Genomic DNA, 142,823 nt, shown 5'->3' with positions numbered 1-142,823 from the left:
CCATAGTGTCAAGATCCCTCCCACCCTCCAGACTCCATTTTAGCCGAGCAAACAAACAGGAAACAGACTCTGGCACGAATGAACGCCCCAGGACCAAGACAATTTAAGGAGCTGTTAAACCTCAGAATAAATAGAACCAAAAAGACTGTTAAAATTCACACTTACTGACCTAAATCCTCCTCCCCTGTTTCCCCGAGCCCCTGTCCCTTTCTCCTTGAGACTATGTGACCCATCACATGAAACCCCAACTATCAACAAGCCCTGCCCCAACAGTGAGCCTGAGTGCTCTCTGCTCAGTGCTCCCGGCCACTCTGCTGATCCATAAACCTGCTTGTGATCTCACTGTTCCAGCCTCTGTTCCTCTCCACTCCACCATCCTAACAGTTTTGAAATTCACTTTTGCAGATGATATCCTCAAGTTCTTCCCCGGCGCTTACATGACAGCGAATGTCTTAGAAATGAGGACTGTAGGAGTTCCCGTCGTGGCGCAGTGGTTAACGAATCCGACTAGGAACCATGAGGTTGCGGGTTCGGTCCCTGCCCTTGCTCAGTGGGTTAACGATCCGGCGTTGCTGTGAGCTGTGGTGTAGGTTGCAGACGCGGCTCGGATCCTACGTTGCTGTGGCTCTGGTGTAGGCCGGTGGCTACAGCTCCAATTAGACCCCTAGCCTGGGAACCTCCATATGCCGCGGGAGTGGCCCAAGAAATAGCAACAACAACAACAACAATAACAACAACAACAATAACAACAAAAAAGACAAAAGACAAAAAAAAATGAGGACTGTAGACGTAGTTATGGCTGGATCTTGAAGCCCCTGGTCCAGAGGCAGACTTCTCAGACCATGGCCTGGAAGACTAAGGAGTACGCTGCGGATTATGCCACAGAAAAACATCAGTAATTGGATGCAGTTGGCTCTGTTATCTTTTGGTTGTAAGGTACTTGGACAAGGGAGCCCAACAGACAGAGTATCTGGCTCTTCTAAGGTACAGAGTTTGGGCTGGTCTAGGAGCCCACATTCTTCACCCAGAGCTTCCTCAGAATCCATGTCAAGAGAATTTTTGCTAGTTGCTGGAGGATCACCCCAAAATAAAGTCCCTCTGACCTCAGACAATGGAGCTTCCCTTTGACACCAAAAATCTAGCTGATTCAGCATCCTGAGTTTTCTCATCTCCCAGACCACACACAATCCATGACTTACAGAAAGGACAGAGCCACCTGGAGTCCAAGGAAGAATAACCAGGAGACACACTCAAGACCTGAGGAGACCCAGGTCTCTTGGCCCACTCCAAGAGCATCATCTAGAGCAAGAGCACCATCAAGACCAAGGCCACCATCCAGACCAAGTCCACCATCCAGACCAAGTCCACCGTCCAGACCAAGGCCACCGTCCAGACCAAGGCCACCGTCCAGACCAAGTCCACCGTCCAGACCAAGAGCACCGTCCAGACCAAGAGCACCGTCCAGACCAAGGCCACCCTCCAGACCAAGGCCACCGTCCAGACCAAGAGCACCGTCCAGACCAAGGCCACCGTCCAGACCAAACCCACCGTCCAGACCAAGGCCACCGTCCAGACCAAGGCCACCGTCCAGACCAAGAGCACCGTCCAGACCAAGAGCACCGTCCAGACCAAGGCCACCCTCCAGACCAAGGCCACCGTCCAGACCAAGAGCACCGTCCAGACCAAGGCCACCGTCCAGACCAAGGCCACCGTCCAGACCAAGAGCACCGTCCAGACCAAGGCCACCGTCCAGACCAAGGCCACCGTCCAGACCAAGACCACCCTCCAGACCAAGGCCACCCTCCAGACCAAGGCCACCGTCCAGACCAAGAGCACCGTCCAGACCAAGGCCACCGTCCAGACCAAGAGCACCGTCCAGACCAAGTTCACCGTCCAGACCAAGGCCACCCTCCAGACCAAGGCCACCGTCCAGACCAAGAGCACCGTCCAGACCAAGTTCACCGTCCAGACCAAGGCCACCCTCCAGACCAAGGCCACCGTCCAGACCAAGAGCACCGTCCAGACCAAGAGCACCGTCCAGACCAAGAGCACCGTCCAAACCAAGTTCACCATCCAGACCAAGGCCACCCTCCAGACCAAGGCCACCGTCCAGACCAAGGCCACCGTCCAGACCAAGGCCACCCTCCAGACCAAGGCCACCGTCCAGACCAAGAGCACCGTCCAGACCAAGGCCACCCTCCAGACCAAGGCCACCGTCCAGACCAAGAGCACCGTCCAGACCAAGGCCACCGTCCAGACCAAGAGCACCGTCCAGACCAAGGCCACCGTCCAGACCAAGGCCACCGTCCAGACCAAGACCAGAGCCTGTGTGGCAACTCTTTACACCTATAGCCATCACCATTCTGTTTTTCTCGCCTAGGAAGTTTAGACCAGTCCTGGAATAACAGAAATAGTCATAGCAATGGCAATATTATATTCTTCATCATTTTTAATGATGTATAATTATTAGGAACTTCACCCATTCTAAATACACAGCCCAGTGACTTTTTAGGAAAAAATTTAGAGTTTTGTCATCATGGCCACAGACCTATTTCAGAACACTCCCATCACCCCCAAAAGGTTCCTTTGTGCCCATTGGAAGGCAATTATTGCTCCCAAACCCCAGTTCTAAGCACCCTCTGGCCTCCTTTCTGTCTAAAAAGTTTTGCCTCTTCCACAGATTTCATACAAATGGAAATATAAAATACATAGTCTTTTATCTTCTTTTTTCTTTTACCAAAATATTTTTGAGAGTCGTTCATGTTGCTGCATGGACCAGTACTTTGTTCCTTGTTATTGCTGCAAAGTCTTAGTTTGCATACTTGGGACTAAAAAGAATAAATCTGATCTGACATTCCTCAAAGACTGATTTATAGATCACCTCCTTTAGAATCTCAAGGCTGCCTATTAAAAATGCAGATTAGGGGACTGCACCAGCATTGTTCAGTGAGGTATAGTGTACCACTAGCTAGCTATCTTATACATAATACATTAATGGGGGTGAGAATCCATGCATTTAATAAGCACCTTCAGGCAATTGGCATATGCCCCAAAGCTTGACAAAACTAGTCTAATCAGCCTTTTACAGGAAATCTACTAAGATATTTGAATACCTCTACTCTGAATAGTTTCTTCTGGCAAAACAACCACTGTTCCTTTAGACATTCTTTATAACAAATGTTTACCATTTTCATGATTCATGTTGACTTTTATAAATTCTGCTGCATTGCATTAGCTGCACATTTTTTCACAAAAAATCAAGTCAGGATACATCATAAAAATGAAGGCAGTTTTTTGTTGTTTTTTTTTTTTATCTCTCACATAGCACATAAAGTAATAGGACTAGTTTTGGTGGGTGGGGACTGCAAATCCACCCTCATACAAAATCACGTCTAAAAGTCTTATGAGAGGACATAACACAGAGCTCCACGCTGAAGTGAAGAGGCCTTAGAGTGGATTGAATGGCAGCCCCCAAAAGCCGTGTGCACCCTGCAAATGAGATGTATGGGAGAAGGGTCTTTGCAGATGTCGTTCAGGTAAGGATCTCGAGAAGAGATCATCCTGAATTATCCGGGTGGCCCCAAAGCAAGAATAAGGGTCCTTGTAAGAGGCAGAAGAGGAGAAAACAGAGGAGGCCTGTGAAGATGGAGGCAGGAGTTCCCGTGGTGGCTCTGCAGGGTCAGGACTCAAGATTGTCTCTGTGAGGACACGGGTTCGAGCCCTGGCCTCGCTCAGTGGGTTAAGGATCCCATCTTGCTGTGGCTGTGGTGCAGGCTGGCAGCTGCAGCTCCCATTCAACCCCTAGCCCTGGAACTCCCACATGCTGCAGGTGTGGCTGTAAAAAGAAAAAAATAGTTGGAGGCAGAGGGTGGAGTGACGCAGCCCAAACCCAGGAGCCCCTGAAACAGGCAGGAACTGGAGAGGCAGGAAGGACCCTGGAGCCTGCAGAGGGCCTGTGCCCTTCGTGCTGCACAAATAAAGATAGCAGGTACTTCCAAAACCTGCGGTTCCCCAGCAGCGGGAACGGCTCCAAGTTGCTCGATGAGACACCCATCTCCCCGTAGCTCCCTTGGGATCCCTGTGAGCAAGTTCTCGTCCAAGTTCTCGTCCATGGCCACAAAGAGCCTGCAAGGAAAAGAGTCTGAGTAAACTGAAAATGTCCATCCTGAAACAACGACAAAATATTGACAAGGAATCATTTTAGATATTTGAGGTTCTCTTATAAGGTCCCCTGACCCGTTATCCAGCCCCCCCTGAGGACAGGATCAGAAGGCCACAAGGAACGTGATCCTGGCTCAAAGGCTGCAAGAAGTTCAGCATCGTCACTTGTGTCACTCACGGGGGTCGGGGGGGGGGGGACTCCCATCACCTCCACTCTTCTGGGGAAGGGAGTCTCTGGTCCAGACAAATAATGACATCAGGCAACCCTAACGCTCTGGACTTTTTTTTTTTTTTTTTTTTTTGCTAAAGTATAGTCGATTTACAACGTTACGCTGATTTCTGTTGTATAGCAAAGTGGCTTAGTTATGCACATATATACATTCTTTTTAAAAATATCCCTTTCCACTATGGTTTATCCCAGGATTCTGGATATAGTTCTGTGCTGTACAGTGGGGCCTCACGGCTTACCCATTCTCGATGTAATAGTTTGCATCTACCCCCCCCCCGAAACTCCTAGTCCGTGCCCCTCCCTCCCCCGTCCCCCATGGCAACCACAGTCTGTCCCTGTCCGTGGGTCTGTTTCTGGTTTGTAGGTAGGTTCATTTGAGGCAACGCTAATGCTCTGAACAGATAAAGTGCATTCACTCCTCCGTGGTCTTCATCGCTAATATTTACCGAAACAAAGCAAAAGACTCTTCCAAGGTGGAGTCTAGCGCTGGGTTTCTCACACATGTCGGTCAATGCCGCCCTCTAGTGTGTGTCTGTGACATTGCGTGAGCCCAGGATGGCGACCATAAACATTCAACTATGAGGAAAGCCTAGCGACCAACCATTTCCAAACTCCCATCAGCCAGCTTAACGTCACAGGTAAGGAAACTGAAAAGACCTGGGCCAAAACCCACAGCCGAGGCTGGCGATGGGCTGTGTCACCGGATGCCTGGCTCCTGTCTTTGCTGCCTGGTCGGGCAACAGCGGGGCAGGGCGGACCCTGTAACAAAGGGCTCCAGACAGGCTGCCTGTCTCCCTGTTAGGCTTTAGGAAATTCCACAAACAGTAAAACACAGCACTCACCCCCTAGGAATTTGTCACTGAAAGCAGAGAAGAAAACGATGCCACTGCTCCAGTAAAAACCCATCCAAACCCATGCAAGCCAGGGTCCTTGGGAGAGAGGGTTTTGCCTGTTAAACCACAAAACCAGAGAGGTAGCAGAGACCAAGGAGCATTTCTAGCTTCATCCTGGCAACTGGGATGGCTAATGAAGGATCGTAGGCAGAGGAGAACGATTAGCTGGTACCAAATTTAGGAAGTCCATTCTGGCTAACATGTGAAAGATGCCAGGCCCGGAGCTGAAAAGACACGTGACGCTTGGCTTGGACAATGTGGGGTAGGCATTGCAAGGACGTCAGCCTCCTCGTTTTCTCGCTTAAAGAACCAAGGTGTGGACAGTACTATCGAGCTGCATGGAGGAGCCAGAAGGAGGCTCGAGAAGGTTTGTCAGGTCATAGAAATAATCCCTTCTGCTTGGGACATGCCGAGTGTAAAGGCCCTGTAGGACATGCAGGTGGAATATCTAGTGGGTGCATTAAACCCGCAGGTCTGGAACTCAGTGGCAAAGTGTAGACTGAGTTGCAGGTTTTGCACGGAGATCATAGCTGAGCCCTGGGGGCGGGGGAGGGGGGCGGCTGCCGAGGGGATGGGGCAGAATGAGAAGGCAAGAGGGTGGGCTCCCTCCGGCTACCCCGCCGGTCCCCAGGGCTCAGCTGCCATCTCAGTGCGAAAGCTATAACTCAGCCTGTGCTTTGCCGCTCGCAGCGACTTGGACGGACCTAGAGAGATGATCATCCCGAGGGAAGCGCATCAGAGAAAGACGAGTGTCCTGTGGGACCACCTATGTGGAGAATCTAGGTTTCTTTTTGTCTTTCTTAGGGCCGCACTGGAGGCACATGAAGGTCCCCAGGCTGAGGGTCTGATCACAGCTGCAGCTGCCAGCTTACACCACAGCCATGGCAACCCGGGATCTGAGCCGCCTCTGCAATCTACACCACAGCTCACGACAACGCGGGATCCTTAGCCCACTGCGCGAGGCCAGGAATCGAACCTGCATCCTCATGGATACGAGTCAGATTTGTTTCCTCTGAGCTACAACAGGAACTCCTGGAGAATCTAATTTTTAACGATGCAAAGGAACTTATTTACAAAACAGAAACAGACTCACCAATTTTGAAATCAAATTTATGGTCACCAAAGGCTTAATCTTGGGGGGGACGGATAAATTAGGAGTTGGGGATTAACAAAGGCACACAGCTATGAATAACACAGACACCTAACAAGGATCTACTTAAGAGCAATATGTGGGAAAAGAATCTGAAAAAGAATGTGTATGTGTGTGCATATGTGGAACCGAATAGTTTTGTCCTACACCTGAAAGTAACACAACACCGTAAGCAACTATACGCCAATGATTTTTTTTTTTTTAAGAGGGGGGTGGGAGAGTCCACGTGGGAAACAGGAGGGTCTTGGCTGTCGGGATAGCAGCGAGGCCTCACACCGCAGAAGAGAGGGGAGCAGTTTCAAGAAAAAAATGTGCTACAGACGTGGAGGACAGAGTTGTGGTTGTCAAGGGGGAGGGAGGCGGAGGGGGGTGGACGGGGACTCTGGGGTTAGGAGATGCGAACTCTCACATTTAGAATGCATAAGCAATGAGAGCCGGCTGTGCAGTGCGGGGAACTATAACCAGAGTCTCGGGATGGAAGGAGATGGAAGATGATGAGAAAAAGGATGTATGTATATACATGTAACTGGGTCACTTTGCTGTACAGGAGAAATGGACACAACACTGTAAATCAACTATAATTTCAAAACATTTAAAACAAAGAAAAAAAGTGCTAAATAGTGTCACATACTGCCCCCCCCAAAGAAACCCCACGATCCATCAAGGGGCTTCTGGTAAAAGACATCAACGGTCCTGTAACATGACAATTTCCCCAAAGGAGGGGGGGAGCCCAGGATAAGACGGCATCCGGGACCCTTGAGGAAGTGTCCCCGCATAACAGGCCCATCCTGGAGGAAAGGGGGTCTGTCCCCTGATCACTGTCACATTCTTCATGGAGGGAAATGCAGCTTTTCATCATGCAAAACATTTGCACTCCCAGAGCCCTAAGTGGAAACTCAAATTAACAATGGGGTCTGGAGTTCCCTGGCGCCTCCCTGGGTTCAGGGCCTCCAGCCCAGCCCTGAGTAGGAACCACTAGCAAATACCCCAACATTAAAAGACGCGTCCTCCCGTGATGTATTGTGACTGATGCGTGGATGGGCTGCCATGGGGGGATCCTGGCTGTGGCCTCCTTACTCCACAGCCAAGAACGGGCCACATTTCCTGGCTCGACCCGGCCAGTCATTCAATCAGTGAACAGCCAGTGGTGGAACAGAGATCCTTAGCTGGGTCTGCCTGACTCCAAAGGCTCCATGCATCATCCCAGGTCCTGAGTGCATCTGCAGCGCTGCATGAAGGGCACGCGAGAGACTAAGAGGGAAGAGGCTTGGACCCGAGGTTGGAAAATTTGAGAATCACTGCCTTCAGAACACACGGTGCTAGGACAGACGATGGCCCTGGGCCCTGGATGTCCTCCAGGGACCCTGGGAACACGTGGCCTCACTGATTGTCTCCAAGGCTGTGCCCCGGGTGGTGCTCCCAGCAAGCAGTTTGCAGGGCGGAGTAACACACAGTGGGCCGCCTCCACTTGCTGAGAAAGGGGTGACTCCCCCAGCTCAGCGCTGCCCAGCCCCCGCCCCCGCCCCCGCCTCGCCCCGTGTGCGGGACTCCAGCCAGGCCCCCAGAATGTCAGGGATGCTGACATCAGCCAGAGCAGGAATATAGAACGGACCTGAGATCTGGCCACAGGGGCGTCACTGGTGTTCTTGAGAAGGATTTCATGGGGTTGAGGAGGAGAAAGTCCCGGGAAAGTGGCTCTAAGGAAGGATGGAAAGGGGAGTTCCCGTCGTGGCTCAGCAGGTAACAAACCAGACTAGTATCCATGAGGACGTGTGTTCGATCTCTGGCCTTGCTCTGTGGGTTGAGGATTCCGAGGTGCTATGGCTGTGGGCATAGGTCACTGATGGAGCTCAGATCCAGCATGTCTGTGGCTGTGGTGTAGGCTGGCAGCTGCAGCTCTGATTGGCCTCCTAGCCTGGGAACTTCCGTATGCCATGGGTGCAACCCTGGGGGGGGGGGGGAAGCAAAAAATAAATAAAAATTAAAAATCGTATAAATATTAAAAATTTAAAACTTTCCAGTGGGGGACACAGCCGTGAACCATCCTGCCCTCCAAGAATTTCTGGAACTGAAGATAAAACCGCCAAGCCACAGTGGCCACGCCCTCGCCGTTTAAATGGTGTGAAGAGCTTCCACACTTTCCCAAGTGAATGGACCAGACTTTCCCCCCCACCCTCCCCCGCCCCCCCCCCAACCTTAGAAAATTCAGATTGAGCAGGGTGGCCTGGCAGCATTTTCCCCCAGATGAATGAGGGTGGGCACAGCGTGAGCTAATGCTTCACCTGCTGGGAGCTTAATGGCCCAGAAACCTATTGCCTCATTAACTCTCCAACTGGGACCATTGCAGTTAGAAAGCCAAACAGAGCAGCCGGTCAAGGCAAACACAACCCAGCCATTTGCAGGGTTGAAGATGGAGGCCTCACTGCTGACAGCTGGTGGTTACTTGGGCAGCCAGTTGTCAGCTGATCCTGCCCAGGTGAGCAGGACTGAGAGTCCCACTGTGTCTTCAAGCAGGACCCAGGGAAAGGGGAGCCGGATCTACCTGTTGGAAGGATTAAGCTTCCCCATGGCAGCACCCCGACGGTCCCTGAGCAGCAGGGTGAAAATACTGAGTGCAAGCCTCTTGGTCTGCAGCTCAGGTCGTCACACACCTGGATGTCGGTGGGGCAGGTGCAGGCGGGGTGGGAGGCTGCAGAGCAAGGGGGCTTTGCTGTGACCTACAACACAAGATCAGAGCTGAGTCATGTGGAAGGATGAGCTGTCCCGCGAAGGAAGGAGAGCAGAGCTGGTCTAGTCCATGTCTTTGTTTTGTAGAAAAAGACACTGAAACCCAGAGAGGAGGAATCATGTATCCAAGTCACACAGTCACACTGATCATTAGAGAAATGCAAATCAAAACTACCACGAGATACCCCCTCACACCAGTCAGAATGGCCATCATTAATAGGTCCTCAAATAACAAGTGTGGGAGGAGGTGTGGAGAAAAGGGAACCCTCCTGCACTGTTGGTGGGAATGGAAGCTGGTACAGCCACTATGGAGAACAGTATGGAGGTGCCTTAGAAATCTATACATAGAACTACCATATGACCCAGCAATCCCACTCCTGGGCATATATCTAGACAAAATTTTCCTTGAAAAAAACACATGTACCTGCACGTTCATTGCAGCACTATTCACAATAGCCAAGACATGGAAACAACCCAAATGCCCATCGACAGATGATTGGATTAGGAAGATATGGTGTGTATATATATGTACACAACGGAATACTATTCAGCCATAAAAAAGAACAAAATAATGCCATTTGCAGCAACATGGATGGAACTAGAGACTCTCATAATGAGTGAAGTAAGTCAGAAAGAGAAAGACAAATACATTATGATATCACTTATATCTGGAATCTAATACACAGCATGAATGAACCTTTCCACAGAAAAGAAAATCAGGGACTTGGAGAATAGATTTGTGGTTGCCAAGGGGGAGAGGGAGGGAATGGGATGGATTGGGAACTTGGGGTTCATAGATGCAGACTATTGCCTTTGGAATGGATAAGCAATGAGATCCTGCTGTACAGCACTGGAAACTATGTCTAGTCCCTTATGATGGAGCATGTGATAATGTGAGAAAAAAGAATGTATACATATATGTGTAACTGGGTCATTATGCTGTATAGTAGAAAACTGACAGAACACTGTAAACCAGCTATAATGAAAAAATAAAAATTGTTATATAAAAAAATGGCCATACTATCCAGAGCAATCTATAGATTCAATGCAACCCCTATCAAATGACCCATGACATTTTTCACAGAGCTAGAACAAATAATCCAAAAATGTATGTGGATCCACAAAAGACAGAATTTCCAAAACAATCCTGAGGAACAAAAACCAAGCAGGAGGCAGAACTCTCCCAGACTTCAGACAATATTACAAAGCCACAGTCATCAAGACAGTGTGGTACTGGTACCAAAACAGACAGACAGACCAATGGAACAGAATAGAGAACCCAGAAATAAAGCCAGACACCTACAGTCAATTAATCTTTGACAAAGGAGGCAAGAACATAAAATGAGGAAAAGAGAGTCTTTTCAGCATGTATTGCTGGGAAAACTGGACAGCTGCATGCAAATCAATGAAACTGGAACACACCCTCACGCCATGCACAAAAATACACTCAAAATGGCTTGAAGACTTAAACGTAAGACAAAAGACACCATCAAACTCCTAGAAGAGAACATGGGCTAAACCTTCTCTGACATCAACCATGCAAATGTTTTCTTAGGTCAGTCTCCCAAGGCAACAGAAATAAAAGCAAAAATAAACCAATTGGATCTAATCAAACTGACAGGCTTTTGGCTCCAATTCGACCACTAGCCTGGGAACTTCCATACACCGTGGGTGTGGCCCTAAAAAAACAAACAAACAAAACAAACTTACAGCATCCGAATTTTAAATGCCTAAAAATTTCTTTTAATTAAACAATGAATTTAGGACTTCCCGTTGTGGCTCAATGGTAATGAGCCTGACTAGTATCCATGAGGATGCGGGTTCCATCCCTGGCCTCGCTCAGTGGGTTAAGGATGCCGCGTTGCCGTGAGCTGTGGTGCAGGTCGCAGATATGGTTCGGATCTGGTGTTGCTGTGGCTGTGGCTGTGGTGTAGGCCAGCAGCAGCAGCTCCGATTCAACCCCTAGCCTGGGAACTTACATATGCTGAAAGTGTGGCCCTGAAAATTGAGCAAAAAAAGAGAGAGAGAGAGAATTTAAAACTCCTGTTCCATCATAGAGACCACATAGAAAGTTAAAATCAAGGGATAAGCCAGCAGAAATAGATATGACTTAGAGTCATAAAAGATAAAGACCTCCTAAGATCAACACCAAAACATGATCAAAATAGAAAACCCCAGCAAAGGAAACAAGCAAGTGACTCAGAGAAGAGGAAACAAAAACACCCAATCAACATACAAGGGGCGGTCCACTCCTGACCAGGGAGATGCCGACGAGGGCACCGAGAGAGATTTCTTCCCACTCATCAGCCTGGAGAAAATGTTCAATGACACAGAGCACGTGGGACTCGGACGTTCGTACCTGGTGGAAGGAAAAGCTAGTCTCGTCGAAGGGCAAGTTGGTAAAATCCGCTGAAGCTAACGTCCCCCATTTTCACTTTCACGTTGAAGCAAATGAACACTCTACGTCTCCCTCTTGCGATAAAGAGAGTCCCTGCGACCAAAAATTCGAGACCAGACATCAGACTGGGATCGGGGCCGGGAAGGACGTTGGCAGCTGTTTGCGCCTCAGCCTGCGGGTGGGGCCGGGTCAGGGCACCTGCAGAGCCGGAACCTGAGCAGGAGGAGAGGGAGGCCGGCCTCGGGGCACGGTCTCGTCCCTCGTGCCATGCCGCTGCCTCCCTGGCTGTTCCGGACAGCAAAGGCAGGGTTGCCATCGTGTTCTCTCCTTTTCCAAACTCAGTGGTGAATCTATTTCAGGGGGTCAAGGGAAGCAATTCTGAGGGGCAGTAGTCACTCGGGGCCAAAGGAAACCGCTGACTCTGCCAGGAAGAGACTCTGCGTGTCGTTCATCACCGCCTGTCCCCTCCCGCCCACGGCCGAGCTCCACGACGACCTCCCAACCTCGGGCTGTGACTCACTCTCCATGCCCTTCCTCGGTTCGCGGGGGCCAGAGAGGGTGCAGTGGGGGTCCGATGGGAAGGTAAAGTCATTTAAGCCTTGGTCACCCAGGAAATTGAGAATCTCCTGCGATGCAGACTGGGGCACAGAGAGTGAATGGATACGTCCGGATGCTCACGTGTCTGCGGAAATCACATCGGGAGCAGGCGGGGAACCAGTCAGGCTGAACAAGCAGAAGCTGAGCAGCAGAGCAGCGAGAGGCAGAGGCCAAGGCAGGTGTTCAAGGCCCTGGATCGCCTGTGTCCCTTGTTCACCTGTGTCTGCTTTTCTAGAGTGTTCCAGCCTTAAAACCTGAATCCCGGGCTCCCCTGTTCTGCCTGCCTGACTCCCGCTGTCTTCCGCTTGATAATCGGATCCTCAGGGTTTCTGAACCACTTCCTATTTGTGTCCTGGGAGCACCCACCTGCTCCCCCCAGAAACGGTAATAACTGCCCTTGGGTCAGGACAAGGCACAGTGCAAGCACCCTCCGTGAGTTACCTAATAAGCCCTGGATCATGGGAGTTCCTGGTGTGGCTGGGCGGGTTATGAACCCAATTATTATCCGTGAGGTTTCAAGTTCAATCCCTGGCCTCCATCAGTGGGTTAAGGATCCGGTGTTGCTGGGAGCTGTGGTGTAGGTCACAAATACCGCTCAGATCCTGCGTTGCTGTGGCTGTGGCTGTGGCACCTACAGCTCTGATTCCTCCCTAGTCTGGGAACCCTATGCTGCAGGTGTGGCCCTAAAAAGAAAGAAAAAATCGTAATAAACCCTAACCTGGATCTCCGGGACCTTTGTCAAAACCTATGTGCCAGGACCCCACACATCCCCAGACAGATGGTGACGCCTGGCTCAGAGCTGCTGACCTGGGCTCTGGACTCGTCCTGGTTTGACCAAAATCCCACAAGACGGGGTGAGAAACCAACACCTTCTCCCGCCTTTCAGCCCCTGCAGGAGCTGCCACCTGTGACGCCCTGCGTCTCTGGCTTCCTCCTCCCATCTTGTCCCACCAGGCTGCATCCCAGAGCTTTTCTACAAGGGACTGGGGTTAAGCTCGGGTTCGGATTATCCAACATCTCTTCTCTCTCTTAGGCTGTGCTCGGAAACTCCTTTGGCACAGACCACAGAATCCTGAAGAGAACTTTGAGTATGCCACACCCACCGCTCAAATGTCTTTATGCTAAAAATGCTGATGACCACCTGAGCTAGGAAGGTTCTGGCCCATCCCCACCCCCACCCCCACCCCCGGAGTTCATGGTAATAAGACAGCCTGTGAATCAGCTAATCTAAAGGGCAAGGGGCGGAGACGTTTAAAGCAAGAGCGAGCTCAGGATCCATCCCCTGAGCACACCCTCCCACCCCCCAAGTCTCCTTAACCAGGCATTAAATAGGAAAGTAATTTAAAATAACAATAGTAAGAGCTGGGCCATTGTGCTGGGAAGAATGTATAGGAGATGAGGAGGCGGTGCCCTTGACCTCCCGCGCTGAGAGATGGAGGATGTTTCTGAAAGTGGAACCACCACCCTGGGAGCAAGGGGGGGGGGTAGTAGCCGAGGAGGGAAGCCGCTCCCATTCTCGTCCAGGGCAGACAGCGGCGGCCAAAGCCTGGACTAGAGAACAGAGGGGTCAAGAGCAATCGAGAATTCAGAGGCAGGCCGGAAGCCAGGTCCCCATCTCTCCACTTCCTACTGTGGGGTCACAGGGAAGGCAATGTCTTCCTCCCTAACTGGGAGGAATTACGGTACCCATGTCACAGGGCAAAAGTCGTGCGCTGATATCCAGACAACTTAGCTTCATAGGAACTTTAATTAAAATAATGTGTGTAATAGGGCACTACATTCAGTATCTTGTAATAACCTACAATGGAAAACTATCTGAAAAAAATACGTGTATATATAACTGAATGACTTGCTGTACACCTGAAACTAATACAATATTGCCAATCAGCTATATGCCAATACAACGTAAAGAATATGTGAAGATCATTTACCTTGGTGCCCAGCAATGGTTAAGAATTCCATGGAAGGTTGATAATCACTCTGACGACAGTGATGTCCCCCTCTGGATCTCCGCTTCTGATCCCTGATAAAAGCTAGGCAAGGATTTCATGACTCAGAGCCTGTTTAAACACACACACACACACACACACAGAGATAGAGGGAAAAATTACCTCTGACCCTAATTCTCCTTAAGTTTAGTTTCCTGAAAGGTGAAGGTCCAGGAAAAAAGATACTGATCCTAATATAATCCTTAAAAAGAAGGAGCTCCTGCCATTCGAGTCAAGCTGGATGATGCCACGGACAGTTAGGATGCTGCAGAGGACATTACGCTACGTGAGACGAGCCAAAGACAAATTGTGTGTGGTCTCACTTAAATGTGGGATCGAAAAGAAGAGGCAGAAGGGTGGTTGCCAGGGGTCTGGGGTGTGGCGGGAGGGAGGGAAGGGGGTGGTTAAGGGATGCCAAGTTCATTGCACAAGATCAGTACATTCTGGAGATCGGATGGGCAGCACGGTGACTGTAAGGAAAAGCTCTCTTGTACCCTTAAATGCAGATCTCGTGATCTTCATACACACACACACACACACACACACACACACACACACAGAGAGAGAGAGGAAATGGTAACGAGGTGATATGTCAATCAGCCTGATGGTGGTAATTATTTCACAGAGTATGTATATATCACATCATCAAATCGTACGCCCTAAATATATCCAATTTTACGTCCATTAAAAAAAGATACTCATCTAGTACAAAATGATGTCAGCATCCCTGCCTTTCTGTGCCACTTCTAGCAACCAAGTATGATCCCAAGGAGCTGGCAGAAGGAAAATCACAGCACGTGCAAAGGACCCATCAGCCAGAGTGAAACCTGCTGGGGAAGAAAAATGAACACCTGCAGTGAAAGGTAATAGAAGCACCTGAGAAAATGAAAGAAGAACCCAGAAAAACTTACAAGGGCTTTCCCAAAAACGTGCTTTGAGTGTTGGAGTTTAGTGTATGAATTAAAGAGGAGGATATGGTCTGCGATTGAGACCAAGTATAAGATACGTGTCAACGTGCCAAAAAAATCAGAGGGAAAGAGAGGATACTGAAGATAGCTCCCAGGAGAGCTAAGTTGGATAACTAGCCTTTCCCAGAAGACGAGAAAGAGGCTCTCAGGGAATGACAGGGACCACTTTGCCCTCCTGCCTTAAGCAAGCAACTAGAAAACCAACATGCATGAAAGGTATTTCCTTTTTCTTAATGTATTAGTGTTTCTTTTTTAATTTTATAGAGGTACAGCTGATTTACAAGGTTGCATTAATTTCTACTATATAACAAAGTGATTCAGCTATAGGTTCTTTTTCATATGCTTCTCCACTATGGTCGATCACAGGATATTGATTATAGCTCCCTGTGCTGTACAGCAGGACCTCACTGGCCATCCATTCTAAATGGAACAGTTTGCATCTACTAACCCCCAACCCCCAGTCCATCCCTCTCCCTCCCCCTCCCCCTTGCCAACCACATCTGTTCTGTATGCCCTTGAGTCTGTTTCTGTTCTGTAGATAGGTTCATTTGTGCCATATTTTAGATTCCACACATAAGTGATATCATATTGTATTTGTCTACCAAAAGTATTTCTGACATTGGATGGTTCAGCATATGGAGGTTCCCGGGCTAGGGGTCTAATCGGAGCTGTAGCTGCTGGGCCTATGCCAGAGCCACAGCAACATGGGATCCAAGCCATGTCTGCAAACTACACTACAGCTCATGGCAACGCCAGATCCTCAACCCACTGAGCAAGGCCAAGGATCAAACCTGCAACCCCATGGTTCCTAGCTGGATTCCTTAACCACTGAGCCACAACGGGAACTCCATAGGCTGAGCATCTTTTTAATATTCTGTGTGACAAAATGGGAAGAACACCACCACATCCACAGCCTGATGGTCCTTTCAAGAAGAAGCACTAGTGCAATTGTTTGAATTTCAGGCTGAACGAGTCACTTTTCCCATGGAGCATTATTTCAGTTTGAAAGGACAACTGACAGACAAACTCGTTGGTAAATGGCAGACATTTTCTCTTTGCAAGGAAAAAAACTGATGGTTTTTGTCACCAAGGATAACAATGAGCTTTCAAGAGAAAATTATGGTTTGAAAAAACTTGGATCAGCCACTGAGCTCCCTCCAGAAGAAGTAGATAACAGGACTAGCCCTATATTTATTAATTAAATAAAACTCATAATCAAAAGCTTCATGTTATGAGCCAGATATTACCCTGATACCAAAGCCAGACAAAGATCTCACCAAAAAAAAAAAAAAGAGGAAACTACAGGCCCTCATAAACATAGATACAAAAATCCTCAACCAAATGTGAGCTAATCAAACCCAACAATCTATAAAGAGGATACTATATCATAACCAAATAGCATTCTATCCCAGAAATGGATACAAAAAAATTTTTTTTTAAATTCTTTTTACAGCTACACCTGAGGCATGCGGAAGTTCCCAGGCTAGGGGTCGAATCAGAGGTGCAGCTACTGGTCTATGCCACAGCCACAGCAACACAGGATCCAAGCCACATCTACAACCTACACTGCAAGATGTGGCAATGCCAGATCCTTAATCCACTGATCAAGGAGAGGGATCAAACCCGAATCCTCACAGACATTATGTCAGTTTCTTAACCCACTGAGCCATAATAGGAACTCTGAACAGACAAAAAAATTTTAAATACCATTGAGTCTCATTATTTGTGGCTGTTATGTTTGATAAAGCTGCTGTGAACACTGAATTAGTGAATACTGAACCATCCTTTGGGGAAACATGGGGTTCGGTTTCTGCCAGCCTCTGATCGCACGATATGCTCATCAATAATCAACACATCACCTTGCACTTCTATTTAAGGAAACCTCATTTCATATAAGTTTTTGAGTCATGACATTAGACGCACGACCCACCGCGCTGTGCGTCGTGCCCGAGTGAACCTTTAACAGGTGCATTCTCCCCATAAGACGTATCTCACCCTCGCGTTCTTGGGAACACTGGGCAGCTCATCAGCATTATGCCTAAGGCCACTTTAAAGAGCAAAATCACTCAGAACAAGGAGAAAACCTCAAAATGTGGCTCAAGGAAGTTCCCATCGTGGCTCGGCCGGTTAAAAACCCAACCAGTATCCATGAGGATGTTGGTTCGATCCCTGGCCTCACACAGCGGGTTAAGGATCCAGCGTTGCCGTGAGCTGTGGTGTAGGTCGCAGACAGCTCAGATCCCAAGTTGCTGTGGCCGTGGTGTAGGCCGGCTGCTGTAGCTCCGATTCAGCCCGCTAGCCTGGGAACTTCCACATGCCGCAGGTGTGACCCTAAAAAGACAAAAAAAATATATATATATATATTATATATATATGGCTCAAAATATGCTGTGGAAAGGACACAATAGGCAGTTCAAGAAGGCAGACCTCAGCCAGGAATGTGCACGTGGGACCAATCAGATTTTTTGCCAACCTGCACTCACCTGTGAAGGACCACAAAACTCCACCAATATTGACTCTGGGGTTAGGAGTAAATAGTAGCACCTAGAAAAATTCACAAATACACACAGCAAATAATGAGGGTCAACTACTGTCAGAGAAAAAAAAAATGTCCATGAGCTGAAGAAACACTGGGGTCAATGTTTTAGGGCTCATCAGATCCTAGCTTGGATTGAGGAGAAAGGCCACATAACTCAGAATATCCTTGTGAAATTCTTGATTACAACGATAAGGGGGATATTTACACACTTCCTCGAAAAAGAACCTGTTATCCATAAAGTGGGGTGGTGGGGAATCCAGCTTGTCTGGAACTTTTCTTTGGCTACAACAACCTCAAACTTTGAGTATGATTCACTGACAGCTGTTGCATCAACTGGGAGCTTCATAAAAATGCAGCATCTCAGGCCCCCCCAATCCTACTGGATTAGAATCCACATCTAACAAGATCCCCAGTGACTAGTAGGCACATTGAGGGAGAAGACAGTAAAGAAGCATCTAGAGACTTTCTAGAAAGAAGCTCCCACCCAAAGACCCTCTAAGCAGCCAAGATACCATTTCCTAACCAAGTAAGAGAAAGATTTTTAATGATAGATTCAAACTTCTCTTTTAAAAAAAATACATGAGGGAAAAAAAAAAAAAAACTAGCTAAATACTCCATGAGCCAAAGAGAAAGACTTGGAGATGGGGAAGGTAGGTGTTCCCACTGTGGCTCAGCAGGTTAAGAAGCAACATAGTGTCCATGAGGATACAGGTTCAATCCCTGGCCTTGCTCAGTGGATTAAGGATCCGGTGTAGCTGCAAGCTGAAGCATGGTTCACAGATGAAGTTTGGATCTGGTGTTACTGCGATTGTGGCGTAGGCTGGCAGCTGCAGCTCTGATTGGACCTCTAGCCTGGGAACTTCCCTCTGCCGCAGGTGCAGCTGTAAAAAGAGTAGGGGGGAGAAAAGATGGGGAAAGATGAAGAGGAGAGAAAACAGGAGGAGCAAACCCTGCCATATATAGTTAAACGTTAATGGTTAAGAATAGATTCTCTGAGAACGTATAAATAAGAACCTTTGCACCAGAAGAGATAAATAAATTATAAGGAAAATTCTAACACCACAAGATTGTTTCACAAAACCTAGACTTTGAGATGAGACATTGGGAGAGAAAGTCAAAATATTGCAAGGCGGTGGGGCGGGGGGGAGTGGTGGGGGGGAGGAACCGGGAGGAGAGTAAAGGTACTTTCGCCTAAAGGTCTGCAGGGAAGCTCAGAATGGGAAATATTCTGTACCACGGTGCATGGGCACTTTGCCAAGTTGCCCCTTTCCCTGTGGGTGGTGGGCCCTGGAATGGTAGCACCCACTTTCCCCACCAAGGTGGAGACTGAGCACTGATGGAAAGTGCTTCGTTATTCAGAGGAGGGGGAGGAAGGGCCACCAAGAACAGCTACCACTTCCTGGGTCCCTACCACGTGTGAATCACTCCGTGTATACACTCAGCCTCATTAATCTTCACAGAAATCCTGCCAAATGAGTGCTGTCCTCTCCATCATATAAACAAAGAAACAGAAGCTGGGATACATGGTCAATGAGAGAACTGGAACTTGAGCTCAAGTCTGCCTGCTTCCAAAAGTTGCCTGTTTACTGGGTTGGGTGCCGGAATGAGATTCAAAGGCACAAAAAGCAGTGACCGCCTGAGAGCTTTACTTTGGAAGACAGCCTAGCTGCTTCTTACAAAACTAAACACACTCTTACACAATCATATGCCTTGGTGTTTACCCAAAGGAATTGAAAACATGTGTCCACACAAAACTGTAAGCAGCCATGATGTTCTTCCGAGGGCAAATGGACAAAGAAATTGTGGTTCATCCAGACCATGGGATGTTATTCGTTACTAAAAAGAAATGAGCTATCCAGCCCTGATAAGACATAGAGGAAGCTTAAGTCCATATTCCTCAATGAAAGAAGCCTGTCGGAAAAGCCCGTGGGTCACCGGTTACATAACATCCTGGAAAAGATCAAAGTAAGGGGACAGGCCAATGATCCATGGGTGCCGGGGCGAGGGAAAGAGAAGGACACGTGGGTGGAGCAAGGATTTTCAGAGCAGTGAGATAGTCATGTTTGCTGTTAGTGGTGGTTAGACATCATCGAGCATCTGTCCAAATCCCCAGAATATACACCCACAGAATACGAGTGGCCCCTAACGTGAACGATGGAGTTTAGGTGATGGTGACGCGTCAGTCGAGGTTCCCTGATTGTAACAAACATCCCCCCTGGTGGGGATGCTGAGGGTGGGGCGGCTGTGTACGTGGGGGCAGAGGGTAAATGGGACATCTCAGCACCCTCCCTTCAATTTTGCTGTGAACCTAAAGCTACTCTTAAAAAGTGTAATTTTTTAGTTTTTAGGAGGACAAAAATAGGTTTTTTTTAAAAATGTTGTATTTCAACCCATTCCAGAGACAGTCCTATCAAGTCAGATATATGATTAGATAAAACAACCAAGAATCTTATATCTCGCCACTGTTTTTTGTTTGGAGCTTGACTCTAAGAGAAAAAAAAGAGAGAGGAAAAAAAAAAAGACTATGGCCAGATTTTGAAAAGACATAACTGAATGTCAAGTCACTTCAGAGTCATATACTCTCTCTTCTAAAGAGAGATGAAGTATTTTTTTTAATGGGCTTAGACTTAAAGAAAAAAAAAGAACATTTCCTAACACTGATGAGGATAAAATTTTAAAATGGCAGAAAGAAGGAGAATGTGAACTCTGCTTCTCTAGACACTTATGGGGAGTTGTTGAAATAGATCATCATACAGAGTGTGCTGAAGTTAGAAGGTCCAGGGGTTCCACATTCCCAGAGTGATGGGATTCTCGTTCCCTCTGAGCTGCCTTATGGAGTTGAGGAAGGGGAGGTTTGCCTCACCATGAACTAATCAGCAAAATATATATAACTACATATATAGTTATACATATAATATATACGTTATATATGTAGTTATATATAGGTGTATTTATATAGTTGTATAAAGTTACATAGTTATTTAGTTATATATAGTTAGTTATGTATCATTATATATAATTATATCTATTAAAGTTCCACATAAACTTGCATTTGGTAAGGCAGTTTCACTGCTTTAAACGACAACCAAAACAATTTAAAAACCAGGAAAGGGAGAAATTAAAAATCACTTACAAGCTGACCACCTATTCTGAACCTGAAATACTGATTTCTTTTTTAAGAACAGAGCAAAGGAAGTGTTAACTTTCCATAGCGGGCAGCCAGCCTTTGGAACCTGCTTCCCGTGGAGGTGTTACAGGTTGAAAAACACAATGGTTCACATACTCATTGAGTGCCTGTGACAGGGTTACGGTGCCCATAAGATGTGCATAATTCTCACTGCAGGGAGCTTGCTTTTTTTTTTTTTTAATAGAATTGAAAGAAAAGCATCAAGAAGGAGATCCAAACTCAGCAAAGCAAGGAGGGAATCCTTCACACACTAGATCTATGCCTTAAGACTGGGAGCTCCCATAGACCAGAGGCTCCAACAGCCTAGCTCATTCTCCTTATTGCCGGAATCACCGACTTTAGAAGAAAGTAATAATCACCCCAGCAGTGCCTGGCATTGGAGCCACCCCCGGACCAAGGTGTGAAGCTGGTCGGGAACTGACTCTCAGCTCTTCCTCCTCCTCCCCAAAAGGCTTTGCTCGTTACCTCCTTGCTCAGCTCTTCAAGGCCCCCCTCTCGCCAGTGATGGTCAGAAGAGTTACATGGCTTTTGCATCTAAGTTCCCAGAAGACTGAGAAGCCTCAAGCTTCAGAGCCAGAATCTCTAAGGGTTTGATTCCAGGCACTGAGATGATCCAGAGGGATGGATCATTTTGAGCTGTGGTCCTACAGGTAGAAGGGCAGTGCGCCTGCTCTCGAGGGACGGATCATTTTGAGCTGTGGTCCTACAGGTAGAAGGGCAGTGCGCCTGCTCTCGAGGGACGGATCATTTTGAGCTGTGGTCCTACAGGTAGAAGGGCAGTGCGCCTGCTCTCGAGGGACGGATCATTTTGAGCTGTGGTCCTACAGGTAGAAGGGCAGTGCGCCTGCTCTCGGGTCCCCTTGATGAGGACACAGAGCAGAGACACAGGTCCTCCCAGGGACCGAACACAGCATTGCTCCTGAGCCTCGAGCAGGTGGGAAGATTTCAAGCTCGTCTATTTCAAGCTTTCTTGTAAATCCTTCCCACAAAGCCTTATCCTGTCTCCCGTGCGTGGGGCCAGCCGCGCTTCCTTTGATACTGAAAGTGATGGAACTGCCCAGCACAGCCCACGACTTAAATGAGGTTTTCTGTTCCTCGGTGATCAGATTTGACTCTGATTTGATTTCCGAATGCAGAGAACACAGATCACTCACGGCGCTGGGGCTTAACACGACTGCCGTCTTTGTCTTTGCCTCGCGTCCGCATGCTGACAGGAGAGAAGAGAGAGAGAACTTGAAATACGAGTCTGTCTGGCGGTCCGGGATGGAGAAGGAAACCACAGCCCCGCCAGGAAATTGATGCCTGCCTTTCCCAGACACATCACGGCGCTGAGATGGATGGATTTCCGGCGGGCAGACCCTCTCGCAGCTCCCTGCCTGCAGCACCTGCCCCCGGCTCCCCCATCCCCACCTGCTCCCGCACATCTCCTGGCTCCTTTGGCCAAGATTTCAGCCACCTGCCTCCCGCCTCTCCCTGCTGCTGACCCCTTTCCAGTCTGACTACTGAACTCAGGTTTTGTTGCCTCTCAATTCCTCCGACTCCAACTGTCACTGCCCCATGAGCTTCTGAACTAGTGCCAGCTCGGAGGGCCATGGGACCCTCAGAAGGCTTTCTTTCACACCTCAGGTGCTGTGTCCACCTCCTTCTGGCCCACTTCCATCCACATTTTGGTCAAAATCCACAGCTCGAATAGGATCTCAGGTGCGGATGTACTGGAAAAGTACGAGAAGCGTGTAGAGAAGAACTAAGTAGCTCAGCTCACAGTCCACTGACCTCCAGACCTGTACCTGAGCCCAGTGGGAACCAGAAGAACCACCAGCCCTACAGCCACTAATGGAGAACAGTATGGAGGTGCCTTAGAAATCTATATATAGAAATACCACATGACCCAACAATCCCACTCTTGGGCACACATCCGGACAAAACTTTCCTTAAAAAAGACACATGCACCCACATGTTCACTAAAGCACTATTCACAATAGCTAAGACATGGAAACAACCCAAATGCCCATCGACAGATGATTGGATTAGGAAGATGTGGTATATATACACGGTGGAATACTACTCGGCCATAAAAAAGAATGAAATAATGCCATTTGCAGCAACATGGATGGAACTAGAGACTCTCATACTGAGTGAAGTAAGTCAAAAAGAGAAAGACAAATACCGTATAATATCACTTATATCTGGAATCTAATACACAGCATGAATGAACCTTTCCACAGAAAAGAAAATCATGGACTTGGAGAATAGACCTGTGGTTGCCAAGGGGGAGGGGGAGGGAGTAGGGTGGACTGGGAGCTTGGGGTTAATGGATGCAAACTATTGCCTTTGGAATGGATTAGCAATGAGATCCTGCTGCATAGCACTCGGAACTATGCCTAGTCACATGAAAATGTGAGAAAACAGAATGTGTACATGTATGCGTAACTGAGTCACCATGCTATACAGTAGGAAAAAAATTGTATTGGGGAAATAATTTAAAAAAATAAATTTGGAGTTCCCATTGTGGCGCAGTGGTTAACGAATCCAACTAGGAACCACGAGGTTGTGGGTTCGATCCCTGCCCTTGCTCAGTGGGTTAACGATCCGGCGTTGCCGTGAGCTGTGGTGTCGGTTGCAGACATGGCTCGGATCCTGCGTTGCTGTGGCTCTGGCGTAGGCCGGTGGCTACAGCTCCGATTCAACCCCTAGCCTGGGAACTTCCATATGCTGCAGGAGCGGCCCAAGAAATAGCTAAAAAGACAAAAAAAATAAAAAAATTAAAAAAAATTAAAAAATAAATTTAAAAAAAGGCAAAAAAAAAGAAAGAAAGAAAAAGAACCACCAGCCGAACTCGCTGGCCCCCAGCATTGTGAGCTGAATGGTTATGATTTGAAACCAGCTGAGTTTGGGGGTGTTACATAACTCTGTGTGTGCAAACCAGTAACCGCTTATATTCACCAACATTGTGTTCAGGGTTCGAATTCAATTTCCTCCTATTTCTATGTTCCTTGCCATTTTCCTGATTTTATGGCCAACTTCTGTGCATTTCATCTCCTTTAGAGCAGTTAAGCCACACACACCCCAAAGTCTTACTCCCTTCTCTACTATCCGCCAGTAATAATAAAACAGGAGTCTATTGCAAGTTTTGAAAGAATAACTCAAAGAGCTATTGGAAGAAATAGCATGTAAGTAAAAACTACTTCCTGGGGATCGACAAGTATTTGCCGAGTTTCAAAAGTGGGTCCCAGGGCGTTCCCGCGGGCCTGGCACAGGGGGTTAAGGATCCAGCGTTGCTGCAGCTGTAGCGAAGATCACAGCTGTGGCTCTTGGATTCAGTCCCTGGCCTGAGAACTCCCATGTGCCATGCGTGTGGCCAAAAAAAGAAAAGAAAAAAAAAAGTGGGCCCAGTACTTCTGCTAGAAACAATCAGAGTATAGACATCTATAACTCACAGCCTTTGCTGTGAAGGCAGCTGAAAATCCGAGGAGCTTAAAGTTGTAAAATTGAGAATGAAACTAGTTCACAGTAGCGTGTGATCCAACAAAGAAGGCTGTTCTTCCAGCAGGGATGAGCAGCGAGGCCATTGTTTGGGAAGGGTGGGTGGGAATAGGGGAGATCAAGCCTTAGAAACAGGAAGGAGTTTCAGGACAGTGAACGGGACAGGAGCTGGGATCACCCGGGAGATGTGGCCCCACTGAAGCCCGAAGTGCATCCTGATGCGTGTGAGGAGAGAAACGCAGTCACGAAGGTCAAACTGCCTCCAGGAGCTGGTGGCACGTGAAGTACAAAAATGACGACAAGAAGGGCAGAGCCACTCAAGCCATCAAAATGCTGTGCCCTGAACCTCTAAACCCAAACCTGTGGATTTATTCTCAAGTCAATGCTTCAAAAAGCAAGAAAAGAAATAAAGCTAAAGAGAGTTTGTGTGAGGCAATCACAGGAGAGAGAAAAAAAATCTTTAGATAGAAAATACCCACAAACTGATGAGGGACTATGTATAGCAACTTCAAGAATATTCTACAGCCGTTTTTAAAAAAAAGATACCTGAAGATATAGAGACACAGCAAGATGCTTAGCATGTAATATAAACTGGAACAAACTTAGCTGTACGTTGCTCTAAAGTTACAGCAAAGTATTCATTCAAGGGGGAAAAGATTAAAAGGATACTTAATTGAAAGGAGCTCTATGTGAGTTTGAGACAAATATATAATCTTTTAAAATGTCATCAAGGTTTAAAGGTGATGTAATAATAGCCAATTTTTTTTTTTTTTTTTTAATTTAAAGGAAAGAGTTAGGCAGAAGAGCTGACACAATGAAGATGGAAAATTTTAGCCAAACGGGTCTGGAGCTCTGTTTTCATATTTTCAAGTGCTACATGGTCATCCTAGATTGTGATTCAAGCTTCCCACCTCTGTGCCTTTCCTCTTAATTACCTCTGTCACTTCAGTTGCCCCCTTACACATTCTTAAAATATGCTGATCACACACCCCAGAATGGTACCCCTGAGCGGCTCTTCCAGGTAATGAATTCCTAGGCCCTGGACCCAAACTTCTACTGCTTCTTTTATCTTCTTGTTAGTTTATAGGATTTGATTTAGACCCTGTCTTCAACTAAGACCGTGAGGACTCCCCTGGCCATTAAATGGACTTGTGTAAATCTATAAATTTGTGCCTGCAATATAAGCCCATAAATGAAATGGCCAACAATAACAGATCCACACAACAAATAGATATTACATAGCAGGCACCGTGAACTAGACCCTAACCCTCCATTCCTCACTCAACAAGGATTTGATCCTTGTAACTTACAGCCCCTCTACCTAACCCGTCCTTTCCATGGGCTTAGAATCCAGCTGCAGGTACCGTGTTCTAGTTGTTCCCACTCAAGCCTTCCTGCCTGACCTTGTACTTGAGGAGAGGTGTTTGCTAATCAAACGCCACCTGATACCTGTCTGCTATTTCTAATTCATCTGTGATGCGTAAGATGATAATAACTGTTGTCACGTGTCCCCTGATGAGCTTTCGCATGTTATCTCAGGTAAGCCTGAGGGCACCTGGCAGTCCAGCGGAACAGCAGGGGAACCAGATGCCACAAAGTACTGCGAACACGAGTCCTCCTGACACAGCCCTCTGACAGCTGAAGTTTTTTTATTTTCTTTTTGGTCATGGTGACATTGTGATTTATAATAAGAAATCCACATTTGGTTCTCCTCCAGTTCTTTCCACAGAGCAACTAAAACCCTGTGATTTCCTAAGTGACCAGACCCAAAGAGGTGAAGCCCCTTTCAACCCCACACTTATGCTAATGAGGTGACTTTGGGAAAACCTCTAAGGGTGGGAGCTGGTTGCCAGGGGAACCAGCCACTGATTAGAGGGTCAGAACCCCCCAGCCTCTGGGAGAAGGAGAAGGGCTAAAGGTTGAGATGACCACCAATGGCCAAGGAGGCAGCCAATCATGCCTCTTATGCAGCCTCCATAAAAAACCTGCCTGTAGGCGGAGCTTCCAAGTTGGTGAACAGGTGGAGGTGCTGGGAGGGAGGTGCCCCCAGAGAGCACCTGCCTCTCCCCCAGGCTTTGCCCTGTGGGTCTCTACCATCTGGCCGTTCCTGAGTTGTATCCTTTTATAATGAGCTGGTAATCTAGGGAGAAGACTGTTTTTCTCAGCTCTTTGAGCTGTTCTAGCAAATCATCAGACCTGAGCAGGGGGCTGTGGGAACCCAGCTATGTAGCCAGCTGGTCGGAAGCTCAGGTGACAACCTGCACTTGGGACTGGCATCTGAGCTGGGGGAGGGGCATCTTGGGGGGCGGGTTCAGCGCACCTGCCTTACCTTTTTGGAACAGGATGGAATTTGTTTCTCACACTTGGGTGAGACACCCTCCACTGTTCAGTGAGGTCAAAGATTCTATGCAGCTACCTAAGTGACTTTGATACACCTGGACTGATCTTCTTCATGAATTCACCTGTTCCCATATTCACCAGTTATTCCCTGAAGCCTTACTGTCTGTGAGCATCTGTCTGGGCCAGGCTCAGGGGGATCTCATCAATCCCAGGGCCCCAGGGTACCCTACATCTCAGGCAGGAACAAGTCAGGAGGGAAAATGACAAAGGGTGTGCTGGTTCCCCCATCTGCCCCTGCGCTCCTCCCCTTCGCCCTCCTCCGTGGCCCCAGAGATTGACCTGAACAAGCTCCGTCAACGCGCTCTTCTGCTCCAGGGTCAAATCCAAGCTGCAGCTGCCAGCCTACACCACAGCCCCAGCAACACGGTATCCGAGCTGGGTCTGTGACCTACAGCTCAGCTGGCGACAATGCCGGATCCTTAACCCACGGAGCAAGGCCAGGGATCAAACCTGCGTCCTCACCGATACCAGTCAGGTTCTTTTTTTTTTTTTTGTCTTTTTGCCATTTCTTGGGCTGCTCCCGCAGCATATGGAGGTTCCCAGGCTAGGGGTCCAATCGGAGCTGTAGCCACTGGCCAACGCCAGAGCCACAGCAACTCAGGATCCGAGCCGTGTCTGCAACCTACACCCCAGCTCACGGCCGAATCCTTAACCCACTGAGCAAGGCCAGGGATCGAACCCACAACCTCATGGTTCGTAGGTGGATTCGTTAACCACTGAGCCACGGTGGGAACTCCCCAGTCAGGTTCTTAACACGCTGAGCCACAGTGGTAACTCCAGCTTCTTCATTCTTTTTTTTTTTTTTCTTCTTTCCTTACAGTCTGACCAGGACCTCCAGTGTAATGTTGAGTAGAAGTGTTGATAATAATCATTCTTGTTTTGTTCCTGATTTTAAAGATAACGTCACTTATATTTCTCCATTTAGGTTGATGATACTTACAGATTTTTATATACTTTACCCAGTTAAATTCCTTCCATTCTTTTTTTTTTTTTTTTGTCTTTTTTGCTATTTCTTGGGCCGCTCCCGCAACATATGGAGGTTCCCAGGCTAGGGGTCGAATCGGAGCTGTAGCCACCGGCCTACGCCAGAGCCACAGCAACGCGGGATCCGAGCCGCGTCTGCCACCTACACCACAGCTCATGGCAACGCCGGATCGTTAACCCACTGAGCAAGGGCAGGGACCGAACCCGCAACCTCATGGTTCCTAGTCGGATTCATTAACCACTGCGCCACAACGGGAACTCCTCCTTCCATTCTTAACGAAGTGTCTTTTTAATCAAAAATTATGGTAAGTACTATTAAATGCTTTTCCTATAGCTATTAAGATAATCGTGGCGTTTTGTCCTTTAATCTATGCATATGATGAATTACATTTACAGATTTTTTAAAATATATATATATTCCAAATATATTCTGAAGATCAAGTCTACAGGATTTGTTAAGAGTTGAGATGTGATACGGGAGAGAAATAGAGTCGTCAGGTATGACGCCTAATGTTTTTTCTAAAGCAGGTGAGTGAATAAAATTGCCATTAATCCAGACAGAGAAAGCGTTGGGGAGAAGGTTTGATTTGGGTGGGTGGGGAGAAGGGAAGGGGAGGGTTTACAAATCAGAGCTCCATTTTGTCTATGTGAAATGTGAGATGCGGGAAAGACATGGAAAAGGCAGTTGGAAATACAGAGTCAGAAGACAGGTACAGCCAAAGATATGAATTTATAAATACGGACATCATAGCCTCTGAGGAAACTGAGCTGGAGGAAACGTTCCTGAGAATGTGCATTTACAAGGGGAACTAGGTCTCAAAATGACCTGCGAAAGGCTTGTCGCTTCTCTCGCTTTGGAGAAAGTGCACAGATAATGTATCGCAATTATTACCCAGCAGAGGCTTTTGCTCCCAGCTGAGCTGAAGTCCCTCACCAGGCAGGTACGTTTCTCTCTGGTGGTAGTTATTGTGTCCGATAGGTTGCCTTCAGGTACCTGTTGCTCTGTAAAATATGATGGAAATTGTGCTACATGGAAAGCAGAGTTGAAACATCGTACACACACGTGTCAATTTACTGCATGTAAATTTAAACTGTATTTTTAAGGGCCTCAGCCTCACAGGTGCTACCTTTGAAGGCTTCCAGGGGTACCAATCAGCATTAAGAGAAGCAAAGACCTGTTCAGGTAAGACGGAAAGGGCAGGGATTTATAAAGTGGGACAGCTGTGACTTCTCCGTATCACTTTGATGAAACTATGTGTGTGGTGTCTAATTGAGCCAAAGCCAAAATCCCCTCATTCCATAGGTTCTCGGCTCTAATGTTATCACATCAAAACTAGAGGCTGAAGTGGCACAGTCACCTAGTCTGTGACACGTAAGCCACCCTAGACTGAGACACCTTAACTTCTCATGAAATTACCATAAGAGTCGCGTAAGAGGCGCAGTGGTTACGAACAGACTGGAGAGCCTTCCACGTGGAAAACTTTCTTCGTCTTACCTTTCGCCATGAATTCAAATTTACCAACCATGTCTGCTGTACCAGCAAGGAAGCCAAGATCCTAAAGTTACCAAGAAGTAACATATTTCTTTAATTATTTTTTTGTCTTTTTAGGGCCACACCTGCGGCATCTTGAGTTCCCAGGCGAGGGGTCGAATGGGAGCTAGGGCTGCCACCCTACGCCACAGCCACAGCAACACCCGTATTTCTTTAATATTTAACATCAGGATTCCTGCAATACATTTACTTTGCCCGGAAGTTTCTGCTTCAACATCGTTTTGTCTCCTTTCCAAAACCTGACAAATTTATTGGATTCCTGATGAAATTACTCCCTGACTCCTACATCCTCCCTCTGCTCATCCCACCTCTGACTAATGTGTGCCCTTTTTTGATGGCATCATCGGAATTCATTAGTGGTCGTATTGCCTCTAATTGCTGACATTTGCCAATTGGGCTGTGGCATTGATCAAGCTTTCGTTAGCCTGGGCAAGGATCACTTCCGGCCATCGACTGAAGTTCCGCAAACTAATTTTCCTTAACCGTCCTCGGCTCAGCTCCACCAGTCCTGCCTAATAAGATGCTAATGAGTGTGTCATGGAGTTTGTAACAAAAAGAAATAGAATTAGTGCGTATTTAGCAAAGTTACAAGATACTGAACTTTCAGAAAAGGATGTCATTTCTCTAGAGCACTGTTCTGTGTAATGCCTTCCTAGTAAAGGGTGAGAGAATAGCAGGAAGTTGCTTTACACCTGGGGGGTCCATGTCTCCTCCCCTTAACTGTAACTACCTGCTGTGTCTACATCTCAGACGACTTCTGATCATTCCAGAGCCCAGAAGTGAAAGGCATTTACGTCAATGTGAAATAGTTGGGAAGTTGACTCACTCCTAGAAGAAACCTCAAGTGATCTCTTTATTTTATTGCTCAAGCAGTTTCAGAGAGTTTGAGCAAAGAGTCTTGCCTTAGAAGTCCTAAGATCTGGGTTTCTTACTAGCTAATGAGCAAACCATTTAACTTCTTAACCTTGAGTCCAATTCCACCTGCAGTAAAATTAGGATCCTAAAACCTTACCAGCTCCCAAGAACAGAGCTGAGTCAGACGCGTTCTGCCCAACATCTCCTCCAAGATTGAAAGGTGGGTACCCCATAGATTTTACTGGTTGCTGCCCAATACTCACCTCCTTCCTCATTATCACACCAAGAAAGTCTAAAGCTTCCTTCCCTGTGGCTGGAGGAGTTTGGCTTTGCCATGCTGAAAAGCATGGTCTTCAGGTGCAACCAGACAAACTCCCCCAGTTCTGAAAGAGAAATGACCTCTGTGATCAAAAGCAAACTCAACACCCTCCAGGTGTGAACAGAAAAGTGGTGGGTAGCAGAGGCCACGTGGATGCAGCATCCAAGGGGTCCATGTTCTCCTCCCATGGTCTGCCCTCCCCCACCAGGCTTCTCTCACCCTGACCCTTGTCCTATGATCACAGTTGGTCCCCAAAGTGCTGTGCTCCTTCTGACATTCACCCATCCTCGTTCAGACAGCACATCCTGAGGGCTTTGGCTCCTCAGCACGGGGCTTTGGGGTAAAGAGGGCACAGTCCCTGCCCTTGGGAAGGAGTCAGCTGGGTAAAGAGATAAAAACAAACAAATGTGAGAAGAGGTCTCATCAGAATCCATAGCAGGTGATACGGGAGCATCGGTGAAGACGGAAAATTCCAGCCTGCAGAAGACTTTGGGAGGGGAAGTAATTTTCCACCACGTCTCCACACCACCCCTTTTCCTGATCCATTTGAGCTTTTTAAACAACCGTCTTTTTCTGCCTGAGCCATTCTGTATTGGCGATGGATAAGCTTCTCACAGAGCTGATCACCCAGGATCCCTGAGGATGGGGCCTCGGTGCAGACAGGGCAGATGGCCGTGGACCAGAGCCGGGGGCTAGGGAGGTCCAAGAGGGGCTCATCTGATTTTCCTTTTCCCGTCTGTGCTGAGTCCTGGAGGAGCGCAGGCTGGACATCTTGTCCTGGCATCTGGAGATGGTGGAGCCCTAAGAAGGAATTAGAAGTTTTAGGTCCATGTCCCAGGTCGGGAAACAGGTCAGCCCAGTGAGCTTACCTTTAGGCTGGGAAGGCCAACAGCAAGCAGGGATTTTATCTCCCCCAAAAGTCTGTGCATCTAACTGAAATCATTTGATGAAAACAGATGCTGGACATCCTAAAGCTGCAGCAGAGGAACCATGCAAAGGAGTCAGCGCTATCTGAGGATGGGAAGGACTGAAGGCCAGTCCTAGGAAGAAACAGTGGGAAAAGCGACGGCCCCCAGCATCCTGCTTTTCTGGTCCTCCCTTCACCCTGCCTCTTGCATGGCTCTCATCCCAGAAGCCAAGCTCCTCTCTGATGCCCGGTCTTGATCCCAGGAAAGCAGGCTTACAAGTCCATTCAAACTAAGCTGCAAATGGGTGATAGACGGAAAAGGAACGCTGTCTCCCAGGGCCTCTGCAGCAGCATGAGACATACGTCAGGAGGCTCCTTTGGGTACAAGGGCCCTTTCCTTGCCCTCAAACCCCACCAGTGTTTTAGTTGTGCTAACGACCAACCAGAGGGAGGGGTTTTTTGGTAAATTCTCTAGGTCGTGAAATCCCCTTCTAGGTTTCCTCATCGGTAAATTTCCTTCCTGGTCAGGGAATTGGAGGGTTTCTTCATCGGTAAATTTCCTTCCTGGTCAGGGAATTGGAGGGTTTCCTCATCGGTAAATTTCCTTCCTGGTCAGGGAATTGGAGGGTTTCTTCATCGGTAAATTTCCTTCCTGGGTCAGGGAACTGGAGGTCCTCGCTTCTTCCTTCTCTCCTCTAGTTTAAATGTGTGTCGACGGGAGTTCCAGTGTGGCTCAATGGTTAACGAACCCGACTAGTACCCACGAGGACGTGGGTTCAATCCCTGGCCTCAACTCAGTGGGTTAAGGATCCAGCGTTGCTGTGGCTGTGGTGTAGGCTGGCAGCTACAGCTCCAATTGGACCCCTAGCCTGGCAACCTCCATATGCTACGTGTGTGGCTCTAGAAAGACAAAAGACTAGATAAATAAATGTACGTCGAGCCCACGGTGGACCGGGCATCCTGCCGGTGAAGTTGCAGGCGCATCCTGCAGACCACGTCTCACCACCAGGCCACGGGGCGATCTCCCTTTACTCGAGGCGCGTATCCTGACCCCGTGACATGCATGTTCACACTACGGACCAGGAGGTGTTCGTCCTTCATCCTAATCGAAACCAGGGAGAGCATCCCACCCCTTCCTCTGGGCAGCTCCTCTTCGCCACCCCCTTCCCCCAGCTAGTGCTTTCCAGAGAGTCTGCAATCAACTGCATCTCTATACGTGGGGACATGTGATCGACTCTGTGATCGTGGCTTCTTTCACTGGTAGACCTTTGCTCCCAGGGAGTTGTTTACTTTGCACTGAGCTACCCAAACATCTTTTTAAATTTTTCATTGTCATCACCAAATATTTTTTAAAAATTTTTATTGGCGTCTAGTTGATCTCCAATGTTGGGTTAGTTTCAGGTGTACAGTGAAGTGACTCAGTTTTGTATATACATACATGCGTTCTTTTTCAGATTCTTTTTCCGTATGGGGTATTACTGAATATTGAGTAGAGTTCTCTGTGCTAGGTCCTTGTTGGTTACCTCATTTATCTACAGTAATGTGTATATGTGGACCCCAAACGCCTGCTTTCTCTCTCCCCCACCGTTTCCCCTTTAGTAACCCTAAGACCATACACTACTGTTTTTAAGACCAAATACTATTTTTAAAGCTTTTAATTTGTTTGTTTGTTTGTTTTTGCTTTTTAGGGCTGCACCCATGGCATATGGACGTTCCCAGGATAGGGGTTGAATCGGAGCTGCATCAGCCAGCCTACACCACAGCTCACAGCAACGCAGGATCCCCAACCCACTGAAGCCAAGGAGCGAACCTGCATCCCCGTGAACACTGGTCAGGTTCATTTTGCTGCCCCACAACAGGAACTCCAAGACCAAATACTATTTTTAAACCACAGTTAAATGAGTGCGAATTATGCCTAGACTTACATAAAGCTGGGTTACAGAAACGGTTCTTATCCTATTAGAGCTTTTGACAATGTCACTCAAAAATGTCAAAGCAATAATTATATAATAATAACAATGTCCAACAATTTTGGACATTTCTGTGTGTCTGCCGTCTTCCTCAACAACTCTGTGAGGGATTAAAGAGGTGGGCTTGTGGGAGAGATGGGAATTGAACAGGCAACTTACAGGAAATCAGTATTGAGGTAGTGGTACATTCTTAATCCCACTGGAAGAGAGGAACCTAAGACCAAGGGTCCATCTCTCCAAAGTCACACAGCCAGACAGGCCCAGCACTGGCATTGGAATCGGGTCCCCCTGACTCCCCAGTCTATGCACGTAACCTCTCTCCACACTAACTCCCAGCTCAGCCTTTGGGTGGCAGCTTGTCACTCCTCCCCTTCTCTCGCTCATCCTCTGTCCCCATCCAACCAAGGAAAAGGGCCTATAGGGTCGATGTCTCAAAAGAAGGACCTCTGGGGAGTTCCCGTCATGCCTTGGTGGTGCAAACCCTACGAGTATCCATGAGGATGCGGTTCAATCCCTGGCCTTGCTCAGTGGGTTAAGGATCCGGTGTTGCCATGGGCTGTGGCGTAGGTCACAGACGTAGCGCAGATCTGGCGTTGCTGTGGCTGTGGTGTAGGCTGGAAGCGGTAGCCCCAATTCGATCCCTAGCCTGGGAATTTCCATATTCTGTGGGTGCGGCCCTAAAAAGAAAAAAAGAATTTCAAAAAAAAAAAAAGATCCTCTGTATGACCTGGCATGGCCCCCTGAGAGTAACCCCTGGAGTGACACAGCTGCCACGGTCAGCCTGTGAGTAAGGGGCTGTGCTGCTGGCCGGCCACATGTGACCTGTGCTTGGCCTTAAACATCAGCAGATGGCTACTGGAGCTATTTGCAAACAACATTGCTTGGCAAGTACTGGCATAGATTTTTTTTTTTTTTTATGGCCACCCCTGGAGCATATGGAAGTTCCCAGGCTAGGGATCAAATCAGAGCTGCAGCTGCCAGCCTGCATCACAGCCACCACAACGCTGGATCCGAGCCTCATCTGCAACCTACACTGCAGCTCATGGCAACTCGAGATCCTTAACCCACTGAGCAAAGCCGGGGATCAAACCTGCGTCGTCTTGGAGACTAGATAGGTTGGGAACACACTGAGCCACAGCAGGAATCCTGGCATATATAATTTTAGATAAATCAGTAGAAGAGTATTATCAATCAAAGCATCTATATTAAGGGTTTACTTGGTGGAAACAGGCACCATTTCTTCCCTTGGAATCCTAAACCCAAATAACTCACATGATGCTCATCTTAAAAGTCACAACGCTGTCCACTCCCAAAGGCGCTGCCCTAGTTAGGGCTCTCATTACCTTTAATGAACCTTGTGGCCTAACGTGTCTCACTGCTTCCTGCATTGCTATACTCCAGGACTAACCCTGGCACCGTCACCTTCAAGGCAGAGCAATGGCCACAGCACCAGGTCTGCGCTTCATCCATTAATGCAGCTGCCATTTCCCAAAATGTTCTGTCTTCCCAGCCTGGTCCATCGCTAGCACCCCAACCCATCCCGACAGCCAGCCAGGCTGCCCCACGAACACCTTCAGCTTTTGCTCGTGCCCCCTCCACTGAGAAGACACCCCACACCCTGCACACACCACTTCTGCCTTTCAAAAGCCTTGCAGAAACACCCTCCACAAAGAAACACCTTCTTACTCACGTGCGAGATTTCCTCCTCTGAGCCCCCGTCGCACTTTGTCTGGAATTATGTGACCTTTCTCTTTAACTTAACCATAAATCGAGAGTAATACCTGCCTTACATGCTTACGGAAAGGATTAAAAATAACTTCAAGTAGCGCCTGGCATATAGGAAGAGCTCAATGTATGGTAGCTTTTCTGGGAGCAACTTTTTCTCCCTAGCAACACACACACACACACACACACACAGAGTAAGCTCTTGAGGACAGGAGCCAACCCTGTTAATCTTTGGATCCTTTTTGCAGAACCTCTCACATAGTATATCCTCAAAAAACATCGATTGAATTGGAAATGCCAGCGTCCCAACTGAAACACGAGCTCTTCTTTTTCCTTTTGTGGCTGCACACGCAGCATATGGAAGTTCCCGGGCCAGGGATTGAATCCGAGCCTCGGCAGTGACAACGCCGGATCCTTTAACCCACTGCACAGGGCCGGGGATGGAACCCCCACCTCCGCAGTGACCCGAGCCGCTGCAGTCGGATTTTGACCCACTGCACCACTGCAGGAACTCCTGAAACATCAGTGCTTCACAAGCAGAGGAGAAGCAGCTTTGAGAAGAGGAATAACTCACCCACTTTGTCAATACACCCAGTCTTCATGAATATATTTCTTTTCTCTTCTTGCGTAGTTTGTTGGTGACAGAGCAGGCATTGTCTTTCCTAATAAGGACACCAACATACACCCACCTGACATCATCATTGCTCAATTTTTATAGCACACAAAACGCTTCATGGAGTCCCAGTCGTGGCTCCGTGGTAACGAACCTGACCTGTAGCCACAAGGACTCGGGTTTGATCCCTGGCTTCGCTCAGTGGGTTAAGGGCCCGGCATTGCTGTGAGCTGCGGCAAAGATCACAGATGCGGGCATCACTGTGGCTGTGGTGTAGGTTGGCAACCGTAGCTCCTACTCGACCCCCGGCCTGGGAACGTCCCACATGCTGCTGCTGTGGCCCTAAAAACCAGAAATAATAATAATATTAATATAAACTGCAAAGCTTCATGGTATTTCTCATAGGCGGAATTACGTCCTCTCCCTTCCTCCTTTGCGTGTGGGTCACGGAGGACAGCCGAGTGGCTCCATCACGTCTTGGTGGCCATGGACCCATGAACAGAACCTGGTCCAACACTGTTCCAGAAAACGCTTTCTGCACATCATTGAGCCAGAACCTCACTCCCATTTCTTAGTGAAGCTTCCAAGGGAGGAGAAGCACTGGATGGGTCTCAGCCCAGCCAGGGGCCTGGCCGAGCCTGGACGGCTCCCCACTTCCATCTGGTCATTGCTTCTCTGCCCTGGGGACAGCTCGCTCAGCTTTCCTCCCACGCAGGCCGGATGCAAGCAAGGGTTCTCGGATGTTCTAAGGACGTCAGGGCCGTACAAGATGTGCAGTGAAGGCTTGACAGATCACACCGAGAAGCAGTCCAGCTACTCCGTGTTCGCAGGATTCTCCTGCTTTCCCAGACAGTGCGTCGGAAGCTGATGCCACAGGGGGTTATTAAACCATCCATCAAAGGTCTTTGCTGGAGGGAAACTCAGTTATGATGGCTGGAGTGCTTTCTTTTTAGGTGCGTGATCGAGAAAGAGGGGGACAGACACCATCCCTCCGTGGATGCAGGGAGACAGGAAGTCTTCCCTTCCGGCAGGACTTGGAGAAAGGAACATTAGGGACGGAACGTCCACAGCAGCATCTCTTGGAGTAGCTGGTGGGTGTATTGTCTCTGGGAGATGGGCAGCCTGTTCCTCCCTCAGCGCTCATCGTAAGTGTGAGCTTCCACATCTAAGAATCTTCTGTGCCCCCGAGACTGGACGAGGGGCCCCGAGATGTCCCTCAGCGCCTGGTCTCCCCCTCATGTGGTAGCGGGTCTTCCCGCTCTCCTGTCACTGTGGTGTAGGTTGCAGCTGCAGCTCCGACTTGATCCCTGGCCCTGGAACTTCCATATGCCTTGGGTACAGAAGAAAAATAAGTGCAAATTGCTATAATCACAGTGGGGGACAATTGGCAATATTTTTCAAATATTGAAAAATTTTTTTAAATTATGAAAGGATAGACTCTTTGATCCAGCAGTTCTTTTTTTTTTAAAGCAGAAAATTATATATATATTTTGCACTTTAGGGTTGCACCCATGGCCTATGGACGTTCCCAGGCTATGGGGTCAAATCAGAGCTGCAGCCACCACAACTCAGGATCTGAGCCGTGTCTGCGATCTACACCACAGCTCATGGTGACACAAGGTGAGCGAGCCACTGAGCAAGGCCAGGGATCGAACCTGCATCCTCATGGATACTAGTCAGAAACGGTGCCGCCGTGTCACAATGGGAACTCCCGAAAATTATATATTTTTAATTGATAAGTTGGCATGCCTGAAAGTCAATCTTCTTTATTTTAACATTTGCTCCTTAATAATGATTATAACTAAATGCAAGACTAATTTTAATCTCCATATACCTCTTACTTTTAGGATTCTATGTCATTACATAAGAAATTCATTGCTAATTGCCGCACAAGTTGAGAAGTGAGTAGCAAATTTTATTTACTGGTTTTGAAATAAATGCTGTGCATTTTTTCCTTTTGTAGTTTTATACTTTTGAGACCATGTATAATGTTGATATTTGTGGCTGATCCAGCAGTTCTTAGACGTCTCACCTAACACTTAATCTTTGGAGTGAAGAGTGAATAGGATTTATTCCTTCTCAACAAGAAGTGAGTCCTTCATTTGTTCTGAAAGACACTGCTTTGAAGGCCAGGATCGTGATTGTCCCATGTGGGCCTTAATCTCCAGAGGTCAAGGCTGTCCCTCACACCCACAGGGCTTCAATAAATATTTAAGTGAACAGACGACCTTACCGAAAACTCAGATTTCCTTTATCATGTAAAATCCATTTTTATAAATGCCACGTGTTTCTCCTCCAAGTGAGACAATTAACTCGTCCTGCAATTTTGAAATGGCAACGTAGGGCATCTCTGAAGCCCTTCCTTTGTTGCAAACTGAAACAGATTTATTACTGACATTTAAGTGTTTCTCCCACCTACTCCCCCTGCAAAAATATTTCTGAAGAAAATCCGTTTCCGGATGGATTTCACATCTCATTCCCTTCTGATTATGCTCAGTGGAGGAGTGCTAGCAAAGGTTAGGGCATCGGGGAAGTGTGACAACCAAACAATCAAGTGAATGCTGAGCTCTAATTGCAGTGAGTCAGCGTGGAGAAAGAGCTAAAGAACTAGAAGCCTGTTCTGCACGTAGCGAAGAACTGTGCACTGTGACGGAGAGTTGCAGAGAACACAGAACACAGATCCCTGTCTGGGACTCCAGATCCACGGATCCACACGAATCCAGAAAGAGCCTCAAGGTAGCACGTGAACAGGTGAGCACAGCAGTCTGACCCTCACCAGTGTGATCAGGAGCAGAGCAAATGGGGCCTCCACCACTCCCTAGGAAGATGCCTCTTTTTTCCACTTAGCATCATTCTGGAGTAAAGTGCGCCTGAAGCACCTGCTGGAGTAACTGGTGATGCCTATGAGACTAAAATAAATAGCAGTAATGGAACATGGGCACGGAAGGGCCGTCTTAGAGCTTGAGCCAACCTGGGCATTTAACAAAAATCACACTGATCTTAAAACAAATATTCCTCGATTTTCGCAGGAGCCTCTCCCGTTGAACCCTCGGCTAAAACAACTATAGAACATTCTGGTGCTAAACCGCTGTAGTATCCCCTGCCTGTAACAGTGAATCTCAAACGTCCTGGTCTCAGGACCCATTCATACTCTAAAGAGAACACCAGAGAGCTTTCATTTACATGGGTGATATCTATCAATAAGCATCCCAATCAACATCAAAACAGGAAATTTTTAATATGTATTAATGCACTTCAAAGTAACAATAATAAACCCATCACCTGCTAATATAAGTAAGAATATCTAATGAAAAAAATAACCATAGAATCCAAACCACAAACTAAATTTAGTGGGAAGAGCAGCATGGTTCTGTAGTGCTGAAAACCTTTTTAATATTTGAGAAGGCTTGTTTATAAGTCTTCGACATGTAAATATTTTTAGTCTGTGTCTTACCTTTTCATTCTCTCATTGGTGATCTTTGAAGAGCAAAACTCTTGATCTTAATAAATCTTTTTTTTTAATGGATCACGCCTTTGACATTGTATCTTAAAATATTTGCCTAATCCAATGCCACAAAATATTTTTCCTGTATTTTCTTCAGGAGTTTTATAGTTTTAGGTTTTACATTTAGGTCTTAATATTTAATTTTAAGCTAATTTTTATATGTCGAGTCATGTATAAGGCCTTTCTTCTTTTCTAATATAAGCATTTATGTATTTTTGCACTGCTTTAAATACATACCACAGAAATTCCCCTAGTGGTTCAGTGGTAATGAACTCAACTACTATCCATGAGGACACAGGTTCAATCCCTAGCCTTTCTCATTGGGTTAAGGATCCTGCGTTGCTGTGGCTGTGGTGTAGGCCGGCAACTGAAGCTCTGATTTGACCCCTGGCTTGGGAACTTCTGTATGCTGCAGGGACAGCCCCCCAGGAAGGAAGGAAGGAAGGAAGGACGGATGGAAGAAAGAAAGGAAGAAGGAAAGGAAGGAAGGAAAGGAAGGAAGGAAGGAAGGAAGGAAGGAAGGAAGGAAGGAAGGAAGGAAGGAAGGAAAGGAAGAAAGGAAGAAGGAAGAAAGGAAGAAAGAGAAGAAAGAAAGAAAGAGAAAGAAAGAAAGAAAGAAGAAAGAAGAAAAGAAGAAAGAAAGAAAGAAAGAAAAAGAAAGAAGAAAGAAGAAAAGAAAGAAAGAAAGAAAGAAAGAAAGAAAAAGAAAGAAAGAAAGAAAGAAAGGAAGGAAGGAAGGAAGGAAGAAAGATACATACTACAATTCTTATTACATTGGTTTTTTTAGTTTTCATTTAATTATAAATATTTCTTACTTTTCCTGTGGCTTCCTCTTTGTTTTATGGATTATTTAGAATTGCTTTTGTTTAACTTCCAAAAATCAGGGGATTTTTCCAGGCATCACTGTGTTATTTCCACAGTCTAATTATTTTACAGTCTAACAACATAGTTTGTATTATTTGTTTAATTTATTAAAGCTTATTTATGACTCAGAATATGGTGTATCTGGTGACTAGTTCATGTGCACTTAAATTAATAGGTATTCTGGGGTTCCCGTTGCAGCTCAGCAGAAACAAATCTGACTAGCATCCATGAGGACACAGATTTGATCCCTGGCCTTGCTCAGCGGGTTAAGGATCCAGCGTTGCGGTGAGATGGGTGTAGGTTGTAGACACAGCTCAGATCCCATGTTGCTGTGGCTGTGGTTCAGGCCTGCAGCTGTAGCTCCGACTTAAGAGAATGAGTGCCCAGAGACTTATTTGGGCTACTCTCTTATCTGACAAGGGGGTAGTGGAGCCACCATCGGGGCACAGCAGTGACAAGCCAGCCATCTCTTCCATAACACAGTGCAGACATTTGAAAATGACCCTGGGAGAGAAGGATGAACACGGAATTGTTGTCTAGGATGATCTCATTTTCACCTCTGAGCTTCTGCAGGAAGATTCCAAAGAGCAGGGATGCTCTCATTAGCAGCTCAGTTTCACCCAGGCTTCTCTGCCTGCTTCTACGCGGTACAATGTTAGCGGTTATTTTCTGCAAACCCTGGGATGGCTCGGGTGCCTGCTGCTAACTGAGATGGCTCTTCAGAGCCCCCTTTCCTACAGGGGGGCAGGAGCAGCCCAGGAGCCATGCATCTGATACGCAGGTGCAAAGTGAAGGCAAGAATGTTATTATTCACGGGACACGAGGTGGGAATGTCAGTCTTGGGTGAGCAGGAAGAGAAGCAGATTTTTAAGTGTTCAGAAATGCAGTGAGAGGGGGGAAAGGGCAGGATGTAAAATAAGCTCTCGCTATGGCTGTGAATACTGTACCCCCATGTCCTCTGGCTACGAGGACCTGCCATCCTCACCGCCCCTGAGAGTGGCTCAGCTATTTCTGGGGGTGTCTTACTGAACAATATCTCTAATTCACCCACTTCCAGCCCCCCACCATGGGAACACTATGTCCTTCCCAAAGTAACGGACCCTAACAGGACCAAAGGGACACGCTTCCCCTCAGCTTTCAGTGGAATAAAGTCAAGCTGGGTTTCACAAAGAGTTTAAAAGCTGATAGTTTCCCTTTTTAAAAAAAAATTGTGAAAGAATAGTTAATTTACAGTGTTCCTTCAAATTCTGCTGCACAGCGGAGCAGCCCAGTCATGCACATATGTACCTTCTTTTTTCTCATACTCTCCTCCATGTGTTCTAACCCAAGAGCTTGGACATAGTTCCCAGTGCTGTACAGTAGGACCTCATGGCTTCCCCAGCCCAAACCTAACAGTTTGCATCTACGAACCCCCATCTTGCCAGACTCGCTTCCCATTTGATCACCTGATTCCTCAAACTTGTCTATAGACACATTCCTGTGCTGAAGCCATTTGTTTGCCCTTCCCACTGCTTATGAAAAGGCAGATTTTGATTCATGCAGTCTGGGGCGGGGGGGAGGGATCTGGGATTCTGCATCTGTAACAAGCTCCCAGGGATGCTGAGGCTGTGGGTCCATGGACCACACTTTGAGCATCAGGCTCCTCTAGGACTTAATACTTACTGTAGGACTTAGTACCAAGTACTTAGCACCTATGTTCCTTGTGCTTCGCGGGTCTCCAATAGACGTGATTTGAGGGATGATTGGATTTACTGACTGTTTCTACTATAGTAGGATAAAGAGGGAACGTTCTATCACGATATCTGCCTTTCATTCTGCTTATGTTCCTCTTCTTTTTTCTCGGAGTAAGGAATCCAGGGCATTGTTGGGTGCAGGCAGAACGGCAAAGGGGTGTTCATTTTTCAGCTTAGGGTGCAAAACAAGGGAAGGCATCAAAGAGGGGGGGTCCGGGCCCATTCCCGCCAGTGACCTGGCATCACAGATGAATCTGGTTTTCCTGCTTGTAGCAGCTTCTCTCCCCACCCTCATTACAACCACTGGCCCAAATTGCAGATTTATCCATCATTTACTCTCCCCTCCTTTCCCCGTCCTGCAGATATGTATACACACACCAGCACACGCCTTGAAACTTGAGTTGCTCCTTCGCTTCTATAATGGAAATTGACTACATGATTTCACACTCTGAAAGCAAACTACACGGGTAGCACTGCCTTCTCACCCAGGCATCGAGCTGCGTAAACCCAAACACACATTCTTCATCCTTCCTTGATTATTCGAGACAAAATGGAATCTCAATGCAACCGGACTCCCTACACTTATCTTTTTGAATAAATATCTCATAATCTCTCCTTTTAATTTCATTTCAATACTATTATCTTCAATTATGGGCTCCATGTCTAAAACAATCTCTCCCACTCAAGGCAAGTTCTGTTCCCTCCTCATGGACAGAAAGGCAGCCTCAGCCAGCTTTTCAAGAGAGAGAACCCTCCAGAATGTTCGTGCAGGAGCCTGCGCCCTGAGGGTGACCTGTGTGTGACCCTAGCCAAGTGCTTGAACCAGACCATGGGGTCTCTTTTAGGACAAGTGTTTTAGAATTCTAGAAAAGTTCACGGAGACAAAGCCACTTAGAAGACCTAAAGAATATCTGTTCAACTATATGGGATCGACTGCAATTGTGTATATATATATTTTTTTCAAATGTTCAGCCTCATTTCATATATGTGTGTGTGTGAGAAATGGTTATACTATGAAATATATACTAGAAATACATATTATATATCACATAGCATATACTAGCAAAAATACAAAATATACTATATACTATAATACTAGTATATTATACATATATAATAGATATTAGCGTATATGTAGTGCAAATTTTTAGTAGCTCTACCTTGTTCTAGATTGTACAGATTAAACAGATTAACATGTGTTTGACACAGTTCTAGGAGTCAGATGGCTTTTGCCTTCTTTGCTCAGTCTGCCATGGATTCCTAGTGTGATTCAACAAGAGTTACACACACACACACACACACACACACACACACACACCAGCACCAGCACCTAACCCTAACCATGCAGCTGGCATCTCCCACCCCTAGGGCCGCACGGCCATCTCTCCACTTTCCTCACCTGTGGGACGGTAGAAACAACGTCCCACTTTCACTTAGACGTAACCTTTTGAACCGGATCAAGATTCCCCAGCATATGCCCCGGGTGTCAAACAGGTATCTTGATCCTTCCTGCTGACTAACTGGCCTAAAGATTTGGAGAGAGGAAATTATTGGATAAAAGAGTAAAAAACTTTTAGAAGATTCTTGATGAATCATTTTAGAAAGCTTACACGACCACCAGCAGTGTCTGGAAAAGCTTCAGCCTCAGCCATGTGAAGAGAAGCAAATGAACACAAATGGGAAACATATTTCTTGTGTTAACATTCGAAGCTGACAAGCGTGTGAAGAGACAGTTTCTCTCACGCACTGGCACATGATTGGCTCAAGTCGAGAGCGTTCCAGCTCAGCTGCCAAGAAGAGGGAGGACCCACACACCTTATGAGCCCCTTGCTTGGGCTCAGGGCTGGGCCAGTAACGACACTGTGGCACAAATCTCACAGCAGCCAAACGTGTTGGGTACCATCGCCCTCACTTTTGCTGATGAGAAATCTCTGGCCCCAAAAAATCTAAAACACTGCCCCCCCCCCAAAAAAAATCATCCACATTCATGTTGTAAAAACAAACTTATCGGATTTCAAAGTGCAAGATTTTCCCACGGCCCAGTTCGGCCTCCCCAAATACATGGTGATTTAGCTGGAAGAACAGTGTCCAATAGAGACTTAAGGCGATAACGTTGTGTGTGATGCTAACGTTCGCAGTAGCCACATTTTTTCAAGTAAAAAGAAACAAGTGAAACTAACTTGAATAACATTTTTCTTAACCCGCTCTATCCAAAATATTATCCTTTCAACCTATAAGAATACTTTTTTTAATTATCTAAAAAAAAAAAAGCAGAAACAGATCATGGCCAAGAAGAGCACACTTGGGGTTCCCAGGGGGAAAGGGGAGGGAGTGGGATGGATGGACATTTGGGGGGGCTTTGGAGACACAAACAGTTATGTCTGGAGTGGATAAGCAGTGGGACCCACTGTACAGCACAGGGAAATGCCTGTGATTGAGTCACTGTCCTGCACAACAGAACTTGAAGCAGCAGTGTCAACCAACTATACTTCAATAATCATTCAATGTTAACAATCAGTAAGGAGACATTTAACTTTTCTGCACGAAGTTCTTGAAACCCAGGGTGTGCTTTACGCTCGGAACCCGTCTGTGTAGGTTAATCACATTTCACGTGCTTGATGACCGCACGAGGCTAGTGGCTCCAGGCGGGACAGCTCAGAGCTGGAGCCAGAGCAAACTTTTCTCGGAAGATTGTGATAAGACTCTCCTGGCACAGCCCCAGCGGTGTTGACTCTTTTGCTCACACAGCCTTCCGAATCCTGGGGGATTCGACCACTCTGACCAAACATCCTCACGTTCCCAGTCCATTCAGTTCTGCATTTACATCTGCCGTTTAAGGCATCCTCGAGTTCCTTCATTTCCTCGTTGAGTTCCAGGTAGGGTGAACGCCTACGGAGAGCATTTGGTAGGGATTTCAGTTCTAACCACTAACTATGCACAAGTCCAAGCCTGTCTCCACTGGTCTCAGGCAAGAACCCACGTCCCTGGGTACCCTCACCCCAGGGCAGAGGTGGCAGAAGTGAGCATATGTGTTTGTCGCTTGGATTTTTAGGTCCCTCCTGTTCTGGTCAAAAGGTGAACTTGTTGCAAAAGAAAAACTTGCAGTCGTAGCTTCCGGTTTCCTGTCTTCATTCTTCCATTTACCACATAGACTTGTCCTCATTTTTCAGATTCTGCACTGCAGTTGCTTACTGTGTTGAATGTAGTTTTAACTTTCTGTGTATTATGATTTTTTTGTCACCTCGAAGAAGCTCTCTCGCTGGGGAGAAAGCTGGTGCCTCCTGGGACGAACCAGGTCTCAGAGATGGCAAAGGGCCCCCTGCAAAATGCAAACCAGCCACCCCACAGCCAGACCCCCTCTACATGCCCAGCACCCGGGGGGCCATCCCCTCTGCCCTCGTTCAGGGCCTGGCGCCAGGCCCCCAGGGACAGCCCGATAGCCCAAAGCCCCCCATTACTCAAGCTGGCCAGCCCACCCTGCTCTCCTGCCCCGCCTGGCCCCCACCATGAGCCCAGGAAGGGCCTCGCTCTGCACGCTGTCCTTGCTCCTGAGCAGCCTGGTGCTTCTCCACGTGGTCCTGCGTGGCGGCCGCACCTCCTGCCTCCAGGACCCACGCGTGAACTAAACTTTGTTTCCTCCCACATTCTTTTGTGGCTGCACCTGACTGACCAGTTCATAAAATAATACAAAACACTTATTACGTTTTTTCCGTATCTCCAAAATTAAAGCCGGTGGCACTTTCCCAATCATTCAGGAAAAGATACGTGGTGAAAAATTTGAGTCATCCGATACACATGTCCCCAGGGAAGGTAAAATGATCTGGCTTCAGTTCTCACAGCAAACAAGTGTCCTTTTGGCAAAATATTTCCTGCCATATTTTATCATTTTTGTGCTTTTTTGGTTGGTGATTTTGCTGTTTAAAATGGCCATGAGGAGTTCTCTTATGGCTCAGCAGGTTAAGGATCCGGCATTGTCACTGCAGCAGCTCAGGTCACTGCTGTGGCACGGTTCAATCCCTGGCCCAGGAACTTACATGTGCCACAGGCACAGCACCCCCCCCCCAGAAAAAAGTGGCTCTCGGCTGTCTAGTGTTCTGTAAGAAGGCTGATGTGCAAACACACAGATCAGCCTCATCCAGGCATGAGCTATAGCTCTGTCGCTGTGAGGTCGTGTTAATGGATCAGCAATATATGTTCGATAAGGTGTCTTTAAGCAGAGACATGCATAAAACAAGGTTCTGTATGAACTCTTTAATGACAATGTTGCCAGAGGCGGGCAGGAGCCCAATTCCTCAGAGTAAGGAGAGTGTTTTTGCGACTTTCTCATTCATGATAACTTTAAAGACCACAGCTCCCTGAATAAGGAGAACTGACTTTATCTGTTGAGTCTCTACGAAAGTTCAGATGCTGTGTTAGCGGTGCCTTCCCCCGGGTCAATCTCAGTCTCATGCTGCTTACAGACAAACAGACACAGGCAGGCGTGGACCACAACCGGCTCCAAAGCCTCGACTTGCCAAGGGAGACAGAATTAGACTTCACGAAAGGTAGGAACATGCTGATTTTCTTTCTGATTGATTGGTGAATTGATTGAGCACTGTACCCGGCTACCCTGCAGGCATGTAGACAGAGCTTCCAGCACATGCTTCATGCTGGGGGTGGCAGAGAAGGGTTTACTGCACCTGGAAGACTGTGAGCTACTCGGCCACTGTGACTGCTGACTGCCTGGGAGCAGAACCGTGGGTGAGCCAGTCGCCCTGGACCCCCGTCCAGGAACACATGCCCCGTCTGCTGCTTCGTGAAGTTTGGAAGTGTTTCCAATTCTTTTGTCACTAGAGAAAATGTAACCCCCAAGTGGATCTGGGGGTGTTGATCCCTTTGTCTACACATCAGGTAAACAGACCACCGTGGCTGGATCCAAGTCTGGAAGCCACGCAAAGCTATCCAGGAAGCCGATGTCCCCTCTCCCTGGAGAGAGGCAGAAAGCTTTGATTCTCCATTTGATGTGGCCCTGAGGGAGGCAGCTTTCCTGCCCCCTGGCCCCCGGGGAGCTTTGCTCTAGGAATCAATCAGCCACCAAGGGTCCATTAGAGGGATCATAAAATGTCTATACCTCGCCCGTGCACCTGGACTTGGAGACAGGCTTTGGAGGCAAAGTCCACCGAGACCAGTTTATGACGGGTCCGTGGGAGGCAGCGTTGAAGAACCCACATCAAAAAGGACTGGAAGTGAATGCAGTATAATGGCTGTGCTGTTATTGCAGATATTAGTAATTAAGTCAGCCCTGCCCGTTGGGAGAAAAAGGAGTCAAAGCAAGGGTCTCCCGACCCAGCAGATGAGAATAATTTCACCGGGTTAAAGGGGGCGCCGCTCCGTCTGCTGTAGGATGGAGTGAAACGGTGCATAGAGGACAAATTGCAGCTTTAAATGCTTATTTTATAAATTAATAGAAGGAAAAATGAAAAATTAATCAAACTAGGATACCAAAAAGGAAAAACAGGAATATGGAAACACAGGGGAAAAAAACAGAGCCAATAGAAAGCACAATGTGGAGTTCCCACTGTGGCTCAGTGGGTTAAGAACCCAGTATAGCCTCCGTGAGGATGAGGGTTCGATCCCTGGCCTCGCTCAGTGGGTTAAGGATCCAGCACTGCCACAAGCTGTGGCACAGGTCGCAGAAATGGCTGGGATCCTGCGTGGCTGTGCCATAAGCCTCAGTCACAGCTCCAATTCAACCCCTAGCCTGGGAACTGCCATATGGAACAGGTGCAGCCATTAAAAAAAAAAAAAAAAAAAAACGCAATGTAAAGTGGCAGAAAATAATCCAAACACACCAGTAATCATTATTAGCACGCACGTGTCAAAGGCCTTGTTTATACAGAGATCATTAGAGTAGATTTATTTAACCTTCAGTATACGCCATTTACAAAAGAATTTTGACACATAAAAGACCAGAAAAAAATCCACCAAGCAAATGCTAATCAACAGAAAACTGGAATAGCTATTTTGATATCAGATAAAGCAGATTATAAGACAACAAAAGTGTTCTTTGGCATAAAAGGATTGATAGTAAGATGATAAAGGGGGCCATTGGTATGTATCCAACACTCCAAATACACAAAGCAAAAAATGGACCGACTTACAAGAAGAAATTGACAAACTGGCAAACCCAGTGGGAGAGTACCAGACACCCTCCCAAACCTGAGTCACGTAAACTAAAAATCAGTAAGGGACATAAGGGACAACTTAAAAAATAAGGATGACAGTAAACCTCTGCCTCCGTGTAAAACTTGACCTAATTCTTAACAAATACTGTCTTGTGTCGTCGATCTTAGAAGAAGTGGAAGGCACATGATCCTACATTTTATAAAACAGGAAACAAGAGCCGAGACTGTAAGCGACGGTCACCGTTCAACAGCCCAACTAGCGACAGAGGCAGAAGTGCCCGCCCTCTCTCCCGGCGCCGAGGTAAACCCTCTCTTCTATAATCAAGTGTCCCTAAGATTCCCTCACCCCCCCCCCTTTTTTTTTACTGCTTGGTTCAGACATTGAGAAAATAATTATGTTACTATGTATAAGGCTTTGGGCACTTTGGTGAAATGACGTTTATACATAACAGCCATTTCTGAGTTCCCGCTGCGGCACAGTGGGTTAAGAATCTGACTGCAGTAGCTGGGGCCCTGCAGAGGTGCAGGTTCAACCCCGGCCCTGCGCAGTGGATTACAGGATCTGGCATTGCTACAGCTACAGCCTAAGTCACAGCTACAATTCAGATTCAGCCCCTGGCCCAGGAACGTCCACATGCCGTGGGGGCGGCCGTGACAAAAAATGTTTTTAATAAAATAAAGAAATAAAAGCCATTTCTGTCTGTCTGTGAAGAGGATCCGATTTCCTCCCTACCTGGCCCCTCCATGTGCTGTCTACAGAGTATTTACATCCCTGATTCACAGACGATGAATTCACGGAAGACACCAGCGGCTCGGCCAGGCCAGAGAAATGGGCCGGCACGGAAGCCGCGCCGCCGCTGCGGAGGATGCGGAGGGACGTCCTGGTTTACAGGACCCGGCGCCCCGGCGATTTCTGTGCCCCAGTAGTCCCCTTTCTGTCCACGGTTCTCCCCAGTCCTCCGTCAGATGCAGCCAGAAGCAGTTTTCGAGTGTAAAGCAAACAGACAGCTTCTTGAGGTTTTCATCTCCAAGGAAAGGGCCTTCGGGAATTCCCGTCGTGGCTCAGTGGTTAACGAATCGGACTAAGAACCATGAGGCTGCGGGTTCGATCCCTGGCCTTGTTCAGTGGGTTAAGGATCTGGCATTGCCGTGAGCTGTGGGGTAGGTCGCAGATGCAGCTCAGATCCCGAGTTGCTGTGGCTCTGGTGTAGGCCAGTGGCTACAGCTCCGATTAGACCCCTAGCCTGGGAACCTCCACATGCCGCGGGAGAGGCCCAAGAAATGGCAAAAAAAAAAAGAAAGAAAAGGGCCTTCGGACTGTACCCCCCCCCGTACCCAGGTCTGGGCATCCTGTCTGGGGGGCTGCCTGCTCACCCTCAGAGCTCCTGGGAGCCTACAGCTAATCCCAAAGCCCCCCCAGGATGGGCAGAGAGAACCCAGGTGGGTGTACAGAGGACACCCACCAGCCCCTGATACGAAGATCTGGGTGGTCCTGTGGAGCCAGGGTAGATGGCCAAAAAGAAGCCAGTGTTCATTTTCCGTTTCTCCAAAGCCCACACCCTAGGGCAGTGGTTCCCAGCAGAGGAATTTGCCCCCCGGGGGACATACCTGCAGGCATTTTTGGCTGTCACAGCTGGGCAAGGGAGGGTAGCTACTGCATCAAACAGGTGCTAAACACCTGTAAGGCTCAGACAGCCCACGCAATGTCAGCAGGGCCGAGGCTGAGATTCCTGCTCTAGAGCAGCCACGTTGGGCATCTTCATAAGGCTGCCTCCCTGGCCTTTCAGACTCAGAAATGCATGGAAGGGAATTAAACTCAGATTCCTATCTGTCCCTCAAGCTACACAAATCCCATTACTGCCTAGTGATCTGAAATGGGGAAAACGAACAAAACCCACCACCTTCTCCCAAAGACCAGAACATGTGAACCAGTGAGTTGGCATCTCCTAGTTCCGTGTTGCCACACATCTCAGGAGGACGCCTGCCGGGCAGCTCCAAGAGAAGGAGCAGGCGTGAGGTCCAGTCCCTCACGTCCAAGGCCGAGGCTGATGAGTTTCAAGAGCTACGGGTGCCCACCCAGGACGGGGAGCTGTGGTCTGGAGACCTGGAGAGATCTGGGTCTGGCCTGGCCCCTCATAGCAGGGAAGCCCCAAGGATCAAGGGGGAAAGAGCCCGGGGGCCACGTGAGACCTGGATTCTCACCTACTGTCAGCAGTGCCAGTCACCTCTCTCAGTCCTCGACTGTGATTCAGGGGTCACCTGCCTTACTTCCCCTGCACCTGCACCCTTGCATTCAGAGTGAGACCCCTGCTCAGAGGTCTTCCCAGAGTGAGCCCAGCACCCCCCCCACCCCCCGCCCCTGCCTTGTGCTGAAGCTCTCTGCCTCCATTTCTCCATCCCAGACCTCCTCCATCTGAAATCCCTCTGCTCTGCTCTGCTCTGGTCCAGCACCTTTCCTGAGTCCCCAGGACACGGATGCTCCCTTCGTGCCATGGCATATGCCACACAGAAATTCAGCAGCTCTTACAGTTCTCGCTAAAACTGCTGATGCCCTACAAGCACAGGGATCTTAACTCACTTTGAATTCCTGAGGGCCCTGGCAGTACCTGGCACACAGCAGGTGCTCGAAAGATGTTGGACGAATGATGCATAAAAAGGGGCAAAACACCAGTGATTTCCCACCAAAGCTCTGGTGCACACCTGGCCTTTCAGTGTGATCCTAGATCAACAGGACAGTTAGAGCTTTATGAGCAGCCGGGGACAACACTGCAGGTCAGACCCCACAGGTACCACAGGGCAGCAGGTGAAGGCACAGCTGCCTTCTCTGCTCCCAAAGCAGGTCCTGGCTCCAGGTTTCCAGAAGGAGGGGTAAAGGCACGGGCATGGGGGAAGGCTGAAGTGAATACAAACTAAGATCAGGCATAAAACTCTTCCAAGAAGCTGCTTCTCCGCTCAGCGGAGGTTTTTTCCTCTCCTTCTTATCAACGAAGCGAGTTGCTAGGGCAGGAAGGGCAGTGGGAGGTGACGGGAGGGCTGAGAGCGAAGGTGGGTAGGAGGGTGGCCGAGGCAGACAGCCTGTCAGCTCCGTGACGCGGCCAGCTGGTGGGGTTGTGTTTTAAACGGAACTGCATCCCAGTGTAGGTGCCCGCGTGTGGATTTACGATCCACCCTGTGACCTGTCACTTTTATATATTCGCACACGAGGGAGTGGAGTGGTTTCCATAGAGAGGAAGGATCACGGCCCACTTAGGAACAATACAAGAAGAGGAGCCGGCGACCCCAGCGGAGACAGGAGTTCAGGGGGATGCTCCTGGAGCAGACCCCCCGGTCCTGAAGCTGCCACCCACCTCACAGGCATTTCCACGATCGGAGGGAAGTCCGCTCACAGGTAAGGCTTGGCTGCCTAAGCTGATTTGCCCCGAGTCAGGCAGGAGGTGCTGGGGGCTGGATGGGGTGCGAGGTCCGAGTTGCAAGCACCTGGGGTGCACAGTGCTGAACAGCAGGGTCTGTGTTTCCAACAAGGAGAGGTCGGTCCCCCAGGGACCACAGGGATGATTCCCGGGGGGCAAATGGATCCTCCCTTTGTGGGTAGGGAGATCTGCCTTTACCAAAGGAGACAGAATAGGTGCTTACGAAGAGAGTTTTCTGAACAGAGCCCAGTTCTGAACATGAAAATCATGTGAAAGAGGCAGGTGGATGAGGGCAGGGGGGGTTAGAAACTGCGGGCTAGGATCCCTCCCCGTCTGCCGGAGCAGGAGGATGCTCACACTTACAGGTGATCAGATGCATCTCCTTTCATTCTCTCCACACACCTGTGAGGCAGGTGATGTCTCCTCTTTAGGAGGTGGCCACTGACAGGCTACAGGATCCACTGAAGGCATTTGAGGGTGAGGGACGTTGCCAGCTCAGGACCTCTGCCCTCAAATTCCAGAGCCCTTTCCTGTGGCTACAATGGGGACACTGGAGGAAGGGGACAGATGCCTGCAATGACTAGGTGCCACCCATGAAGGGAAGGATGCTGGAGGTCTGCATTCAAGGTCCAAGTGTTCTGAGAAATCCTATTTTCAATGTTCTCCTGTGACATTGCCATCTAGCGTGTGTGTGAACACACACACACACACACACACACAGCACTTCTGAGAATGAACGACTTAAGAAAATGCACATGAATGCTGCCCAGGACAAGTGTTCTCTACGGCATATCAACTTTCTCCTGCCTGCTCCTCCCTCTTTGCAGGGAGGACCTTTCACGAATAAACCCCCTCTGCTCACTTGGAGGGCAATTTGCTTAGAGGTTTGCATACACCCCCTCTGCTCACTTGGAGGGCAATTTGCTTAGAGGTTTGCATACGTGTGACACTGGGGGCTTCTACCCAACGCATGACTATAACACCTTTTGAAACGCTTAATGCTTCCCTCCATTCAGTGGTCATAGTTTCAGAAAGCGTCTTTTAATTCAGCCCCTTGCTGGTGTCTGCAGAGGAACTGGGTCAAATGGGACCTTCTCGGCCTCTTTGCTACTGGAAAACGGGGCTGGCCCTGGGCATGGCTGTGGTCACGCGTCTGCCCTCTGGCTTCACTTTTTCCTTTGCGTGCACTCTCCCTCGCAGGTGCTCTGAATGTCAGGTCCCCTCCCTGCCTCTCATCCCGGGGTGACTGTCACAGCTCTCAGAAGTGTGTGTCTTCAGAGAAGCACTGCCCTCAACGAATGGCTGAGTTTCAGGTCTCCAAACAAGAAAACTAAAGATGCAGGATTTTACTCCTGAAATCTCATCTACATGGGGAGCGCTTGTTTTCAGAGCAGGTGGCAGGGAAATCCCAAGCCTTGGTGCTGGTGCCCTAGGGGTGACGGCAAAAAAAAACCCAAAGGATGTAAGAGAGAAACTAGCTTAGGAATCCGACTCTAGTCAGGAGCAGACACTGGACAAAGCTAAACAGAGAGTGAGAGAGTGAGAATGAGCGAGAGAGAGACAGAGAGAGAGAGAGAGAGAGAAACACATGCTCAATCCCCTACTGGGCCCCAGAGGAGCCCAGTGAGGAGAGCCACAGTGGGAGGCCAGGGCTGGGTCTGGTCCCTGCGAGGAGCAGGGGACAAAGGGAGAGAGCGACAGAGAAAGGTAACTTTCCCACCAGTACCAACCCTTTCTCTGTGAATTCGTTTTTGGGTTTTGTGGTTTTGTTTTGTTGTTGTTGTTTAATCTTTGAAAGTGCTCCCAGGCTTTAAGATGCCTCCAAGGTGCGAGGCAGCTCAAGCCATGATTCATGGTAGGTTTATGCAGAACAGCCAACGAGCTCCTCAGTAAATGATCAAGCCAGAAGTCCGGTTATTGAACACCCTATGGAAAAAAAGAGGAAGGCCACTTTTCCCACAGTCAACACACCCTTGTAGAAGAGTCTCCGGGAACTGGGCACACAATTCTAAGGAGCTCAGAGATGGGCTGGGAATCTGAGACAGTGGTTCTCGAAATGCGGTCCCTGGACCCACAGCATCCGCGTCCTCTAGGGAGGTGTTAGCAATGCCGATTCTCAGGCCTCGACCCAAGCCTGCTGATGCAGAAACATGTGGGATGGGGCCCAGCAGCTCGGCTTCGAACAATCCCTTCAAGTGATTCTGAACACTCTGAAGCTGGAGAGCCGCTTACTTAGACTTCAAGGCAAGGGGAGCCTGCCTGGGTTAGGATGGAGAGAACGGAATGCAGCCCAAACATAAAAGCCAGAAACACAACAGAACAAGGATATTGGTCTGCAGGATGAGACGATGCAGCATAGCTGTATATCTATATTTATTTTGTATTTATATACACATTACATAATTTATATTGTATTATTTATATTCTTATCCATTTTCATAATTTCTATTATATGTATAGGTAGAGGTCTATCACTTCTGAGATGGCTGTTCATGAACCGAGTTTTATCCTAACTGGACCTGGAGATTATTTTTATGTAAACAGATATGAACCAAGCTTCTTCGTTATTTGGTTAGACCAGAAGCTTTTCCATTTTCACCTGTCACTTCACCTTTATGAGGTAGAGGCTATTATCCCCAATTATCGGATGAGGAAGTCGAAATTCTCAGAGGTTAAGTAATCTGCCCATAGCCCGCAGGCAAATAAAGACACAGTTGGAATTTGAACCTCCATCTGTCTCACCTGTGTCCACACTGCTTCCCCTGCATGCTACAAGCTAGTTCCTACGTTTGGATCCTTTAAAGCCAGGATCACCTGTCATCAGGCGCATCGGAAGGGCTTGTGACAATGCAGATTGCTGGCCCCAGAGTTTTTGATTTACTAGATCTTGAGCAAGAGGGGAGGATTCTTTGCATGTCTGACACATTTTCCCTGATGCTGCTGGTCCAGAGACCTCTCTCTGAGAACCACTCGAGTTGAACATTAACAAAGCCCTGCTGGCTGGGAATCCGACTCCTTCCCGACCCGAAGCCCCTCTCACACCCCTCCCCTCATGCTCTTTTCTGCTACAGGGAGAGATGCTGATTGCAGCCCCCTTCCTGCTGCTGCTGCTCCTCGGGGCCCCCAGGACAAGCCTCTCCCAAAAGCTCCACAAAGCCGAGACCCTCTTCAGCTGCATCAACGCAGCCCTGACTGAGGCCAAGAAGGGCCAGCTGGGCGGCGCGCCCCTGCCGAGCAAGAGAAGCTTCCCGCTCCTCCCCGGCCAAGACCCGCCCTCGGGAGCAGCCGAGGAGAAGGGGGAGGAGGAAGACAAGGAGAAGCGGCCCTTCCCTGGCTCCGGGGGGAGCGGGGGCGCCGCAAGCACCCGGTACAAGTACCTGCCCCAGCCTCAGCTCAAGGGGAGGCTGTACCAGGACAAGGCCAAGAGCGACCGGCGCACCAAGTTCACGCTGTCCCTCGACGTCCCCACAAACATCATGAACGTCCTTTTCAACATCGCCAAGGCCAAGAACCTGCGAGCCAAGGCAGCCGCCAACGCCCACCTGATGGCCCAGATTGGGCGGAGGAAGTAGACGGGCCCGCGGGAGGGCGGTCCAGGGGGAGGAGGAGGCGGGCCGGGGAGGGATGCGCCCTCGGGCCCGTCTGTAGTGACAGGCATCGGCCCTGCTTCGCAGGCCGCTCCACCCCTCAGCCCCTCTGCCCCTTCCTGCCCCCTGCCCAGCTCCCCCTCCTCTGTCCAGACGCACAGCCGTGCAGCATTGTCCCTGCTGCCCAGCTACGAGGCCACTGATGTCGCTCCCTGCCTTCCGCCTCTCCTTCCTCCTCCCCCACGGGGAAGGGCAGAGGTCACGCCCTCCTGCCCTCCACGGGGCCCTCTGATGACCCAGAAGAGGGCGTGCAGCCCCCCCTTTCGCCCACCAACCCCAGTCAAGGCCGGGAGACCAAGGACTCACCCTCCTGTCACCAGACCCCCTGCCCACCCCGCCCCGCCGTCCCCAACCCCCATCCCCACCCCATTAAAAACGATGGCTTCTCCAGTCGCTGGCTTGTTTCGGTTCCTCTTCCGTCAGCCAGCTGCCGTCAAGCCTCTGCCGGCTGGGACAGGGGACACCCACTGAGGGGAGTTACAGGGGAGTCCATTTCTGACCTCGCTCTGGGCAGGACTGGTTCCTGGAGGCCTTAGGAGCTGGGAAGAAGGGCCTGGGAAAGGCCAGATGGGCAGGGCTCTCCATGGCCTGGTCTCCGGGGCACAGCCTGGCATCTGCCACAGGGTGGGCCCCCCTGGGCTTGGTAGAAGAGGGCGCTTTCAGTTACCCCCCTTGGGACAGCCCGACCTCCCAGGGCTTGCTAGGGATTGGGCCACTAAGTCTGTAACAGGTGCTTCTGGGACCCATGTCACTGTCCAGCCCAGTGCTGGGCACCGTGGGGAGGCTGATGTGGGAGGCAAGGCCTCTGCTCTCTGGGAGTCAAAAGTCTAGGTGAACAAAGTCAAAGTGTGAAAAGCAGGGACCACCAGGGACCATCTAAGTGGTGACCTGCAAGGTGATAGCAACTAGTGTGAAAAAGCGAGGAATCTGGAGTGAGATGAGAGGGTTTAATATAACAGTCACTAAAAATGGACATCAGTAAGAATTCTGATGGCCCCTGGCTCCAAAGCCTTCTGCACAGTGATAAGTTCATAAACCCATGAAAGGACCTTCTGCACGATAAACTAAACCACATGCACACACACCAGCAACAAACCCCACCACCACCAGAAGCAAATTCCAAAGACACGTGAATGACAAGTTTGGGGAAATGTTTGCCTCTCATGTAAAAGACAAATGTCTTCTTGGTCTATAAATATATAAAGAGCTACTAAAAACTGACAAGAACAAATGCAAAAGAAAAATAATCAAGAACATGAATAGATCATAGACACACACATACACACACAAATACAAATAATCCTTAAGTGTTATGAAAACATTATAAACTTTTTTTTTGGTCTCTTTTAGGGCCACACCCACAGCATACGGAAGTTCCCAGACTAAGGGTTGAATCAGAGCTATAGCTGCCAGCCTACACCACAGCCACAGCAATGCCGGATCCAAGCTGAAACTGCAACCTACACTACAGCTCATGGCAATGCCAGATCCTTAATCTACTGAGAGAGGCCAGGGATTAAACGTGTATTCTCATGGATGCTAATCAGATTCATTTCCACTGAGCCACGATGGGAACTCCATAAACTTCATTTCTAAGAAGACAAATTGAAACTGCTCTCAGGGAGTTCCTGTCGTGGCTCAGCAGAAATGAACCCCACTAGTATCCATGAGGATGCAGTTTTGATCCCTGGCCTCATTCAGTGGGTCAATGATCTGGGTTTGCCACAAGCTGTGGTGTAGTTCGCAGATGTGGCTTGGATCTGGCATTGTTGTGGCTGTGGTGTAGGCCAGCAGATACAATTCTGATTGGACCCCTAGCCTGGGAACTTCTATATGCCACAGGTTCGGCCCTAAAAAAAGAAAAAGAAAAACCAATAAGAACAACAAAACTGCACTCAGGAGTTCGCATTGTGGCTCAGAAGGTTAAGAACCCGACATAGTGTCTGTGAGGATTCAGGTTCTGTCCCTGGCCTCGCTCAGTGGGTTAAGGATCCAGCTTTGCTAAAGCTGTGACATATAGCTGGATCCCCCATTGCTGTGGCTGTGGTGTAGGCCTGCAGATGCGGCTCTGATTCAACCCCTAGCCAAGGAACTTCCACATGCCACAGGTGTGGCCTTAAAATAAATAAATAAGGAGTTCCCATCGTGGCGCAGTGGTTAACGAATCCGACTAGGAACCATGAGGTTGCAGGTTCGGTCCCTGCCCTTGCTTAGTGGGTTAACGATCCGGCGTTGCCGTGAGCTGTGGTGTAGGTTGCAGACGCGGCTCGGATCCCACGTTGCTATGGCTCTGGCGTAGGCCGGTGGCTACAGCTCCGATTCGACTCCTAGCCTGCGAACCTCCATATGCCTCGGGAGTGGCCCAAGAAGTAGCAAAAAGACAAAAATAAATAAATAAATAAAATTTTAAAAAATAAAATAAAACAATACTTATGCAGAATTTCTCACCCATCATAGCAACACAGTGGCAGGTAGCCAGGGTTAAAGCATATTTTACTAGGCTACAGCAAGCCTGTGGGAGTCCCTGGGTGACACAGCAGGCTCTTGGGACTCAAAGATTTCACCTCAGGATTGGGACTTTCTTAAGTCCTCAGTATGCAATCATTTGTCATCTTCCCGAGGTAGAGGTTTGAATCTCTCTGTCCAGCCAATCACAGAGCACCTCCTGAGTCAGGTATGCCCCCTCTCATTCCACTGACGCTGCTCCTCAAGCTCAGCTAAGACCCCCCATATTGCCGAATTCAGGATTCAGGCCACAGCCTTCACATCTCTTGACAAAGCATCCTGCTGGACCAGCACCTGCCCCCCACACACTTTGTCCAACCTGGCTTTCAGGACACCATAGTGTTTCCTTTCTTCCCTGACAGCCCTCCCTGTGAACCTCCTTTGCAGGTTCCTTTTGCCGGTATGTTCTTCCTCCAAATGCCTGCATCCTCTCTGTGTCCCTTCCTCCAAGTCCTTGTGAAACGCCTCTTTCTCACTGAGGCCTCTGCGACCCCACCCTCCCAAACTGCACACTCCCGCCTCTGACCAGGTTGCATCATTTCACCGGAGCACCAGGGTACCAGTCACTTTAACATGATGGTTTCCTTGTCTTTCAGCCCCACCTTCACTGACACGGAAACCATAAAGGGAGGGACTGATTTGTTTGATTCAACGTTTATCCCCAGTGATCAGAACAGTGAAGAGCACATGACTGGTGCTCAGTGAATGACTCACGATACAGTTAATTAAACGAGGATTAGTAAATTTCTTGTGACAAGCCATCTGTACATATTTAGCATTTAAAGGACTGTATGCATAACATTTAAGAGTATTTGGCCTATCAGCTATAACGGAAAAAAATAAAAACCATTATAAAAAAAGAAAGAAAGAAAGAAATCGTAGAGGAAAAGGCTGACGGATAAAATGTAAAAGTTTCTGTATGTTTAAACAAAATGAGAAGATAACAACAGACACATTTAAGAAATTGTGAAAATCACAAAAAAGGAAACAGAAATGGTTAACAAAATATGAAAAAATATTCTTTTCCATGTATATATATGTATAATTGGGTTACTTTGCTGTACAGCAGAAATTAACAGAACATAGCAAATCAACTATAATAAAACTTTTTTTTTTGTCTTTTGTCTTTTTGTTGTTGTTGTTGTTGTTGCTATTTCTTGGGCCGCTCCCACGGCATATGGAGGTTCCCAGGCTAGGGGTCGAATCGGAGCTGCAGCCACCGGCCTACGCCAGAGCCACAGCAACTCGGGATCCGAGCCGCGTCTGCAACCTACACCACAGCTCAGGGCAACGCCGGATCGTTAACCCACTGAGCAAGGGCAGGGACCGAACCCGCAACCTCATGGTTCCTAGTTGGATTCGTTAACCACTGCGCTACCACGGGAACTCCCAACTATAATAAAACTTTTTTAAAAAGAGTATTTGGCCTAATGGAATCATATTCAGCCTTTTAATTCCAATATTTAAATATGCAAATTGAGTAAATATTTTATACCTGTGAACTTAAATAAAGATCTTACTAGTATATAGACAGTTTGGGACACTTAAGAATACTAATCCCCTTATTTATAGTTTAATGTATTAGATCCTAAAAGAATTACTTAGAGTACTTGGGAAAGGTTGTCAGACAAAGTTCTTAGAATAAAATAAATTTATAAATACAATCTAAAATATTTGAGATTTATCTAAGATTGCAAAGGAGGCCAAAAATTCATATATATCCCCTTTGAAAGTGATTATATAAATTTGCTAAGCTTAGAAATAAAAAGATTTATAAGCCAGGCTTAAAAGTTTAAGAAATTATTAGGATTTTAATCTTAATTTTAGTAGTTTATTATTTTTAAAAAACAAAAGCAAATTTCTAAATGGCCTTTTCTCAGTTTTCTAAATATCTTTTCACATGTGTGCGTGCGCACACACACACGCAAACACAAATACCCTCCAGAACACCAAAAAATCCTATGAATAACAATTATTTAAGCATTTCACTAGCGCCCTCCAGTGTTTGAAGAGAAAAACAACACAAGCACATAGAAGAAGATTTTACTTAGTATAAAAGCCTAATAAATGTTCAAAGCACTATGTAGGATATTCACAGGAAAAGACATGCCATCAATGAGTATTTACTGCAGTATTTTCAATATAGTGAAAAACTTCATGGTGTTTCTCCACTCCGCCTACCTCCCAGGGTCAGAGTAAATGGATTCCCAAGAGGCTACTTGGAACAAGTGACACCTGAACTGGGTTTGGAGTAGGAATTACATCACACGGTGTAAAGAGGTGGGAAGAAAAGAGAAAGCACGTGCTGGGAAGAGGGGAGCCTCCTGGTTTGAAGGGAATGCAGAAGAACACAGTGAAAAGTGATAAAGTGTCACTTCCACCAAACTGCAGTCATGGTGACAACAGCTTGAGTTGAAAACCGGCAAAGTGGTAGGTTGTTGGAATGGAGCTCTTGAAGGCCAAATCTCATCACAGTGATTCTGGTTTGCAAGGGCAGCTCCCAGCAAAGTGTCCGAAATGCAGGGGCAGTTCTGGGCTCCAGGTGGCTTGAGGAAGGTGCTAGCGTTGCACTTGAGTAAATCTCACACCAAGACCGTCAACGTTAGGCCTCCAGCCAAGGCTTTGAAGACTGTTACTTCAGCTGCCTGCCCGAACCCAAAGCACTGACCACATGGAGGCCCCCAGCGGACGGGTAAGCCCCGTAATGCAGGAGGCACCAGAAACCCACCTACAGGCCACTCAAGTGCCACACCTGCTGAATCTCCTTCACCTGGTCACCTTCCTGTCAACCAGTAGGCTAAATGTCCCAGATCTTTAAAATCTTGCTGGTGGTTTTAATGCATTTATAGCTGTTCTGTCCCTTTATTTATTTTTTTTTGGGGGGGGGCCGCCTGTGTGGCATACGGAAGTTCCCATGCTAGGGGTCAAATCAGAGCTACAGCTGCCGGCCTGCACCACAGCCACAGCCACTCAGGATCTGAGCCTCCTCTGCAACCTACACCACAGTTCATGGCAACGCTTAACCACAGAGCAAGACCAGGGATCAAATCCGAGTCCTCATGGGTATTAGTCAGGTTCATAACCCACTGAGCCATGACGGGAACTCCCGAGTCCATTTTAAATTATCACTTGTTTAAACGCGGGGCAGTTTAATACAAAAAAGTTAATCCCATTAGGTGGTTTTTGAACTTAAATCCTCAGGTGCCCCTCCATCCAAACGCCAGGGCTTCTCACTCAGCAAGTCCGCAGTGAAGCTCGAGCATCTGCATTTTTTTCCTAAACCTCTTAAATGGTTTGGATGCAGGGCTCTGCTGGCTGCGCGTCAAGAACATGTCCTCAAGGACAGAAGGGCTGAAAGAACTGACTTTGCCCTTCGGAGCTGCAGGACACACAGATTCTCACGTTTGAGACGTCCGAGAACATGCTGCTCCTTTGTTTGTACAGAGAGCAGACTGAGACCTGAAGGCCCACATCTGGAGGAAGCAAAGGATCGAAAAGAGTCATTGCTCCATCAACGCACAAGACAGCGACGTGGGGGAAATGACACATCATCCTGATGCACTGGTTTCCACCTCAGCTCCGGGGAAGGGGAACCATTCACTCTGCGGTTCCACAGACACTTGGCTGAAAAAGCAGAGAATAAAGCCAGGTTTCCATTCCAACCAAAAAGGAGGAAAAAGAAAAGATGAGACCCAGAAGTTGAAAGGACTCCAAACCTTAGAGGCTCACAGGGAGCGGGGCTGGGCGGCACCTGCGGAGGCAGGCGTGTCCGCTCGCTGTCCACACGGACCCATCTGATGAGGGTGGATCTCAGGGTCTTGCTTCACGTCCTTTTTCTTCTAATCCGGGGAACTCTACCCATCGAGAGTAGAGCATGCGCGTTGACCGGAGCGCGCAGGCGCACCTGTCGGCTGTGCATCAGAAACTCCGCCCCACTTCCTCATAGTCCTTCTCCAGGACGGCCAAGTCTTCCCTGGCCTCTTCAAACTCGCCCTCCTCCATGCCCTCCCGGATGTACCAATGCAGAAACGCTCTCTTCGCGAACATGAGGTCGAACTTGTGGCCCAGGCGGGCCCAGGCCTCCGCGACCGCCGTGGTGTTGCTCAGCATGCAGACAGCCCGCTGGGCCTCGGCCAGGTCCCCTCCTGGCACCGCCCTGGGGGGATGACCATTGATGCCCACCTTGAAGCCAGTGGGACACCAATCTACAAACTGAACGGAGTCCCTGGACTTCACGGCCGCGATCGCCGCGTTGACCTCTCTGGGGACCACGTCCCCTCTGTAGAGCAGGCAACAGGCCACGTACTTCCCCAGGCCAGGGTCGCACTTGACCAGCTGGTTGGAGCGCTGGAAGCAAGCAGCAGTGACGTCTAACACAGAGGGCTCCTCGTGGTGGGCGTTGTCGGGGGCGATGATGGGAGCAAAGCTTGTCACGGGGAAGTGTATTCTCGGGTAAGGGACCAGGTTGGTCTGGAATTCCACTAGGTCCACGTTGAGGGCCCCCTCAAACCGGAGGGAAGCCGTGATGGAGGAGACTGCCTGGCTCACCAGCCTGTTAATGCTGGCGTAAGAGGGGCATTCAATGTCAAGTTTGTGGTGGCATATGTCATAGACGGCCTCATTGTCCAGCAGGAAGGTGCAGTCTGAGTGCTCTATGGTGGGGTGCGTGGTAAGGACAGAGTTATAAGGCTCCACCACGGCAGTGGAGATCCTGGGGGCTGGGTAGACGGAGAACTCCAATTTAGTCTTCCCGCTGTATTCCAGCAAGAGCTGCTCCATTAACAGAGATGTAAGTCCCGAACCAGTGCCTCCTCCAAAGCTCCGGAAAATCAAAAATCCCTGAAGCCCGCTGCACTGTTCTGCCTGCGGAGAATAAGTGGGATGTGAGAGTTTGGCCAGATAAACCCGGAAGCAGCGGTAGTGGTCAGACACAACCAGTTCCCCCAAACAAACCAACTTTCGGAAAGGACTGGTTTTCCACTATTAACCCCACAACCCACATATTACTTTGACCCATACCTGAGTGGTGAATTCTGGAGTAGGGGAAGTGCTTTAGAGTTTTACCATAAGCAAAGCGCAAGTATTCAACTGTCTTTTGCTACCCTTCATGTGTGTACCTGTATGGGCCCTAAAATGAGTTCTTTATTGATAACAAAGAAAATGACAAGCAAAATGTTGAAGCAAGGTCATTTTCTGACCCCTCGGAAGATGTGGTAAATTTCACTTCCACACCGGATCTACTGTGCTAGTGTAAAAGGCACTGTATTCCCTAATGATTATGCCAAACACCAAAATAATTACTAGAAAAAGATTCTCCAGACACAGGTCCCTAAAGAAGAATTCGCTGTCAATAAACAGAGTAACTAGTCAGGTAGGATGTACTTTCTGTTAATTGTGACCACTGGAAAATGACTAGTTTTAGAGTGCTTTGGAAGTCTCTGATAAGATGAGCCATGAGCCAGCAGAAGCAAGAGTAGGTAGGGTCATGAACAAGAAAGAAGTCCTGCCATCTGTAACAACAGGGATGGGCCTCGTGGGTAATTAAGGGAAGTAAGCCAGAGAAAGACAAATGCTGTATCAGTTCACTTGGAAATGGCATCGAAAAGAGCCAAACTCACAGCAACAGAGTCGAGCAGTAGTCACCAGAGGCTGGGGGGAAGTGAGCTGGTGGTCGAAGGGGAGAAGCTTTCAGCCAGAAGATGCATCAGTTCTGACCATCTAGTGTACAGCACGGAGTGTAGTTATTAACACTGTCTTGTACACTCGAAAGTTGCCGAGGGCATAGATCTTAAAGGTTGTCATCACCAAAAAAGGAGGGGCCGGGATTATTCGAGGGATAGATCGTTAACTATCCTGACTGCGGTGATCGTTTGGCAAATACACGTACATCGAAGCACCGTATATTTGCACAGGGTCATGTATACCTCAGGAGAGCAGGGACAGAGTAAAATGAAACATTTCCTCCCAAATATGAAGAGACAAACCAAAGGGTCGACGGGGCTTCTGCTGCAAGCGCCGAGGCTTCCTTCCCGGTCCCTAGTAAAGAACCCTGATCAGCTCACGCATCAGGCCCCGCCCAGCTCTGAGCATGCGCAGGAGGCTCCCATGTGAGCGGTGGGGCGGGGATGGAGACGCAGGTGGAAAGGGCTGGGGCCGCCTGGGCGGGTCCCGCGGGATCCCAGCCGCTCAGGCACGGACCCTGGAAAGAGAGCGGAGCTACTTGCCAGCTTTCGGAGCCTCTCTAGCACAATTTCGATAATTTCAGGCCCCACAGTGTAGCGACCTCGGGCGTAGTTGTTTGAAGCGTCCTCCTTTCCACTCACCAGCTGCTCAGGGTGGAAGAGTGAGCGGTACCTGCCCGCGCGGATTCCGTCTGCAAGGGGAAAGGAGGGTCAGTGCCTCCACCCCATCCCGCCGCTAATCTGCTAATTTACGCAGCCCTCTCCCCCGTCTCTCTCCCACTGTCGTGGAAAAGAAATGGATTTATTTTATTTTTTTTAAAGAAGTGGATTTAAAGTGCTGAATTGGGGAGTTCCCGTCGTGGCGCAGTGGTTAACGAATCCGACTAGGAACCATGAGGTTGCGAGTTCGGTCCCTGCCCTTGCTCAGTGGGTTAACGATCCGGCGTTGCCGTGAGCTGTGGTGCAGGTTGCAGACGCGGCTCGGATCCCGCGTTGCTGTGGGTCTGACGTAGGCCGGTGGCTACAGCTCCGATTCAACCCCTAGCCCGGGAACCTCCATATGCCGCGGGTGCGGCCCAAGAAATAGCAACAACAACAAAAAAAAAGACAAAAGACAAAAAAAAAGTGCTGAATTGGCCTTCCTTAGTCTAGTATTATTCCTATAAAACTGAAAGCAACAACATCTGTCATTAATAATCATAAATACTTATTTTATAATCATTAGTAATCATTTCCCCCACAATTAGAAGATTCATTTGGCTCCTTGCTTCTTTGGGATCATTTTCAAATCTTCCCTTTTTTTCCCCTCCTCTTTTCCCGCTGCACCCGTGGCATATGAAAGTTCCCGGGACCCGGATCAAATCCGAGCTGGCATTGCGACCTATGCCATGGCTTCAGCAATGCTGGATCCTTAACCCACTGCGCTGCTCTCGGGATCGAACCAGCGCCTTCACAGAGTCAGGCGGATCATTAACCCACTTTGCCACAGCGGGAACTTCTCCTCTTTGTAAGCAGGTAATGCCAAATTTCAGGTGCTTTGTCAGAAGGTTCTAGCAACTGGCTTTCAAATCCAGGAAAAGATTTACCGTTCCGTTACAGTAGATTTGCGTGGGGAAATTAACAAGGTCTTCATTCTTTTCATCACACAGAAAAAGAAGGCTAAGCTGGGCTTCCCTGTGGGTATGTTTGTCATGCTGATCACCCCGAGTGGCCATTGAGAGAGCCTCTGCATTTGGAAAAGGGCCACATGAGCCCTTCAGATAGAGCCATGTCATCTCAAGATGCCACCCGCCGAAACCTGACTGGTTTATGTGGGTTGTGGACCTATGAGTACACCAGAGCAGAAAGCTTACGTTACCTACAACCGTCGGCTCCAGGTCCATGAAGAGTGCTCTGGGCACGTGCTTCCCAGCTCTTGTCTCGCAAAAGAAGGAATCGAAAGATGCGCCCGCAAGCTCCATTTTATGTGCCAGCCGATCCTTCCCACCGTCGAGAACAACGCCGTCGGGCTGGATCCCATGTTCCAGGCAATAGAGTTCCCAACAAGCATCCCCAATCTGGACGCCAGCTTGGCCAATGTGGACAGAAAGGCACTCCCTCTGAAATGAGCCGTACGAAGTTACAGCTTCCCCTGCTTCTTTAACCTGCTAACATGAGCTAATCGCTCAGCACGTCTGCTCATAACTAGTGCGAACCAGGCTGGCATGAGCTACATGGCTAAGGAAAACTGTCTCAGGGAGACCAAAAACCAGGGTACAGGCAAGCTTCAGGAACATCTGAGCCAGAGACTGCTGTTCGAACAACTTAAATTAAGCACCTATTATGTGGTGGTTAAGAATGAGTTAAAACATATCACATATTTTCTCACCCAGACAAAAATTAGCTACTTGTTGGAAAGGAATAAAACCAAAATGGATATACAGGCTGATACATAATAAAACCCACTGAAGTAAATTAAAGATGTTACCTTTTCATGTCTTGAGATTTTACATTTACTATTCATATGTGTTCTAAATAAGGAAAGATGTTACAAGCCTCAAAGTAGTACAAAATTTACCCAGGGAACATGCTAGAGATTTAACAACCCCAAAATGTAAAAATTCTATACCATAATAAACAAATATATTGATTATATTAAAAAGGCTTTATGGGAGCTCCCACTGTGGTGCAATGGGATTGGTGGCATCTTGGGAGTGCTGGAACAAGGGTTCAATCCCTGGCCTCGCTTAGTGGGTTAAGGATCCGGTGTTGCCGTGAGCTGTGGTGTAGATCACAGGCACGGCTTGGATCCTGCACGTTGCTGTGGCCGTGGCACAGGCCGGCAGCTGCAGCTCTGATTCAGGCCCTAGCCTGGGAACTTCCATATGCTGTGGGTGTGGCCCTAAAAAGACCAAAAAAAAAAACAAAGGACTTGTGTACAGTTCTTCATACATAAGGGCTATATATATAGGCAACTTTATATACATCAATTAAAAAATACTTGAGGAGTTCCCATCATGGCTCAATGGTTAATGAATCCAACTAGGAACCATGAGGCACTAGAAAAGACAAAAAAAAGACCCAAAAAAATAAAAAACACTTGAGACCTCTACTAGGTACATAGGCAAATGACATTAACAAATGAATTACAAAAGAAAGAGTCTAAAGCGCCCAGATTTAGGCACAATGGCTTCACAGGATCACTATTTATAAGCGTAAAAACCAAGAACCCATCTACTTAACCATTCGCCTGTCTTCAGTCACTTAAATACATCAATACAGTGGCATGTTATGCGACCTTTCAATATTTACCCCAAAAAAGCATATGACATGGGAAATGCTTGCGTTAAAATATTAAGGGAAAAGCATATGTTATATAATTGTACCAAAATATGATGTCAAGTACATTTAAAAATAAGCATACTCAACCATGAAAAAGAATTACATAACACTCTTTGCAGCCACATGGATGGACTTAGAAATTACCATACTAGGAGTTCCCGTCGTGGCGCAGTGGTTAACGAATCCGACTAGGAACCATGAAGTTGCGAGTTCGGTCCCTGCCCTTGCTCAGTGGGTTAACGATCCGGCGTTGCCATGAGCTGTGGTGTAGGTTGCAGACGCGGCTCGGATCCCGCGTTGCTGTGGCTCTGGCGTAGGCCAGAGGCTACAGCTCCGATTTGACCCCTAGCCTGGGAACCTCCATATGCCGCGGAAGCGGCCCAAGAAATAGCTAAAAAAAAAAAAAAAAAAAAAAAAAAATTACCATACTAAGTGAAGTAAATGTGAAAAAGACAAATATTATATGATATCCCTTATACGTGGAAACATGACACAATGAACTTATTTAGAAAATAAACCTATCATGGCCAAAGGGGAAGGGGGAAGAGATAATTAAGATTTAGGGGTTAGTAGACATTAAACTACGCCATACAAAATAAATAAACAACAAGGTCCTACTCATAGTACAGGAAGCTACATTCAGTGTCTTGTAATAAACCAGGGTGGAGAACGTGTATGTGTAACTGAATCACTTTACACCAGAAACTTACACAACTTTGTAAATCACTTAGACTTCAATAAGTAAAATAAAAATAAGCCTAGAACAAAGCCTTTAAATGCACCAAAATATTAACTCTAGTTATATCTGGGTAGTGATTTTTTTTTTCCTATTTAAACCTTCCTACTTCCCTTCACCGTCATCAGCCTCCACTCTCCTCTTCCACTTTTAAATCACTATTCCCTTTTATTTTTTTAAAGCGAACACCTTTTTCTCCCTGTAATTTCCTGTAATTTAAATATCTACGCGTGGAAAAGTTAAAACTAAAAATCTAAAGGGACAGCAATTGCCGACTTAAATATTGTGGTTTGAGAGCCAATGGTCACGGAACAAATCTAGGCAGAGGGTCTTACAGGATGAGAAACCTGTTCTTTGCATCATCAGGCCCCTTCAAGCTGTGTGCCTGATATGCTGATAGGGAGCCCCCTTGTCTGTGCACAGCTGCCCTTTCTCAAGATCTGAGACTGAGCAACCAAAAGACCAAGGCGGGGAGGAGGGAGCTTGGCGGGTCACACCCCTGCAATCTGACCCGGACCCTGATCGGCCTCAGCCACAGCCACACAAACCCTGTACTTTGTCTCCTGGATTCACAGGGCACAGCACAGCCCGGTCTCTGCTTTACAAGGAATTCAGGTTCATGACTTGCATAGAACTTCCCTCTTGTTGCTTTTCTATGCAACTATGACTCGCATGACAAAGGCAGTAAACTCAATTCAAGAAGCACTTCACTTAGAACCAAGCACTTTTCCAACCTCTACCTGGAACAGAAACATCCAAAGGGCACCCCCCCATCTCCAAAGCAGAGTCCATTCCTCATCCCTCCTGATGGACTTCAAATGACCCCAGTACATTGCCTGCTGTAATCAGATAAAAACTTACCTAAAGCGTGGTCAGTTTTAAAAACTTAAAAGGGGGGCTCCCTTGTTTCTACATCATTAAAGCCTCTTACATGTAGATTTCTCTCACCTCCCTCCCTGGCTGTTTACCACCCAGGCCACGGGGCATATACACCGTGGCCACGGGGCACTTACAATATTCGCAGTATAAACAGTCACCGACATGAAAACAACCACTGCTCATCGTGGGGACTGTTCCCCAAGTGGTTCGGACATAGGAGTAAAACTGAGCTTTTTGAACTTGGCAGGAATGCTTGACCCAAAGAAGGATCGAGAAGTAGACGAATTTATCTCATAGCTGTGTCCCCCTTATTCTCATCTTATTCTTCTCTTAGCCTTTCATCCTTCCCAAACTGCCCATTAAGATATTAGTCGTACTATTAAATAAGACTGTAAAATAGCCCTAAATATCAATTAATAGATGCTGCTTTAAAGCATATGGGAATTGCTAGGACAGCCAAATTTTTTTTTTTTTTTGGCTGTGCCCACTGCATGCAGAAATTCCCAGGCTTGGGATCGAACCCTAACCACAACAGTGACCAGAGCACAGAAGTGACAACACCAAGTCCTTAAACTCTAGGCTACCAGGGAACTCCAAGGACAGCGCAGCTTTCTAATTCCCTTTTTATTTGGGGATAAATCTGAATTGTAGATTCATGTGCAGTTGTAAGAAATAATACAGAAACAGCTTGTGGCCCCCTTGCCCATTTTCCCCCAGTGGAAATCACACCCAGATCACACCCAGAACAGCAAAATTGGTAAGTCAGGAGCGACCACTTCCATTCCTGCAAGGACCCTTCATGTAGGAAGGCATAATTTTTAAGAACCAAACAATATAAAACTTCCTTAAAATGTTGGAAAGAGAGTCTAGTGGGGTGAGAAGAGCAAAGATGAAAAAACAGTTTGAATGCTTGCTTCCATTTAAGAATTAGAAATTCTAAGATAACTAAAAATTCTAAGATAACTGGAACATAGGAGGTTACACTGTTGGCAGGAATATAAATTGGTGCAGCCACTGTGAAAAACAATATGGAGGTTTCTCACAAAACTAAAAATATAACCGTCATATGATCCAGCAATTCCACTCCTGGGTACATGTTCAAAAAAAGCAAAAATACTAATCCAAAGGATACATGTACCTCGGTGTTCATAGCAGCCTTATTTACAATCGCCAAGATGTGGAAGCAACCTAAGTGTCCATAAACAGATGATAAAGAAGATGTGAGATAGATAGATAGATGATAGATAGATAGATAGAGATACCACACACACAATGGAATACTACTCAGCCATCAAAAATGAAATTTTGCCATATGCAGCAATATAAGTGGACTCGGAAGGCATGATGCTCAGTGAAATAAGTCAGACAGAGAAAGTCAAATGCTATATGATGGCATCCACGTGGAATTTTTTTTAAAAGTACAAGAAACTAGTGACTATAAAAAAAAACAAGCCAACTCACAGATACAGAGAAGAAACCAGTGGTGACCAACGAGGAGAGGGAAGGGGGGAGAGGGATAAAAAGGCACAAACTATTAGCTATAAAATAAGCTGCAAGGATATACGGTACAACACCGGGCACAGAGCCAACATTTCGTAGTAACTCTAACTGGAGTATGACCTTTGAAAATCGCCCATCACTGCACTGTACGCCTGTACATACATACTGTACAACAACTCCCTGCCAATTAACAAGAGAGTAAAAGGAAAGCGACTCTTAAAAAGTGGTCCCCAAATAGAATTAGTGTCAGTTACTGTATTCCTTATTGTTCCCAAAGAACTAGACTCAAGAGAGGACGAGATAGAGGTGCCCTCTCTTCCCCCTGCCACACCTTTATGAGCTTAGCAAGGCTGACATGGGTCTGAAGTCCCCAGAAACTCTGAAAGCATAACTAAAAGCGAAGCAATTGATTTCTACAGAAGAATTGGCACTCGGTCTAAAGTGAATATAAAAACTAAGGAAAGAGAGGATTTTGCCTCAGGGCTTCCATTAGAGGCAGGGGACAATTACATATCAATGAAGCTTTTCCTAAAAGCAGTAGAATTATAGATGAACAGATGAGATTCAAAGATTCAAATCTGGAGTTCCCGTCATGGCGCAGTGGTTAATGAATCCGACTGGGAACCATGAGGTTGCAGGTTCAATCCCTGGCCTCACTCAATGAGTTAAGGATCTGGCGTTGCTGTGGCTCTGGCGTAGGTTGGTGGCTACAGCTTCGATTAGTCCCCTAGCCTGGGAACCTCCATACATCGTGGGAGTGGCCCTAGAAAAGGCAAAAAGGCAAAAAAACAAACAAACAAAAAAAACAAAGATTCAAATCTGATCCCAACACGGGTCTATCGGAAGAAACAAACATCTCTTTAAAAATTGTCTTCTCATATTAAGAATCTATAAAGAATTGTTTGATGGGGAAAAGAGACAAATCTGAGGAATCAAATTTGCTCCCACTGTTGATGGCAATATCATCAATAACATACAAGTGCCAAAGCCACTTACCATGCTGCTCTGAAGGTGCCCTGCTGCCCCGCGGTAATGACAGGAGCCCGCCCAGGTAAGCTTTATAACAGGGCAGGAAATGACTCCACCTGAGGCCTGAGAGGCCAGCTGCACTTAAAGCAGCATAGCCTCTTTTCAGCTTTTCAGTTCTCTGGTGTCGAAGGAGCTGTGCTGGGCCTGACACCCTGTGATAAAGTCTATGCACCACTGGGCATGAATTTGCTAAAGTTTATCCCAGTCTGCTTCCAACTTCTCAGACCTAGGTTGAAAATAACATATATATATTTTTTTTTTTTTTTTTTTTTGTCTTTTGTCTTTTGGTTGTTGTTGTTGTTGCTATTTCTTGGGCCACTCCCGCGGCATATGGAGGTTCCCAGGCTAGGGGTTGAATTGGAGCTGTAGCCACCGGCCTACGCCAGAGCCACAGCAACGCGGGATCCGAGCCGCGTCTGCAACCTACACCCGTCTGCAACCTGCACCACAGCTCAGGGCAACGCCGGATCGTTAACCCACTGAGCAAGGGCAGGGACCGAGCCCGCAACCTCATGGTTCCTAGTCGGATTCGTTAACCACTGCGCCACGACGGGAACTCCTATATAGTTTTTAAAATCCCCCTCTCAGAGTTCCCATTATGGCTCAGTGGTTAATGAATCCAACTAGGAGCCATGAGGTTGTGGGTTCGATCCCTGGCCTCGTCGGATTAAGGATCCGACGATGCTGTGAGCTGTGGTGTAAGTCGCAGACAGGGCTCGGATCTGGCGTTGCCGTGGCTGTGGTGTAGGCCAGCAGCTGTAGCTCCAATTAGACCCCTAGCCTGGGAACCTCCATGTGCCACAGGTGCAGCCCTAGAAGGACAAAAAGAAAAAAAAAGAACAAAGAAAAAAATCCCTCTCTCGTATTAAGAATGTATGAAGGGGAGTTCCTGTTGTGGCTCATCAACTTAGGAACACGACTAGAATCCATGAGGTTGCAGGTTCAATCCCTGGCCTTGCTCAGTGGGTTGAGGATCTGGCGTTGCCGTGAACTGTGGTGTAGATCGCAGATGGGGCTCGGATCCAGCGCTGCTGTGGTTGTGGTGTAGGTTGGCGGCTGCAGCTCTGATTTGACCCCTTGCCTGGGAACCTCCATATGCCGCACACATGGCCCTAAAAAACAAACAAACAAAAAAAACGGTTAAGTGTCCGCTGTTGTCACTGCAGCAGTTTGGGTCACTGCTGTAGCTCGGGGTTGATCCCTGGCCCCAGAACTTACACATGCGGCCAAGAAAAAAAAAACATCTAAGAACACCAGCAAATGCATCACTTGGTAAGCAGTTTTACAAAGTTTGATTTATTTGATTAATGTAAGGGAGTGGATTTTAGAATAACCGACTTACATATTTTTTTTTCTCTTTAGGGCCACACCTGCGGCATATGGAAGTTCCCAGGCTAGGGTTGGAATCGGAGCTGCAGCCACTAGCCTACACCACAGCCACAGCAACACTAGATCCAAGCCGCATCTCTGACCTGCACTGCAACTTGTGGCAATGCAGGATCCGTAACCCCCTTAGTGAGGCCAGGGATCAAACTGGCATCCTCATGGATACTAGTCAGGTTCTTAACCCGCTGAGCCACAGTGGGAACCCTGGCTTACATGGTGATTTATACTAGAATACCAGTTGTGGAATGTATGTACTATCAGCCTACGTAATGACTGGTGTCATTGCCTGTGGCTAGAGACTTGGGGAATAATCTTTGAGGAAATTCTCCCAAAGCACATTTGTCCGTCTGTGGATGTAAAGCTGCGGTTAGAGAGACATGTGGGTATCGTTTAGTTCCAATTAAGATACCGGGAATAGCTTCTCTGGGAGGGAAATCTGGAGCCTGATTTTATGCATGTGGAAACTGAACCATAAATGATTTCCTCGAACCCTGTCCTGAAGAATATATTAATGGAGGGGACAGGTGGCCTAGGGCTGAGGAAAGAAGATGGAGGGAACATTTGTGTGTGCTCAGCACTGTCCAAGGCAGAGCAAGACGGGGCGTTCAGACAGCAGAAAGTCGATCTCTCATAAAATCAAGACGGTGCACCAGACCTTCCTGTGTCTTGAACAGTCAACCCTCAGAAGCGTCCATTCCTCTTTGCTCCCTCCGTCTATGGTACCCAGCCATTTTCCTGATTACAGCTTGCTTTCTACTCATTGCTTTCCTAGAATCTAGCCCAGAGCCTGGCATTTTAGAGTAGGAATTCCATACATACTTGTGTGTGATTGAACAGAAGAGTAAGTTCCCGAGTGTCTGAAAATTGCAAAGGGAGCTCTGCCTAAAATGACAGGATCCACGTCCCCGACAAGAAATCCCTCCCCACCGAGAATCGCCACATCAACATCCTGGATTACTTACCCCTCTGGGAACTGATGATCACAAGGTCCCGAGGGACAGTCATCCGTTCTTGTACCGTCAAAGAGCTAAGGACAGACTCCAACCTCTGCAGATCTCAAGTGCTAGGCTGAAAGGATGAAATTGCCCTTTCTGGGACTAGAAAGGTCCGATGTGAGGGATTCCACACTGCACAGTTTAAACCCCTCAATCCTAGGAAGCTCTCTCTAGGTGGAGACCAACTGCCTGGACCACATTTTTGTACTGTTTCATTCTAACCGCTAAAGAGCAGTACTTTCTTAATGGGGGGCGGGGTAGAATAGAGTTGGTTCTTAGCTACAGGCATTTTCCTCTCTAATTTTTTACCCTTTTTAACACAAAAACATTTTTCCTTGTGCCATAATTGTAGTGCAAGTTCAGTACCTCATGGGTTTAAAAAAGTACACGGGAAAGTAAGAAAGAGAGAAAAAAGAAGGAAGAAAGGAAAGAAGAAGGAAGGAAGGAAGGAAGGAAGGAAGAAAGAAAAAAGAAAGAAAGAAAGAAGAAAGAAAGAAAGAAAGAAAGAAAGAAAGAAAGAAAGAAAGAAAGAAAGAAAGAAAGGTTAAATTTTTTTTGCTTGTTTTTTAGGGCCACACCTGTGGCATATGGAGGTTCCCAGGCTAGGGGTGTAATTGGAGCTGCAGCTGCTGGCTTGCACCACAGCCACAGCAACACCAGATCCCAGTCGCATCGTCAACCTACACCACAGCTCACAGATCCTTAACCCACTGAGCCAGGGCCGGGGATCAAACCCTCATCCTACATGGATGCTCGTCGGGTTTGTTACTACTGAGCCACAAGAGAAATTGGAGAATTTTCAATACTTAAAGTCTGAGCACCTCGAGACATTTGAATACTTGGATTTCATCTTTTTCCTCTGCTAAAGCTCTAAAATGAATATACTAAATATACCACTGTGGTCCAGATTTTTCTTTAGAAATTACAATATGCTCTTCTATTACACACTTCCCCGTTAACTTACATTGGCTGAAAGTATCCTTTCCAGTGGCTCGACCATAATTCCTCATTTTCCTATTACTATTTATTTAGATCATCTTTGTTTTACCGGGTCTTATGAACACCAGTGCCCTCAACATCTTCATGTTGTCGGGGAAACAAAACTTTACTTCTAGCCTTTTGGAGTATCCAGCTGGGCATGAGAAGATCAGAAGAGCCAACAGGGGAGCCCCCACAGGAAAACAAATACCAAAGAAGTAGCAAAACTTTAGTGATGACTACTAGGTTGGACGATGAGAGGGAATTATGGAAAAGTAACTAAAACACGTGGGGAGACCAAAAGAAGATAAGAGTTATTTAAACAAGGTCTGTCTGGACAGAATTCTCTGTCCGCTGACCCCACCCCTATCTCTGGTGATAAGGGCCCCTTATCTCTGGGGAGAGGGGCAGCTCGGCTGTCTCTCACGTGGGAGGTTTCTCTCCTGATTGGTTTCTTCAGGTGCCTGCCGCTCAAAATAATCCTACGGCTAAAGTAGCATTTTTGGGGGTGGCAAATCCTGGCTCCATCAATGTATACGTAATTTTACTCCTTATGCTAGATTCTCAGAAATGGAATGATAGTGTCACAATAAAGGTTATTTTTAAAGGCCTTGACACATACAAAGCAATATTTTCAACCGAAGAATAGGCTATTTAGCATTTGCCTTTTTTATTTGAGAGGGTCCTTTAAGTGACATGGCGCCCTTTGCTGCTTTCTCAGAATTAGAGGATGAAGGCACTTTCACCTCTCTTTTGCTGAGGAGCTGCTGCCTCTTCTGCATTGGGACATGATCAGACTTTACCGGTTTCCTGGAAACGGCGTTGAGAACACATTTCCATCGCCTTTGGTAATAGGGGATTTATCTCACATGATTAATTCAGCACGTACACGCCGCATTTTAGGTGATGGCTTTCAACCTCTCTTCTCCCCCACAAGCTAAGAAAGATCTAAAATGCTTCCAATTTGTCTTGGCCTCTGGTGAAAGCCCTAATGAACACTGAATAGTCCCCAGGCCTTGGGGATTTAGGAGAGGCGTCAGAACTAAATCCGGGGCCATCCGGACTTATCAGCAGATTTATCAGCAGAGCCCTCCCCTTCGATCCTCCTCCGGTCCGAGGGGAGGGGGCGGGACTCCGCATTTCCTAGCAACCGCGCGCCGTCCCCTGATTGGCTGGTCGCCGCGCGGCCGCCATTTTCAAACCCCGGAAGATGGCGGCGGCGGTGGCGCCCTCCTGACAGGAACCCCGCTCCGGGCCGCAGCGGTCGGGCGCCGTGCGGCTCCCTGCCGGCCTCCCGGGCAGCCGGCCACCGCGCTCCCCTCCCCGCGCCATGGAGTCCGAGCCGGAGAACCAGGAGCAGAGCCGGCCGCGGAGGCGAAGCCGCCGGGCCTCGGGGCTCAACGCGGGCGGCGCCGCGGAGCTGTCGGCGGACACCCCCGGGCCGGGGCCGGACGGCAGGTGAGCGCAGGGGCGGCGGCGCCTGGGGACCCGGCGTCGGGGCGAGCGGGGGGAGGGCAGGGCCGGGCCGGGCGGCTTACGCTCCCTCCTCTCCTCCGCCCCCTCCCCGGCCTTCCTTCTCCTCTCTTTCCCCCGCCGCCGCCTCTCCTCCCTCCTCCGCTTCTTTTCGTCCCCTTCCCGTACTGACCTCCCTCCAGGATTTCCCCTTCCTCGTCCCTCCTCTTCTTCCCCCTCCTCCCTCCCCCTCCTCCCTCCCCCTCCTCCCCCTCCCCCTCCTCCCCTCCCCCTCCTCCCCTTCCCCTCCTCCCTCCCTGTCCCCCTCCTCCCCCCTCCCCCTCCTCCCTCCCTGTCCCCCTCCCCCCTCCAGGATTTCCCCTTCCTCGTTCTCCTCCCTCCTCTCTCCCCTCCTCCCTCCCCCTGTCCCGCCCCCTTCCCTGTCCCCTCCCCCTCCTCCCTCCAGGATTTCCCCTTCCTCGTCCTCCTCCCTCTTCTTCCCCCTCCTCCCCTCCCTCCTCCACTTCTTATCGCCCCCTCCCTCTCCCCTCCTCCCTCCTGTATCTTCCCTTCCTCCCCCTCCTCCCTCCCTCCCCCCTCCTCTTCACGTCGGGTCTCCCCTCGTATTTCCCTTTCCTTGTCCTCTCCCCCCCCCCCCCGCCCACCTCCTCCCTTCACCGCCCCCCAGGTCCGCTCAGCACACCCTGCAGGTGGCAGGTTTCGGGCTGGCTTTGGGACGCTTCCGAAAGGCCAGCATGGAGCTGCAGGATCGGGGGTGGGGGGGAGGGGAGTTGTCACTGGAGCCGGGCGACGTCTAACACACACCAGGCTTCCAGCCTAAAAGCCAGCCTTAAACGGAGAGTGTTGCCGAGGCCAGAGTCCCTGTTCCGGGGCCTGGCCCGTCGGTGGTCAGAGCGCCGCTCAGGGCGCCAGCCTCCTGGGTGAAGAGACCCAGAAGGACGGACGCCGGCTTTTTAGCTGCTGACCCATTTCACGTTGGGTCCGGTGTGTCTGCAAAGGGAGGACGCGAGCCGGCGGCTTCCGAGGCCGCGTCGGGAGGCGATGCTGCTCCAGCTCGGCAGGGGAGCTGCGAGTGGAGGTGGCGGGCTGCAGGGCTTGCTCGCCGCCCGAGTGTTCATCGCTGGGGTTGTGTCCTGAGCCGTCCGGGGTGACACTGGCACCCACTTCTGCGAGTTGGAACGTCAGTGAGGTTAGGCCACCGAGAGCTCTCAACAAATGCTACCTGTTACTCGTCGATTCCTCTAAGAATAATTCCACATCCGCTCCATCTTTTCAGAAGTTCCTACGGTCCGCTCACATTATTATTTCAGATACACTATAGGACCTTACATAATTTACATTCCAGTCCTGCCTGGATGTGCCAATCCCTTTTTTGAGAGAAAGGAAAACACCTAAATAACAAGGCGTTTATAAACTCATTGTACGTTGTGGTTCCGTGCAGAGCTAGACGTTTTCATGAGATAATTGCTTTTGTTTGTTTGTTTGTCTTTTTGCCTTTTCTAGGGCCGCACCCGCAGGCGTTGGGAGGTTCCCAGGCTAGGGGTCTAATTGGAGCTACAGCTACAGTAACGCCAGATCTGAGCCACGTCTGCAACCTACACCGCAGCTCACGGCAACGCCAGATCCTTAACCCACTGAGCGAGCCCAGGGATCGAACCCACAACCTCATGATTCTTAGTTGGATTCGTTAACCACTGAGCCATGATGGGAACTCCCGGATAATTGCTTTATATTTTGAAGTTTAGGATAGTCCTTGCCTGAAACCTTTATACCGATTACAGGCTGTGTGTAAGAAGTAGTAAAAGAGCAGAGAGGCTGAGAAATCGGAGTATCAGGAAAGCCTGGTTAAGGGAGAAAGGAACATAGAATTTCAAAAACCTGTAGCAGAGGCGGTGTTAAATTCATTCTGCATGCATTCAGTAATGCTTTTGAGCCGCTGCCTTGTGCCAGGCATTACTGTAGAAACAGGGATTCTGGTGAACAGATGGAGTAAGTCCCTGCTCTCACGAAGCTTAAGTTCTGGTTGGAGATGAAATCAGTAATGAAATAAATAATAAAACATCAGGTGGGCATACAGTGAAGAGACCTAAGGCCTGGTAGGGGGATAGAGACAAGGAGAGAGCGATGTTGCTCTTTTTTAAAAGATCACAAGGAAAAGTCTCTCTCCTGATAATACTGCCATTTAATCAGAAATCTGGAGAAATTAAGGAACTAAGCCATGTGACTGTTTGGAGAAAAAGGCAGTAAATGCAGAAGCTTTGAATTAGAGTCCTATTTGGTATGTTCAAGGACTGCAGGGAAGCCAGGATGACTGGAGTGGAGTGAAATAAAGGGGAGAAAGGTAGGCGATGTGGTCGAGGGGTGACTGGGGCCAGATCCGGTAGTACGAGTAGACCGCGCAAAAAGGGGCTTTAACCTCGAATCCGTGATGGGGAAGCAGAAGGAAATGATGTGATCTATATTGTAAAAGAATCCTTGCTTATGTGTGGCAAGGATACAAATTGAGGAAACCAGTTAACAGGTTATCACATTTGAGCCATCTGAGTGCTAGACGTGGTGGAAAATATTCCTTTTAGAATGTGTTTTGAAAATACAGCTGACAGGATTTGCAGATGGATTAAATATGGAGTTGAGAGAAATAGAGGAATGAAGAATGAGTCCACGGTTTTTGGTCTGAGCACCAGAAGGTTGGGTTTCCATGTTCTCTGAAAGGAAAGACCAGGGGGGGAAGTTTGCTTTGGGATATATTCTGAGATTCCTGCTAAGGAATTCATCACATTTTTTTTCCTTTTTCTTTTTTTTTCTTTTTTTCTCTTTTTTAAAAAAACTTTTATTGAAGCATAACGGTCAAGTGAAAGAGTGCATGCATCGTGTTTTGCTTGGTGAAATTTCATAAAGTGAACACATCTGTGTCACCAGGGATAAATTGGGTTAGCAGCAAATAGATTGAAATCATAGCACTGGGAAGTCATCTAGGTAGTGAGTCTAAATGAAGAAGAGCTTGGGGATCAAACCCTGAGGCCCCCCCAGCCCTCCCATCTAAGGTCAGGGTAATGAGGATGCTTAGGAGCAGCTGGTGAAGCAAGAAAGAACCAAGTGAGATCAGTGTCCAGGAGGCAAACTGTACAGCATGGGGACCAAGTTACACATACATGTATACGTACTTTTTTCTCCCATTGTCATGTTGCGATGTAAGCATCTAGACATAGTTCCTAGTGCTACACAGTAGGACCTCATTGTAAATCCATTCCAAGAGCAATAGTTTGCATTCATTAGCCCCAAGCTCCCGATCCCTCCCACTTCCTCCCCCGCCCCCTTTGCAACCACAAGTCTATTCTCCAAGACCATGATTTTCTTTTCTGTGGAAAGGTTCATTTGTACTGTGTATTAGATTCCAGATATAAGTGATATCATATGGTATTTGTCTTTCTCTTTCTGACTTACTTCACTCTGGATGAGTCTCTAGTTCAATCCATGTTGCTGCAAATGGCATTATGTCATTTTTTATGGCTGAGTAGTATTCCATTGTGTATATATACCACATCTTCCTAATCCAATCATCTGTCGATGGACATTTGAGTTGTTTTCATGTCTTGGCTGTTGTGAATAGTGCTGCATTGAACATGCAGGTGCATGTGTCTTTCTTAAGGAAAGTTTTGTCCAGATATATGCCCAAGAGTGGGACTGCTAGGTCATGTGGTAGTTCTATATATAGATTTCTAAGGCACCTCCATACTGTTCTCCATAGTGGCTGTACCAGCTTACATTCCCACAACAGTGCAGGAGGTTATCTTTTCTCCACACCCCTTCCCACACTTGTTATTTGTGGACTTATGAATGATGGCCATTCTGACTGGTGTGAGGTGGTATCTCGTGGTAGTTTTGATTTGCATTTCTCCAATAATCAGGGATGTTGAGCATTTTTTCATGTGCTTGTTGACCATCTGTATATCTTCCTTGGAGAAATGTCTATTCAGATTTTTTGCCCATTTTTCCATTGGGTGGTTGGCTTTTTTGCTGTTGAGTTGTATAAATTGCTTGTATATTCTAGAGATTAAGCCCTTGTCAGTTGCATCATTTGAAACTATTTTCTCCCATTCTGTAAGTGGTCTTTTTGTTTTCTTTTTGGTTTCCTTTGCTGTGCAAAAGCTTGTCAGTTTGATTAGTCCCATTGGTTTATTTTTGTTTCCTGTTGCTTTGGGAGACTGACCTGAGAAAATATTCATAAGGTTTATGTCAGAGAATGTTTTGCATATGTTCTCTTCCAGGAGTTGTGTGTGTGTGTGTGAAATTTTATTTTTATTTTTTATAGATTAAAATGCATACATTTAAACACAATTGCATTCACACAGATTATTATATCATGGATCTTAAGAAACAGATTAAGTTACTCCCACTGGAGAAGTGGAATGGAAAATATGCTGAGACAAATAGGAAATTTATTCTATACTTTATCCCATTTTTATGGCTTCTCTTCTAGGAGTTTGATGGTGTCTTGTCTTATATTTATAAGTCAAGAAAAGACATGGTGGGAGTTCCTGTCGTGGCGCAGTAGTTAACGAATCCGACTAGGAACCATGAGGTTGCAGGTTTGATCCCTGGACTTGCTCAGTGGGTTAAGGATCTGGCTGTGGTGTAGGTCGCAGACGCGGCTTGGATCCTGCATTGCTATGGCTGTGGAGTAGGCCGGCAGCTACAGCTCTGATTAGACCCCTAGCCTGGGAACCTCCATATGCCGCAGGAAGCAGCCCTAGAAAAGGCAAAAAGACAAAAAAAAGAAAGGACTTGGTGAACTATGTGGAATGTTACGATGAGGGAGACTGGAGACTTCAGTCCAATAAGGAATGAAAGACCATTGCAACTGGTCTTTGCAACTGGAGAGGAGCAAGTTGATCTTAGTTTCCATAAAACAGTTAAAATAATGAATTTAGGATGTTTGTAGCTGGTTGAGAAGAGGACAAGGTATGATTTATTCAGGAAATATGTGTCAGACACTAGGAATATGGAGATGGAAAATACTGCCCTTACTCTGCAAGAGCTTATAATGGTATAGGGAAGAAAGTCAATAATTATTATAGTGTATGGTACCAGTTATTATAGTGGTTATACACAGGATGCCATAGAGACAAATAAAAGGAACCCTTCTCCTGCCTGGAGAAAACAGAAATGATCCCCTGTTGTAATCCCTGAGTCTTGGAGGAGCCCTGTAGAGAGTGGATAGAAATAGGTGCTGTCAGGACAGGGCAGTATGTTCAAAAGGCCTTCCTTATGCAAGTGAGCACAAGGAGTTCCTAGTATCACAGATGGCTCACTGTGTAGGGAGAGGACTGAGAGGGAGAGAGAGGAAGGAGGTCGTGCTGAGAGGTTATACAGAATGAAGAAGGAAGAGCCACATCACCAGGGTTCTTGCATGCCATGTCAAAAAATCACGGGAAAACGATTCCCCCCCAAAAGTGCTCATAAAATTTCAGATTTGTGAGCCTCTGCAGTCCACCTATGGATACCAAATTAAAAATCCCACATGAAGAGATCATTTGGTTCCCTTTAAGGGAATTTAACTTTTTGGGTGGACTGTTATTCAAAACATTTTTTAAACTAAGTTAGGGCACATAAACACAGATCAAGCCTTGATAACCCAGGATTGTCATTATTATTTATTACTGTTTATATTAACAGTTGCTGAAAATAAAAGAATGCACCCATTAACTCCTATGGTTCTCTGCTCCCACACCAAAATGACTGCACTTTTGGAGTTGCCTGGTGGTCTAGTGGTTAATATTCGACACTTTCTCCTCTGCAGCCCTGGCTCAGTCTCTGGTCTGGGAACTGAGACCCCACAGCAAGCCAGTGCATACTGCAGCCAAAAAAAAAAGGGAGATTGCACTTTTTAACCATTTTAATTGAGATATAATTTGCATGTCATAACATTTACCCATTATCTGATTCAGTGATTATTAGTAAGTTTATGACACAATCCACTGTCAGAACATTTATATCCCAAATATCCTCTCAAGTTTGTTTGCATTCACTCCTTGCCCCAACCCCTGGGCCTAGGCAGCCACTGATCTGCTTTCCACGTCTAAAAATTTCTATTTCTGGACATCTCATATAAATAGAATCATATAATATGTAATCTTTTGGCTCTGCATGTTTTGAAGTTAATCCATATTATGGCATGCATCAATATTTCATTCTGATTTTTAAAAAATTTTTTAAATTAAGATGGGTAAACAATGGCTATTATTTATTTATTTGGCTATACCCTTGGCATGTGGAAGTTCCTGGGCCAGGGGCTGAACCCAAACCATAGCAGTGACAACACCAAATCCTTAATCACTAGGCCACTAGGGAACTCCCTATTTCATTCCATTTTATTGTAGATAATATTCCATTGTATGAAATGAATATTCCACATTTTCTTCTTCCATTTACCAGTTGTTGGAGATTTGAACTGTTTCCAGTTTGGCTGTCACGGGTAATGCTGCTGGGAGCATTGACATACGTTACACACAAGTCTGTGTGTGAACACGTTTTCATTTCTCATGGGTGGATTCCTAGAACTGGCATTGCTGGGTCATAGGATAAGCCTGTGTTTAACTTTTTTAAGGAATTGCCAGACTGTTTTCCAAAGTTAGTAGTTTTTTTGGGGGGGAGGGGTTTGTCTTTTTTTTTTTTGCCATTTCTTGGGCCACTCTTGAGGCATATGGAGTTTCCCAGGCTAGGGGTCCGCCGGCCTACACCACAGCCACAGCAACATGGGATCCAAGCCGAGCCTGTGACCTACACCACAGCTCACGGCAACGCCAGATCCGTAACCCACTGAGCAAGGTCAGGGATTGAACCTGCAACCTCATGGTTCCTAGTCAGATTCGTTAACCACTGTGCCATGACAGGAACTCCCAAATGTTAGTAGATTTTTAATGATGTATGCTTTTAGATATTGTTCCCTTCCTTCACTGTTACTTGCTGCTGATGGTATCCCTGTACCTCTCTCCAGAATTTGATGCTGTGGGCAAGGCGTCCTGGTAAGTCTATTGGAAGTGCATAACGTAAAGGGGCCAAATGATCATCTGCCTGTCAGTGTAGGATGTTGTGATGTCTGGAATGCGTGTTTGCACACTGGCTTCTAGATGCTCCCTGCGTTCTAGACTAGAGATGTTCCAAGAGGTGTCTGCTATTTGGGTCTCTCAGATACAGGTGAGAAAACTCCAGTTTGATAGAGGAGATAGTCTCCATTATTAGCAGCTCCACCGGACTCTCCGGGGGTGGGTCGGGGGGACGGGACAGGTCCTTAGTGGCAGAGATGCTCGGCAGTCAAAACCATAGGCAGACACCATGGGTGCAACTACAGACTCTCATACTAAGGGAAGTAAGTCAGAGAGAGAAAGCTAAATACCATATGGTATCACTTACATGTGGAATCTAAAATATGGCACAAATGAACCTACCTACAGAACAGAAACAGACTCAAGGGCATACAGAACAGACTTGTGGTTGACAAGGGGGAGGGGGAGGGAGAGGGATGGACTGGGGGTTGGGGGTTAGTAGATGCAAACTGTTCCATTTAGAATGGATGGCCAGTGAGGTCCTGCTGTACAGCACAGGGAGCTATATCCAGTCACTTGGGATAGGACATGATGGAAGATAATATAAGAAAAGGAATCTATGTATATGTATGACTGGGTCATTTTGCTGCACATCAGAAATTGGCACAATGTTGTATATTAACTATAGTGTAATTTAAAAAAACAATAGGTGATGTCTACTACATCCGATATTAGACCCAAGTTATTCGTTTCTCTAATAATTATCATGGTTTTTGCCTGAAATGCAAAGCAGTCAAGAACCTGAGTAGTTCAGACCCCAAATAGAAACAAGTGTTGACCATAAAGAATCATGGGCATCATTCTTCCTACCGTCATGGCACCCTTGGCATTTACAGATTAACATTTCCAATTTTAGTGCTTGTGAGTTATGTATAATAGTTTGTAATTAGGCTAAGAAATGTCTTTGGAGTTCCCGTCGTGGCGCAGTGGTTAATGAATCTGACTAGGAGCCAGGAGGTTGCAGGTTCCATCCCTGCCCTTGCTCAGTGGGTTAACGATTGTGAGCTGTGGTGTAGGTCGCAGATGCGGATCGGATCCTGCGTTGCTGTGGCTCTGGCGTAGGCTGGCAGCTGCAGCTCCCATTAGACCCCTGGCCTGGGAACCTCCATGTGCTGCGGGAGCGGCCCGAGAAATGGCAAAAAGACAAAAATAAAAATAAAAAATAAAGAAATGTCTTTGAATTGCACCCAACAGCTACATTTCAATACTACTGCGTTTTCTTGTTTTCACGTAGGAAGTAATTCTTGTTAACAGTCTGAAGGCATCCCCCAAAATTTTCAGTTATACTTTGTCGTATTTCAAGTGGCCCTATGCCTCAAGTCTTCTTTCTTGCTAGTGGCAGTGACCTGCTCTGCTATACTCCTGTCATTAGTCCTTCTATTTTGCTTGCTTAAAAAAAAAATTACTTAGCTAACTCATTTTAGTTGTTTTCATTGTAAAGCGCTGAGTATCTTTTGATAAGCCAGTATCATTATATTTTTCTAGTTTATTTTCCTTTTTAATTAGGAGTCATGTCACTTCCATTGTCTGATACACCTTATGAAAATGTTATTGAGCTGTTTTTCTACTGTTTATAATTCCAGTTCAGCTCTAATTACCTGTGTGGTAGAGGAGGGCAGTGACCTAAGTCATAAGCTCTGAAAATATAACTTGGCTTAAGAATGAATTAACAGGATCAGTTTCCTTTTGAACATCAACCTTACCATTGTTAACTATGCTTTGTTTAGACTAGATGTAGTTTAGTGTAGAAATAATCTACGGAATTCAAAAACACACCAGATGATGCAAAAGGAAGTATGTTAGAGGCCAAGGAATAATCACATGGGGTTAATAGGAAACACAGTTTAATACACCAAGCCAGCTCCTTCAAGTACTAGCTTATTTTATGCCTTAAATTCTGTAACTATTTGGGTATATGAAAAAAAGAAGACTGGAGAAAAATTCTTGAGAAGATGAGGGACCATCACTTCTTATTTCAGCCTTTGAACTCCCATGTAAATGGACTGTACTGGGCATCTTCTAGAAAGGCTGCTTTTAATGTTTTCTCAAGTCAAAATTTTTTTCCCACAAGGATTTAAAATAGCTACTACATTTTGAGTCTGACCCCTGTTAAAAAATGACTATATGTCTTTCCAAGATTTTTGAAAGTTGGCACTGACTCACATGCTCTCTGGGTACAATTTGTTTTTTTGGGTTCCTGTTTTCCATGGGTATTCAAGATAAATAAGTACTTGTTATTGAAATGGGAAAAAATAGCATTACTGTAAAGCCGATTACAGCTAGAGCTAAAAAGAATCTTGCAATCCAATTGGAAATACTTTGTTAACCTGTTTAAAATTCCTAAGAGCTAATTCTTTCCAGCTTTTAAACATCAAATTCATTCCAAGGTCAATACGGACAGTTCTAGGGAATCAAGAAATGAGTAGCTTTGGTTTTGTGTTCTCCGCAATGTTTGTCTTACACCTGAAAGGAAATGGTTTTTGACTGTTTTAAGTGCCATTGTGATGACTACTTTGTGACGAATATTGGTATTAGATTAAAAAATAATCTGAGAAATTATAATTACTACTTCTCAACCCAGTCCCCACCGATGGCTCTTCTGAACTATGTAGTATGTGAGCAGTGTTTTTAAAGTGTGACCTGTGGACTCATAAGGTATGAAGGTCCTGTTTTCCCTGTAATTTTTTTGGTGTTTGCTTTTAATATTGTATGTATATTATAATATGATATGTATTCTTTGGTCATATGAATCATAATTTATTTCAGATGTCTTAGTGTTTTATCAAAAATTATGCTATTTTCTTCATTCTTTCTTGACTTTTCTGCAGTAGCAAGAAAAATCATCAGTTCTTTAAGTTATTTTGCTCCACTACAGAGGCCCTCAAATAAATTTTTTTTTTTTTGTCTTTTTGTCATTTCTTGGTACGCTCCTGTGGCATATGGAGTTTCCCAGGCTAGGGGTCTAACCGGAGCTGTAGCCACCAGCCTACGCCACAGCTACAGCCACACAGGCTCCAAGCCACGTCTGCAACCTACACCACAGCTCACGGCAACACCAGATCTTTTAACCCACTGAACAAGGCCAGGGACCGAACCCGCAACCTCATGGTTCCTAGTCGGATTCATTAACCACTGCGCCACGACGGGAACTCTCAAATTTTTGAGCTCCAAATAATTATTTAGGAAATGTTTGCTTTAAATAGCTTAAGATCGGAGTTCCCGTCGTGGCGCAGTGGTTAGCGAATCCGACTAGGAACCGTGAGGTTGCGGGTTCGGTCCCTGCCCTTGCTCAGTGGGTTAACGATCCGGCGTTGCCGTGAGCTGTGGTGTAGGTTGCAGACGTGGCTCGGATCCCGCGTTGCTGTGGCTCTGGCATAGGCCGGCGGCTACAGCTCCGATTCGACCCCTAGCCTGGGAACCTCCATATGCTGCAGGAGCGGCCCAAAGAAATAGCAAAAAGACAAAAAAAAAATAGCTTAAGATCTTTCTGCGTCTGTTTCTAGTTATTATTAGTGGCATCCTCTTTCTCCATGCCAGGAAGCGTAATAGTTCCTGAGCAGGCGTGGGGAAGAAGAGGAAGCTCCTCCTGCCTACCATGTTGTGCGGCCGGGCCCTCCTTCTGCTCTGCTGCTCCTCTCTAACCTTGCTGAGTCCCTCCGTCCCTGACCATCTGCTGTGAGCAGTGTTGGAGCTGCCTCTTCACGGGTCTTCCCAACCAGTCTTGCCTGCATCCAGGCCATCCTTCTTGTTACTTAGAATGCAGTTGCTGACGCTGCCATACATATTCAAGATCAAGTCCATCCTCTCTAAGGGTTGTGTGTAAGGCCTTTTATCATGACCCAGCCCTTCTTTATTTCTTGTTATACTCAAACATAGCAACTACTTGCAGTTTCCTGAATATAATTCATTGCACTACCCCTTAACATGTACTATTCCCTTTGCCCACAGAACCTTCCTGGCTCTTCTATGCTTTGCTAATTGCGGTCTCTCTTTGATTCAGCTTTAATATTACTTAACCATTCATTCTTTTGTGACACTCTTTTGCTAGCTTTTCTCTTCTTACAGCTGTTTTCCCTTGTGTTCCTTGTCAAAAAGTAAGTAAATGTCTGCTTTATATTTAGTTTAGAAAACTTGTGTTTAAGTTTGTAAATTTTTGTAGAAATAACTGTCGTCTCTGGTGTTTTTGTAACTTATAGTGACCTTGAGGGTCAAGGGTGAGAGACAGAATATACAAATGGACAATGGCCTGATAACCCAGGAAACGAAGCAATAACTTCTGTAATAATTGGCCCCAAATGGCCAGGACTTGATCCGTAACTATCACCTTCCCTAAATTTTGTCCCTGCTTCCAACTTAAAACCAAATAGAGCAAATAAATACCGTAGGATGCCGCGGCGCTGGTTAGCCTGCCTGCAGCTTCCCCCTGCCAACAGCCTCCCATCTGGGCACACCTGCAGCCCTCCCTCTTCTCCACTCTAAAGCTTTCCCATTCCTCAGCCTGCCTTTGGGGCTGCCTGGCCACAGGTGATGGTGAGCAGCTGCCTTGCTCTTGCCGGCTCTGAATAAGCAGACTTTGCTCTTCTCACAAGTATAGTTTAAAGCTTTACTTCCTGTGCTGTGTTTTGTGATTTTCCTACGTGTTTTTTAAACATAGATGTTTATGTTTTATAAAGGTGAAGACATGCTTATAAGCAGATTTATAAGACATGTTTATAAGATTCTCTTGCTTTGTTTCTTTTTTTTTTTTTTTGGTCTTTTGTTGTTGTTATTGTTGTTGTTGTTGTTATTTCTTGGGCTGCTCCCGCAGCATAAGGAGGTTCCCAGGCTAGGGGTTGAATCGGAGCTGTAGCCACCGGCCTATGCCAGAGCCACAGCAATGCGGGATCCGAGCCACGTCTGCAACCTACACCCCAGCTCACGGCAACGCCGGATCGTTAACCCACTGAGCAAGGGCAGGGACGAACCCCGCAACCTCACGGTTCCTAGTCGGATTCGTTAACCACTGCGCCACGACGGGAACTCCTTGCTTTGTTTCTTTACATTGAATGGCAAGATGACGCAGAAGAAAAATGTGTCATTTTCGGTAGTAAAGAACAAAATCCTAGTCAAAATTTAATCTTCATTGAAACCTCTGCCTCAGATATAGTTATTCAAAGCTTTTTATTTTGGTTTATTAAAGCATAAATTTTTTAAAAAATCAGTACATGGAAGAGATTTAAACATGAAATAGAAAATAAATGCATTTAGGTTTTGTTAATTATCTAAGTATTCTTTTATTCTTGCTTTTAAAATATTAGGCATGAGGAGTTCCCGTCGTGGCTCAGCGGAAACAAATCTGACTAGCATCCATGAGGATTCAGGTTCCATCCCTGGCCTCACTCAGTGGCTTAAGGATCTGGCATTGCCATGAGCTGTGGTGTAGGTTGCAGGCGAGGCTCAGGTTCTGCATTGCTGTGGCTGTGGTGTAGGTTAGCGGCTACAATTCTGATTTGACCTGTAGCCTGGGAACCTCCATATGTCATAGGTATGGCCCTAAAAAGACCAAAAAAAAAAAAAAAATTTAAGCATGAATGCTAAATTTTATCAAGTACTTTTTGCATCGTTTACTGTTTTTTATTTAAGCTATTAGTGCAATATATTAATAAATATATTTCATATTATTGAGCTGTGTATATGTTTCTAAAATGAACTCTGGTGAATTATTTTTTTTAATACTTTTAATTTATTCACTGATTTTGTAAAGGCTCTTTCACTTTTGTAGAGTTTTGGAGGTCCCTAGTGGCTCATCAAGCTAAGGATCTGGTGGTGTCAACTGCTATGGCTCTGGTTACATTCGTGGCATGGGTTCAGTCCCTGGCCTGGGAATTTCTGCTTGCCGTGGGCACAGCCCCCCCTCCCCCCCCCCAAAAAAAAGATTGCTGAATTCTCCACTTTTGTAAAGTTTCTTAAAATGACTAGAACTTATACCCTGTTTGGTGTTTTGTGTGTGTGTTATGTACACCTCCCTCTTATTTCTACAACTGAATGACTGCTAAGGCTACTTTGAGCAGCTTTGAAACTATGAAAAAAGATAGCTTTTTATCTGCCTAGTGCTTTATTTTACTGAAGTTACTCTCACTGTATTTATTGTTTGAATTTTCTGTTAACAGATACTCCCTTCGGAGAGGTAGCTCCTTCACATTTTTAACACCTGGCCCCCATTGGGACTTAACTTTGGTGAGTAGAGACCTGGGTTTTTATTTCAAGACATTAGGTAGAATTCCTGGGTTGTCTTTCAGGCTGGTGAATAGCTCAGTTGTCTGAAAGTCTTGAAGTAGAGATTCTGTCACCATCTTTGGCAACCTGATATAATTTTTTTCTGCCAACAAACTGAGTTTTTATTTCAGTTACATATAAAATGTATTTTGAAAAGTATCAGATCTGTTTATCTTTATGCAGTTCTTTCTCTTATTCCTACCAGTGTTAAAATTAAGAGAATATATTATGAAATGTGAAGCTATTTTGATGCACATACTCTAACAATTTTTTTCTTGGTTGAAAAACATAAAACTGATTGTAGATAATATAATGAATGAATGATTTCTGTTATTAATCATCTCAATATAGAAGGACTGCTTCATTATTTTTAGAATGAGACTTTACAGAGGCATCTAATCTTGTGCAAAGTGACACCAGAAAATTGGAGGGTTTTGGTAATTAAAACTTATTACTTCCTGATACTCCTATAAATAGAGTATGTACAAATAGAGCATAATTCTTATGCTTTTCTTATTTGGAGGAAATAGCAAAAATGATTCTGCTGGTTGGCCAAACTTGTGTGCACGTGTTGATGATGAAAATGGGTTCAGCAATGCATATTTCATTTGTATTCTATTCTGTTGTATTTAATTTCTGTGTCTGTTTGGGATTCCTGTTTGAGATTTCTGTACCCTTAACATTTGCATACATTAATTCCTCAGTAAAGCATTCATAGCACAGTCTCCTGATTTTAATGCAGTTCCACATTTTCCTTTGAGATGTCTTTCACCTTTATCCCTTTCCCTTACTAGTTGAAGAACCTAAATTTCAACAGAAAAACTTTATCAGAGAAGTGTCTCTAAATTTGATTTTGCAAGCCTACCAGCAAAAAAAAAAAAACAAATGTTTTTTTCCTTTTTTGGCCACCCTGAGGCATATGGAGTTCCTGGGCCAGGGATCAAATTGTAACTGGAGCTGTGACCTGCACCACTTAACCCACTGTGCCAGGGCAGGGGATCAAACCTGCATTCCTGCTGCTGCAGAAACCCTGTCGATCCCATTGTGCCACTGGGGGAACTCCCAGCGAAAATATTTGGAGCAGTACCCCTGATGCATTTATTTTAATTTTTAGGTATCTACCAAAGATACACTGTTCGTATCTCAAAGAACAATATTCACCTAGGGTGAGGTTACTGGTGGTAGCCACAAATGTATATTTCAACTAAACAAAATAATTTCACAGTTGGGGGCTGGCTTCCAAGTTGGACCTGATTAGATTGTCATTGTCTTTCACTCATTTAAAAATGTGAGTGATGATGAGCTTATCATCTGTATATTAAATTTTAGTAAAGTTTATTTTAGGGATTAAGAAATGCATAAAAGTGGGAGTTCCCGTCGTGGCGCAGTGGTGAACGAATCCGACTAGGAACCATGAGGTTGCGGGTTCGGTCCCTGCCCTTGCTCAGTGGGTTAACGATCCGGCGTTGCCGTGAGCTGTGGTGTAGGTTGTAGACGCGGCTCGGATCCCGAGTTGCTGTGGCTCTGGCGTAGGCCAGTGGCTACAGCTCCGACTCGACCCCTAGCCTGGGAACCTCCATATGCCGCGGGAGCGGCCCAAGAAATAGCAACAACAACAACAAAAAAGACAAAAGACAAAAAAAAAAAAAAGAAATGCATAAAAGTGAAGCTCTAACATTTTCCCTCCTGTATTCCAGGGAAGATATTTTGCATATCCTCTGGGATAAACGGATCTAACTTGGGAAAACACTTTTGTAGAGGTTTCTATAGCAAAAGAAACATCTCATGGTTCATGTATTAAAACCTTTGGGAGTTCCTGCCGTGGCACCACGACAGGGTCAGCGTTGTCTCTGCAGCATCAGGACACAGGTTCAATCCCCAGCCTGGTACCCTTGGTTAAAGGATCCTGCATTGCTGTGGGGTGGCCAAAAAGGAAAAAAACTTTTGGAATGTAATTAAAGAATACTAAGAAGGGGATTTATAACTCTAAATACCTAGGTTAGGAAAGAAAAAGAACAAAAATTAAGCATCTAATTCGAGGTGAGAAAAAAACAATAGAGTAAACCAAAAAAAAAAATAGAAGTAAGAGTAGAAAAAGTAAAATCAGCAGCCTGGCAGGAGTCTTGGCAAACCAGGGATAGAACAGAACTTCCATATCCTGAGACCTACCACAGACAGTATAGGTAATGATAAAATGTTAGAGACATTCCCTTTAAATGGAGAAAAAAGCGTGCTGTCATCGTGTTCGTTCAGCATTGTACCAGTGCTCCGAGCCAACCCAGTAAAGCAGGAAGACCAAGGATACACAGATTAGAAAGGAAGAGACAGCATGATTTCATCGTCTCCATAGAATACACAAGAGGGTGTCAAGAGCAGCTATTAAACTAAGAGTTTGAGCAAGGCTATAAAAATTATTCTTAAAAAATCGACAGAATGTATATATATTAGTAGTAAATAATTAAATACAATTTTTAAAGATGCTTTTATTGACATAAAAAAATTTAACTAGGAATAAATCTATGAAAAGCTCTGTGAGACTTTTATGGGGAAAATTGGAAAGCACTAGTAACATTGAACACCTAATTAAATGAACAGCTCTACCATTTCCTGCAAGGAAAGGCTCAAGAGCATAAAAAATGTCCATTCTTTCCAAATTAATTCATACATTCAATGCAGTTCTGATAGAAACCTCACTAGAGTATAATACATCTCATTCTACAATTCTTACAAGGAAGTAGAAGACACACAACAGCAAAAGTAGAGTACACATCAGGGAGAATATGACTTACTCCAAAAGTACAGAAATTACACGGCATAAAAAGGGTGCAGGTATGGCTCAGTAGACCAATGGAATAAAACGGAGACCCCAGAAGCCGACTCCCGTGTATAATGGCCTTACTGTCTCCTAGGCATTGTGAAGGAAGCACACTCTCAACATGGGGTTAATAAGTCCTAGATGGATTGAACAGAAAATGTGAAAAGCAAAATTTGAAAATATTTTAAAGAAAACAGTAGAATTTTTAAAATCTGTTAAATTTCGTTATACATATGCCCACATGTGTATACAGTTTCACATACTCTGAGAGTGTGGCCCGGCACACGCTTTTTTACCTTCAGCACCGTCTTTTTGTGGCGGTTTCCTCTCCCTTTCCTCTCTTCTCCCTGTGTAAGTTCTTCCTCCCCCAACTTCCACTCTCGCCCACATCACAAGCACTGTACATACCCCTCTACCCTTGGCTCTTAGGGTTATTGACACACAGCCTCAAAGGATATTTGCTTAGTTTGCTTTTCAAAATTAGAATCATGTTGCATCCTCTCACTTTCAATTTGTAGGTGTCCCTAGAAGTGAAGTGGGTCTCTTGAAGACAGCATATATATGGGTCTTGTTTTTGTATCCATTCAGCCAGTCTGTGTCTTTCTGGTTGGGGCATTTAGTCCATTAACACTTAAGGTAATTATTGATATGTACGTTCTTATTGCCATTTTATTAATTGCTTTGGATTTGCTTTTGTTTTTCTTTTTTCTTTCCTTATTCTCTTGTTCTTTTCTGCCTAGAGAAGTTCCTTTAGTATTTGTTGTAAGGCTGGTTTAGTGTTGCTGAATTCTCTCAGCTTTTGCTTATCTGTGAAGGTTTTGATTTCTCCTTCAAATCTGACTGAGAGCCTTGCTGGGTAGAGTAATCTTGGTTGGAGGTTTTTTCCTTTCATCATTCCCTTCTGGCCTGCAGAGTTTCTGCTGAAAAATCTGCCAATAACCTTATTGGGGTTCCCTTGTATGTTATTTGTTTCTTTTCCCTGGCTGCTTTCAAGATTTTCTCTTTGTCTTTAATTTTGGTCAGTTTGATTAGTATGTGTCTCGGGGTGTTCCTCCTTGGGTTTATTTTATATGGTACTCGTGCTTCCTGGATTTGAGTGAGTGGTTCCTTTCCCATGTGAGGCAAGTTTTCAGCTATTATCTCTTGGAATATTTTTTCTGTCCCCTTCTCTCTCTCCTCCTTCTGGCACCCCTATAATATGGATATTGATGCGGTTATCGTTGTCCCAGAGTTCCCTGAGACTCTCTTCATTTGTTTTCAGTCTTTTTTCTCTTTTCTGTTCTGCATCCGCAATTTCCACTAGTCTGTCCTCCACCTCGCTTATTCATTCTTCTGCCTGCTGTATTCTGCTGTTAGCTGCTTCTAGTGAATTTTTTATTTCAGTTACTGTATTTTGCATCTCTTCTTGTTTAAGTTTTATATCTTGTATCCCTTTGCTCAGTGTTTCCTGTAAGTTATCCATCTTTGCCTCCAGTTTATTTCCAATGTCTTGCATCATCTTCAGCATCGACAGTCTAGTCTTTTTCCTGGAGGCTGAGAATCTCCTCATGGCTTAGCTGATTTTCTGGGGGTTTTTCCTTTCTCCCTCATCTAAGTTATATTTCTCTGTCTTTTCATTTTTATAGGTTTTTGGTGTGGTGACCTTCTTACAGATAATAGAATTGTAGCCTCTCTAACTTCTGACGTCTGCCCCCCTGTGGCTGAAGTCAGTATGGGGGGCTTGCTGTAGGCTTGCCAATGGGAGGGGCTGATGCCTGCCCACCGGTGGGAGGAGACGATTCTAATCCCTCTGGTGGGTGGGGCTTAGTCTCTGGATGGGATTAGAGGCAGCTGTGTGCCTGAGGGGTCTTTAGGGAGCCTGTTTCCTGAGGGGCGGGGCTGTGAGCCCACCTGGGTGGTTGTTTGCCCTGGGGCTTCTCAGCACTGGCTGATGGGTGGGGCCAGATTTTCCCAAAAGGGCCACCTCCAGAGAAAGGCAGGCTGTTGAATATTCCCAAGAGCTTTGCTTTCAATGTCCTTCCCTCAGAACAAGCCACGTTCACCCCTGTTTTCCCAGGTTGTCCTCCAAGAACTGCAGTCAGGTTTGACCCAGATTCCAATGGAGACTTTGCCTTGCCCTGGGACCCAGCACACGTGAAAGTCTGTGTGCACCTTTTAAGAATGGGGTCTCCATTTCCCCCAGTCCCGTGGAGCTCCTGCGCACAAGCCCCACTGGCCTTCAATGCCAGATGCTCCAGGGGCTCTTTCTCCCAGGGCCAGATCCCCACACATGGGAGTTTGATGTGGGGCTCAGAGCTCTCACTCCTGTAGGTGAGTCTCTGTGAACCAGTTAGTTTCCAGTCTGTGGAGCTTCCCACCCAGGAGGTCTGGGGTTGTTTATATCGTGAAATCACCCCTCCTACCTCTTGATGTGGCCTCCTCTTTTTCTTCTGGAGTAGGGTATCTTTTTTAAGGTTTCTGGTCCATTTGGTGAAGAATGCTCAGTCTTTTGTTGTGAATGTTGTTGTTTTCAGGAGAAGAGTTGAGCTCCAGTCCTTCTATTCCGCCGTCTTAATCCCATCTCCAAATTAGGGTCATGTTAATGAGACTTTCCTGCATCTTCTGGATATAACCTTAGGATCAGTAAAGGTTTCTTCAGTTCTGTCACCTCTGATTTATATGTTTGTTCATGTCTTGTATCATTTTCTTAATGTCTTTTAGCTAAAATTGAAATAGTACTTTATAGGTTTGCTCTGCTTCTTTGAGCATTTCCTTCTGAGGTGACTTCATTCCTTGTAGGGCTATTATTCTGCCCCTCACTCTCTTTCTCTCTGAGTTGTTTTGTGTAGGATTTGACTTGGAGGATTTTTCTGTTCATTTTTTATTGTCTTTGCTAGGGTGCACCCTCAGCATATGGAGGTTCCCAGGCTAGGGGTCTAATCAGAGCTGTAGCCACCGGCCTACACCAGAGCCACAGCAACGCCAGATCAGAGCTGCATCTGCGACCTACACCCCAGCTCATGGCAACACCGGATCCTTAACCCACTGAATGAGGCCAGGGATTGAATCTGCAACCTCATGGTTCCTAGTCAGATTTGTTAACCACTGAGCCAGGACGGGAGCTCCTCTGTCACTTGAATGTGAATTAGTTTTCCTGGTCTTTCTCAAAGAGGCTTGGTCTTTCACAAAGAGGCCTTTCTCACTTCATGGAGTTCCCTCTGCTGTTGTCTTCATGACAGCTTGCTTCTGAGATAGACGTCCAGGCTCCGTGTATCCCCCCCTTCTGGACTCTTCTTTCCTTTTCTCTGTTGTCCGCTTCCTGCTCCATGCTGACTCGCCTCCCACCAGGTTCTCCGGGGGCAGGGGGGCGGGGGAGGGCAGGTTCTTGAAGGGGAGTCCCTGCTGGTCAGGTTTGACAGTTCACAAGAGCTAGGCTGTATCACAAGTAATCTGAAAAGTTTTCTTGAGATAGAAGAAATATTGTTTAAGGATTCTTAAATATTAAGGACCAGAAATGAAAGCTGTACCTTCAGTTTTTGTCACTATTGGCACCAGTGGTGCTGAATGAAGGTGGTGGATGCTTACTGGAAGGTACTCCAGGTGTGGGCATATTCATCTTCCAGCTGGTAAATCCTGCTTCAGGCAACAAATCTTAATTACTGGGGCCATGAGGAAAGGATAGTTTTTTCCTACTGAACCCCCCCAACAGGATAAATAAAATGTGTTCCGTTTTTAAAAAAACATATTGCCTTTATATATAAAACTTATTTACTTTTTCTCTAACAAAAGTAAATGTAGAATTACATAAGAGTTCTGTTATGGAAAACTTGAGATAAGGTTTTTTTTAATGGGGCAAAATCACTTCACAAGAGATCATTTCATCAGAGGGGACTTTTAGAAAGTATGACGTCATAGGTGCTGGAGATAATTTGTGACCATCCCTCCTAAACAGCCTAATTTTAAAGGGGACTTTTCTAGTGGTATGTGGTCTTGGTTTATGGAGTACCACGCATTCCTTCCATGTAAGAATGAAATCTTTGCTTTTTCACAGAAAAGGAAAAGAAGAGCAAAAGATGATGATGTCGTCAGCCTTAGCAGCCTTGATCTGAAGGTAAGCCTTACTACTCTGGCGAAGGAGAAGGCACTTAGGAACACACAGATACCGTTTTATTTCTGCACTATAAGGAGAGCGAGTGCTGGGGGTTTTCTTTGGGGTCTCTTTGCACTTCGCATTTTTTAAATGTAAAACTGAATAATATTGGCTCTTGCAGATAGTTCGCCTTCTTTGTTAAGAATGAGCAGAAAATCTCCCGCAAAACAATGTTGGCCGATAGTAGTGTCTCAGACTCCCCTGCCTGCAGAGACCAGGCCTGTGGTTTGTGCACAGAAGGGAGAGGGACGGAGGGCACCGCACCGCTGCTGCTATGCTCGAGCCCACTGCTGGAGGCGGGATTGTCCACATCTGGGCTCCGTGTGAAGTCTCCTACATTTTAAATGTGGGATTTTTTTTCTAAAAAATCATGAAGACCAAACAACTTGTCTAGAGGCCAGATGTGGCCCAGGGGTTTCTGGAGTGTGACACATGATAAACTAAAGCTCAATGCACACGTCAAAACAATTATGTATATTCTTCTGTAAAGTTGTAGTTAAGTCCAAAATCTGGTATCTTTGGAATTATTTATTTCATTTTTTGTCAGTTGGCAAGTTTTACAGAACCATGTTAGTTTTAAGAAATCTTTTTAAAAAGATTGTTACGAAAAGTTATACATTTTAAGTGAGATTTTTAAAAAAAGTTTGACATCACATTTAATGATGACAGCCTCTGCTTATTTTTGACAATAAGCTATCTTCTAAAAATTAAATTTTTATAGGTCTGCTCATCAAAAGTTGAGCAAATCTGGCAAGCCAGATTTTTTGGAGGGTGTGTACATAATGCCTTTATAGAAGAATTTAGGCTTTTTGCAAAACAACTTTAGTTGCATTTTCTTAAATCTTGTTTTCAAAGAAAGAAAAAGGTGTAGTTATATTGAGCCTCTGTCATTCCTCTTTATTAACTGGACTACTTCTGTAAAGAGAAACTTCCCTTCATCAACCATCTGGTTACGCCAAGGTACTGATTTATAATAAAGGCAGGCCAAGTACTTGATTCCTTCCTTTTACTAGTTTTCAAGAATTATGGATTTTCTTCATTAGAATTCTCTAAAAGTAAGTAATGATTTTTTTCTCTTTTGATATGTTACGAACTCATGGATGGGGACACATTTGATATGCCTCGATCCACTTTAAGTATTAGTTTTACTGTGCTCACATTATCCCGTCTTTGACCATGGTTGCTGCCTCAAGGTGGCACCTTTGTCCTTTGCTCCCCAAGCTTTGTTAAGGTGTAGCTGACATAGGACATTGTGTAAATTTAAGTGTGCAGCGTGTTGATTTCCTGTGTCCTTTTGTCACGGCTCTTGCCTCAGATCTAGAAGCTGAATAAATAGCTCCTTCCTGGATGACAAGTTACTCCAGGCCTACCTACTTTTTTTTTTCTCTCTGCTCCATACCTGGAATCAGTCATTCCCAAAAGCCCTAGTTTTAGAGGCTGAAATCGGGGCACGAGGAGCACTTGTTGCTCCTCATCGATCACGTTGTTTCTAGGCCTTTTAATGGGCAGGGCTAGAAAACCTGCATGCTTTTAAGACAACTAACTCGTGAGCTTGCATTGCGATTTTTAAAGTCAGTGCTAAAGGGTCTTTTTCTTAATCTCCTTAGTCTTAACACTCCAGGTCTTTTCCAACGATACCAACAATCTGGCTTCTGTGAGACAAAATTACCCTCTTGACTTACTCATGAGTTAGTTCTTTTCTACGTGTAATTATGCCGACGCGCTTTTTTACTTGCAAGATGTAAGAATTACTCCTTTTCAAATTTTTCTTAGAATTGTGTAACAAAATTGTATACAGTTTTAAAGTCAGCTCTACGAGATTCTTGTTTCTATCCCTGGCTCCTCTACTCCTTTCTTCTGTACAAAATGTTTTTGGTTTCTTTTATCAATTTTATGGTTTATTCTTCCACTTTTTAAAGTCATAAGCAGTTGCATGTATGTTTATGTATCCCACTTTTTTGATAAACAGTAGCATACTATCTTTCATTACATGTTCTATTTTTACGCTCTTTTTGGTTTTGCTTGTATGTTTTGCTATATCTTTCAATATCTAGGAAGATTCATGGTTTTGTTCTGTCGGTTATCTTTATGGGATGCCTTCAGTTCCCTCTCTTTGGCTGCGGTAAATTTGTTCATTCCCGTGAGCATTATTTTAATCAGCCAGCACCTCTTCTCCTTCCTCTCTTCTCCTTGTTTTCTGAGGTCTTTCTTTCTGTTCCCCGTCTCTTTTATCTGGCCTTCTTCTTGTCTTTGCTTCTGTTGCCCTGTTCTGCTCAATTTGGACCCTACTAGCAGTTTTCTCAGTGCAGTGTTCTTTTCAAGAGTTTCTATGGCCAAGGGCGACCGTTGCAGCACCAGTAAACCTTGTTACCTGGCAGTGTCCTTGCCCTTGGCCTGAGGCTTTGGTCCTCGGAGTCCTTCCCAGTTTAGAGCACTGTTCTCAGACTAGGGTGCCATGGTAGGGGTTCCCCTACTCTTGGGACCATCAGAGAAGCCCTGATGCCCTGCCTTTCCTTCTCTGTCAGATACTGAAACCCTGTGAGTCTCATAGCTGTTCCGTGTGCCTCCATTAGACCAACAGAAGGTTTGGGGGAAGCACGTTCTCTTTTTTGGTGTATATTTTAGGTTTTCTGTGTTCTATTTTACTTGCTACATCTCTTTTTTTTCCCTTTAAAGAGGGAACGCCTGTCAAAGATTAGCACATCAATGAGTGAGCTAATAGAATGGTAAAGCTGGTGAGAGGACTACAGGAAACACTGAAGCATTCTAATCACAGAGAGAGGTGGAATAAGATTGCTACATTTTATTCGAGACAGATCAATGTCCTCATCTACATCTCTGCCTACAGAATGTATTTGCATTGCTACAGAATTAACATCTACCTTGATAGAGTTGGTTAAAAAAAAAAAAAAAAAGCCTAATCACTAGCAAATAGTGAAATCAAGCAAAAGGTACAGTACTAGAAAATGAGCTGATCCCATTAAAAGGCTTTTGGAGAGGTCCCACTGTGGCTCAGTGGTTAATGAACCCGACAAGCAACCATGAGGATGCAGGTTCGGTCCCTGGCCTTGGTCAGTGGGTTAAGGATCCGGCATTGCCGTGAGCTGTGGTGGAGGTCGCAGACATGGCTCAGATCCCATGTTGCTGTGGCTGTGGCGTAGGCCGGCGGCTACAGCTCTGCTTCCCAATTTGTCCCTTAGCCTGGGAACCTCCATATGCCGTGGGTGCAGCCCTGAAAAGACAAAAAAGACCAAAAAAAAAGAAAAGAAAAGCTTTAAAATAAGATCAAGTAAAAGGTATTCGGGCATCCTTTTTGTCTGGTTTCAGTCTTTGTATATTTTATTTCTAATTCTTTCCTTAATTTTATCACCTTTCTAATTCTGACTGATGTTCCTTTACAGCTGACTTTGGAATATTACAGTTTTTGTGAGCGTGTTTTTCCACCATGCTTTTATTTTTTGTAGGGATGTTGTTTTTTTCCCTTATACTTTTTTTTTCTTATGAAAACTTTGTATTGGATTTGACTGTGATTTCTTCTGTTGGTCATTGTTATGTGAAAATAGTTTTAGAAAGGAGGAATGAGTCAGGAGAGCTTTTCAGAGTTTCATGACTCTGAAATGCCCTCTTCTGTTGCCTTTAAGAAATGATAAATGTAAATCGATTTTATGAGTTCGCCAGGACCTGTTTTCCTCTTCAGCTTTTACCCAAATCTTCTCTTTCCTTTGCATCTGTCACCTCTACTCTACTTGAAATCTGTTCCCAGAGCTCGGTCCATTGAGTTGAGCTTTGTCCTGGGGATGAGCTTTGAAAGTCCCTAAGGCTCAGGTGTTCCCGTCACAACCCCTTCGGGTCACCCCTGAGTACAGAACGTCCTCCCCAGTTTCCCTGCTCTTCTCACAAGGACCTGCCTCACTCCGCAGGGAGGCGCTGCTGATAGATTTGGGGATTCTTCTCTTCTCAGATCTTTTGTTACTTTTCTCTGCATTCTCTTCCAGTGTCGTAGAGGGCTTATGGTTATTGGTGGTTTATCCATATTAACTGAGTTTTTGGATTCGTGGAGATGTGTACCTTAGTCCAGAGTGCTGTGCATATTGACTCTGGGTTGGGGCTTTGCTGTCCTGTTCTCTGCATTTTTATGGAAGGATTTGAAACGGTTGTAAACTATGCCATTGCCTTACTTCCAGAATTCTGCCTCATGTTATTTTGTTCCCAATTTGTGGTAAAGGGCACATTTAGCTTTCTTTTAAACCTAATGTAATTTTTTAGCAACGTTTATTGACATTTAATTTCCTGGAATTATTTGAATTACTACAATTTTTAGGGTTGATAATATATTCTTTTTTTTTGTCTTTTTTTTTGTTGTTGTTGTTGTTGCTATTTCTTGGGCCGCTCGATAATATATTCTTAATTAATACTCATCACCTAGCCTAAGATAGACTTCTATTGTCCTTCAAAATTCAGTATGTTTTAGGGCAATAGTCATGTACTATTGTTAATTTCCTTAAATCAAAGAATTCTATTCAAGAAGGAAATCCTTATAAAACTTTGGTTCCATTAAACACATGCCCAACTGCAAAGAGAATAATGCAATGACACTCAGCTAAGGATTTATATACAACTATGATAAGGAAAGAATGACTCTGAAATAATGGTTTACTGAGTATCATCTTTGTATACTCAGAACTTCACAGAGGTCTGGTCTCAATTCTTTCCTTTATTCTTTTATTTTTAATTCCACAAACATTCCATAATATTCCAAGTACTATACTAGACCTTAGAAATAAGACTATATACAAACGAAACAAGAACCTTTGACAGAATCATACCTGTGTAGATTACAATAGACTGCAGAAGTACCAGTGGTATTAGAAGGAGGGATGGGAGTAAAAAAAATATTTCAAAGGTCTTGATTTGGAGTTGGGTTTTTATGAAAGCAAACGTGAACTGGGGAAAACCAACCCAGACAGGGTTTTGTTGTTGGTTCGTTGAGATGTCCAGACGAGGAGTTCCCACCGTGGTGAGATGGGATCACAGTGTCCTGGGAGCACTGGGACGCAGGTTCAATCCCTGTCAGTGTGTTAGGATCCAGCCTTGCCACAGCTGCAGCGTACGTCACAGCTCTGGCTCAGATCTGATCCCAGGCCTTGGAACTCCATATGCCACAGGGGAGCCAAAAAAAAAAAGAAAGATACCCTGATGATTCTTGCCTATAGCCAGGGTCGAAAACCACTAACCCTGACATTCTTAAAGTTATGCTTTCCCCCAAAAACAGATACTCTGCCAACTCCTCACGCCCTGTTTTCTTAATGGACTTTCATCTAAGTACAACTATTATTATGTAATAAGCTAAATATAATCAGTTTGTATGATCATTTGATGCCCGCTGCTGGAAGTCACTCACTTTGTTTACCTCTGTATTTCAAGCTCCTGGCCACATGGCCTGACACTTAATAGGTGTTCAGTAAATATCTGATGAATGAACAGAGGAAGTAATAAAGGTCAAATAAATGAAATAAGACCTCGGACTTAGGTAAGCAAGTGACATAAGCACTGTGTTATGTATTTTGACCTAGGATCTTCAATGAAGAATTTAATACTAATGTTAAGTGGAGTACTCATGGGGTGGAGCATTGGCTATTTGTCTTGAAGCTGGGATTGCCTGTCAAACTTGTCTCTAAGGAAAATTTCAGCACTGTTTGTTATCAGATTGCCTTACCACTGTGACATGTGTACATTTATGTATTTTAAAAAGAACACAGGGAGTTCCCGTCGTGGCGCAGTGGTTAACGAACCTGACTAGGAACCATGAGGTGGCGGGTTCGGTCCCTGCCCTTGCTCAGCGGGTTAACGATCCGGCGTTGCCGTGAGCTGTGGTGTGGGTTGCAGACGCGGCTCGGATCCCGCGTTGCTGTGGCTCTGGCGTAGGCCGGTGGCTACAGCTCCGATTCGACCCCTAGCCTGGGAACCTCCATATGCCGCGGGAGCAGCCCAAGAAATAGCAAAAAGACAAAAAAAAAAAAAAAAAAAACACAGGATTTGTTTCCGAAGGTATTTCTCAGCTGTTTCTTAGCAACCATCACCTTGCCTTTTTCCCCTGCTGGGAAGAGTTGTGTGTTAATGTGAGCAGGCACTGGGATGAGTGATACTGAGTCACAGTTCTACGACTGAAGTTCTTTAACGCTGATAGTCAATGACCGGAAGACAAACCAAAATACCTCAAAGGAAAAGTGTTAAAATATGTGAATGGGTGGTTGTTTTTCTGAATGTTCAGTCTGGCAGTCTAATTTCTAGTGTTATATTTTGAGTATTGGTATATTCTGCAGTTTGAGGTTAAACATGATAATAAATTATGTATTTTATTCTTCAGTGACAATGACAGGTAAGTGGTCATTTTCCTGAGGCGCAGATTGGAAGAGTTTGAAGGTAACTGGCGTGCCGAAGCCGGTGCCTCATGAGCAAGGCCACCTCCCCGCCCTTCGTCTCGCGTGTCCACATCCCTTGTGGTCTCTACTGCTTGCCCTGGAAAAGAGGACACACTGTTTCTCTGTGACACGGCCCAGAAAATAAAGCCAACTGCTAGGACAGGTGATGAAAGTTAAAAGAAACCGAAGATATAACAACACGGTTCTTTTTCACCAAAAACATAAAAATTAAATACAAAACAGTTATTCCTGATGATGCTCTGAAAAGCCATTGATCCAGAGCTGTCTGTCCTTAAGCCTAATCATTTCTAGACTGCAGTGTGCATCTAAATACTCGTCTGCGTTTCCACTGTAAAAGTAACGCACGACAGGACAAATGTGTATTGCCTATCCGACGTACCTAAAATTGTCAAATTAATTGAAAGGAAAGGTCAAGTAGTGATTACTAGGGGCTGGGCAGAGGGGGAACGGGGAGTTATTGTTTAGTGAGGACAGAGTTTCAAAAGTTCTAGAGGCGGATGGCAGTGGTGGCTGCACAACAACGGGAGTGCAAATGCCTCTGAACCTACCGTACCCTTAAAAATGGCTACACTGTTAAATCTTATGTATATTTCACCATAATGTGTGTGTGTGTGTGTGTGTGTGTGTGTGTCTTTTGTCTTTATAGGGCCATATCCGCGGCATATGGAGGTTCCCAGGCTAGGGGTCTAATCAGAGCTTTAGCTGCTGGCCTACACCACAGCTCACAGCAACGCCAGATCCTTAACCCACTAAGTGAGGCCAGGAATCAAACCCACAACCTCATGATTCCTAGTCGGATTCATTTCCACTGTGCCACGATGGGAACTCCTCACCATAATTTTTTTTTTAATTTTTTTTTTTGTCTTTTTGCTATTTTCTTGGGCCGCTCCCACGGCATATGGAGGTTCCCAGGCTAGGGGTCGAATTGGAGCTGTAGCCACCGGCCTTCGCCAGAGCCACAGCAACGCGGGATCCGAGCCACGTCTGCAACCTACACCACAGCTCACGGCAACGCCAGATCGTTAACCCACCGAGCAAGGGCAGGGACCGAACCCGCAACCTCACGGTTCCTAGTCGGATTCGTTAACCACTGCGCCACGACGGGAACTCCTCACCATAATTTTTTAAATGCAGGAAAAAAGTAATTTGAGTTCTTTATGTGCTACGGACCTCTGGTCTGTTGTGTGTATTGCAGATTTCTTCCCAGTGTCTTGCTTCTGTCTCTTTATGGGCTTATTTATCTAATATTTTTATATTTTGAAGCTTTTTTGTTTTTTTTTATTCATCCTATTTGGCATTCTTTGGACCCTCTTAATCTAAAGAGGCATATTTCAGCTTTGTGAAATTTTCTTGTTTTTTTAATTTATTTTCACCCTTTTATTCTCTGGATGTCTTTGCTTCTACAACTCCTATCCAAAAGATTTTGAAACATCTGGAATTTGTATGTTTATTACTCTCTTATTCTCTCTCTCTCTCCTTCTCTTTCTTTGTCTTCGATGCTCTTTTGGAGAATTCCTCAACTTCAGTGTAACTTGCTAATTTCTCACTAGTGTCTTTTCTGCTGTTTAGCCTAACTATTGACATTTTTATTTTGACGACTTTTTAAAAAATTTCTGCAGTCTAGCTGTTTTGTTTTTTGTGTTTGTTTGTTTTGTCTTTTTGCCATTTTCTTGGGCCGCTCTCGTGGCACATGGAGGCTCCCAGGCTAGGGGTCGAATCGGAGCTGTAGCCACCAGCCTACACCACAGCTCACGGCAACGCCGGATCGTTAACCCACTGAGCAAGGCCAGGGATCAACCCCGCAACCCCATGATTCCTAGTCGGATTCACTAACCACTGCGCCACGACAGGAACTCCTGTTTGTTTGCTTTTTATAATAGACCTTTTTTTTGGAGTTTCTGTCGTAGCTCAGCAGAAATGAACCCAACTCATCCGTGAGGATGCGTGTTTGATCTCTGGCCTCACTCAATTATGGATCCACCGTTGCTGTGAACTGTGGTGTAGGTCACAGATGGGGCTCAGATCTGGCGTTGGCTGTGGCTGTGGTGTAGGCCAGCAGCTGTAGCTCCAGTTTGACTCCTAGCCTGACATATGCCTCAAGTGTGGCCCTAAAAAGACAAAAGGTCTTTTTTTCCTTTAACATATTTTCCTCCATTAGTTTTCTGGGGATATTAATTGTGTTTCTTTCGACATCTCCTGTTTTCTCTGTTAACCAATATAAAATAAGTCATAAATCAAATGAAATTATGCTACAGCAGGTGAAGATTGTTTAGAAGTTATAAACTCAACTTTTGGAGTTTTTGTGTGTTACTAGTTGTATGAGTGTGTAAATTATATAACCATTCTAAGCCTCTGTTTTTGGGATTTAATGATAAAATCTTGTTCTCAAACTTGATCATAGCTCTTCTCCGCTCGCCAGCACATTCAGTCTTCATTCATTCATTTATTCACTCATCCATTTCTGTATTAAGGAGTTCCTACCATGCGCCAGCCACAGAGCAAAACAAAGTCTTTGCCCTTCGTGAGGCTTACATCCTATTGGGGGCATAGATGGTCTGCGACTGCAGGGGAAATGTGTGTCCTCCTCTTTGAATACCTTGCCTCACCTCCCTGAGACCCAGGCTCCTCCAGGAGGTCAGGCAGGGAGAAAGGACATTAAATATAATAGTCTCTCTGCCTTACCAGATGAGATTACAGTCCTTTTCATTGTTGACTCTAACGGCTGTCCTGAATTTCCCTCTGTGAGCTCAGGGAGAATGAGTGACGGCTCCCTGCTAACAAGGGCCCCACCCTGTGAAAGTCCTCCAGGTACTGGTAGTCTCCTGCAGGAGGAAGCCACGACTTGCAGAGGACCTCTAGGAAGACGGACACCAACAGCCCTTCCGGTGTGTGCTCTTCTTTGCCTGCCCTGGTGCAGCCATCCCAGCAAGACCGATCCCCAGTCTCTTCTCTGTCCCTCGTACTGGAGGGACCAGAAACCCACGTGGAATCAGTGCCATACTGGCCCTCTCTGCTTTTGAGGGTCCCTAGAGGAAGGAAGGCTTGGAGAGAAGAGAGAATAATCTCCATGAAAACTACAGGCCCCCAGGGACCAACAACTTTATTTCTCAGGCCTTTTCTTATTCGCAGGGGTGGCCTCAGGGAGAAACCTGCTGAGACACACAGGATAAATCCTGCTGTCTACCTGCTGCCTCCTCTACCAGTACCTTGTTCTCTGGATGAGCATTAACCTGAGACAGACCCTCCCACTCTGCACACGCCCTAGGTCCAGCCGTGCCTCTTCTCCAAAATGTTTTGTCTCAAACCTTTCCGCTTTTGCTCCTTCCAAGTCCCTGACCAATCAGCCAAACCATCCACTGCCTCTCAGGGCTGGTGTGTATCTGTACCCCATGCCCTTTCTGCCTCTCTGTCCAGTGAACATCAGGAGTGCTGCTCACAGCTCTACTCACTGGAGATAGTTAGTTCCCTTTGCTGCGCTCCTCAGGACCGTCCTTAGAGGATGCCTCGTGACAGCAGCTGAAGCCAATCCACCCGCAGACAAGGGCTGTGTTCTCCCCTCTCAGCTGATCATGGAGAACCACGTCCAGCACCAAACGAGGAGCTGAGGAGGAGGCATCAGGGCACTGGGCTGGCCGCTCAGTAATTTACTCGTGCCCTTTGGTCCTACTCGGGCTGCTTCCAAACGGGCCATTTCCACTGTATGATAGGTTGCCACTGTGCCTGCCCAATCCTGGGACTCAGTAGACTCTCCCCCGTGTTCATTTGGGGCAACTCTAACTGCATGAGTCGCGTGACGTACCCGGGGCAGGTGCTCCGTCTTTCCTAGAGCTGCTGGCACCCCTAGAGCTGCTGTTCAAACAGCAAGTGGTTTCCTTCATGGAAAGCAGGCCTGACTGCAGAACCCTGGGAATCTGCATTGCACCTCTCCTCCTGGCCTTGCCAGAGACATCACACAGCATCCTTGCCTAGCCGTGGATACCTCAGGCTGGGTCAGATATGCCAGTGGTTTCTCCATGGGCAGCATTCTTCGGTTTATTACCTTGGCCCGGGAGTAGGGGGTGCGACTTCAGGCTCCCACTTGCCCTTCCCTCTGTAAGGACTCTGAGAACATCACGAAGGTTACCACCTGCTTTTTCAGGCTTTTAAAGCAATTAACAAAAGCCAGGCCGTCCGTACAATCACTGCGGCCCCCTTTGTTGTTCATTTGCCACCACCACTGCAGAAGCCATCGCTTCACTGCTGCATCTGCTCCAGCTCCATAGCTGGGTCCTTATCACCATCTTATCAGTGAGTGACCAGTTCCAGAATCCCAGACTGTGTGTCTTCTAATCTCTAGGCCAGGCTCAGTGTCAGTATCTCAGCCAGTGTTTCCTCCAGAAATCAGAGCCTGAGACGTGAGGTAATTGAGGTGGAGCAAGGGGGCAGCTAGTGCAAGTGTCTAATTATGGGACCTTCTAAAGAACCATCTGAAACACATCACAGAGGTGTCTCCCCAGGCACTGAGGCAGGAGCTTGTGTCCGTGGGTATCCCATTCTTCCAGGTACACGTGTAAATGCCGCACTCTGGCGTCTGAGGTGTCCAGGGTGGGGAGCAGAAGACGCCTAGAGCAGCCACGGCAAGTGCTGGCTCAGAGGTGGTTGCCGCAGCAAAAGGAAAAAGTGGGGAAAATCCCACTGGACACTCTGCACAAGCACAGGTGATCCTACAGGACACCGGAAATTGTTCCCATGCGTGTTTGAGAGAAAAAGTCTTGACTAACCAGCACAAATACCCAATTTTATTTGCTACTTGTTTTACCGTTGTAAGAAGAATCATGGTTTTGCTAGTACCAAACTTCTTAGTCTGTCAGCAATTCTGTTCATATCTTTCTAATACTGTTTAACTGATCGGAGTTGATCTTTTCCCAAAATAAATTCTTAGTAAGCCTTGGACGTACTCACATTTTAATCCAAGTGATTTTTTTTTTAAAACTCAAATCCACATTTAACTTTATTACTAACTTCTTTCATACTCATCTCCAAATGTAACTGCCTTTTTTGGTGGTGTTTTTAACTCATTACTAGATGTTTTGGAACTCTGGTTCCTCAGAACCATTTTACTAATACTTCTATCAGTGTTTCCTTTTTTAGTAAGATTTGAAACTCTAATTTTAACTAAACTATTCTTAGTGAAATACAAAGTAGTTATTCCTTATCTTGAACTCTATAGAGTTTTTAGGTGAAACATAGTTTTTTAATATTTAAAAAAAGTCCTTAAAATATTTCTTGTGAACTGTGGAATCTTTTTCATACACTTGTATGATTTTAAAATAGATGTTTGGAGTTTCTGTCATGGCTCAGTGGGTTAAGAACCCAACTCTTATCCACTAGGATTCGGGGTCAATCCCTGGCCTCACTCAGTGGATTAAGGATGTTGCCACGAGCTGCACAATAGGTCACAGACAGCTGGGATTTGGTCTGTCTGTGGCGTAGGCCCGAGCTGCAGCTCTAATTTGACCCCTAGCCTGGGGTCTTCCATATGCTGCAGGTGTGGCTATAAAATGAAAAAAAAATAAAATGCTTAATTTATTAATATAAAACATGAGAGCTACACAAGGGCTAAAGATAACATTTTTTGCTGTCATCTATATAAGGTCCTTGCAAACATAATTATGAAGTTGAAAAAAAGCAGGTTGTCAGTTGCCTTTCCCAATATCCTTTGTAGAGGGCAGCAGAGAGCTTAGATTTTTTTTTCTCTTTCTAATTTCCAATTGCTTGTTATTGTTCCAAAAATTTTTAAAAAACAATATCTAAATCCAAAAAAAGTAATGATTATTCTTCAGCTCTAATTTACTTCTAAATTCCGGAATTCTAATTATCACATTAAAAGGAGAAAAAACTAAGTAATTCTTTTTTCTATAGAGAAGGGAAACTTACCTTTCTCTTTACCTTACTCATATTTTAGGAAAGAAAACATTGAAAGCTCCATATGAACAGAAGAATATAGGCTATAACTAAACCCGGTTTTTGGAAACCAATAATTTTACCAAAAACTTGATGCAAACTTCTAACAAAGCTGCTTTTTTATTCTTTAATGGCCACACCTGTGACATACGGAAGTTCCCTGGCTAAGGGTCAAATCAGAGCTACAGCTGAAGCCTACACCACAGCCAAAGCAACTAATAGGATCAAGAGACCTACGTGGTGTGGACTGAGCACTAAGCCTTACAAACCTGTGCTGAAGCTGCTCCATTGGCCGTCTCATGCGGAAGGGATGTTGCAACAGCACCTGAGCGAGCAGACCGGAGTCACACCTGTCCAGGTGATGAACATGCAGCTTCTTCAACTTTCTGAGCCCTGATTTCTTCCATCTGTAAAACAAAGGTACTGATACATACTTGATACAGTTAGCTGAACAACATGCATAAAGCTCCCATCACAGAATAAGCTCTCACAGTTCCCTTTGTCACCACTCTCCAGTTTCCTCCTAAGAAAACTGGGGAGGATGAGTCAATGATCACAAAGGGCCTTTTCAGCCTTGAGATTTTATGGCGCATGTTAGAGTCAAGATTCTCTCAGAGTGCTAACTGAACATCCCATGTTCATTGTTGCTTTTACAAATAATGTCTACAGTTGTCTATATTTAGGCCACAAACCTGAACACCTAAAATGAAACTAAGGTTTTAGGTTTGGTGAGCTAGGATTTTTGTTCTGGGACTGTAGCCACTAGATCCTCCTTGGCTCCTGTAGGCTTTCTGCTTTTACTTGTAAGATTTCTACCTGTGCCCCTTGGATCCTTAATGAAGTAAAAGTGAAAGGTACCCTTTCTCCTCCTGGCCTTGGCCTTACCTGTATCAGAACTAAATAGAAAAACACAGTTTGAGAGACCCATGAGAACACCCTAGCAACTTCTTACCTAACTGCTGCTCTGCCTCAGTCCTTTATTCCCTATGAAACTAAGTAGCGGTAAAGTATTGGCCTTACTCGCAACTATTTTTTCACTGTTGAAACTAACTGAACCAGACTTCTGGCTTCTTGTAAGCTCTAGGGCTCAGGCAGATCAATGTTCTTACCTGTTAAATTAGGGCACTAGATTCCGTGATGTCTAAGGTACTTCCACTTTAATGCTATATTAAATAGCATTAAATAGAATAGAACTGTCTACAAGAAACAGCCACTCTTAAGGCTAGCTGCACCACACGTTTGCCCAGGTGTGACCTGGTAATGAAGAGATGAAGTATAATCACCATTACTTTTTCAGAAATTTCTCTTTAACTTTTTTCTTCCATTATAGCCGGTGTACAGTGTTCTGTCAGTTTTCTACTGTACAGCATGGTGACCCAGTTACACATACACGTATAGATTCTTTTTTCTCACATTATCATGCTCCATCGTAAGTGACGAGATATAGTTCCCAGTGCCAGGAGCAGGATCTCATTGCTTATCCATTCCAAAGGCAATAGTTTGCATCTATTAACCCCAAATTCCTAGTCCATCCCACTCCCTCCCCCTCCCCCTCGGCAACCACAAGTCTGTTCTCCATGTCCATGATTTTCTTTTCTGTGGAAAGGCTCATTGTGCCATTTATTAGATTTCACATATCATATGGTATCATATCATATAGTATTTGTCTTTCTGACTTAATATGGGAGTCTCTAGTTCCATCCATGCTGCTGCAAATGGCATTATTTTGTTCTTTTTCATGGCTGAGTAGTATTCCATTGTGTATATATACCACATCTTCCTAACCCATACATCTGTCAGTGGACCCTTAGGGTTGTTTCCATGTCTTGGCTATTGTGATTTTCAAAAATTGCAAAATAGAAAGTCAAATTATTAATATCATCCTGAATGCATCCTAAACACTGGTGTTTATAGAAGGATAGCGTTGGTCCTTCCTGCAAGAAGTAACACTGTGCTGCAAACTTCAGTAAATTGTTTTTTATACATTATTTGTCCTCATAGTCTCTGACCACTATTATTCTGTAGTATTTACTCTTCAACCTGTATATATATTTTTTTATATATTCAACCTGTATATATATTCAACCTGTATATATATATTTTTAGGGAAGAAATCATCTTTTATGTATTTCTTATTAAAAAAATCTCTTACACAGGTATCACGTTTTTTACGTATATAGAAAAATATCTATATTCTCTAAGTGTAAGAAACACTGAACTTTAAAATTCGAGGTAGTTCAATTATACTGCTGCCCATAGCCCCGCAGAAGACTTACTTTAGGAAGAGAGGGAACTGAAGCCTGCCTACTGTGCTTACTCTGTTGGTCTTGAGAAGAACGGTGAGAACCAGTTTGTAAAGGTTTGGATAATCTTACAATTGCGAAAATGTTTGCACTTAAGTAAGATAAAAGCAAGGTCCCTGGATAATTAGGCTTTTCTTTAGTGTATACGTTATTTAACTCTGACTTACGATTTTCTTAAAGTTGTCAAGGTGTCCGTACTAAACTACTCTCTAGGTACTCAGGTTTTATAGAAAAAGGATCCCTGTCTGCAACTAAGTCCTAAGGAGGGCAAGCAACCTCGATAAGCAATCGGCTGGTCTCTGGAAAGGCTTTTTGCATCAGGAAAAGCCTCCCATTAACCCAGTTTCCCTTCCCCTCTGGGCTCACCCTGCAAATTCCAAACCCTTGGATTCAGAGCTTTCTCTCTCTCTCGCCGCGAGCCAGCCAGAGGCCTAGGTGTGCCGGGCTGTCAGTTAGCAGTCACGTGGCCTCAGGTGCCGCCCCCGGAGCCGGCGCCCGGCCCCGCCCACGGAGCCTGGAGGGCTGCGGGCTCCTCGGCCGCCGGCAGAAGCCGCGCCGCCGGGGAGGCGGGCAAATGGCTGCCCGGGACGGCTGAGCGCCCACGGGAGCGGGGGGCGTCCTGCAGGGCCGACTCGGAGGGCTCAGTCCGAGGGCTACCGGGGACGGGAAGCATGGTGGCGCATGACGAGGTCGGGGGTCTCCTGCCTATTAAGAGGACTATACGAGTCCTGGATGTTAACAGTCAGTCCTTCCGGGAGCAAGAGGTAAGGCTGCAGAGCAAAGCCGAAGGAGTGCCCTCTAGGTCCCCGGGACCGGGACGGCTTTGACCCGCTGTGACAGTAGAGTTTTAAACGTAACCTTGGATCGTACCGAATATTGCAGTGTATGACCTCGATTTACAGGCGGGTTTGAAATGTGTTTCGGGACTGTGGTACAGATAAATTTATACATAGCATAGCTTGAGTGTACACAAACTTTTACACAGAGGAAAGATTTTAAATATATATGCTGTTCAATTTGGTTACATTTCTGTTGCTTATTACAGCTGTTTACTTGGGTTGCGGGGGTGGGTTGTTTGCTTGAGCTGCATTTATGTGTATTACCTGTTAAGTCTTAGGAGCTGCCTTGTGGAGTAAGAGGAAAATAAGAAACCCTCCCTTGCAAGTGCATGCTAGCGAACAAAAAGCCCTCTGACCTGGTGTTCACTTTTAATTTTCTTTCCACATCTAATAAATTCCTCATGTGAGACTTTTGTTCTTCAGAAAGAAAACCACGCTAAAGTATTTAAGCCAGTGAATCATTATTCAGACGCGCCTGCCTTCCTTCAAGTACCTGAAGCCATTATACTTTTTTAAAGTCTTTCTGAACCTTTACCAAAATAAGTGGCATTTATGCCATTTTATTTACTTCTGATTGTCGATGCAGGGCTCTCTGGGCGTTGTTTCTGCGGTGCACCACAGTACATGTCGGTGGTGTTCACTGTCTTGGTGCTTGGCAAGGGCAGTGTATCCTCCGTCTTGGTAGAGCCCTGTGTCGGGCACACACCTTTTGGTCGTTAAACTAGCTGCCATCTTTAGAAGGTAGGCTTTCATTTGGTGTGATTTGGCTTGGGTTTTGTTTTTGTGTTCGTTTGGCCTTGGCTTTTGTGTATGTGTTCCACTTTTCTCAGAAGTGGTCATGGGTGTAAATACTAAAACAGATCATTTTCTGGACCATCAAGAATTAGTCTTTTTGTTTGGTATCAGACACTGGCCATGCTTCTGGCATACCTTTATTCCAAAGATTAAAAACACTAGGAGTGTTCCCGGGTTTTTAGCAACACAGCCTTAAATAAGCAATTAAATTTGACTTTTTCTTTTTTTGACAACATTAGGAGAAAAAAACCTTTTTTACAAAAAACCTGGGTTCTCAACAGAATTTTTCCAAGATCTTTTAAGTATGAAATCTGACTGCAACTAGATTAGTAAAATAAATAGATTGATTAAAATTTTGGTCTCAAGGCAGATTCCCTGTAACAATGCATGTGATTGCCTACTAGTTTAAACTAGATAGGCTGGTTAAAAGCTAACCTAAATAAACAACATGAATTTATATTAGAGGGTGTTGGGGTTTTTTCCCCTGTCTAAGTGAACCTTAGCCCTGGTGAAAGGTTGCCTTCAGTAGAAAGTTCCTTGAGCATGTAAACTTGTTGGTATTCTTTATCTCTTCCCGTCGATTTTCAGATTCTCTTTTGAGGGGCGTAGTTTCAGTTATCTGTGCTCATTCTTAAAGCTTCTTGTAGTCACCATGATGCTGTTTACGGTCTCCAAAACAAAACCCCATGTCCACCTTATTTGGGGGTGACGAAAATGTAGAAGGCCCCTTACCCCCCTTCATCACCTCCAGACCCTGTCCCTGCCCTGTGTCTGCTGAAGGGCAGGTGCAGGTGGACCCCACTCCTCGAAACACTTGGTCTTCAAAATATGTTTAGGTTCTTAATTCCCAAACCAAGATAACTAATGGCTCATCTAGACCCACCTCTAAAGAAAAACTGCTTCTGGTTGTAGCTAGCGTGCGCCAAATTCTAATCTATTGAAAGACAAATTTTTGTCCCCGTCTTACAGGTGGCCCATGAATGCCTAGTTCATATCACTTTTCCACAAATGTTGGCCATATGATATTTTTTTCAAATAACGCAATTATCCTGAAGTTAGTTAGCCACGTCCGGAATCATGCCTTCACATTTCCGTCGCACTTGCCATTTCATCATTAACATTCTTCATATCTTGACATATACATACTAAAAGTTTGTGCTGTGTCTGCCAGACATTCTTCACACACAGGGACGGTCCTTTCCCATCCGAAAGCCTGTGTGAGGAGGACTCCAGAGGTGGCCTCCCCGCCCGGCCTGTGGGTCCCCGACTCAGCACTCCCTGGCCTTGCCCGAGCCGCCGGCCTCCTCCCCGTCCTCCTCCTCCCCCCAGACGGCAGGAGATGAGCTGACACCCTTTGTGAAGAAGTGAGATTATAGGTGGGCTCCCAAGGCCTGTGAAACAGACTTCACACCGAACACTGCTTAGCATAATACCCTGCCACCCTGAAGAGACGAAAATCCACATTTCAGAGTGTCCGTTTCAGAAAGATGCTTCAGATGTATTTACATTTAGTTATATCACAATTTTGAGTTACCAGGAAATGAGTAGTTGTAGTGATCCTACAAATAAGAATTTTGGATCATTACTTTGAATTTATGGGCTAAAATGGATTTCAACCCTTCCTTCCCTTCCAGCTAAATTAATTTTTCCTTTGAAAGTCACTGGGAAGAGCACCTTTTTAAAGATGTTCAAATTGAAATATGTTAGGGCTTCCTCAGAAGTCAAGCTGGTCACGCTCCAAACAAGGAAGAGGAATTAACCGCTCTCTCCAGACGGTGGAACAGAACTGACAGCTGCTTTCTCTCTGGCTGACGTGGGCATATCTCACTTTGTGGGGTGATTCTGTCTCCATCCAAGCGGAAGCATTTTCCTCCCGTCCTTACTAAATGGAAAGGAATGCCTCGCGCTGCCCGGGCACGCGCGCCTTGGGTCTGGCAGGCGGGCCTGCGGAGGGAGGCCTGCACACTCGCGTTTTACCCGCGTCTCCAAGGTCGCTGGTTCGGTTCCCGGAACACGTGCGCGTTAGTGGCTTTATTCAGAGCTTTACTTTGGAGGCCGACTCCGGCGGGGGAGGGTCGGTCCACACCACCCCTCGCAGACCTCGGGGCCTGGCTGGACCCTGTCGGGTCTGGGAGGTCTCCTCACCTGGGCGGGTCGCACGCCCTCCTCCCGTGGCCTGTGGCCTGTACCTTGAGGCGCTGCCATCCGTCTGGCTGCTTCTTTGAATAGCCAAAGCATTTACGTTTCTTTGCAGAGGATTTCAGCGCTGCCTCTTTACCCCTCAGTCACTCTAAGGGGGTTACTTTCACTCGTCTCTTTTCTATGACTTTGGTCATCTCAAAGAATTTTTAGAAAAAAGTTTTTTTCATCTGCCATTTTTAAGTGGTACTTTGTAAGTGGTGATTTTAATGTAATTTTTTGTTATATTTCCTTCTGCATTCTCATTAAAATCACGTTGTCCAGTATGCCACAGTTGTCAGAGGCACCCAGTACGAACACATACTAACACCTCAGAGACTTTCTGAAGGAGAGGCCTGCTTTGGGCTCGGCCTTCTTTCTCTCTGTAGCTGTGTGAGTCACCGAACAGTGTGCCTCCGTTTTCCTGGCGGTCAAGGGAGAGGACTGCAGCTGGTGAAGTTTGAGATCCTTGAATGATAAGTGATGTGTTTACTACGCTAGTATTATTTTAAGAGCAATGCGTGTGGAATAGTGACTGTCTTCTGAATTTGTGTCTATTTTTCCTTGAAGTTAATTCATTAAATGTAAGAGAGATGATCTAATTATTTATAAATCCCAACATTTACTTAATAAGTAGAAATATTCCTAAGAAAGAATGTTAGTAATAACTGAAACTATATGTTCCAAGAACCGTTCGGAGCCCTTTGACCATATTTCATCTTCATAACACCTTTGTAAGAGAGGTTCAGCTAATTAGCCCCGTTTTACAGATGAGAAAACAGGAGACCCGGGGTGTTCCCCATCGAGAGCCCCAGCCACGATCTGGTCCCGGTCCGTCTGATTCCAGAGGCCGAGTGGCCTCTTGACCAGGTGCTGCCTGTGCTCGAGTGCCTCCCATCACAGAGACCTCCCTGCCTTTAGAGCAGACCCGTTCCCGTGTCAGACACATCCATTTAAAAGCTCTTCGCTGACTCCCAAGTATTTGGGTGACATGATAGGATGTTTGGCACTTGCTTTAAAATATTTCAGTAGGGGCAGAGATGAAAGAAAGTGTTATACCCAAAATAGCTGAGGCTGAGTGATAAGTACGTGAGATTCATTGTGCTGTATTTGAAATTTTTCATAATAATAAGCTGGGCTTTCTTAAGTTTCTATAGTAAACTAAAAACTCCTATAGAATTTTAAAACTTAATTTGCTTTAATTTTGGTTTTTCTTCTGTTTAATGACAGTATTTGTTACATTCTCAGAGTGATGTTTAGATACTTGACTGGCCTTTCTTATGCCACTTATTTTTTAATAAATCCCTGTTACTCATTAATGTTCTTCGTATGTCAGCACTGAAAAACAACATGCATTTTCAGAGTTCAGTGAGTCTGTATTTTATACTGTACAAATATCTGGTTTTTGAGAGGGCTTAACTTTGTCCAAACTTATTTGAAATCATTACACCTAAACACACATTTGGTACCATTTGTTTTTGTTTTCACAGGAGCCAAGCAATAAAAGAGTTCGACCTCTAGCCCGGGTCACATCCTTGGCAAATTTAATCTCTCCTGTAAGAAATGGAGCCGTCAGGCGCTTTGGCCAAACAATACAGGTAAGAAGGGAAAGGCCAGGGCTGAGTAATTAGTGAGGAGGTGTTTATACATAGAAGCCTAGAGCTCGGTCTTCTGTGCAAGGTACAAACAGGTCTGTCCTGTTGTGTTTAAACGTCGAGGGGTGTGGGGATGTGCTGGTAAGAATATTGTCACCAGAACGGTTATTTATACTGTCTCATCATATTAGTTTGCATCTTATATCAAAACACAATCTTGAATAGTTTTTATTCCCAGAAAGTAATTTTGGTTGATAAATATTTTGGAATACTAGATTGAAGCCTGGATAAAGGATTGTTTCCAGCATTAAAAAATCCTCAGGACCTTTTTTTTTCAATTTGTCTAACTTTTTTAAGAAAAAAAAGGAAATAATTCCTGTATCTGCCAAATCTTTTTTCTTGGTCACCTCTTTCTCTTTTTCCTTTTCAGTCATTTACCCTTCGTGGTGACAGCAGATCCCCAGCTTCTGCCCAGAAGTTGTCGAGCAGATCCACAGTGCCCACGCCTGCCAAAAGGCGAAGCAGTGCTCTGTGGTCCGAGATGTTAGACGTGGGCATGAAGGCGTCCTTAACGACCAGAGAAATCAAGCGGCAGGAGGTGCGCTGCCCTCCCTAGCAAGACCGCTCACGGGCTTGAGCGAAACAAAAACTAGTCCTTGGGTTTGAAACATATTTTGCCGGACAAGTTGCAGACCTAATGCCTGTGGCAAGATAAACGTGGGGTTTTGTGCTCGAGTGGTCATTCGTGACCCGGTGGAGCAGCTCCTGTGATGGGTGGGGGTCACGGCATGTGCCAACCCCAATGGGGTTCAGTGATAGAACTCACAGCATCCTCTCACTCGAGATTGCGTGCCGAAGTCCAGTGCTAGACGGAGCCACTTTAAAAAGCACTGTTCAGAATGTTCGTTAAATAATGGTAAATATCAATCGTATACGGTTTTCCTTTCTCACGGGAACGACTGTTAATGTTTGCTGGGGTTTTTTTCCCCTTAGGCAATATATGAAATGTCCCGAGGTGAACAGGATTTAATTGAGGATCTCAAGCTTGCAAGAAAGGCAAGTATATAACTTTTATCATGTGCCGTGGCTTATAAGAATTGCATTTCACAAAATCTCAAGGATGATTTTCTTACCTTTAGACGTTGAAAAGTAGAAAATACCTACTGTCGAATACTTTTTGTAGAGGACGTTTATTAGACAAATGTGAATATTTGTAAGAGAGTCCATCCTGAGATTAACTTAGACCTTAATTTCGTTTACGTGTAGAACAGAATCCATGCTGCTTTGACGAAGTCAGTCGTGCTTGCTTCACGTAGACCCCTCTGGTCGTGTTTTGCTTGCCCCATCTCTGTGTGACACCTGTCTCCTCTCTGATAGGCCTACCACGACCCCATGTTAAAGCTGTCTATTATGTCCGAGGAGGAGCTCACACATATATTTGGTGATCTGGATGCTTACATACCTCTGCACGAAGGTGAGAAATGCCGCCAGAGCTGCGTTACCCACTGAATAGGAGTAGCACAAGTGATTTTAAATCCAAACTTCTCATTTAGTGCTGATTTTTAAAAATTTTTACATTTTATTGGAGTATAATTGATTTACAATCTTAGTCTCATGTGTCCCACATAGTAACTCATACTTTTATAGATTATACTCCATTTAAAGTTATTATAAAATGCTGGCTGCATTCCTTGTGCTGTACACTCTGTCCTGTAGCTTGTTTATATTATACACAGTCGTTTGTACCTCTTAATCCTCTAGCCTATCTTGCCCTCCCTGAACTACTTTTTAGGTAAACGTATTATTGATATTTTTGGTTTTTACCCTTCAGATTTGTTGGCAAGAATAGGAGAAGCAACCAAGCCTGGTGGGACAGTGGAGCAAATTGGTCACATTCTTGTAAGCTGGGTATGTAGCAAGTTGTCTGCTTCTGAGAGGTTCATACAGATGCGCCGTACCTGTCGTTTGTTTTTGTTTTTGCTTTTTAGGGCCGCACCTGCGGCACACGGAGGGTCCCAGGCTAGGGGTCCATTCGGAGCTACAGCTGCCGGCCTACACCACAGCCACAGCAACACCTGATCCGAGCCACATCTGCGACCTACACCACAGCTCATGGCAACGCTGGATCCTTAACCCACGGAGCGAGGCCAGGGATCGAACCTGCAACTTCACGGTTCCTGGTTGGAGTCGTTTCTGCTGCGCCACAACGGGACCTCTCATACATGTCATTTGTGACGAATATCACATTGATTTCATTCAGTAACTGGATTCTAAAGTGAGATAAATAAGGCATTAAAACTGAACACATTTACATAGCTGTTATAGAAGTTATAGTCTCAGTTTAAAAAAATTCTTCACGAATGATGCTGTTTCATTTGTTTTAAGAATATGTTCCTCCTTGGACAGAATCACATACCGTTAATCACCTGTTTTCTTCTCTCAGTGAGTCTTGGAGCGTCTGCCAAGCTGCCGGGCATTGTTCTAGGAGGGATGGCTGGGGACTCGGGTGAAAGAGGGGCATTTATAGTGTGGCGAGGACAGTCAGTAAACAGGCAGTCTCAGGGCGGGAGAGGAAGGTGACAGAGGAGGCCCAGGTGTCCTGGGAACGCAGAGGACCAGCGTCTGGTGGAGCTTGGGGCACTAGGAGTCGTGAGGCTTTGGCTGGATTTAGCCAAGTGAGGGGAAGCGGAAAGGGCATCTGATGGCGGCCCAGAGGACTCTGCGGTTCCCCAGGACCTGCAGGAACATTCTCACAGCTGCTTAAAACTTCCAGGCATGCTCTGCGTTGTGTGGTTTGTGTCCAGTCTCACGAATGGACTAAATCGCAACGGGAACTGATGATCCTTTGTTCTCTTCCCCTTCAGCTGCCGGGCTTGAACGCCTACCGAGGCTACTGCAGTAACCAGCTGGCAGCCAAAGCACTCCTCGATCAAAAGAAGCAGGACCCCAGAGTCCAAGACTTCCTCCAGCGATGCCTGGAGTCCCCCTTCAGCCGGAAACTAGATCTGTGGAGCTTCCTGGACATCCCTCGAAGCCGCCTTGTCAAGTACCCTTTACTGCTGAAGGAGATTCTTAGACACACGCCCCAAGACCACCCCGACGTGCGGCTCCTGGAGGAGGCCGTAAGTGTCCAGGCAGTGGCTCTTCCGTCCTTCGCGTTGAGTGCCCGCTTGTCGTGTCTTAGCAAGGTGTGCAGGGACATTCTCATACCTCCTGCGTGTGGTTGAGGCAGCACAGCGGGTTCTGCGGTTATTGCCGGGTCCCGTGTGTTACTGCGCTGTGCGCTGGCCAAGAGGAGCACGGCTCGTGTTAGGCTTTCATCAAGCGCCTGGACGCTGATCTGGTCTCTTCCGTCACCTAGGTGTGTGGCTTTGGCAAATCACCCAGTTTGGCTGAGGCTGTAAAGTGAGGGACTGACGGAATTACCTGATTTCTAGGGTCCCTTCCCCCTTTAAAATTTTAGTGTGACATTTCGGTCCTGTGGGAAAACAGGATAAACTAACACCCTGAAAACGCTCCGTTGGTTTTTCTCGACACCTTTTAGATACTGATCATACAGGGAGTCCTCTCTGACATCAACCTGAAGAAGGGCGAGTCGGAGTGCCAGTATTACGTTGACAAGCTGGAGTACCTGGACGAAAGGCAGAAGGACCCCAGGATTGAAGCAAGCAAGGTCTTGCTTTGCCACGGGGAGCTGAAGAACAAGAGCGGACACGTGAGTGCCCTGCGCACGGACGGGACGTGAGCCGTCGCGAGGCGGGTCCGTAACGTGCACGGGAGGTTGCTGGATTTCAAGGCAGCAGCTTTGATGAAGCAAACCTCTGGTGTCTCATGACGGAATGACTTCAGTGTCTCAGTGGAGAATCCGTAATACGTTATTTTTTAGTTTTGAAGCATGTATCAACTCGTTTGGGTAGGGGTTCCTTTCTAAATAAGTTATTTTATAATGTTTAATACCGAGCAGCAGAGCCTTCAAAAAAAATTTTAAAGTGTTTTTTAGCACGCCTAGACAAATTTCTTCAGCAGATTGAATGAAAGAAAAGTTATTTTTAACATCTTAATTACAAAGGCATCTGCTTGAATGAACTACAGGCTCAGAAAGGTATTTTTACTTCATTAGGTGCTTTTCAGTAGCCCACTTTGCAAACTGAGGTTCTTTTTGGAAATAGTTGAAACCGGACATCTCCAGTTTCTACCGTGAGGCCTCGTTGTTCCATGAAAGCCTCCGTTTATGGGGACAGGCCAGACCCTCAACGCTTTTACCAGCTTCCATTCTTAAATTCTGGCCCTGTTAGAAGCCCGCGCCAGCCGGCCTGGTGTTTCCTGTCACGTTACCCTCGACAGGCAGCTCTTTGTGCTGCGCAGCGTTTGCTCAGCTGCTGCTGCGTCTAAAGTTACACACAGATGCCAGAGTGGCCTGTGGGCTGTGATGAGAACGCTCTCCGAGGCGACCGCGCACAGCGTGCCCATCACGTCTTTGTGAGGTCACTTGTCAGGCACATCGCAGTAAATCAATGCGAGGAAGTTGGTGCGATCAAGTCAGGTTACTCCAGCAGTGGCTTTCATCGCTTAAACTCACAAAGCTCCGTGCTTAGGAGGCGTTCGTTTCTCATTTCTCCAGAAACTTTACATTTTCCTGTTTCAAGACATCTTGGTTTTGACTCGGCCTGTGACTCGCGGCGAGCGTCCCTCCTACCAGGTTTACCGGCAGCCGATCCCGGTGGAGGAGCTGGTCTTGGAGGACCTGCAGGACGGGGACGTGAGGATGGGAGGGTCCTTTCGAGGGGCTTTCGGCACCTCCGATAAAGGTAACTGCCTGCCGTAAAGCAGTTTAGACCAACTCGCAACCGAGCCACTTCAGTTTGAACCTTTAAAAAGTCTGTTCCCACACAAAAAACTAAAGGGGAAAGGGGCTCTGCTGTCCTCCACCTGTTACACTCCCCGAGCTGTCGGGCGCCGCGCTGCTCCAGCCCCACCACGTGTATCTACTAAGCACTGTCTGGGCCTCCTTTCCCGGCTCCGCCTCAGGGACCTGCAAGGGGTGGGAATGCCAGCACCCACGTTCAGATAGCCTGACCCCTCTCTCTGGAACACGCTCTCTTAAGTCTGATCTCCTTTTTTTAATTTTTATTTTTCTAGCCAAAAACATCTTTCGCGTTCGCTTCCAAGACGCCTCTGCAGGCCAGTCCCACACCCTCCAGGCCAACGACGTGTTCCACAAGCAGCAGTGGTTCAGCTGCATCCGAGCCGCCATCGCCCCTTTCCGGCGGGCCGCCAGTCCCTCGGAGCTGCGGGGCGTGCCAGAGCTGCACGAGGAGTACGGGGAGAACCACCCTCCTGCTCCTGCCGGGGGCGCCAGGGCCCAGAGACGGGCATCCACGGCGGCCAGCGGGACGCAGGTCGAAGTTGACGGAGAAGCTCCCCGGGGCGGCCCCCCAGCGCACACGGCGGATGACGTGAAGGGCGGGAAAGCCCGTCGAGCCCAGGCCGGCTTCCGAAGAGCCAGGGACAGAGCCCAGGTTGGTGGCCAGCGGAAGGAGACTCTGGTGTAAAGAAGCCCCGGGAAGCGTTTGGGGAGAGACTCTATTTATGCTGTACAGTCGCCCTTGCGATGTTTCAGGGTTACTCAGTACCAGTCGACACGTGCTCTGTTTTTGGTTGGTTTTGGTGGTTGTTCCTCTTTTTTTTTTTTTTTTTTTTAATGGCAGCTAAAGGTACATATACAGATTATTGTTAAACTGCAGTCTTTTTAAAAAATATATTTTCTCAGATGTAGAACATGCAGCCTGGTATTTTTAATCAGATGAAATGCTTACAAAATGGATTTCCTCCTCATTCTATATTCATGATGATTTTTTTAATACCAATTGTGATATTTACAATGTTTGCCAAAGCCTAAAATTTTACAAATACTGGGATTTTACCAGTGTTTCTTTGATAAATTTTGAATGCAGAATTTGAAATTTTAACATTGGCCTCTAAGATCTACTTGGAAATATATGTTTGTGTTTCAGAATTTACATTGAAACATAAGTTCCTTGGAAAACAAATACAACTTAATAGGTTTTCCATTTTACCAACTGGAATGCTTTTTCTTGTTTGTTTTTCACTGCACATTCCTCATTTTTCATTGATTGAACCTGCCGATTATTTAATTTTTTTTATTGTAAAGTAGTTTTTAGTATTTGCTTTTATTTTTTTACTTTGATGCCTTTTCAAATTGGCATGTCTCTAAAGTATTTTTCTTCCTTGATTAAAAATGTGTGTATGTGTGTATGTATATACATGTGTGTGTTTTTTACATCATATTAACTTTACCAAGTGAAACCAAGCCATACTGTTTTTGAGCCAATTCAGAAAATTGCAGTTTTTAAAGGGTAGGATTGCGGGGTGGTGAGCACACGTGAAATGACTTGGTGTATTCTGGATTACGGCAAGAAAACCACCTTAACGCGTTCATGGGAAGTTCGTGTTGTCTGAAAAAGCAGGCAGAAAGGAACTGACTGGTAGTAGGTTTTTTTTTTTTTTTTTTAAAAAAAAAAAAAAAAAGAGGGACAAAGAGAGTAGTCTTGTCTTAAAGCAGAATGTCTGGTTGTGTCAGACATTTACGAAAGGAGATGATAAAAGCCAGACTTGAGAGTTTGTAGTAAGTCGTAGAAGGCTTGGGGGAAGTGAACTGTATTTGCCTTGATTTACAATACTTGGAAATAATGGGGTTGGAAAGAAAATGGCATGTTGAAAATTTGACCGTATCAGATCAATTTGGGCAGATTTATGCATAAGAGGGAAAAGAGACTAGTGCATCTTCTACTATGAAATGTTTCTGTTCCAGTGAGATCAGCGTCTCTCGGGGGAGCTCTGAAAGCCCTGTGTCCGGGCAGATTTGTAACGGTGATCAGTTCAAGTAAACGGTGACTATTATGTGAACTCTCTTTGGCCAGTGGAAATGAAATTGGAAAAGACTGTAAATAGTTAATTCCAAGTGATTTTTCTGTATAAATGAATTATACAATTAAAAAAAAAAGTCACACACGTAATCACCCTTAGAGGTTTCTTGGCTGGTGGGTATTTGGGGGTGTCTGGCAGGGTGTTGGCGCAGCAAAGGAGATGACAGCAAGCTCCACAGAGGGTGTCGTCGTCAGTCGACCTTTGAAATTCGTTGAAGAGGAAGAGGAGTCGGGCGGGTCAAATGTGTGACTCTCATTAACCGTTTAGAACATGTGATAATCAGATTTAGCAGTTGAACTGAAGACGGCTGAACATCCGGCCACTTTCTGGATATTGCAGTCAAGCCAATCACAAAGCATCCTGACTAATTTGATTCATTTCAGATTTTAATGTGGGTATCTCAAGTTTCTAACTCTGGAAAATCACAGTCAAGAGTGTAGCTTATTGCTGTCACCTGAAAAATCAGAACGCAAGACTTCTGGTCATTTCCGGGGATGCTACAAGATCGTTTCTTCCCGAGTTGCCTCGATGGGCGTCTGAGGTTGTGGAAGTCAGCAGTAGTTCACGTGTTGTCGTTCACGAAGTGTTTTATTGAAGACTCTGGCTTCCTTGGGTTCACTCGGGGGAAAAAGTAAGACCTGCCTGAACAAGTCCAGAGCCAACTGCACGTCTGAGGGCCTGGCGGCCGTGGGCGGCTCCTCGGGCCCAGGGGGGCCCGAGCGCTCTGAGGCCGTGGGAGCACCGTCCAGGGCGACAGGGAGACGTGGGGTCCAGCGCTTCCCCGTGATGCTGCGAGGACAAGCTCCACCGTTGAAATCCCCTTTGGACTCTCTAGGAAGCCAGCTTACTCCTTTGAAAACTGATAAGGCATCAAGCATTTATTGTGCCCTTTCCCACGAACACATCTCGGGAGGAGCTGCAGAGCTGAGGAAGGGAAGGCTTTCTCGATAGCAGGAGCCCAGCCAGTCAGTGAAGAAGGCAGGCCACCGTTTTGTAAGCCCTCCCCCATACTGATGGATCTAGACGTCAGCCATTAATAAAGACCACCGGGAGCTCCCGCTGTGACGCAGCGGGATTGGCGGCGTCTTGGGAGGGCTTGGATTCAGGTTCAATCCCCAGCTGGGCACGGTGGGCTCAGGATCTGGCGTTGCTGCGGCTGTGGCCTGGGTCACGACTTGGGCTTGGGTCACTTGATCCCTGGCTCCATATGCCGCAGGGGGGCCGAAAAAGAAAAAAAATAAAGACCACCATACACAGAGTGCCCCCCAATGGGGATGCCCCCACCACTTACGCGGTCTCACCAAGAAAACCAGCCTGAGTTGGATCTGGAGGAAATGAAGGGAAATGACAGTTTCTTCAACAAAATAAAGTTGAAAAAGACAAAGGCGGAGGAGTTCCCGTCGTGACGCAGTGGTTAACGAATCCGACTAGGAACCATGAGGTTGGCCTTGCTCAGTGGATTAAGGATCCAGCGTTGCCGTGAGCTGTGGTGTAGGTTGTAGACGTGGCTCAGATCCCAAGTTGCTGTGGTGTAGGCTAAGAGCTATGGCTCCGATTAGACCCCTAGCCTGGGAACCTCCGTATGCCACAGGAGTGGCCCTAGAAAAAGCAAAAAGCAAAAAAAAAAAAAAAGACAAAGGTGGAGGGGTATATGACTCAAGAGACATGAATAATCGCAATGTGTGGATTTATTTGGATCCTAAAATCAAATTGCTTTTAAATAAAATAAGGTAATCTGAAACATCCAGGGGGACTGGTACTTAAAGTCGCACAGATACTGTCAGGGTTTATGTCCAACAGTAGCACCATGATCGCAGTCCCTTTAGAGACACAGATGGAAACAGTCACAGATAAAATGGTCTGAGGTCTGAGATTTCCTCCAACTTGACGGAGCAGGAGCATGGCTGGGGATAAAGAGGAAACCAGATGGGCCGTAAATTTAGAACTGCTGAAGCAGGATGAGAGAGAATGAGAAATCATAGTCTGCACATCTTTTTGAAGATGGGCTTGAAATTTTTCACTAAAAAAGCCAAAGTTGGAGTTCGCATCATGGCCCAGCGGTTAACGAATCCGACTGGTATTCTTGAGGATGGGGGTTCGATCCCTGGCCTCGCTCAGTGGATTAAGGATCCGGCGTTGCCGTGAGCTGTGGTGTGGGTCTCAGACATGGATCAGATCCTGTGTTGCTGTGGCTGTGATGTGGGCCGGCGGCTACAGCTCCGATTCAAGCCCTAGCCTGGGAACCTCCATGTGCCACCATACACAGAGTGCCCCCCAATGGGGGTGCCCCCACCACTTACGCCCTAAAAAGACAAAAAAGAGACCAAAAGAAAAGAAGCAAAAGTTTAAAAGAAAACTTAATGGAATTCCAGGATTCTAGTAAGTTTCCAACTCCTCAAACTTTTAACCTCCTCTGTACCCACCACCTTCACTTTTCAAAATAAAGGCAGAATGTTTCTCAAATACAGATGATTTGCTCTCTGCCCCTCACAGATACGCAAACCTTTTGCCTAAACTCAACGGTCACGTCCTCTGTTACAGTTAGACCCCAGGATTGGACTGATCTGGATTCTGAATTCATCCGTTCAGGCCTTTCCACCCTCTCCTTTCCTCCCCTGTGTGTCCCCCTGTCATCATCTGCCCCCTCCGCCTTCCCTCTTCCTCAGGCTCAGACGTTCCCCGCACTGAGCTGGGGCAGTGAGAAAGCAGGCGTGTTGGCAGGTGCCCCAGGGCAGCAGCTCCACGCAGCCCGACCCAAGAACATCCAGCAAGGGCCTGCTGGTCAACCGCCACCCGCCCCATAGGAGAGGAGGCAGCGTAACAGTTTCTGGTGACGTTTATACTTTCTGCTGAGTACACTGGAAAGTGAGGCTAACTAGCTGTCTTCAAAGACTTAGACAACCTCCCACGGAATTGGGGCTCCTCTGTAGCTGCTGCCGGGGGCAGGAGTGGGGGGTTTGTCCCGCCTTCACTGGCTGGGGCCGGCAGAGATGGGTCCACAAGGCCAGGCCTGCACCCCGTGCAGAGCATCCAGTGGGATCCCCCGGCACCAGCTGGGGCATCTGAAGACATCCAGACATCCCAGGATCGCCCAGCCGGCTGTGGCAAGGCTGAGGTTAAAGACCTGTGCCAGGCCTGTGTGTGTCCCCTGAGGACCCTGCCTCTGCTGCCAGCCCACTGTAAGGCTTCTGTCAGTTCGCCCGCCTTGTCACTGGACTTCTGCAGACCTTGGAAGTGAGTATGTCGTGAACAGTGACCACTGGGGAGGTTCGTGTCTGGTTTCCGTCCAATAGACAGGTACCACCCTGGTCCGTTCACTTCTTCGGACAGCTCTGCAGAAACATCTCATTCTGTTCCCAGGAGCTAACACTGCCCTCAAGTCAGAAACACCCAACCAGAGCCCTCTCCCTCCCCTTGACACCTTATACCTCTCAAGGCAGGTGGCTCATGCATGGGGACTCCCCGAGTTATAGAAATGCAGGGGCAGCATCTAGGCCCTTCCCCAGGTCACAGCAAGCACGTGACAAAGACAGGCTGGAAACGAGGCTCAGATGCGTCCTGTTTTCTCCACTCCTGTGTTCACGCCTTCCCCTCGTGGCCCCAGGAGGTCTGAGGGAGTGGGGGTGCTACAAAGCTGGAGCTCTGCTGCCCTGAGCAGCAGGGTGCCCCCTCAGTGTGCCCCACCCGCCCCCCAGCTGGCCGCAGGTGCTCTTTGTTTCAGCGTGAAGCAGAAGAGGGTGGCACAGGGCCGGCAGCAGCCGTGGGGATGAAGGGGAATAAAAGATGCGACCCCTTCCCAGGTTTAGATAATGGCGGTTTGACCTGGGCTCTATGACCCCCTGCCTCTGAGCTCTCTGCCTTCGCCGAGGCCTAAAGGCTGCAGACCAGAGGGTCCCAGCTCTCCAACCAGGATGCTGGAACCTCCGCGTTCCCCAGGCAGGACACAGGCCGCCCGGTTGGAAGGTGTCTCCCTTGCCCCCACCCCACTCTGCCCAGTCCCAACACGAGCCCGGAGACCCCATTCTTGCTGTGCTCCCGTGCCCTGCGGTGTCAGCGCCATCCCCGGCAGAGCCAGGTTACAAATGGACCACGGACCAGAGCAGACGCCACCTAAGAAGACTCACGGGTGGCAAGGAAGCAAATGAGAAGATGCTGAGCATCGCGGGTCGTTGGGGAAATGGGAATTAAAACAATGAGACGCGCCTCTCCCTGAATGGCCCCTTTCAGAGCACCACCGACAGCACCCGATGCCGGGCAGGCTGTGGAGCAACAGGCGCCCCTCCTGCCTGCTGGCGCCCACGCAACCTGGGGCCGCCGCTTTGGAAGGCCGCTGCCAGTAAACCACAAGACCTACTACCGCGAGACCCGGTGATCGCGCTTTCCGGTGCCCGCTGGAGTTGAAAGCTTAGATCTACACAAAAGCTTGCACACGGACGCTTTCTCAGCTTCGCCCGTGATCTCCCACGCGTGGAAAGAGCCCAGTGTCCCTCCGTAGGGGGGTAGCTAGACTACGGCACATCCAAAGGCCTGTCGCTCGGCACTCAAGTAAATGAGCTTCCAAGCCATGAAAAGACAGGAACCTGGAGGCCACAGACTGTGATTCCAACAATCGGATGTCACAGAAAAGGCACAACTCTATGCGAACCGTGAAAACACCAGCGGTTTGGAGCGGTTGGTTAGTGGAGGGTGAGGCGGCAGAGCAGAGGGCGCTCAGGGCGCTGGGACTGGTCTGACACCACGGGGACGGGTCCTCGTACCTACACGTCTGTCCAAACCTACAGACCTGCGCCACCAAGACCCCAACGTCATCTCTGGACTCTGGGCGAGGATGACTTGTCGCTGTGGGCGCATCCGTCATTAACACACGTCCCCTCTGGCGGGGACTTTGGTGGGTGGAGAGGCTCTGGGCGTGAGGGAGCGGGTGCGGGGGAAATCGACACTTGCCACCTCGCGCAGCTGTGACCCTAAAGCTCCTCGAAGAAAATAGTCTGTTTTTTAAAAAAATTACCCAGATCAAGGGGAAGAAAGCACGCCCCTGGATGTACAGGCCGTCAGGACCGTCCGCAGAGATCAGAGCTGAAGCCACGCCGCACACGGCCTGCGGACGAAGGGACGGGCCTGGGGGTCTGGCCCCACGTCTGGTTCCGGACCAGGGCTGCTGAGGAGGGCCCCGCCTCAGGCTCTGATCCCAGGCCGGCCCCTCCCTCAGCAGGGGCAGAGGTGACAGTGTGAGCAGCGCCACCACTGTCTGGGTGGGGGCGGCCAGCTGCCCTCTGTCCTCTCCCAGCTGAGTCTGGGGCAGCCCCCGCCTCACAGAGACTCCAGATCCAGCTAAGCTGGGGCAGACTAACCCGGCTCCGTCTCCCCTCCTCCGCCTGGATTCAGGCTGCTGCGCCCGCTCCCTGCCCAGCAGCGCCCCGCGCGGGAGGGCCAGGCTGCACCCCTCTGGGTGAGGCCGCCCAGACCGCAGCTGTCAGGGGACATCAGGCCGGCCCCAGGCCTCCCCCCACCGCTGGAAACGGCCCCAGGGCTGGAAGGGAGGCTTTTACGTGACACCACGCACCTGCACCCACCTCGGCGCAGAGCCGCTGCACCTGCACCCACCTCGGCGCAGAGCTGCTCTGTCCGCTCGCCAGGCTCCGCCGCAGGCCCTCCTGGACCCTCTCCATGCTGGGCCACTTCCAGGTGTGAGCTCAGCCCTCAGGGAAACCCGCAGAAGCTGCGATGCCTGGGGGAAGGGCAGGGGTACCCAGGGATCAGGCCCCTGCTCAGTGCCCTCCAGGCTCGGGACAGGAGGGAGGACCCCAAGCCCTGGGGGAGCGCCTGCTCTAAGACAGCAGTGAGGCCAACCCAAGACCTCACAAACCACACGGAAGACGAGCAGCCAGCGCGGGAGGTTTCCAGAGCGTCAAAGTACACGCATCTCACCGGGCAGCAGGTGAAGCTGGAAGCTCAGCCCAGGCCTCACACCGTCTGGGACCCGCAGGCCCATTAGGCGTGTCCCCTCAAGCCTACGCGGGCCTGGTCCCAGGGGGCAGCGAGCTGCTCCAAAGCAAAGGAAGATGGCACACGGGCATGTAAACACACACTCCCGAGCCCCCATCTGAGAGCCACGGGGCAGAGGCTCTGCAACAATGAAATCACGTTTGCTGCGGGCAGAGCTTGGAACAATCCTTTCCACAAGCGGAAACTGTTTCCGTAGTCATTTCTCTGCTTCTCCGACAGCCAGGTCCTCCAGGGCTGGCTCTCCCGAGAACCCGCCAATGGGTTCCTTTGTTGCAGTGACAGGCAATCAAGTGCAGCCACTGGCGTCTGCCTGCTGAACAGCAGTGGCCCACGGGATGCGAGAGAAGGTTCTGGAACTGGAGCAGTGAAAAGTGATCCTGGCCACCCCACAGTGCCTGGCACCTTTAGTCCCCTGAGCAGCCAGGCTGGTCCCAACTCTGGAAGCTGTTCCTTCCTCTCCCTCCCCTCCCCCTCCCCCACTCCCCCTTCCCTCCCCATCTCCCGCTCATCCTAAACCAGGTTGGCTCTGTCCTGCGCATGGCAAAGCCAAACGGCCAAGATGCCAGGTTTGCAGCAAAGAGGGTTTATTGACAGGGCAGCCACACAGGGAAACGGGCAGAGAAACCTCAAATCAGGCTCAGCTCGGGCTGCTTATGGGATGAAGCCTAAAGAAGTAGGGAGCGTGGGGACGGTGACTGGGAAAAGACGCGATGATTGTCACCGCACAGACGTAACCAGACGACAGGCCTGTGCACGTGCAAAAGGGCCCCCCGTGGACACTCGCGCCTGCCCAGCCGAAGCGTCAGGGGCCCCATCCAGTCTTCACCAGCCCAGCTCTCACTGGACACAGCTGACTCTTGCCCAGCTGAACTAGACACAGCCGACCCCAACTCTCTGGAAAACAACTCAGGCAAACGCCTTATTGTTTGGGCTCCGTGAGCCTGAAGGACATGCCAGCCTCTTATAGCAACAAAGAGACCAACCGTGATGGGTACCGGCAGGTGATAGGTGCGATGGCTGAACTAGTGATTACCCGGTTTCCAGCCCTCAGACCCACCAGCTGGGCCTCACCAGCTCTCGGCAGCGGCCTGGCTGCCCTGTAGACACACCCCCACCGGGCCCCCACCGCCCGGGGTCTCTCGCTGCCCTTTGACTCGTAACACTTTCTCACGAGAGCGTCATCTTCGAGACTCAGCTGTAAGATTATTGCGTCCAAGGTGTTTGCTGAATGAGCCATGAAGGCTGTCACCCAGCTCTGCCTTAGCAAGAGTCCGTGGTCAAAGACAGACTTGCAGCCCTGCGAGGGCCTGCGACTGCCGGGCCTGCGACATGCCCGCCCTGGAAGCCACACCTTAGTGCACCAGGGCTGGTCTGCACAATGGGACTGACAGCATGGGACTGCCAAGCCACTCTGCCCTGCTCTGTCCTGCACACCACGCGGTGAGGCCCCTCACGCTGCCCTGTGAACCACGCCTCCTGCCCACAGCCAGCACCAGCTCGCCCACAGTGAAGGGGAGCCCCGGGGGCCAGACCCCGAGCCCCGAGCCAGGCCTCCGGATGATGCAGCCCAGCCACGGGCTTCTTGACTGCAGCCCATCAAAGCAGCTGGGCCAGAACGACCCCCAGATCTGCTCCCTGAGCCGCTGTGAGATTGTGCGTGTTTGTTAAAGTGTTGAAACCACGGGTAACCGAGAGTTAAATTCATCACACCTGCCACCTGCCTTCACGGGCACTCGCCTTAATTGCTTGTCCTCCATACATCACGGAGCCAAAACAATAAGATGTTTGCCGGAGCTGTTATCCAGGAACTTGAGTCAGCTGCGTCTAGTTCAAGCAGGAGCCAATTAAGACGGGTTGGGACCCCAGCCTCCAACTGGTCACGCACCTTTGACTTCAGAGGGGCCAGACACCACCTCCAGGACCTGCTATGTCCATCTTCTGAACAAGCATCCGGGGAGGAAGCCTGCAGCCCAGTTAGGCCTGTGCGAAACATCCGTGACCTCAGCTCTCTCTTATTTCCAGTCGCCGGTCCCCACGCTGCCCAGGGCCAGCAAGCCCCGCATCCCTCCCCATAAATACTCCAGGCCCGAGGGTGCGGGCAGAGGTGAGGCTTGTCTGCCGGCTCATCGTCGCTGGCCGCCTCGGGTCCAGGCCCTCCTCCTCCTCGGCGTCTGGCCACTGCGCACGCTGAGCCTGGCCCGCTGGGGGTTGTCACGGGGTGGGGACCGGGCAGCAGGTGGCAGTCCCCAAGTGCTCAGCTGGGCTGGAGCTACTGTGGGGATGCAGGGAGAGCCCAGGCTGGGGCTCAGCCCAGACGGAGGGGACAAGTCAACCTCAGGAAGAGGAGCTGAGGCTGCAGGCGGGGGAGCAGGTCCCACACTGGGCCGGGCCGCCCTCTGTCCTTGAGTCCTGCTCCCCCTGGACGCAGCGCATGGTCTGCCCTCAGGCGCCTTCTGTTCAGCCTCCTGACCTCACGGCCGCAGCCTGACTTGTCCCTGGAGTCGGTGGCACCAGCCACACCGAGGAAAGACGAGTCTTCACCTCCCTCCCGTCTCCTCCCCTGCCCGCTCCCTCCTTCCCCCCTCCCTCCCTCCCCCACAGAAAGTTCCTGACCATCTTAATCCGAGACCCAGACAACGATGCAGGACTCGTAGACAGGTGAGCTCAGTAGATCAACAACATAGAACCACCGTTTTAGGAGTTCCCGCTAGTGGCTTAGTAGTTACAAGGATCCATGAGGTTGCGGGTAGATCCCTGGCCTCGCTCAGTGGGTTAAGGATCTGGCGTTGCCGTGAGCTGTGGTGTAGGTTGCAGACGTGGCTCGGATCCCACGTTGCTGTGGCTCTGGCGTAGGCCAGTGGCTACAATTTCGATTTGACCCTTAGCCTGGGAACCTCCATATGCCGCGGGTGCGGCCTTAAAAAAGCACAGGACACACACTCCATTTTAGGTTTCCACCGCCTGCGAACAGCCCAGCCCTGCCCATTGGGTCGAAGGGGTAACAGGCCTCTAGCCAGACCCCTTTTCTCCCCACCCCAGCTCGCCCTGCCCTGGGGGGGCCGCCCATGTGCCCAACCCACACAGCCAGGTTCTGTCCACACCCGCCCCCACCCCGGGCCCTCGGGCCTGCTTGTGGGAACGGCAGCGCCCCAGCCCAGAGACAGAGGCAAGCACAGGCCTGGACACGGATGCCAGGCACCCCAGGGGACCTCGGGGTCCCCGCACCAGGAGTGTGGTCTAGCAGTCGGGCTGGGCGCTGACCCTTGGCCCAAGGCCTGTGCGCGGGAGGGGCTGGGAGGGCTGGGAGGGCTGGGTTCCCGGCCCCAGGGCAGGCTTTTCCAGGCACGTGGTGGATCGGGGCTCAGTCGGTTCTTCCTAAATGGCCACACCTGCAGCAGGTGGCGGTTCCTGGGCCAGGGATTGAATTAGCCACAGATGTGGCAACGGGCGATCCTTTCACCCACTGCCCCCCGCCAGGGTCACACCCACGGCTCTGCAGACCTGAGCCGCTGCAGACAGGTTCTCAACCCATTGTGCCACAGCAGGAACTCCAATGACGCGTTCTTTTGCTGAATCCTCAGGAAGACAATGGGGAGGCTGGCTCCAGTTCACAGGTGAGAGAGCCGAGGGGTGGGGTGTGGCTGTGGGGGGGCTCAGGCACGTGTGGCTGGCAGGTCAGGGGCGTGGGGCTCAGGAGCCCTCTCTGCCTGCCTGCCACCCCCAACTTAATCTCGTGCGGGCCCAGATGGCACCCTGCTCCCCGACACTAACTTCACTATTCTAGCTGTAATTAAGCCTCTATCGTTGCATCACAAGGCAATGCCCAGAGGTGGTTTTCATGGACCTGGGGGCGGTGGTGGGAAGGGCTGGACCCTCACTGGTAGGCCAGGTATTCTTAAAACATGGGGAACCCTCCACGGCTGAGTGTCCCTCACCCGGGGGTGGGGGCTGTGATGCGGACACCCTCTGACAGGCTAACAAGTGGGGGAAGGGAAGTCAGGGTCCCGGTGCCCTGCCCAGCATGGCAGCCACAGGTCTGGGACAGCGTGTGGCCCACAGACAGGGCCCCGGAGAAGCCGAGGGGCTGATTTATCGAAGGCCCCCTGCCCCAGCCCCAACCCCCCGACCCGGGAAATGGAGCCGCTGACCCTCCACGTCTGAACTTGGGCTCAGCTTCATGCTACCCCGTCCCCACGCCCCCTCCCACCTCCACCTGGAGTCTATTCTCAAGTGCTTCATTGCTAAAACATTTGAAGGCCACCGAGATGGCAGGCTGAACTCAACTGAAAACTGTATGTGAGCTTGGGAAGTTCCCCAGCAACCAGGCTGAAACGGCCTGAGAAGGTCATCAGGCCTGACGATGCTGAGTCAGAATTCCCTCTCGCTGCACACGAACCACCTTGGCGCCTCCCACCAGCGTCAAGGCCGACGGACTCCCTCGCCCCCACCTGTCTCGCAGGTGGACGGTGGTCACGCCACCAAGGGCCTGTCCTTCGTGTGTCTGGTGGCCCATGCAGGCTGCTGTTGACCCAGTGACCTGTCTGCTCATGCCTCTTCACTCGTATCAGGAATGTTTTCTGACGTCTCCCCCAAGTCCCCTGAAGTTACAAAGCTAACCTTGGTTCTCGGACTTTCCTGGACCCGGTAGGACAAGTGCTCGTCCCTTGCTTCAGGCCAAACAGCCCCAGCCCTCTGAGTCCTGCTTCTCTGCCTCCCTGGGGCTTGGATGGAAACCCACAGATCAAGCAAAAGCAGAAGTTTTGAGGCCTCAAAGAATTTTTTTAAAAAGCTTTGAAACAAATCAGAAGTTTTGGAGGCTGTAATGCAAAAAAAAAAAAAAAAAAATCCCCCTGTGGCTGCTGCTAGTTTTGGTTTTGGCCTCTGGCTGGAGTCCCGAGCTCCCCCCTGGGCTTGAGAAAGAGATAGAGGGTGGCCGGGGCTGTACCCCTGCCCCAGGGCAAGAGCCGGGGTGGGGAGGCCACTTGAACCTGCGGGAGGTGGGGGCATGGGCCCCTCTGCCCACCTCAGCTCCCCCGGGAGCCCACGCAGCTGAGTTTCCTTCCTGTGACCCGAGTTGTTTGTCCTATCTCTCGTTTTCAGGGTGCTCACCCTCTAGTCCAAACCATCCCTTCCTCAGTATAGTGGAAGGGTTGGGCCATTGTTTCCAAGGGCCTGGTCACTTTAGAGCCACTGTCACCGTTCCGCATGTTTTTTGTACCCTTCCCCACTTGCTGTCTTTTAATCTATGTCCTGCACTAATAACTGTATTTTAAATGACCGTGATGATAAGTGGAAAACCAGCTTCCCTCACTATAAATAGAAGGAAACAATACCCATCAGTGTCCTGAAAGCAAAACACAAGTCAGTCCTGCCTTAGACACTTGTCACGGAAAGCGAGATCGTCGCTCTCCTTTGTTCACTTGGCCAGGCTGAGTCCTAAAATCAGCTCGGGGACCCGCAGGGCTGCAGACCCCAGACGCTGGCCAAGCGTGGGCTCCCCCTCAGAGCTACCAGTTTATTTTTTCTCCTCTCTTCCCCCTGTCATAATCACACAAATACAATCCCCTAGTCTAAAAGCGGGTGCTGACCAAGCCTTTTTTTTTTTTTCTTTTTTTCCCCCAGCACCCTCCCACAGAACAAGATAGCAGCATTGTTTGCAGAGCGATAACAGCTGTTTCCGATGCCCCTCCCGCTGGCCCGGCCCTGGCAGATACGGCGGTGGTTCCTGGCAGGAAACCCCCTCCGCCTCATGGAAAACCCGGAGGAGGAAGCAGAGCCCCGGGGACCCTTCAGGCACCGCCCAAAGTTGCAGGCAGGCAGCCTGCCCATCACCACGGGCCTGGGGGGTCTGGAAGCCCACTGGATCTGAGCACGCTTCAGGGGACGCAGGAGCCTGGGACAAGACACACACACACCATGGCTGCCTCTGCACCATGTCTTCCCAGGTCCGTGGTGGCCTGGCCTCTACCTACCACTTGATCAAGTCCGCAGAGGAAGGGCTATGGCTACCTCCGTTTTGCAAGAGAGAAAGCCAGACTGGGCTTGGGCGACAGTGACCTCCTGCTGTGGGCTGCAGAGCCCGGGCCCCTGTTCCTGCCCAGCGCTGCAGAGGAGGCCTGGGCACCCGGCTGGACCATGGTTTGCAGAGGCAGGTCAATGCTTGGTACTCGGCTTCTCTATCTTGGCCACACAAGCCCCTGGGGGCATGAAGTAGGTGACCGAGCCTGGGGCTTCCAGACCGACGGGGGGTGGTGTCAGAACTTTGTGGCCCCCCAGACCAGCTCAGGGGTGAGAACACTGGGGACTCACACAAGGTCTTCTCAGAAACCTCTCCGGGTGTTTTAACTGGCAGCTAGGACTGAGAATCCGGCTTCTAGCAAAGGCGGCCCAGGCCCAACAGGCAGAGGTGACAGGGAGAGTTGGTGCCGGTGCCCTGGGGAGTGAGGGGAGGACAGGAGATGGGGCTGTGGCCACCTGAGTGGGAAAGAGACTCAAGCACCCAAGACAGCACCCAGCTGCAGGTAAGAAAGCAGAAGCTTGCAGAGGTGCTTGGGCCCCTTCCAGGTTCTGGTAACGCCAGGGAGGAGCATGGGAGGGGCGGGTGAGGTCAGCTGTGCCAGGGGTGGCGGAGCGGAGGCAGGCCCTGGCTTCACAGGTGCCGCAGCACCCTCTCAAGGATGGAGGGTCGTCACCCGGCAGCGTCCTGGTGCAGCAGAGGTGGGGCAGCCGTGCTCCTGACCCCAAACCTCAGAACCTGGGTCACTTATCCAGCTTGTTCCTGAGAATCTGGAGGGCACCTCGTGTCCAAGAACCTGCTCTTGGTGACTTTTCCGGGTCAGGGAGTGGCGCTGTGAGGGGGCGCATTGATCTGAAATCTTATCGAGTGGAAGTGGCCTGACTCAAACCGTTGTCTGTTCTACCCGTTCCGTGCTCTGGCACCGAATTCCCTCCCACACCAAGAGGGACTCCTGATTTAATATCACCTTGGCTGTGCTAAGCTGCCTGGAGAGTGGGTGGGACGCAGGTTCTGGGTGTGTCTGAGGGCAGTCCCTTAGAGATGAGCCTGGGAACTGGGGACCCAACTAAGCCAGTCTCCTTCCCCTGTGAGGGGGGGGCGTCCTCCCATCCACTGAGGGTCCAAGTAGAAAGAAAGTTGGAGGAGTTCCCGTCCGGGCTTAGCGGTAATGAACCAGACTCGTGTCCTTGAGGATGCGGGTTCCATCCCTGGCCTCGCTCAGTGGCGTAAGGATCTGTCGTTGCCATGAGCTGTGGTGTAGGTCGCAGAAGCAGCTCAGATCCTGCGTGGCTGTGGCTGTGGTGTAGACCGGCAGCTGTAGCTCCGGTTCAGCCCCTAGCCTGGGAACCTCCATATGCCACGGGTTCGGCCCTAAAAAGACACACACAAAAAATGAAGATATTGGAGGAAGGCGAATTGTCTGCTTCAGGCTGAGCCCCTGCCTTCTGCCCTCAGCCGCGGGCCTCGTGGTCAGAGCCTTCTCGCTTGGGTCGGGATTGACACCTCCATCCTCAGCTGTCAGGTTTGGACTGAACTGTCCCCTCCCCAGCTCCCCTGGGCCGCCTCCACCTCCACCTCCACCTCCACCTCCACCTCCACAGGTCTGAGCACCTCCTCCACCTGCCCTCCTGTTGCATCTGCGCGTTCACACCGGTCCTGTTGCTCTGGAGACTCTAATAGCGAGCCGCTGGGGTTTTGTCCTCACGAGCAGACGGTTCTCGTGGTTCTCGCGGGCAGGGGGCTAAAAGCGGGTCCTGTCTTGTCAGTCACACACTCCCTGGAGTGTTCCAGCCCATCGGCACCACGGAAGCCCCCCTGGTCCCCGGCACTGGGGCAGAGGATGGGAGGTTCGTACTAAACCCGCCACACGCCCTGCCCACATGGAGCTTCCCGTTCAAGGTAAGTGTTGGTGAATTTCATTGTATCCTTTGGGGTCCTGCAGAGGGACCCTTGGCCTTTGCCACAAGGAGTTACAAGACGCACCTTAGCGAGAGACACGTTGTCACATTGCCAAGAGTGTGTGGTAAGACCTTATTCATCATGGATCCTTATTCTGGAAGCTTCCTGGAAGAAGAGGCCTTTGACGTGGACCTTAAAAGAAGGTTTTAAAGGAAGACCTTGGAAGGCCTGCGGGAAGAGAGACATTAGAATTGAAAAGATCCCGAGGCAACACCCAGTGAAGAGAATGTGTTATTCAGCCTGTGGCATTTGAAACATCTGTTTTGACCAGAAGTAGAATAATTCATCTCGAGTTAAGTCGTTGAGGGATTTGGGAATTTTTGCTTTCGTTTTGTTCTGAACAAAGTGGTTGCACCCCAACCCGTTCCCGTAGCTGTATCAGCTCAGTTCTGCGCAGCCAGCTGTCAGTTTTGTGTGTGACTCACAGGCCAGACCCTGAGCCTCTAGCAGATGCTAGAAACCCACACAAAACACCCCTGCGAGCTAGTTAACAAATCTGAATTTAAAGAACCACCGGCTCCGCGGTTTCCCTTGAGCGTCTATTAGAAACAAACCCGTCCCACTTCGATGCTTAAACCCTTGGTGACAGAGGCACGTGCAACCACGCCATCTCGAAACAAATCAGTTCTCCTTCCCCAAAAACGGACCCCACAGCATACCAAAAACCCCAGAACATTCCTCTATCAGCTCATGTTTTGCTGTTTAGGTGAACTTAAACCGTGAATGATTCACTAAGCCACACGTCAAACTAAACACCCAACCAAACTGAACAAAGAAACCTCGGAGAAACAGACACGGCTAAGAACATCGCATCTGCTGCAAACCTCTGTATTGTTTGTTTGTTTTTTTGGCTGTTTAGGGCCACACGTGTGGCATAGGAGGTTCCCAGGCTAGGGGTCAGATCAGAGCTGCACCTACGGGTCTACACCACAGCCACAGCCACGGAGGGGATCCAAGCCACATCTGTGACCTACGCCACAGCTCACGGCAATGCCAGATCCGTAACCCACTGAGCGAGGCCGGGGTTTGAACCTGAATCCTCATAGATGCTAGTCAGGCTCATTACGGCTGAGCCACAACAGGAGCTCCCAAATCTCTAACCCTTATAACTTATTTTTGGAGGTCATTTTTTCTGCGATGCCAGCCTGGTGACCATTTGAAGGAAGTCTCTGCAGATGGCCCCTCCGTGAAAAGGCGATTCTAGACCAGGTGGGACAGGTGACCCCTAACCTCCGAGGTCCTCCAGGCTACTCGGTTACCGTGACGCTGTTTCTGTGCCTCCTACGGAGTCAGGTATAAGGAACAAGGCACCGAGACGCAGGCCCACAGCATCGAGAAGCCGGTCCCCCAGGTCCCCCCCAGCTCTCCCCGCCAACCCTGCCCCGGGGGGCAGCGGTGCAGGTGGAGCCTGAAGCCCACCCAGGCCCTCCTTCCACCCAAGACCCGAGTGAGGGACGCCCTCTCCCAGGCCCCCGGGGTCCCTTCCTGTTCCCCAGGGCGATCGGTAAAGAGAAATGTGTTGCCTTCTTCTTGCCTTGTGGCCCCTCAAGCTCCTTTCGGCAGCAGCTCAGCAGGGATAAGCCTCAAAGTTCCATCTCTACCGCCTGCCAGACCCCGACCGCCCCCTGCAGCTTCCTCTCCTTCCCTGTGCCAGTTCTCACCGTCCATGACCTGCTTGCAGGGATCTCTGTAAACCATTCTGTGCATATAAAATACGGAGAACGATGCAGCATCTGTGTCGCTCCCCGCCGGCCTCGGAAACCCACTGAGCCACCCCAGCCACCCCTTGCGGGCCGCTCGTGTCTCCAATCCGGCCCCTCCTCCAGCGGAACCTCGCCCTGAACGTGGATTCTGCTGTTGCCGCAGGTACGAGCCTCGTACTTCTTCAAGGTCAGAAAAAAAAAAAAATGTTTTTAAGGAAAGAAAACGGATACTCCACAACGGGAGGTGTTGTTCAGCCATCTGGGCCCAGGGGACAGTAAGAATTCAAAACTCATGGTGACCCTTGTGGGCTCCCCACGTTTCGGTGGATGACGTGAAAGAAGAAGAAGAAGCACAAAACCACCCTCTGCCGTCACAGTCAGTTCAGGAAAGGAATTTAACACAAGCTATAAAGAGAACACATTTGCCTTTGAAAAAACTGAACGTGGTTCATCCCCAACCTCATGGTCTTTCCACCCAGAGCCTGGAGCATGCGTCTCCGAGCAGCCTGGCGTCTTGGAATCGCTAACGGAGAAACTCAGGTGTCTGTGACCTGCGTCCCGAGGAGGGAGGGGACTTTCTGGGATGACCCCCCCCCCCATCCCGGCGGGCCCACCCTCCCCATCTCTGCAGCCGCTGCCTTTCTTCTCTGTTCCCCCCACACCCCAGGACCCCTCCCTGTGGCCAGACCCTGAGCTGGCATTGTGTGAGGCCCCAGGGGACCGAGCGACCCACTGAGAATGTCATCAGGTAGAGTGACTTCATCGATGCTGAAGCCACCCGCCCGGGATGGCCTGGCCAGGCTCCCACTGCCCGGGGATAGGGCTGTCCCTCCCCATCCACCTGCTGGAAGGAGGGGGGCGCTATTTTGCAACAGCCCCCAGGTAAGCAGGCTCTGCCCCTCCCACCCTGCGCCGGGAACCCGTGACTGGCCTGGAGAGGCTTTCAAACCACACAGCAACGCCACAAAGACCCTCTGCTTGACATGGGGGGTGGGGGGTGCTGGCAGGTCCTCGTCTCCCGTCCCCATCTTCCCTGAGCTCCACAGCTCCTCCAAGGGGAGCATGCAGCCTGGGGGCTGCCGCAGAGCCCCCACTCACAGGGGCCCTGGGGGGCTGCAGCCGGAGAGGGTCTGGGCCGTGGTGGTGGGTGCCATCCCCGTCCCTGAGCTGTGCCCTCCTAAGATCTGACTGGGGAACAGCCCCACTCCCAGGGGTGAGTCCCTCCCCTTCACCCATCACAGCACCTCTGGTCCTTCTGCTTCCCGACTGTCCTGCCTGCAGGTGAGACGGGGCTGGTCCCCCGTGCCCCTGCCTCTGCTGTGGAGGCTCCCACCCCTCAAATGCAGGATGGGCACACGCACACTCCACGCACACCCACACTTTTTTCTTTCACATCTGTCTCCATGCAGAAGATGATAAGTTGGTTTGTGCAGGGGGTGCCCGGCCCTGACCGGAAGCTCAGGCAGACCCTGGAGCCTCCTCTGTCCCCCTCCCACCTCCCGGTCCATAGGCAGCCGATACCGGGGCCGAGGGCAGGGGCAGCACGTCCCCCATCCAAGCACAGTCTTTACCACCTCAGAGCTCACATCCCTTTTATTCTGGACACCCCCCCCCCACCCCGCGGCTTCGGGGTGCCTCACAACAGCCCTGTGAGGTAGGGAGCACCCCAGCCCAGGAGCACACGCGGTCTCGCTGGGCAGAGAGCAGAACCTGGCCCAGGAGAGGCCAGGCCTCCCCACCGCCCAGACTGTCCCTCTGCGTCCCCTCGAGGACGCGGGGCCGACGAGGGGCAGAGGGGGCCTCACTTCTGGGCGAGGACACGCAGGAACTCCTCGTAGTTGACCCGCCCGTCCTGGTCCACGTCGGCCTCACGGATCATCATGTCCAGCTCCTCCGGGGACAGCGTCTCCCCCAGCTTGGCCATGGTCTGTCTGAGCTCGTCCACGCTGATGTGGCCGTCGCCGTCCAGGTCAAAGGCGCGGAAGGTCTCCCGCAGGCCGCCCTCGCTGCCGTGGGCCTGCATCGTCGTGACCATGGTGGCCAGGAACTCCTCGAAGCTGATGGTGCCGTCCCCGTCCTTGTCCACTTGGGCGATGAGCGCCTTGAGCTCGTCCTCTGACAGGTTACGGCCCAGGGACCGCATCACGGCGCCCAGCTCCTGCACGTTGATGGTGCCGTCCTTGTTCTTGTCGATTCTGTCGAAGGCCTCCTTGAACATGGCCACCTGCTCTTTGGACAGCTGCTCGGCCATGTCACCTGCACCTGCCACGGAGCTTCTGAGCTCGCTGCCAAGCCTCCCAAGGGCGCACGCCGGAGCTGGGACCAGCGCAGAACCGGGGCTGCGTCTGGCTGAGGACAGAGCTCCAGCGACAGTCCTGCTGCAGATGGGCTCCCCTCCTTTTCTGCAGATCCGAGGGAAGGGAGGAGGAAGACTCCCCACCCACCACCCCCTGACGTCCTGGGGCAAAAGCCTCCTCCCAGGGAGGGACACACCAGCCACAGACAAGAAATGCAGGAACCGGAGTGGCAGGCCCGCCCAGGAGAGCCCCGGGAGCCAGCCAGGGCTGGCCTCAACCGCCCAACAGTAGACACGGACATGGTGCCCTGGGGGCTTTGGCCTGTGACTCTCCCAGAGACCAGGGCCAAGTGGGGCAACAGAGCTCATCCCCAATTTCAGAGACGGGAAGGGGAGGGGACCCTCCCCTCCCTCATCCGACACAGCCAGTCTGGGAGGGACGGGAGGGCTGGGTGCTCTTGTCCTGCAGTGGGGGGCAGATGGTGGCCGCCTTGAGTGGGATCCTGCCAGGATGCACGGTGGGCGTCATCACTGTCCAGTCCAGGGTAGCCGGCAGGTCAGATGGGGACATGGCTGCCTGCCTTGACCCCAAGAAATTGGGGACCTGATGCACAGGCCGCTGAGACCCGTTTATTAACCAAATGTTTGAAGTGTGGTTTCAGAGACGAGGGAAAGGCTTCCTGTCCCCTCCTCTTGCCTGGGCCCCTCTGATGCCATCCTGCCACCGAGTCCAGGGTTCTCCAGAGAGACCCCCCGTCCCGCCTGAGAGCTTTGGTGAGACCGGAGAGCCCTGGGCCCGAGAGGCAGCCCCCGAAGGGCCGGCAGTGGGAGGGCGTGGAAAGGCCGAAACCTCGAACGAGGCCTGGCTGGTGGCTTTCCTAGGTCAGCCCTCAGCACAGAAAGAAGCCTGGCTGGGAAACTCCCAGCCACTCGGTCGTCAGTCTCACCTCTGCACGCGGCTCTGAGTAGCAGGCTTTAGACCGAGAGCATAGGCCTTGGGGACCGTCCCTGAGTCCTTCACAGTGAGACCCAGGGCTGTGAAGGGCATTGCCTCGGAGTCCCCACGGTGACTTTCTCAAGCAACACCCCCCTCCATCCCTATTCATTCTCTGACCACCCCCGACCTCTGCCCGCGTGGAAGGAACAAACTGCTCTCCTCCCCCCCCCGCCCCCATTTCAGCCCATCAAATAGACCAAGGATTCCGTCCTTGCCTAGAGGACACCCAGGTGACTCAGCTGTAGAGAGGGACGTGATGGGACGCCTTTGGCTGGCTGACTCCTCACGTAAACTCAGCTTGAAGACGGAGTGCTACCTCATCTCAGAGCTGGAAGAGCGCAGAGACCTCAATACATAATGAGCCATCAATTTCCCAATGAAACTGACAACCAGTATCGGGAGGAGGATGTGGGTCCCGGGGGGAGAGGAGCCCAGGGGAGCAACTGCCTCGTAAGCACAGGCCACGGGGTGGGTGGAGCTCCTAATTACCGGGACCAGCCCAGGTCCTTCACTTACCCTTGAAGATGCGTCTGTTTCGCACTCCCTTTTCTTTTTGTCTTATTAGTGGGATTTGTGATTAAAAATCCAAGGCAGTCGTGGCGCAGTGGTTGACGAATCCGACTGGGAACCATGAGGTCTCGGATTCGATCCCTGGCCTCGCTCTGTGGGTTGACGATCCGGCGTTGCCGTGAGCTGTGGTGTAGGTTGCAGACGCGGCTCGGATCCTGCGTTGCTGTGGCTCTGGCGTAGGCCAGGGGCTATAGCTCCGATTCGACCCCTAGCCTGGGAACCTCCATATGCCGCGGGAGCGGCCCAAGAAATAGCAAAAAGACAAAAAAAAAAAAAAAAATCCAAGGCAATTGATATTCTGTTATTACTTGCCCTTGGTATTAAATGCTGCGTTGGCAACAGCTTTTCAGATGCTGTTGGGAGACTTGAACTCTGGCTTCTAACTGTCGCTGATTTTGGAAACTTGGGCATCTGTATCTTCCTCTGCAGGTAGGATGAAAGGTCTCCGTATCTGATCAGGGCCCCTAACATCACAG

The 142,823-nt window shown here is 48.0% G+C and overlaps 4 protein-coding genes across 5 annotated transcripts; 2 read left to right on the top strand and 2 right to left on the bottom strand.

The window, feature by feature from the left end:
- The first annotated feature begins 54,398 nt into the window (after positions 1-54,398).
- On the top strand, positions 54,399-54,893 carry UCN3 (urocortin 3). The gene has a single exon (XM_047755367.1). The coding sequence runs from the start codon at positions 54,399-54,401 to the stop codon at positions 54,891-54,893; it is 495 nt and encodes a 164-aa protein (XP_047611323.1).
- A 5,658-nt stretch (positions 54,894-60,551) lies between these two features.
- On the bottom strand, positions 60,552-75,310 carry TUBAL3 (tubulin alpha like 3). Its single transcript, XM_047754651.1, has 4 exons — positions 75,137-75,310; positions 65,013-65,298; positions 63,694-63,846; positions 60,552-62,332 (listed from the first exon to the last, which is right to left on the bottom strand). Exons 1-4 carry the CDS (start codon positions 75,308-75,310, stop codon positions 61,392-61,394), a joined length of 1,554 nt encoding a protein of 517 aa, XP_047610607.1. The 3' UTR covers positions 60,552-61,391.
- NET1 (neuroepithelial cell transforming 1) lies at positions 75,211-122,889 on the top strand. Of its 2 annotated transcripts, XM_047754746.1 has the most exons (12): positions 75,211-75,436; positions 88,707-88,773; positions 95,658-95,717; positions 115,748-115,855; positions 116,283-116,450; positions 116,846-116,908; positions 117,230-117,326; positions 117,684-117,760; positions 118,717-118,974; positions 119,397-119,567; positions 120,474-120,660; positions 120,992-122,889. In XM_047754746.1, exons 1-12 carry the CDS (start codon positions 75,309-75,311, stop codon positions 121,402-121,404), a joined length of 1,797 nt encoding a protein of 598 aa, XP_047610702.1. In that variant the 5' UTR covers positions 75,211-75,308; the 3' UTR covers positions 121,405-122,889. The 2 variants fall into 2 exon arrangements, with proteins under 2 accessions (XP_047610702.1, XP_047610703.1); XM_047754747.1 differs by lacking the exons at positions 75,211-75,436; positions 88,707-88,773; positions 95,658-95,717 and adding an exon at positions 110,958-111,209.
- Positions 122,890-140,059: 17,170 nt separating this feature from the next.
- CALML5 (calmodulin like 5) lies at positions 140,060-140,901 on the bottom strand. The gene has a single exon (XM_047755413.1). It carries the CDS (start codon positions 140,733-140,735, stop codon positions 140,286-140,288), a length of 450 nt encoding a protein of 149 aa, XP_047611369.1. The 5' UTR covers positions 140,736-140,901; the 3' UTR covers positions 140,060-140,285.
- Between the last annotated feature and the right edge of the window lie 1,922 nt (positions 140,902-142,823).

The sequence above is a fragment of the Phacochoerus africanus genome, chromosome 12 (assembly GCF_016906955.1).
Source record: "Phacochoerus africanus isolate WHEZ1 chromosome 12, ROS_Pafr_v1, whole genome shotgun sequence".
Taxonomy (NCBI): domain Eukaryota; kingdom Metazoa; phylum Chordata; class Mammalia; order Artiodactyla; family Suidae; genus Phacochoerus; species Phacochoerus africanus.
This window is presented reverse-complemented; position numbering and strand designations above follow the sequence as displayed.

Coding starts and splice junctions, on each gene's coding strand:
- UCN3 (XM_047755367.1), top strand. CDS start 54,399: ATGCTGATTGCAGCCCCCTTCCTGCTGCTGCTGCTCCTCGGGGCCCCC.
- TUBAL3 (XM_047754651.1), bottom strand. CDS start 75,310: ATGGCGCGGGGAGGGGAGCGCGGTGGCCGGCTGCCCGGGAGGCCGGCA. Junction 65,299..75,136: donor GACCAGCCAATCAGGGGACG/GCGCGCGGTTGC, acceptor TCATGTTAGCAG/GTTAAAGAAGCAGGGGAAGC. Junction 62,333..63,693: donor GAGGCTCCGAAAGCTGGCAA/GTAGCTCCGCTC, acceptor CTCCGCAGGCAG/AACAGTGCAGCGGGCTTCAG.
- NET1 (XM_047754746.1), top strand. CDS start 75,309: ATGGAGTCCGAGCCGGAGAACCAGGAGCAGAGCCGGCCGCGGAGGCGA. Junction 88,774..95,657: donor CCCATTGGGACTTAACTTTG/GTGAGTAGAGAC, acceptor GCTTTTTCACAG/AAAAGGAAAAGAAGAGCAAA. Junction 116,451..116,845: donor GAGAAATCAAGCGGCAGGAG/GTGCGCTGCCCT, acceptor TTTTCCCCTTAG/GCAATATATGAAATGTCCCG.
- CALML5 (XM_047755413.1), bottom strand. CDS start 140,735: ATGGCCGAGCAGCTGTCCAAAGAGCAGGTGGCCATGTTCAAGGAGGCC.